The sequence below is a fragment of the Caretta caretta genome, chromosome 8, assembly GCF_965140235.1.
Source record: "Caretta caretta isolate rCarCar2 chromosome 8, rCarCar1.hap1, whole genome shotgun sequence".
Lineage (NCBI taxonomy): Eukaryota > Metazoa > Chordata > Testudines > Cheloniidae > Caretta > Caretta caretta.
In genome coordinates, this window is record NC_134213.1 from 101584064 (window position 1) to 101728242 (window position 144179).

The 144179-nt window shown below is 46.8% G+C and overlaps 1 protein-coding gene and 1 long non-coding RNA gene across 8 annotated transcripts; both read right to left on the minus strand.

Moving 5' to 3' along the window:
- Positions 1-2338: 2338 nt before the first annotated feature.
- SLC5A9 (solute carrier family 5 member 9) lies at positions 2339-113409 on the minus strand. Of its 7 annotated transcripts, none has more exons than XM_048860482.2 (17): positions 113102-113409; positions 109296-109370; positions 89512-89607; positions 44826-45025; positions 43301-43372; positions 37014-37071; positions 34575-34696; positions 30875-30980; positions 28786-28866; positions 27940-28145; positions 27305-27440; positions 25862-25969; positions 24223-24373; positions 22798-22966; positions 20890-21105; positions 8565-8724; positions 2339-5258 (listed from the first exon to the last, which is right to left on the minus strand). In XM_048860482.2, exons 4-17 carry the CDS (start codon positions 44952-44954, stop codon positions 5050-5052), a joined length of 1923 nt encoding a protein of 640 aa, XP_048716439.1. In that variant the 5' UTR covers positions 44955-45025; positions 89512-89607; positions 109296-109370; positions 113102-113409; the 3' UTR covers positions 2339-5049. The 7 variants fall into 7 exon arrangements, with proteins under 7 accessions (XP_048716439.1, XP_048716438.1, XP_048716437.1 ...); XM_048860481.2 differs by having other exon boundaries at positions 2339-5255; positions 34532-34696; positions 36967-37071; XM_048860480.2 differs by having other exon boundaries at positions 34532-34696; positions 36967-37071; positions 113102-113407.
- A 10056-nt stretch (positions 113410-123465) lies between these two features.
- LOC142073127 (uncharacterized) lies at positions 123466-127515 on the minus strand. The gene is made up of 3 exons (XR_012669806.1): positions 126396-127515; positions 124828-124929; positions 123466-123630 (listed from the first exon to the last, which is right to left on the minus strand). It is a non-coding gene; the product is annotated as an uncharacterized LOC142073127 (long non-coding RNA).
- Between the last annotated feature and the right edge of the window lie 16664 nt (positions 127516-144179).

The following is a 144179-nucleotide window of genomic DNA, read 5'->3' on the forward strand; positions in this document are numbered from 1 at the left end:
GGCACCTGGGTGATGCAAAGGGCTTTGAGCTCAGTAATGGATCTGATTGGCTTCGTTAAATGCTTTTTTGATCCTCATTTGTCACCCCCTTGCTGGAGTTCATCCCAAGGTTGTTGGTAAGATTGTCTGTGCAGACTGACTTGAGGGGAGACCCATGTGAGGAGATCTTTCTTTCTTTCTTTCTTTCTTTCTTTCTTTCTTTCTCTTAGAAAATCTAGGCAAAGAACTACAGGAAAAATGGTTCCATGTTTGCTAACTTGCTGTCCATCACCTTAAAATTTATGGAGTTTCCTTTTTATATAAAAAAATCTGCCTACCACAGCGAACATTTTGAAATATTTTCTGGTAAATTAAAGTGGTGACATGTTTGTAGGGTTCATTGTTAATTTCATTTCCTTTTGCTCAGCCAGTCAGACAAACTGTCAAGTCATTAATCTTTGTTTAAAAGACGATCCTTTGCTGAACAATCATGAATGATCTTGATAGATTTGTGAGGAAAATGAATGATAATCATTTGCTGATAGACACAAGCCTAGTAGGGATGATAAATAAGAAAATACACATTGGCATGATTAATAATGTCTGCTGCCAATGGACTTGTGTACCCATTACAATTCTGAATGCAATGCAGTCTTTTTAGGATATTGCCATTTATCACAAGCTCTGAACAACAAGGATGCACAAGGCCTTGCGATGCAGACAAGTTAGTCCGTGAGAAATGCTGGCATGGAAGATAAAGCTTTACCCGTTCAAGGATGGATCTGTGTGTATTTTTCATCTCTCCTTTTTCGTCCTTCCCCCTTTCCTAGGCCACTTGAACGCGTTACGTACAGAGGTCCAATTGTACTAGTCTCTAACCTGGAGCAGTTCTCTGTTAAAGTGTTTCTGAAGCACCCACGGGCTTCATCTGGGCACCGTTCTGCACAACTGCAACTGCTCGGGCTTGAGCCACGACTGGTGTAAATCCACATAGCTCCTTTGATGGTAGTGGAGCATTGCCAATTTGCGCCAGCTGAACTACCGAAGCCTAGGTGAAAATAGCTCAGCTCTCAGTGTTTGCCAAGACGCCGTCCTGTGTGCTACCCCCGACGCGTAGATCACAAAAAGCTCCCACCAAGCTCTGCCCCAGAAGTTTAAGCGCTCGTGTGTCTTCCTCTCTCACAAGTAAAAGCATCTCTACTTTCTTGGACATACAATGTTCTGAGAGGCAGAACGCCTCCGTGTCGCAGTGACACTGGGGCTTGTGGTGAGTCCGAGAATCTCTATTCCTTCCCAGTTGTATTTATTCCTGCCTAATAATCATGCCACCGGTGAAAGACACACTTGGGAATTGTCTTTTACAAACCTGTCACGCACTCTCTTAAATTGCACCAGTCTTTCTCCACTCATCGTTGACTCCTTATGCGGTCATATCTGAATCCCGGCCGTGTTACCTTGCCTTTGTCTGAGCTCAGGCTAGGGCCAGTACGCTATGTACCAGCCCCAGATAAGGTAGGAAAAGAAAACACCCCATTGCATGGCACTGCTCTGATACTTGTAAGGATGGCCTGTTCCATCCACCTCCTAGTACGACTGAGAGGGCTAGCACGGGCTTATTGGCAACATGCGGCATCCCTGGCCCCCGCTGCCAGAGAAACCTGGCTCAGATGCAGAACTGGCATTCGGCTGCTAGGAGGCCACCACAGGGCTAGATGAGTCCCAGAGCGGATGGTCCTGGTTCCCCAGTGGGAGTGCTAGCCGCACAGGGGCTCAGTGAGCTGCAAAGCCCCTATATGCAAGCATTGCACACTGTCTCTTAAGTAAGGCCACCCAAGCGCAGCGAGATGTCTCAGCAGGCGGCCCCCTCTGCCCCCCACCCCGGGCTTGCAAAGCCCAGCCCAGCAGCCTGTGCAGCATAACCAGCCAGTGCAAAATATGCTCATTTTAATATGAAAAGCACAGGCCCTAGCCCACCTGTCTGTGATAAGCATCGCAGCCCAGCAGACTGTCTGGCTGCAGCTCTGGCCCTGGGTCTGGTTATATCACGCTGGGTGCAGAATGTTTAGCTGCGAGGCCGGATAAGTCGCTTCATTCACCATCCCAGTGCTGACAGCAGCAGGAAACAGACACTCTAAAAACCCTCTTAAATTTTTGTTTTAAAGCACCATTATTTCCAGTAGGGAGTCTTGGTAATTACATAATGATGCAGCCCTAGACAGGAGCGTGACCCCCTTCCCCGGAAGCCCCACAATACCGACTGGCTAAGGGCCCCCCACACTGTAACTCATTTCAGGCCTGACACATTAATTGCCCCCACAATATAGGTGAGTATTAGAATCAGACTCTGAGGATGAAGGTGTTGTAGGAAGAGAGCCTGAGACATAAGCCTTTTTATTAGAGGCTTGCTATGAGGCAGGACCTGCTCTCAGAATCTGGCAAGAACAGGGCAGATATTGTAGAAATACACATTCCTAAGAAGTCACAGAGTACTCACACAAATACATCCTGATATCAAGTGGTATCAGAACATCCCGATATCAAGCATGGTAGAAAAACATTTCCCAAGGATAACAGGAACACACTGACCCTTCCTAAAAGATAAGGTCAGGATGACAGTACGTAATAGAAATGCTTTGATTGAACCAACATGTGCAAGGTAATGGGTAAAACTAACTATGTCAGGGGGCAGTAACTGACTGTGTCAGAAGGGCAGTATGTAACTTGTTTGTATCGGGGTATAAAGATGTATCTCAGAGGGAATATTTTTGTCTGGCACAGGAATGGAAAATCCCACCGTTCACTGACCCGGTCCATTGTTATGGGCATACATGTATTAGTGGTCCGGGATACTAGTACCGTGCTTCATTGACAATAAACCTGGCTGGGTGCCTTCGTCCCTTACTGGATCTTGTGGTCATTGGGTGGTTCGCTTGAGGTCTGCCGTGCCAGCTGTCTGCGCAGGGCTGGGGTGGCACACAGAGGGAGCACACACGCAGCCAAACATCTATCAACATCTAACCACAGAAGGTACCGATAATAGTGCATTGCTATTGCCAAGAGCAGCAAGAGAAAGGCAGATCCACATCAGCCAAAGACAATGAGGAGGAAGTGTCAGTTTTTCAATCACACGTGCATATGTTTGTCACGAAAACAACGCCAGAACTAAAACAAAAGGTAGCCCTGAAAACTGCAGAACTGTTTTATGGCTGTACTATTCCCTTTTCAGTGACTGAACATCCACTTTTTTCAAGCACTGATCAGCTGCCTAAGGCCAGGCTACAAAGCACCCAGCTGAAAGCAGGTAAACGGTTAGATGCAGTTACTGATGGCTTAAAGGTGGAAGCACACAACAAATTATATGGAAAAGCAGTTCCATGACTACAAGATGGCTGGCATAACATCCACATTGTCCCAGTGATAGCTGACTGTGGTTTCCTTAGCAGCAGTTGATATAAGAAGACTGGAAAGTATTGTGCTACACCGATAAGAGAAGCCAAGGCATTAGCAACGAACGGTATGGTTGCGTTAAGAGCTACACGACAGACAATGAGGAAAAAATGCCAAGTATGGGCAGTGATTTGGAACAAGCTAACCACACTTTGGCTAAGTATGGATGTGCATCACATTGGCTCAATCGACTTGGACAAGCCCTTACATTGAGTGCTTTGAAGAAACATGTTGGCGATTTACAAAAGTATTTTCGTAATCACCTGGAGCCTGGTTAAAAGACTGTCAAGTTCTGTAAATCCCTGGTAACACATACTGAAACAGTCAAACAACATGTCTGGAAACATATATTCAAAAATTGGCCACATTATCTCAGGATTATGAGTGAGCTAGAGGCGGAATTTCAAGATAGAGTGGTCAGTGAAATTAATAATCAAAGGATTTACCGAGAAGCAAATGACTTGATCAGTCAATTCAATTCAGTTTCTGCGGCACTTAACATACTCTAAAAGGGACACGAGACGGATCTATTGATAAATGAAGATCTTGCCCCACATAAAGCAGACGTACCAAAGAGATTTCATGAGGCAATTACAAATGTTGGCCGACCTCCTTCAGCCAAAATACGCAGGCAAGAAATGTGTCATCGGAACAAGAAGAAATTGCAAGCAGTAGCTGCTGAGCAAAAATCCCGACTTTCTGCCATATTTACTTGCATTTAACATAGAAGACTCACTGTAGCTAAAATTGACGTTTTCATCCGCTACAAGGAAAAAAAATTCCCCTTTAGCATGGTGGAAAAAAATCTGAAGAATGCCAAGAGTCCCCCTGATGTCACAGAACCGGTGGTGCAAGTCCATTGGTGTCCAGCCAGTTCAGCAAGCATAGAATGAATCTTTTCAGACTTTGGATACATCCATTCAAAACAGAGAAATAGGTTTCGTCTACCCACTGCATCCAAGTTGGTCTGCTACAGCAGGCTCCGTGGGCAACCAGACCTGTACAGGTTGTCTGCAGCGCTGCATGCTTCTGATTGCTTAATGCTTCATGGCTACAACTCTGCATTATTGTCACTGAAGGCTTTTGACTTTGGATTATAGAATATAGAAAACTGAAAGTTGTCATGGCCTGTATAACTTCCTGGAGAAAACACCAAACTAAACTGTTTACAGACATTCTGACACTATTCTCATTACATATATTTGTATTATGCTCACTGCAATTTTACTTGTTTATTTGTACAATCCTAAATTAATCTCCTAATCGAGTGCCTTATTTGACTACATAATGCAATTTGACTACGTAACTACAACTAAGTGTGATGTGTGTGATAGTAAAACAATTTTAAAAATAGAAAATATCATAAACTGGGCCCAATTCATTTTTCCCTAGGTGACAAAAACATGATTTTACCTGATAAAAATGCTCCCTGGTAAATGCTATGCTATCCCTGCCCACTAGGTTTGGTCTTCTAGATTGTAAGCTCTTTGGGGCAGGGAATTCCATTTACTGTATGCGTGGCATCAAGAACAATGTGGTCCTGACCTGCTTGAGGTCTCTAAGCATTACTGCTATATTCTAAATCAAAGCCAAGCCAGCCGAGTACTGTCTGCAGCCCCGTCTTCAGCCAAAGTATCCCCACAGAAAGACGTTAAAAGCTAGTAGGATTATAGCATTAATGTTGCAAACAATCTTTGATAAGGGCTTTTCCACAATGCTGGTGAGTTTCCTTTCCAGGACTGCTTTCTCTTCCTTGGTCAGTGTGGGTCCTGGGCTGCTGGAGATCCCGCAGAACCAGAAATATAACTTCTTCCAGCAAGGAGGGCTCACTGCTGTAGGAAATACATACAGAGAGGGGGAATTAGTCCCATATTCTAAACGCTGGGGTATTCCACTCGCCTCACCTCTGTCCCATGCCCTAAATGCACCATGTCACCTGTCTGCACATCTCCCATGCAGCATCACTGCTTGAGGTGTATGGGGTGAAAACCAGCCACACTGAGCCACATCCTCAATGGAAGGGAACGCTTCACCCTCTCAGCTGATGATAGGTCCAGGAACCAATGGTTGCAGCTCAGGAACGACTCTGCGCAGGGGTATGCCCACCCACTTTTTACTGGCCATAAATGTGAGCGATGCGGGGGGGCTTGGGGAGAAGAGGCAACACGAGGGCGGGGTTTGGAGGGAATGGATGGCGTGAGGGCGGGGTCTTGGGAGAATGGGTGGCACGAGGGTGGGGCCTCAGGGGGAAGGGGCAGTGTGAGGGCGGGGCCTTGAGGGAAGCGGTAGTGTGAAGGCGGGGCCACAGTTCAGGTGCCCATGGACCCTCCACTTTTAGGGACATTCCGGCGCCCCTGGCTCCGCATTAAAGAATTCACCCCAACCAGAGGAATTAATAGTCCAAAAATGACCATGATTGTGGTTAAAAAGTTGTTCTCTTCTAAGAGCACAAAGCAAAAGCCAGACCTAGTCAGTGCTGCAAAGGAAGTGAACGGGTAAGCTGGTTAAACAGCACGGCCCTGTTCACTCTCACAGCACAAGTAAGCTAGCTGAAACCCAGATGAAAGGACATTTAAAATAGCACATTGCATCAGTAGCACTTGATATTTTCCAAGTGCTGGGCAAGCATGAATCAGTCCTTTTCATGGGCTGGAGGTAGCCAAGTGAGTATAACGTTGTACAGAAACTGAGCTGCAAAGAGGTTCGGTGATTTGCCAAAGTGGCTGCTGATTTTCCGCACCTACGTTTTTGGATGCGCCGCTTGAACCATTTCAAGAAGTTCCACGTGCCCATATCTCCCAGAAGCTGACCCGACGCTACAGGTACTCAGCTACTTGGACAATCAGGCATAAAGAATCTCAACGTGAGCATCCCAAAACCAGTGGTCACTTTGGAAAATAGTTGTCCTAAATCAGTGGCCCAGCCACCATTAGGATTGAGATGTTCCTGGATCCCAGCCCTGCACTCAGGCCCCAAATCCAACCTGCCCTATTTTGCCCCAGCATTCTTAAAATGAAACTAAAAATGACAACGAAAATCTGTCCTCCAAAGAGGTTAAATAAGCCCTGTCGATTGACATATAAAGCATTTGTTGTTTAATGAATAAAAACCCTTCTTATTTCTCCACTGCCCAACTTCCACCAAGCTCCACAAAACTTGTAGGATTTCATGGTCTCTGACACAGAACTCATGGCTTGTTTATCAGGCGTGAAGTGCTGTGTGAATTATGCCTTTTACTTGTCACTTGCTGTTCCTTCCACGCTTTGAAAGGTAGCCTGTCTTAAAAGCTTGAAAAAACATGTTACCAAAACCTCATTAAACTGTTGTATAAGCTGTTCTGCATTTCCTTTCCCATCATTGCTAATTACCAAATTACCAAGACGTCAGGCTATAAAAATATGAGCTGGGTCAGGTATAATAAGAATTGATAAGAAACAACATCAGCACCCTGAACAGCTACACTAAACTTGAATCCCAACTGCCGCCATTTCCAAAAAATGGAGGAGAAGTTTTGTAGTTTCTCACTTCTTCATTCTGAGGCTGTGGCGAGAACTAATTCAAGCATGGCCAGTCTAGACTAAGCAAATGTAGCAAAAGCTCACAAGAGAGTTCCCATCTTGCGAGATCTCCAGTTTTGTGGACTCAGGAGGGTTAGGTTCAAAATGGGCACTTGAAATTTTGGATGGTTTTCCAAAGGAAACCTCTGACCACGTTGAGAAGGAGCGGGGGGCTATTTTCGTTCTAATAAACTAATAATTAGAAATGTGCTAATGGAATTCGCTGATACAGTTGGCAGGCCTTGTCAATACGGAGGAGGATCGGAATATCAGACAGGACAATCGGGATGACCATGAAGGCTTGAGTAACAGAAACGGGATCAAATTCAACAGTGCAAAGTGCACAGTTATGCATTTAGGGTCTAATAATAAGAATTTTATTACACAAACTGGGGGCTCATCAGTTGGAAGTGATAGAGGAGAAGGAAGACCTGGGTATGGGGGTTGATCTCAGGATGACTATGAGCCACTAATACAATGCAGGTGGAAAAAAGACCAATGCGCTCCTAGGAAATACCTGGCGAGGCATTTCCAGTAGAGACAGGGCCATATTAATGCCATTGTACAAGGCACTGGTAAGACCATATTTGGAATACTGTGTACCATACTGGTCACCCATGTTCAAGAAAGATTAATTCAAACTGGCACAGGTGCAGAGAAGAGGATGATCAGGGGAATGGAGGACCTAGCTTATGAGAAGGGACTGAAAAAGTTTGGCTTTTATAGCCTAGCAAAAAGAAGACTGAGAGGGACTATGATTACCCTCTGTAAATACCAGGGAGGGTGAAGAGCGATTTAAGCTAAATAGTTGGTTAACCACTGGAACAAATTACCTTGTGGCATCTCTCTCATTGGAGGCTTTTAGCAGCAAGTTAGACAAACATCTGTCTGGGATGGTATAGATCAGTGGTTCTCAACTGAGGGGGGGGATGCGAGCTATTTCAGGGGGGACCACGGACCCCGCAGATGAAGCCCGGTGCCCCAAGTCCTGGCACCCCAAAAACCTCAACAAATTGTCCTGGCTTTAAAGTCCATATCTCAGGCCCTTTAGAGCTTAAAAGCAAGTGCTTAGTTGGTCTATCTCAGTGGTTCTCTGGTCCCCATCACTGGTCCATCTCAGGCTCTGCTGGGAAGTTTCTGCATCCAGCTGGCCTGGCAGATGCAGGGATCTGCCAGGCCAGAAAAGCTGGGATACTTTTAAAGTTTAAAAATGCTGTTGCTGAACCTGGTTCTGAGGCCGAGGCCATGTGGGAGAGGGAAATTCCACATTTCGGGGGAGAAGGAGGAAACACGTCTCTGGAAAGTTGGGGTTTTTTTTGGTTTTAAATGGAAGCTCTCTGGAATGAAACAGAGGGTTGGAATGTTAGAATAAACCCGAGGGGGGATGGGGTATCAGGCAGAGTGCAGGTGCGGTGGTCAAAGATAAATTAATTTAGCATGTAGCTGTCACCGCCACAAACGTGGTACCATCAGATCCATGGGATGGATGCCACTGAAGGCACTGGAAGGGTGCTGGTGGGCCTTGGACCAGGTCCCCTACGCCCACCCATTGCACATATTTGGAAGACCCAGCTAACCTACCTCCATGTTCTTTGCTCCCTGAATCCGTGTTCTCCCACGTCGGCACGTCCCTGTCACTCTCGCCCACTGAAGGATTTACCTCCGCCGACTCGCTCTTGTAGCTCACCAGGTCAATTGCGGGAGGTTTGCTGTGTCTAGTCCACCACGTCAGGCTAGCCAGCTGGATGCAGCGATGCAAAACAAGACAGGGAAAGCAATTTAAACAGCTGTCAGTTCATCAAACAAGACCAGTGTTGGTGACTCGGCTGGGAACAGGAGCTGTGATTAGAATGGAGAGGGTTTGACCTCACAAAAATCTGTGTTCCTTTTTTCCAACAGTTCTTGTATTTTCAGTTGACTTGTGCCATTTTAATCCTTTTGAGACGAGCACACCTTTCTGTGTGAAGGCTCCTCAATTTGGGAAATTACATGATCAGTACAGGTCGAGATCTGGATTGGGGGCCCAAAACATGTATGTGTTGATGATGCAGGCAGGGCCAGTACACTTTGTAGTCATATATGGTGCCCCCTTCTCAGATACTCCCTTCTCCCCAAAATATGATCCAGTTAAAGCCAGGAAATATTCAGCTTTAATTAATTAAGTTGCTGATTTCTCCCCCCCTCCCCGCAATTTGCCAAATCACGGTCTACAGCACAGGTTATTAACTGCTGGTGAAGCAGGCTTCCAGTACAATAACACAACCGGCTGGCTCTCCATAGAGATGCAAAGGGACAACAGCCGTATCCAGCACCTCAATCCTGCTGATATGGAATGACCTTTCACAGTGAAACCCCATCAAAGGAACCAAGCCCAAATCCTAGGCACAAAGGTCCAGAAGCTCAAGGTTACAGCAAAGGAACAACCAACGGAAGGAACAACAACGGGCTAGGGCATGGCAGAGACAGGACCTTCTACCCCTCCCACACCCAGGGCACTGGGCCAAGACAGACCTTGACAACATCATGTTCATTCAGGGTCCCTTATTTGGGCACATAGGAGAGACAGAGAGAATGTCCCTCAGATCCCCTGCCTGGCTTGTGACTCCAGCCACAATATGCCCTGCTGTGATGGGGGTGGAGGGCGAAGGGCTGGGAGCAGGGCCAGCCTTGGCCTCCCCCTCTTTCTTGCTGGTATGTGCTCTCCTCCCCTGGAGCAAGAGTAAAGGAGTGGGGAGGAAGTGGGACTGCCGGAAACACAATCCACTCTCTGCTAAGGCTATGTGTTGTCCCTTGTGCAAGGCAGATTATAAAGTTACAGCCTAGGTGTCCCAGTGTAGGGCAACTTCACCTGTATTCCCCATGGTCCAGCAAAGGCACCCACTCTAGGGTCCTGGTTACCCCACCATCACCTCTCTTGGGCAGAGACTTGCCTGTCTCTGTCTCTCCCTCCTGATCGGGACTTTTTCAGGCTGCGCAGTTCCTTATCTACATTCTGTTATTCCCAGCAAGCAACACTAGCTGACTGGACCAGCATCTGCACTTAGCTTTCTATTCGAAGGCTTACGAATAGCCTACGTGCCCACAGTTATAAGTTACCACATAGCCTTTTCTAAGCAAGCACATTTTATTCTTAAGGTGAAAGCACGACAGAGAAATCACATTAGAAACAACAAAAGAACCTACATGCATGCTAGAAAACTGACGAGAGACCAGCTCCCCCACGACAAGCTCTGGTAGGTATCAGTGCTTTCAACCCTTCCTTAAGGATTTGGGGTCCCCCGGCCCTTGGACAAAAGGTCCTGCCCATTTGCTGGATCAGAAAGCAGGTCCTGTGTCCATTTAAATGCTGGCTATTAATCCACAAGTCTGTTGGCCTCTGTAGAATCCGGTTTGAACTAGTAAAGGTGAGCCTCCCCAGGAGGAGGGATCTCTCTGGAGGTGATACAATCTGAGTCAACTTGCCTAATTCTCTCTCGCTGTCTCTCTCTCTCTCTCACACACACACACACACACACAGGTCACCTGCCCCCCATGGAATTATATACAGTCCCTGGCCCACAACAATCCACGAATGTAAGGCAGTCAGATCTCCCAGACATGTTGTAGGAAATTGCCATATCTGCCACACTAGGCCTCAGGGAAAGTCGGCAACCGGGACAGGGACCTGGCACTATACAGATCCACTGGCCATTCCCAGCAAAAGGGCAGCAGTGTTGGCATCACAGAGGATGCTGCAACTGCTCTTTGACAACTTGGTGCGGAGGAGTCCTCTCTTCCCTATCTGTCCGTGGCACCCACCCAGGCCCAATATGCACCCAGGGATTCAAGGCACCCTGGCATTTTGTGCTAAGTTCTGGAAAAGTGCTAATAGCCGGTAGGAATTGGTTGCAGATAAAGGAGAAAGCTGCATCATCATTGTAACTTTACAGAGCAGCATCTTGGCCTGGCACTTTGCGTGTGCATTGACTTGGCACAAACAAAAGAGACATTCAGATAAGCAATCTCTTGCTTTCAACAGAGCCAGCTGATGTCTGCCCACCTCCTTTTTATTAAAAGCCGGGAGGTTTTACACTTGCAGCCTAGGACTTGCCACTTCCCCATTTCTCACTGGCTTTTGGCAGGCCTGGGAGGCCTTCTCCTGCCTCAGCAAGGAGCAGAGCAGCTGCTGACTCCAGAAACATGTGCTCTCATTCCCCCTCCCTTTCGAAGCACACGGCAATGCCAGGATGGTCCATAAAACTCAGCTTGTAGCAAGAGACTCGACGCCCGGCTCATGTGTGTGGTGTGTAAGCACAGGAGTCAAAAAGTCTGGATCTTCCAGGGAAATGCACAGTGGGGGCTTGAACTGGGCTAGGATTTTAATGGACCTGGGTCCTTAACTATCAACACACTGTGGTTTATATGGTCATACCCTACACAGCCCAGCTGGAGGTGTTGGTGTTTGCACTTCCTTCCCATTCTGTCCTGGAGTGGTGGGGGAAGGGAATTGCTGCTTTCCTCTGGCATCCCTTCCCACGTAACATTACTGAGAGAGAGATGGTGGAGTTAATTCTGATCTGCTGAATTCCCATGTGTTTGTGAAAGGGGAACAGAAGCCACTGGGAGCAGCTGACACTGGCCAACTACACCCATCGGAGCGGCTCTTCTGCCAGACAGCTCAGGAGAGGGCAAAGTCACTCATTTCTCCCGACAGCAGATTTCTCCTCTCTGCCTCCATGGAAATTAAGTTCTCCACTGGGTTGCACACATAGTATCAATGTAGATTTTTTTTTTTTTGTAAACACGCAAAATCTAGATGGCAATTTCCAACTGACACAAAATGTTCCAGAAGATTTATAGCTTTATTTAAATCATTTTCAACCAAGATGAGCATCAGGCAAGGCTAATCTTTCTTGTCACATTTTGCTAAATTACTTTGATTTGATGATCCACATCTTTACTGAGGATTTTTTTTTTAATCACTTAGGAAATGTCACTGGAATGTTGCAAAGTTTCTGAGCACAAAAGAATTCAAGACACTATGCAGATCCCATCACCCCCACTTCCTCCCCAAACACAAATGGCTGCTTGTGCATGAGCTTTCTCTTGGAATTAATGTATTAAGGCCAGAATTTTCCTAAGAGCTCAGAACTAATCGCCTATTTTCAAAACAGGCCCATTCCAATTTAGGCCTCAAAATATGGCCAGATTTTCAAAAGAACTCGGAAGATTGGAGCTAAGGCCCAGATCCTCAAAGGTAGGCTCCTAACTTTCATTGAAATCAGTGCAAATTCAGAGCCTACCTTTGGCCTGAGCTCCGGCGATGCTATATACCTCTTTTGAAAGCCTGGGATGGAGGGTGTGTGTGTCTGAAATCCTGGCTCCTCACTGAAGTCAATGGGAGTTTTGCCCTTGACGTCAAGATTTCACTCCTGACCTTTACCTCCCTGCCTAAATGAAAGCGAAGCTTTGTGGAGAGCTGCTGGTGCTGAACACTTGAGAAATCTGTTTCTCAATTTTTGGGAAGGGCAGAAACCCAGTTTGGTAGAGAGGGGAAGGAACGGGAAGTTACAGAGCAGAGCCTAGATATTCAAGGTGCATTGAGCTTCGTGCTCCCCCCAAAAAAACTTTACTTTCAGAAGTAAAGTTTTTAAGGGGCAAGAGTTGCTAAGTCACTAATGGGAGTTCAGTGCCTAACTCCCATGGCCAGTCTTTTGGAATTAGGCGCCTTGAAAATGTTCCCTTTCAGGTTTAGCTGAGTTGCCATGAAATGCCTTCCCCTGCATCCCTGAGCCCCAATTCTCCCTCCACCTCTCACCTTTACACTCAGGAGCTTGTCGACAGGCTGCCATGTTGGGGACAAGCCTTATCGTGTGTCCTACATGCCCAGCAATGTCCTAAAAATTGCAACTGCAGCAGCTTGCCTTCAACACTGACAAACCAAGGACACAGCAGTGGCATATCTAGTGAGCTGTAATCTCATTAAGCTCAGTCGGCAGGGATTTACTAAAGGGAGATCATGTCTAACAGGGCAGCTATTTTGGAGTAAGCAAAAAAAAAACCAAACCAACAACTGCTGACGGGGGAAAGTTAGCAGCATAATTTACATGGACTTTAGGACAGTATTTGACTCAATAGACTGGGTGTAGCAGAAGAGCTGGAATGCAGAGAGAACAGACTTGAATGCTGAAGGCAGGTGGTATTTCTGATTGGAAGCTGGGCAGGAATCAGTAGAGCTACAAAGAGCACTTTGTTTTAGCATCGCGGCAGGGTCTAGATCTGCTCAGGGGACCTAGATTCAGTATTGCAGTGCCTTGCTTTTAGGCCGCCTGCCACTTAGTGGAAGCTGCAGCCCCACGTTAGACACCCAGGCTCCCTACGCACGACATGGAGGCCGTTAGGTGCCTAAGAATGGGATTCACAAAAGCCAGCACAAGTTGAGTAGGAAACTGCTTAAGCTAGCCAACAGGAAATGCTGAGGAGAGGGGCACGACTGAAGCTCCTGCCCCCAAAGGGAGTTAGGCGCGTACCAGAAGGTGCCTCCCTCCACTTAGGATTCACAACTGTGAACCCTCTCTGGGAGTTAGGCACCTAAGCCAGGTCAGTCCTGTCTCACAAATAACAAGGAGGAGTTAGTAGTGCCTGCCTTATACCCAACGGCCCAGTGGTTAGCTCACTCACCCAGGCTGGGGGAGACCTGGGTTCAAATCCTTCCTCTGCCAAATGTAGAGGAGGGGCTTGACCCCAGGTCCCCCAAGCGAGAGCCCTAACAACTGGGCTATAGCGTGTTCTCATAGGGATCTCTCGCTCAATCTCTCCCGTGAAAGCTGGTCTATACACCTCCAATCTGGGAGCATTTGGATCCCAGACTTTAGTCTGAGCCCGTGTCTCCTCTGCACACTTTTGAAGGGCTGATTTTCAGAGGAAAGGAGCATTTCCAGCTCCCATTGGCTGCACCTGGCACTGTGGGAACTCAGCAACTTGGAAAACAAGCCACCTAATGTATCAGTCTCACTCTCTGGAGCAGAACAGTTGAAGTTCCCAGTGCACTAGGCCTCTAGACAAGCACAGGCCTTGGGAGTGTAGCAGGTGATCAGCCCAGGTGGCCCTGTTCATTTGCAGAACGTTGCCATGTTACTGTACCATTTCCTTCCCTCCGTGGCCCCGCTCCCCCACGTTCTCCTTGCCCGAGGGACTTTGAGAGACATCGGCAAAGTGAGAATAAATCCTTCTGTTCCAAAATGCCATCTGGCACCTGACAGTTGCATTTCAGCTTCACCGTCTCAAATTTAATTGTAAGCTCTTTTGCAAGGTTTTCAAGGACGGCGTGACACAATATGGACTACCTACAATGAAGACATATGAACTTCGGAGCATATCAAACAAATTCTTTGCATATTTGTTTCCCAGCACAGCATCAATCACCCACAGGGATGGGAGAGTGTCCAAAACAGCAGGGAGAAATGCTACTGCTGGCAGTTCTTGGATTGTAATTCATTTAAAGCCTCAGCACATTAACTGTACCACTCCAACATCAGCTACAAATCGCTCTTTCCCCTTCTATGTGTAAAGCACTGAGTCATTAAAGGTGGCTGGGCTACATCCTCCACTGGTATAAATCGTCATAGCTTCACTGAAGTGCTGGTTTTAGTATTTTAAATCAATGCAGCTATGCCAATGTACACCAGAGCTGAGAGTCTGACTTGTTGGTATTTTTCTTGGGCTTTTTGGTGGCATGTCTTTTTTAGTTCACTTGACAGAATAATAATAATTCCTAGCTCTTATGTGGCAGTTTTCCTCAGTAGATCTCGATGCATTTTACAAAGGAGCTGAGCAGCAAGCAGAGCTCTCTCTAATGCCTTCCAGTGATACTAGCTGGGTTGGGCCTGGTAAGGAGATATGGAGCCCTTTCATCACACGGTTTATTCATAGATTCATATATATTTAGGTCAGAAGGGACCATTATGATCATCTAGTCTGACCTCCTGCACAACGCAGGCCACAGAATTTCACCCACCACTCCTACAAAAAAAAAAATACCTCACACCTATATCTGTGCTATTGAAGTCCTCAAATCATAGTTTAAAGACTTCAAGGAGCAGAGAATCCTCCAGCAAGTGACCCGTGTCCCATGCTACAGAGGAAGGCGAAAAACCTCCAGGGCCTCTTCCAATCTGCCCTGGAGGAAAATTCCTTCCCGACCCCAAATATGGCGATCAGCTAAACCCTGAGCATATGGGCAAGATTCATCAGCCAGATACTACAGAAAATTCTTTCCTGCGTAACTCGGATCTCACCCCATCTAATAGCCCATCACAGGCCATTGGGCCTATTTACCATGAATATTTAATTACCAAAACCATGTTATCCCATCATACCATCTCCTCCATAAACTTATCGAGTTTAATCTTAAAGCCAGATAGATCTTTTGCCCCCACTGCTTCCCTTGGAAGGCTATTCCAAAACTTCACTCCTCTGATGGTTAAAAACCTTCCTGTAATTTCTAGTCTAAATTTCCTAGTGGCCAGTTTATATCCATTTGTTCTTGTGTCCACATTGGTACTGAGCTTAAATAATTCCTCTCCCTCTCTGGTATTTATCCCTCTGATATATTTATAGAGAGCAATCATATCTCCCCTCAACCTTCTTTTAGTTAGGCTAAACAAGCCAAGCTCCCTGAGTCTCCTTTCATAAGACAAGTTTTCCATTCCTCGGATCATGCTAGTAGCCCTTCTCTGTACCTGTTCCAGTTTGAATTCATCCTTCTTAAACATGGGAGACCAGAACTGCACACAGTATTCCAGATGAGGTCTCACCAGTGCCTTGTATAATGGTACTAAAACCTCCTTACCCCTACTGGAAATACCCCTCCTGATGCATCCCAAGACCGCATTAGCTTTTTTCACAGCCATATCACATTGGCAGCTCATAGTCATCCGATGATCAACCAATACTCCAAGGTCCTTTTCCTCTTCCGTTACTTCTAATTGATGCGTCCCTAGCTCATAACTAAAAGTCTTGTTATTAATCCCTAAATGCATGACCTTACACTTCTCACTATTAAATTTCATCCTATTGCTATTACTCCAGTTTACAAGGTCATCCAGATCCTCCTGTAGGGTATCCCTCTCCTTCTCTAAAGTGATCATCAAGTTGGGCCATTTCCAGCACAAATCCAGGTTTTCTCACCCTCCCCCCCCTCCCCCCACACAAACTCACTCTCCTGCTGGTAATAGCCCATCCAAAGTGACCACTCTCTTCACAATGTGTATGATAATCAAGGTGGGCCATTTCCTGCATAAATCCAGGTTCTCTCACTCCCTCACCCCCCTCCCAAAAACCACACACACAAACTCACTCTCCTGCTGGTAATAGCTTATCCAAAGTGACCACTCTCCCCACAATGTGTACGACAATCAAGGTGGGCCATTTCCAGTACAAATCTCACCCCCCCCCCACCCCAGGAAATGGCCCACCTTGATTAAGCTCACGAAAGCTTATGCTCAAATAAATTGGTTAGTCTCTAAGGTGCCACAAGTACTCCTTTTCTTTTTTCTAAAAGAAGGAGATCAGGTTGGTTTGGCACGATCTACCTTTTGTAAAACCATGTTGTATTTTGTCCCATTTACCATTGACTTCAATGTCCTTAACTACCTTCTCCTTCAAAATTTTTTTCAAGACTTTGCATACTACAGATGTCAAACTAACAGGCCTATAATTACCCGGATCACTTTTTTTCCCTTTCTTAAAAATAGGAACTATGTTAGCAATTCTCCAATCATACGGTACAACCCCTGAGTTTACAGATTCATTAAAAATTGGGCCATGCCTAGATTATCCTTGACCTCCACTCCATCCTCAGTGTTTAGCGGTCCCACTTCTTCTTTCTTTGTTTTCTTCTTATTTATATGACTATAGAACCTTTTACTATTGGTTTTAATTCCCTTTGCAAGGTCCAACTCTACTTGACTTTTAGCCTGTCTCACTTTATCCCTACATGTTCTGACCTCAATAAGGTAGCTTTCCTTGCTGATCCCTCCCTTCTTCCACTCCCTATATGCTTTCTGCTTTTTCTTAATCACCTCTCTGAGTTGCTTGCTCATCCAGCTTGGTCTGCAACTCCTGCCTATGAATTTTTTCCCCTTACTTGGGATGCAGGCTTCCGATAGCTTCTGCAGCTTTGATTTAAAATAATCCCAGGCCTCCTCTACCTTTAGATCCATAAATTCTTCAGTCCAATCCACTTCCCTAACTAATTTCCTTAATTTTTGAAAGTCAGCCCTTTTGAAATCAAAAACCCTAGCTGCAGATTTATTTTTATTAATCCTTCCATTCAGTTTGAACTGAATTAGCTCATGATACTTGAGCCAAGATTATCCCCTACAACCATTTCTTCTATGAGGTCCTCACTACTCACCAAAACCAAATCTAAAATGGCATCCCCTCTAGTCGGTTCAGCAACTACTTGCTGAAGGAATCCATCAGCTGTCACATCTAGGAAAAGCTGAGCCCTATTGTTATTACTAGCACTCATCCTCCAGTCTATATCTGGGAAGTTAAAGTCTCCCATGATCACACAGTTTCCATTAGTATTTACTTTATTAAAAACATTAAAAAACATTAAAAAATGTTATCAGTTCAAACCCATGCCAGGCAGGGGGCATAAAAAAAATCAATGTTTAAATAAAATATTTTTAAAAATCCAGGTTTCCAAATTGTTTTTTAATTTAAATTAAATATACATTTATTTTTATTTTTTTTAAAACCGACCTATTTAAAACGAAATTTGAAATAATGACAACCTGTGTTAAGGCCAAAATTTGTCATGACTCTATTAAAACGTTTAAATTGAATGCAAAAAATAATAACATTGAGTCGTATACGTGCCAGCTTTTAAAGCATGTCTGGTGGACGTCACTGGCTAAGAACCTGGAACAAGCGTATGAAGTGCGAAACCAACTTTTGACAGCTGTAGCCTTTTCTACAAATGCAGGGAGAATATTTTCTTCATCTCAGTTTATTCAGCTAGCTCAGTTCAGTGACTGGTTCAATCAAAGTTAAGAAACCAAGGAAAACCTGTGTGTCTCTTTCAATCAGTGAATAAAATCTAAGTGTGAGAGGACCAGATCAGCTAGTTCTAAAATCTTAAAGGATACGGTGGCAAGAAATAATCAGTTCAGTTCCCTAACTACCGATAATGCAGCCTTTGTTGAATAAAGCAGTTAGTTTTAAATGCAAAACCATGTTTTGAAAAACATTTTTCCTATGCATCCAGCACATGTAAGGTAGCTGTATTTAATAATAAATAACAAATAAAATATCATTATAATACAAATTAATAATAATACAAAATTTAAAATGCTGGTTTGGAGCATTTTAACTGAATTTGAAGTTCCATCCAAATAGAGTTTGACACAAAACACAAGTAAAAAATGAAGCATCATCTAGCAAATAAAAAATGCATCATTTTCTAACATAATGTCCAAATTAAGAATCTGAATAAAAGCACGTTAAGCTATATAATTAAGGCTAAGTTTTTGTCACGGATATTTTTAGTAAAAGTCAGGGACCGGTCACGGGAAATAAACAAAAATTCATGGCAGCCCATGACCGGTCCCTGACTTTCACTAAAAATATTGCTGACAAAAGGGAGAGGTGGGGTCAGCACCCACTGCTGTTGGGGCTCCCGGGTCCCCCTCTGATGCAATGCCTGGGAGCTCCAGGGTACCCCTGCCCCTGGGGCTGGGCTGCTGCGGGGTGCCCTCGCCTGGGCAGCTGGTAGCTGCAGGGTCCCCCAGCTGCTGGGCCTGGCCAGCCTATTTAGTCTGCAGAATCTATCCCCCTGAAGCCAGGTTGCAGTAACCAAAAGTCACTATCATCTGAATACTCCTCTATGGCCTATGTCCAGGCAGTGGTCTCAGCTCAGTGAGCACTTAACAGGCAATTCCATCTCTATCGACACTTCCCATGCCACCTGCCCAGTTCCAGCACATAGCCCACAGACTGACTCTGACAGGGAAAAAGCTCCCTTCTGAATACCCCTGAAGCACCGGGGTGTGATAATGTAGGGAAGCAGTCGACTCTGTGCAGGGCTGTTGGGCCACCACCCATCCTAGTGAAACCCAACCGGACTGCCCTGGCCAAGCCCCGCTGACTCAAACCTCTGGGAATGTCACAAGGGCCATGTCATGGGATCGGAGGAGGCACTGGGTGGAAGATTCACTTTCCCAGGGGAGGTCAGTGGAGATGAGAATGAAACGAGTTAGGGATTGAGTGTCACAGCCCTGACCCAGCCAGGCAGAGGCCCCGCTAATTCCCCAACTCATTGTTATACTGGCTGCAGCCTAGATTCCCACGGTGAGCAAAAGGGTTGAGTGGGGCAGTGAAGGAAGAGCCCTGTCTGCACTGCCCCCTTACTCACCGGCCAGAGTAGCTGGCCAGGTGCACAATGGGGAGCCACCACAAGGGCTCCAGAGCAAAGGGGTGAGGAAGTGAGGGACAGGAAGGAATTGGGACTCAGAGTGTAGAGCTGCTCTGGAGATGGAGGAGACTTACCTGCGCTAGCTCTGCCAGAGACAACACGCTAAAAATAGAAGTGTAACTGTGCCAGCAGGATCTAGCCTCTCCAAGTACAATCCCATCCAAGGCTGTAGGGATGTACCTGGGCGGTCAGTCCCTCCTGCTGCTTGCCCTGCCGCAGCTGCCCTTCTAGCTCTAGTGCGCTAACTAGTGTGGGTATGTCCCCTAGAGCTAGAAATGGCCCCTGCCAGCCCCTGTGTTCCCTGGGGCTCCATTCTTGCTCTGCTCTGCTCCTGCCTCAGGGCACCGCCCCTTACTCGGGGCAGATTGTAAGGTTACCGCTTAGCCCATCGGGTTGATTCACTCGCTGCTCATACACAATTGCCATAATTCCTGGCAGGATTTACACTCAGGCATGGAGAAAAGAAGGGTGGATTCTTCAACACTGACCACTTTGAAATCAAGATTGGATGTTTTTCTAAAAGATCTGCTCTCGGAATTATTTTGGGGAAGTTCTATGGACTGCGGTCTACAGGAGGTTACAGTGGTCCCTTCTGGCCTTGGCATCTATGAAGGTCATTTTATCCTCCTCCACATGGGATCAAATTCACCCCCACTTAACTCCATTGAAGACAATGGAGATACACCAGGGCTACAAGTGGCCCAGATAATCTCTATATCCCAGACCCCATTCAGAAGTTCGTTTAAAAAAACACTCATGGAACATGGTTGCACTTGATATTTTTTTTCCTTTTCCTGAGCTCAATTTTTATGCAAACACTCAGTAAACCAAACATCCTTAGACCCTAAACTACTTGACAGTATCTCTTTAAGCTGACACTCAATAAAACCTTAACCTTTATGCACAGTTCTGTTTTAATACAGTAAGTAAAAGAAAGTTGCTTTCTTCTGTCCCGTGACACTATGTTGTTAAATGTAATTTAGATCACATTGGGCTGGAATGTTATTTCTCTAAATGCCAGTGTTGCAAAGATATTAATCTTGTTTGCTTGCAAGATTGATGGGGGCTTTGCTGAAATAGAGCAGAAGCTTCAATCAGATCCATTTAATTGCTTCTCAGCAACACACTGTAATATGATCCCCCCCCACACACACACACTTCTTTTCCTTCTCTCCCAGATATGATGTGCTGCGGTGTGTGTGTGCAGAGCTGTACACACAGCATGAGAACTCACACTCCATTGCAATAGTTCATTGAGCCCCAGGCAGTGTTAATTCTCTGAGCCCTGGAAAACAGAAGGGCTTGGGAAAGGTGCTTCTTTGTAGACGTGCATTATAGGCCGTGAGACCTCAGCAATAGGAGAGACAGGCCTGTACAGATCAGAGAGTCCTCTTGGACCCTATGATGGGGAGAGGCTTGCAAGATTTGAACTGGAGAGCCGCTTACCTTTTCCTCTGGGATTGGTGGGGTGCAGAGACTAATCAGGATAATGGCGATGGCAGTGAGCACGCAGAGAATGAGGGCAAAGTACAGGTAGTGTACATCCTTTAGGACAGCTGGTCTTGGGTCCTCCTCGCCACAGGAGGGCACCCCATAGGAAAACTCCATGATCATTCGAATGCCACCTACTACCAGCCCGAACATGAGGCCCCAGAAAGCACCCTGTGAAGAAAACATGGGAAGAGACGCATAAGGAAGTGAGGGATCATTGAAAGCATCTTTGTGTGTGGGGTTTGTATAGTCCCTTTCTGGGAATGAGCCCTTCTCTCCTGGATGGAGTCAACAGAGCAGGACAGCAAGGGAGGGGAATTCATTCTTGCTCGATACCTTTAATGGCCCTCAGAACTTGTAATCCACACATCCCCCCCCCGCCCCAACTGCAAGACAGACACATCAGACCCGACTGAGCTAAGGTCCTTCCATTGATTTCAGTGAGGCTCTCTGTGGGTGCAAGGTTCCACTGAGGTTCATCTCATTGCAGGATTGGGACCCATTGGTCCATCTAGTCCAATGGTGTGTCTCAGACAGTGTCCGCCCCACATGCTTCAGAAACAGGGGTAACTCTGCAGTCCTTCCCAGGGGGAGACATTTGATTCTGGCCACACCATAAAGGGGGAGAGACCAAACCATAAGAAAGGTTAGAAAGAAACCTTCCTTAAAAGTTTTTAAGATCAGGCTTGACAAAGCCCTGACTGGCATGATTTAGTTGGGGATTGGTCCTGCTTTGAGCAGGTGGTTGGACTAGATGACCTCCTGAGGTCCCTTCCAACCCTGATATTCTATGTTCTGTGATGGTTTGAGCTTCATATGGGGCTGTCACTGGAAAAGGGAGGGAGGGTTAATTTTCACTTCCATCTTGTTTTCAAGGGGTCCAGCAAAAAGGTCTGATTTTCCAGAAATAATTGGGACCCTGAGCTAGGGTCGGAAATAGAGTTGGAAATCCTTTATGGGGTTTCTCCTGCCTCAAAGGCTGAGCGTGTGTCTGGAGCAGAACCAGACTCCTGTGGAAGTTTCAAAACAATGGAATTAAACAGCCTCAGTTATGCTCCCCCTTCTTGCTGACAGTGGAAAGAAGAGGGCACAGAGAGACACAAGGGAACGGTAGAAGTTTGAGTCTCCACCTCTGCATATTGGACTGGAGGGAAGCCAAACATGGTAGGTGTTTTATAAATGAATTTCGAGCTCGTGAAAGGTGCTGGATGGACAGACTTCAATGGAGCTAGAACAAGTTTCACCAGCTGAGGATCTGTCTCCTAGAGACTACGGCCAGATCCTCAAAGTTATGGGATTTAGGAACCTGGGTACCTTTGAAGATCTAGGCCTAAGGCCCTCTCTGTACTTAGAGCAGTTACAGCACAGACAATGGGAGTGCAAGTTTGCCCCTCACTGACTTAGACCTAGAGGGACCACTTCTAGGAGTACAAAGCTGGTTGAGTTTCCATGGCCCCTCTGCCGAGGCTGCCAATTAGCCCGAGTTGTGGTGGCTTCTGTGAAGCTGACACCCATCCAACAGAAACAGGCGTAAGGCCCACTAACTCATGCCACTAAGCCACTTGGTGATAGTCACAGCTTTGCTGGGCTGTGTTTGAATGGGTGGCCTAGAGATGAAAGGTTCTATAGATCAGTCCCAGTCCCCCAACCATCCTGTCCTGTGAAATTTCCTGTTTAAAATCATTTTATTGTTAATCCCAAATGACTGGAACCAGTTCTAACTCCTCTGATTTCTAATTTTTCCAGTTAGGGGTAAGCAACAATCCACTTGAGTGTTTACTAAGAACCCGGACACCCACCCCCACCCCCACCCTGAGGTGGTACTACTATTCAGACTGGCCCGGTCACTGATTCCTCACTTACGGGCTCATTGATCCTCTTGCAGAAGATTGCCAGGACGAAGAGGGCAGTAATTGGTGGGGCCAGATAACTGGTTATGGACTGAATGTAGTCAAAGAGCTGACCGCTGTTGGACATCTGAATGATGGGAATCCAGAGAATACTGATGACAATGAGGATGAGAACAAACACTCTGGAAGACCGGAGATTGGAACAAAGAGTATTAGCTCTGCATGCTTTAGAATCCACCTGGAAATGCAATCCCCAATTAAGAGAAGCTTCCTTGGGTTTTCAATGAATTCTAGGGAAAATCATTGTGCACCCTGAGTGAATTCCTCATCTGAAGTGAAATCTAGGACAGGTTTCTCCTGGTAATTGCAAGCAGGAAGTAAATTTCACTCTCCTAAGGAGGATGGCTAACAACCCTTTGCTGAGATCTGGTCAGAGTGCACAAATTAAGCTGTGTGGGGCCTTGTAAGCACCTGAATGGGAGAGATCCGAGGAGAATCCAGAGTGCTGCAAGAAGTGGTACAGGTGGTTCGGTGCCTGGCAATCTCAGGACTAGCTGACCCATTACTGCCCCAGTAGCCTGACATGGTTTTAGTGAGAACTGCTGGAGGCACTCTCTCTTGGATAAGACAGAGACCCTGACAACTTGTGATCATGAAAATCCCACAGCCACCTTTCAGAAGAGTAGAGGTGTTGAGTGCCTTCACCAAATTCCAACAAAGTCATTACCTCCTACTTAATAAAATTCCCACCGAAGTTTCAGCGGCATACAATATCCTCCTTCATTTCTGCCTTAAGCTGGTGTGCCATGTTGCTTTCGCCCCTCTCTATCCTTCACCTAACTCACAGGGATGTTTTGAAGCTTACTTGATGTGTTAATATGTGTGACCTCAGATAAAAGGCTCTACAGACCTGCAGATTATTATTAACAGTGTTAGTGGGAAGGGAACTGTTTTACAGCCTTGGTGTAATGCAGTATTGGCATCTGCCAATAGAGGGTGCCATGATTTCACTATGGATTGTGTTTAGGACAGGAGTCTATGACACATTTAGAGAACACAGAAGAAATAGTCTCTGCAGTTCAGTGGCAAATTGAGCCTGTGTATGTAATTGAATCTACTCCAGGTAAAGTTGGGAAACATAACTCAACTCAGGTTTTACTTTTTTCATTAATATGCATGTTAATTTTCACCTGTTTTTTCCCTCCCTCTAAAAGACACACTCTTGTTCAAATAAGAATTGATTCAGGGCAGTTCTTTGGCCTGTGCTGTATAGGAGGTCAGATGAGATGATCACAGTGGTCTCTCCTGGACTTGGAATCTATGAATCCCGGAGCCCAGATTAGGACATTTTGGAGAGTTTAAGACCTGCCATCAAAATAACAACAAAAAATGGTCTCTGCCTAAAACACTCAGTGAAGCCATAAGGAAGTGAGAGGACCTGCCAACAATCATGAGCTCCTGCTCCGTGGCTTTCTTGCGGATCCGCTGCCAGATATCTATGGCGAAGAGCGTGCTGCTGCTGTTGAAGATCGAGGTGAGGGAACTCATCAGGGCTGCCATCATCACAGCTATCATCAAACCCCGTAGTCCTGGGAAACCAACAAGGAAAATTTGGTTCAGATCGTTGGTCTTTTAGCTCCTGCATCATGTGCTGCAGATTAACATAAACAGAGTCCAGAGAGCTCTTTGGATCTGTGGCTCTGGTCCAGGCCCATCTTGACTTTTTAGAACTAGTGTCAGGATTCCTTCCCCACTCTGAACTCTAGGGTACAGGTGTGGGGACCCGCATGAAAGACTCCCTAAGCTTATTCTTACCAGCTTAGGTTAAAAACTTCCCCAAGGTACAAACTTTGCCTTCTTCTTAACCAGTATGCTGCCACCACCAAGCGTTTTAAACAAAGAACAGGGAAAGAGCCCACTTGGAGACGTCTTCCCCCAAAATATACCCCCCAAGCCCTACACACCCCCTTTCCTGGGGAGGCTTGAGAATAATATCCTAACCAATTTATTACAAAATCATCAAAGACCCAAACCCCTGGATCTTGGAACAATGGAAAAATCAGTCAGGTTCTTAAAAGAAGAATTTTATTAAAAAAAAAGAAAGGTAAAAGAATCATCTCTGTAAAATCAGGGTGGAAAATACTTTACAGGGTATTCAGATTTAAAACACAGAGGATCCCTCTCTGGGCAAAACCTTAAAGTTACAGAAAACAGGAATAAACCTCCCTCTTAACACAGGGAAAATTCACATAAAACAAAAGATAAACTAATCTCTCTTGCCTGGTTTACCTCTACTGGTTGCAATATTGGAGACTTGGATTAGGATGGGTTGGAGAAGATGGATTGCTGTCTGGCCTCTCTCAGTCCCAAGAGAGAATAACCACGTAAACAAAGAGCATAAACAAAAGCCTTTCCCCCGCCCCAAGATTTGAAAGTATCTTGTCCCCTTATTGGTCCTTTGGGTCAGGTGCCAGCCAGGTTAGCTGAGCTTCTTAACCCTTTACAGGTAACAGGATGTTGCCGCTGGCCAGGAGGGATTTTATAGCACTGTATACAGAAAGGTGGTTACCCTTCCCTTTATATTTATGACAGCCAGTCATAAATATAAAGGTCAAAATTGTTTAAGGTCAAATTCTTTTATTCCTTTATTCAAAATAAAAAAATTCCAGGAACATTTTTTTTCTTTAGAATTTTAATCTTTCAATTAAAAATGTGAAAACTAAAAACTTTAGTTGAAAAATTGGAAAATTTCCATAACATTTTTTGAAAAATATGTTGGGTTTTTTGGTTTCTTTTGATATTTTGCCATAGCGAACACTTTATTCTTTTCCGTTCAGTGCGGCTACTTCTATTTATCTATCTATTTATCCATCTGTTTGTCAAACACACACATACACACTTGCCTGCTACATAATGGAAAAGAAAACTTTGCTATCTTTTAATTTGTTTACCAATCCAACTGATAGTTGCAGGGCATTAGTTCCTCATTTGGATAGCTCAAAAGGCCACTTCATTCCAAGGACTCAGCTGTTCAGCACTAGTACAAGCCCATACCCCTTGGAATACAGCTTTCTCACCTACAGGCATGAGTCCCATTACGAGCTTAGGATAGGCAATGTTAGAACAACCCACTTTAGCTCCGCAGACGGTTTCACAGACTTTCGGGTCCACACATCCCACTTCATCTGTAGCAGAGAGGAAAGATTAGAAACCGAACAAGCCAGCTTAAACCTCCTTTGTGGCATATCTACTCCAGCTATTGGAAACTGTCTTAAAGGAGTGGATTTCTTGATACCTTATTATTTAATATAAGTCAGTAAAACAGCAAGAACAGAGTTTTCCAAGTTATAGCAATGGGAGCCAAAGAACATTTTGGGTCCCCAAATAAAGGTGGAGCCTCATGATGACACACTGCAAACTTGGCTCAGAGAAGATGGAATGCTTCACCCCTAGATGGGTTGGTGGCAGCTGGGATTGAACCTGGGACATCTGGTTCTAAACGCATGAGTCTTGACTGACTATGCTAAAAGAGCCAGCTCATCCATCTCTCTTTGTGGCCCAGCCATCACTAGAGGAGGACAGAGGAAACATGCACTGCAGCCCAGCTTGGCTCCCCCTTCACCTAGTGCATTCACAGCAAGCCTATCCAAAGCAACAGTGAGAATCTGAGGACTCACAGTTGCCTACCCTGCAGAACCCATGACAAAGCGGGAGGAAGAGGGTGACTCAGGTGAAATACTTTTTACTATTACATCAACGTCATAATGGAACAAACCAGATTCCATGTCTGACTCAAAGACCTGCCCCTAAAGTCTGTATGGGTCTGTCTACACTGCATTGTAAACTCAGGTCTGTGGGACCTGGGCTTGTGGACTCAGTGTTTCCAAGCCCATGCTTGAGCACCCACACTGCATTGTAAACCTGGGCTTACAGTTGCTGGATGTGCTGACATGTCCATACTGCATTATGTAGACCTTCAGACTTGGGTTTGCGGCTTTACCTGCCTCCACACTACAAATTGACAGGGCTAGGACCCAAGTCACAGCAGGATTTGGGCTCTGATCCACCCCCAGTAGGAGGTTTATAGGACCCGGGTCCTGAGTACTTCTTGACCTGAGTCAGACAGATTTGTGTGTGGATGGAAGGGGGAGTTGGCTCAAACCTGAGTCAGAGCCTGGGCTTAGGGTTCAGTCTAAACATACCCTATGTCTCCATGTCTCTCTCTAGCCTACTCCCTTTTGTCTCCTATTAGATACATGCAGTGTCCACAAGATGGCATTCTGACACCTGCCCCTTGCAACTTTCCCAATGGCTTCTGCCACAGGTGTCCTAAAGCAGCACCCCAAACCTGGAAGTGGAGTCAGGGGCAGGGAAGCTCCATCTGAATAGCTAACGGATGTGAGCACTATCTGGAGATAAACCTTGGGACAAGATTGCTGAGCTCTGGCAGGTCTGCACTGACACAAGGACATTGTATTCACAACCCACGAACAGTCCAACTGTAAGGAACAGCAGCTTACCTGGGTAAAGAGCTCTGCTGATCATACCAGGCATGACAATGAAAAACATCGAGAGCATTTTCAAATAACCCGCCAGCACTGATCCACCCTTGGCATGGGAGAGGTTCTTGGCAGAGAGAGACCTTTGTACTATAACCTGCCGTCAGCATAAAAATGGAAAGTGTTAAAAGAAAACCCTGCAGAGAGAAAACAGAGTCATCATCTAATGCAGGATACTTTCATCTCAAAGGATCCCAAAGCACTGTGCAAGCCTATGGGAAAATTCTCCTCTCTGATCTGCACTGCAGAACTCTGTTGCATGGTTCGCTCTTGCTGACACCAGCGAGGGTCTGATTGCAGGAAATTTTCCCTTGTCCTTCACAGGCATCACTTCATGGTGATGATAGCTGCTCCCCACCATCAAAACAAGCCCCCTACCCCCAACACTCAGAAGCATTGAGCTGCACAAGCTTGAGTAGCGGAAAGAATGGGCAGAGGCGGTGGCCCCCCAAAGACAGACAGACAGACAGACGGACACACACATTCATCATTTTACTGACTCTGCGAACAGTGCAGCAGCCTGGAAAGGAAGATACTGGGATGAAAGGCGGAAGGGGAGAAGAGAGAGAGAGAGAGAGAAAAGAGACTTACTTTACCTGATCAGTGCACCAACACCAAGTAGCCAGCACAGAGAGGCCGAAGATAAGCCCAGGCCAAGGAATGTCCCCAGTGACAGGGTTCCTGAGCATGTGGAAGGCGTCAGCGCGTGGGAGGTGACAGGTGGTGTTTGGGACGATGACACTGGGTATCATGGTGCTGTATTTCTCTTTAAGTCCTTCAAACCAGCCGACTTTTTCAAACCCTGAGAAGGAAGCAGGCAGTGGTTTAGGTTTGATGCCCTGCTACAAGGTCTTTCATCCATCTTGTTCTCTCCCCTCCTCGCTTTTTTCCCCCTCCTCTCTTCCTTGCTGTCCTCTCACATAGGTTTTCGTGGCCCAGTTGGCGTGTGTGATGGGGGTAGCAGGACTGCACCCAGAAACGCTGGGATGCGAATGGGATCTGTGGAATTCTGCAGTGCATTCTGGGGGAGACAGCAACAGCACCGCAGAATTCCCTTAGCAGTGGCATCATTACCCGGACTGGCAAGAAAGTGCCCCTGGAAGCCAGAGTCGCTGATCAAAACCCTTTGGAAGAGCCTCAGCAGGAAAACATGAAACCACGGGAGGCAGCATTTGGGTTACTGTTTGGTAGGCAGGGCTTAGAGCAAAGTGCTAAGGGTCCGTTTTTGTTTCCAGTGATTCCCTTGTAAATCCAGAGTAACTCCACGAGAGGAAAGCAGAAGAGATGGCTGAAACTCAAAGGAGTTAAGGGGCACCAGAGCAGAGTTTGACTCTGAGGATCTGATCCAGCAAGCTGCTCCGTCAACTCCCAAAGGGAGCAAAAGGCGTTCAACACCTTGTTTGGCTCAGACTGTAGGTAACACAGTCCCTCGTTCCTCTTACCTATAAAGGCGAGAACCGAAGCCCCGAGTACCATGATCACAGTCTGCAGCACATCTGTGTACATCACAGCCGTTAAACCACCTGTAGGGAGAATGGCAAACAACAGAGTAAGAGAGAGCCAAAGGGTGAGGTAATATCCTTCCAACAGAATTTGGTCAGTTACAGATATTACCTCACCTATCACATCCTTCGACCAACATGGCTACAATCACAGAGTAAGCAGGTCACCATATTTATATAAATGGCCAACTCTTCTGTGTTACCTGTGGGGGAGCTCTCCCCCCTATGAGGACTGCTTCCTAGGTCTCAGTTCTGGCATTCTGAAAGGGGCAACCAGGAGAATCCTAGGTTGGTATTTATCTGGCCCCAATTATCGCACTGCCTGACCACCTCATAGTCACTAATGGATCTGAGTCCCACAACACCTCTGTGAAGCACAGGAACATCATCTCCAATTTACCGGAGGGGAACTGAGGCACATATTAAGTCCCTTGCCCACAGTCACACCAGGAGTTGGTGGCTGAGCTGGGAAGCCAGGTCTCCAGAGGCACAGTCTGGTGCCCTACCCACTAGACCATCATCAAAGGACCAGCAAATGATGCAAACACTTGGGCTAGGGTCGGGATAGGAGTTTTCAGCCTTCTATGGGGACCAAGGAGCCTTCTGTAACCTCAGAAGCACCCTGCAGAAATTATCTGTTCCTAGAATCATAGAATCATAGAATATAAGGGTTGGAAGGGACCCCAGAAGGTCATCTAGTCCAACCCCCTGCTCAAAGCAGGACCAATTCCCAGTTAAATCATCCCAGCCAGGGCTTTGTCAAGCCTGACCTTAAAAACCTCTAAGGAAGGAGATTCTACCACCTCCCTAGGTAACGCATTCCAGTGTTTCACTACCCTCTTAGTGAAAAAGTTTTTCCTAATATCCAATCTAAACCTCCCCCACTGTAACTTGAGACCATTACTCCTCGTTCTGTCATCTGATACCATTGAGAACAGTCTAGAGCCATCCTCTTTGGAACCCCCTTTCAGGTAGTTGAAAACAGCTATCAAATCCCCCCTCATTCTTCTCTTCTGCAGGCTAAACAATCCCAGCTCCCTCAGCCTCTCCTCATAACTCATATGTTCCAGACCCCTAATCATTTTTGTTGCCCTTCGCTGGACTCTCTCCAATTTATCCACATCCTTCTTGAAGTGTGGGGCCCAAAACTGGACACAGTACTCCAGATGAGGCCTCACCAATGTCGAATAGAGGGGAACGATCACGTCCCTCGATCTGCTCGCTATGCCCCTACTTATACATCCCAAAATGCCATTGGCCTTCTTGGCAACAAGGGCACACTGCTGACTCATATCCAGCTTCTCGTCCACTGTCACCCCTAGGTCCTTTTCCGCAGAACTGCTGCCTAGACATTCGGTCCCTAGTCTGTAGCTGTGCATTGGGTTCTTCCGTCCTAAGTGCAGGACCCTGCACTTATCCTTATTGAACCTCATCAGATTTCTTTTGGCCCAATCCTCCAATTTGTCTAGGTCCTTCTGTATCCTATCCCTCCCCTCCAGCGTATCTACCACTCCTCCCAGTTTAGTATCATCCGCAAATTTGCTGAGAGTGCAATCCACACCATCCTCCAGATCATTTATGAAGATATTGAACAAAACCGGCCCCAGTCTTTTTAGAGCTCTTCAAAGACTGACTTCCAACTTGGGGAGGCAGGAAGAGCAGGAGAAGTCTTTGCTTCTTGGAGCCAAATGTTCAAAGGCTCATGCAATGGCTGAGCCATGCAAAATTAATAACTATTATTATTATATGCTTGTTTCACATGCTGCCTCCCCTCCCTCACTTTGTGCAGTCCTGCCCTGGAGAGGCGTAACTGAGCCCTAGCATTGCCCTGTTGATCTGCACGTACGGTTTTTCACCTTAAGTCCATTACTAGGGAGCCTGATCCAAAGCTCAAAGTCAATGGAATTCTGTCCATTAACTCCAATGGCCTTTGGATTGGGCCCAGAATGCACAGAAGTAAAATGCATAGGGGAAGCGAGTCTTCACCAGGCTCCAGATCAGTGTGCTGCTTTTAAGGCAGTATCATTACCAGCTATAGTGTAGACAGCTGTCACGGCTAGCAAGATCACGGTGGACAGGTAAAGGTTCCAGCCCAGGGAGACTTGGATGAACAGCGCTCCAGAGAAAATATCTGTCTGGAATAAGAGCAAGGAGAATTTGAGTCTCTAGTGGGTTGCATTTATCAGCACTTCCCTGACATAATCGCCAGCCCACCGGAAGGCTCAAAACCCATTAGATGGGCAACCAGAAGGGAGGATGCTTTGAAAGCGAGGGAGGGGGAGACAGAGGGGAAAAGGACAGACACAAGAGGATCAAGAAGGTGCATTGGGCTGTGGAGAGCATTGGGCCTGATTCAGTATTGCACTGTGGCTCCGTGTGCCAGGCCTGAGACAAGCAAAAACCCTCCCCTTCAGGTTAATACCCCTAGTGTGGGGGGCCTTCTGGGGTGAGATCAGGTTGGCCTGTCCCTCAGCAGCTCTATATCCATGCAGTGGCTTTCAGAAACCATTACAGCACAACTTAGAGCAGCCTGCGAGGGTTGTAAGTGGTTGGCACTTCATTCAGACAGGGTCAGAACTCCCTGCACTCTAAGTGGGAAACGGCTTCTGGCACTGGAAGGGGCAACTAAATGAATGCACTGACAAGAGCATGAGTCACTGGGAAACAAGGGAGGGTCCCAAGCACTGTGGGTGTCGTGAATGGTTAGTCTGAGCTCACTTTTCTAGTAGGTGGGGTCATCGGCATCTGTTAAAACAGAACATCTTGGTATCACCCTGGGCTTGGGACACTACATGATCTAATGGTCAGAGTGATGGACTATCAGCTGGACAGACCATGTGTGAGTAGCCAGTGTCTTGTGCTTCAACCTATCTATCTCAAAATGGACCCTAGTCAGCTCCTTACTGGTGTAGATCAGGGCTTCAATAACATTAGGCCTATTTATGCAGGCTGGAGATCTGAACTAGAGCTGCAGAAGCTACTTGGGTTTTACTTTGTGGAGGGGGATAGTAAATGAGGCCAGATTGAAAAAAAGCAGCATTAAAATTGAGATGCATCCATTATAAATACAGAAGGTGGCACATAACAAGTGGGGAGGTTTTGTTCTGTATTAATCAACTCAAAAGAAATCTGTAAACCTGGGATGTGGAAAGATGCAGGCACTGTCCATGGGAAAGCGAGACATAATGGAATGGTAAAGAGAGTGTTCCTCTCTGTCCCCAAATCATCTCCCTAAAATCCAGCTTCCATTAGACCGCCTGATCTTTACAGCCCTCAGATACACAAAGTGGTGAGGCGGCTGGCGGGGTGTGTGAAGAGCCTCCTGTACATAATGGAGTATGAGCTTTGTCTTCCCAGCAGGAAATATAAAGAGAACTGCATCCACACACTTTGACCCCATCTCTCACTCAGCTCTCCACTCTTCCTGGCAAGCAGGAGGATTATGAAACTGAGCAGCAAAGTTATTAACCTACTTTCCAGCAGGAAGTGCGGCATGAAAAATCCCCCTCATAACCAAACCTCCTGCTGTCGAGCCAGCCACTAAATACACACTCTGAAAACAAAAGGTGTTACCTTAGAGAAAACACCTCTGAGACCAATAAGCTGAACCAGACATGCCTGTCAGACGCGTATGAATTAGCCTTAGAAGAGAGGTCTCTGAGAATAAGCAGTGAATACTAAGCACACACCACTGAACCAAAATGCATTGGAAAATACTGCTTCCCCCAAAGCCACCTTGTAGCTGTGATGAGCCTTGGGTAGCTGTAGGCTCCCTCCCTCCCAGTATCTGGTACCCTGCTGTGCAGAGGAGCCTGCAGGTGACCAGGCTGTGGTTAACCTCCGATGGGGAGGTGAATATGAGCTCCATGTGCCAGAGTCCTTAGGGCAGGACCTTGGAGCGAGGCCTTTGATGCCACAGAACCAGAGCCCTAGAGACTGAAGCTCTGTATTTGCCTATGGAATAGGCATGACACAGGCAGCCGCAGTGCAAGCTTACCCAGACTGCCCCACCAGTCTGGTCCACCCCTGGCCTTTAGGGACCACTTCTAGGGTGAAAACGTAGCCCTGTGTCCATGACCCATTCATTCCTACTTCTCTCAGCCCAGTCTGCTAACCAAATAGCTCCTACTCTGCTGATGGCACCTACGACATACTGTACGGAGGCCAGCAACTCCTCTCACAGAAGCTGACCAGAAGTCATCAGCCCAGAAGGGCATTTGGGCCCAGATTCTCAAAGGTATTTAGGCTCCAAACTTCCACTGGCAGAAGGATCTGTGAGGATCCGGGCCTTAGTCACTACAGATGTGGGCTGGAAGTAAACTTAGAGATATTGGCTTTGAGACAAAAGACTGTAGTTCCCGTTACCAGTCCCTTGAACTGGCTAGTCCCCTGGGTAATGAATATCTCCTGTGCCTAAGACTTCACACTCTAATCCTCCCTCCGGGTGCACAGGTAACTCCCGTTAATGCACTGAGCAGAGAATATACTCCTTTCTTTGCAGCATGCAAATGATCAGAAGCTGATATTCCTTCATGTGCCATAAAATGCTACTGGCTTGTAACTAATAACGCTTTAAGAACGCTGTGCTTCTTTGCCTTAAGGTGGAATTCATTTCCCATTCATCTTACAGATTGAAATAATAGAAGCAATTCGTGAAGATGGAGGGACTAGAGATAACACTAGCTGTTTCCTTAAAATACAATTCTTAAAACTAGAAATTTCAGTAAAGAAAATAATCATAGAAATACTATTACTCTAAGATTATTTTGCAAAGAATTTAATCAACACAAGATGCAATGGATCAGCTCCGCAGACGGTGTACATTACTTTGGTGTACATGGAAGTCAGTTTGGAGCTAAGCCAATTTATACCAGCTGAGGATCTTTTCTGATCTATGGGAAGGAGTATGGGGGAAGCAAGAGGGCATTTATGGTGCATAATGACAGGTTTCAGAGGAACAGCCGTGTTAGTCTGTATTCGCAAAAAGAAAAGGAGTACTTGTGGCACCTTAGAGACTAACCAATTTATTTGAGCATGAGCTTTCGTGAGCTACAGCTCACTTCATCAGATGTTTACCGTGGAAACTGCAGCAGACTTTATATACACACAGAGAATATGAAACAATACCTCCTCCCATCCCACTGTCCTGCTGGTAATAGCTTATCTAAAGTGATCATCAGGTTGGGCCATTTCCAGCACAAATCCAGGTTTTCTCACCCTCCACCCCCCCACACAAATTCACTCTCCTGCTGGTGCTAGCCCATCCAAAGTTGTCACTTTGGGCTAGCACCAGCAGGAGAGTGAATTTGTGGGGGGGGGGGTGGAGGGTGAGAAAACCTGGATTTGTGCTGGAAATGGCCCACCTGTTGATCACTTTAGAAAAGCTATTACCAGCAGGACAGTGGGGTGGGAGGAGGTATTGTTTCATATTCTCTGTGTGTATATAAAGTCTGCTGCAGTTTCCACGGTAAACATCTGATGAAGTGAGCTGTAGCTCACGAAAGCTCATGCTCAAATAAATTGGTTAGTCTCTAAGGTGCCACAAGTACTCCTTTTCTTCATGGTGCATAATGTGTTCCTTAATTATTTGTAACGTTACTGTAAGGTTCACAGAGTGATTACTCTGCCTCTGTCTATGAAGCCAGCTTGCTGTAGACACAATGTTGCTTTCCAATGGGATACATACTGATATCTTGGTGAATATATAGAGAATGAGGGACAATACGGACATGTAGACTTGAATCCTCTGTCCTCCAAATCTCTTCTTCAGGTACTCGGGCATTGTGACAACTCCTGCAGCAATGTAAACAGGCACAAAAATCCAGCCGAGGGCCAGCAGCGCCCAGGTAGCCTGGCAATGGGGAGGAAGGAAAAAAAAGGGCCATAATTAAACACATATGACAGACTCTCCACAATGGAAATTCTCTGTACATGCCATGACAGTATCAGACAGCATGAGAATATGGTATCTCTAAGGGAGAGTATTGCTCTGCCATACAGACAGGAAAATCCAGGGACTTGGGGGTTACAAGGTGGTAGATGGGTGAATGAGAACAGGATAAACATGGCTGTCAGTACAGTGACAAGCCTTTGGAGATCTCTTGTCTCTCTCTTTTTATAGGATGTCAGATCCTGTTCCACTTCCTTGCCTCCTTGGCAAGATTTCCACTTCATTGCACTAGGTCTGTAAAAGGAGATGTAGTATTTGGTGACCTTTGGTACCAGCAGCATTACCACTTATGCCAAAGATCTAAGGCCCAGGAAGTTAGGAGCCTAAATACTTTTGAGGATCTGGGTCTAACTGACCTTCAGGCTCCCGGCTTCAGAGAAGCCTTTGAGCATCTCTTGATTTTTGCAGGACGGTATGACTTGGTTAGCAGATGAGGACGCTGAATGAACAGAATCTCTCTGAGCAGCAGAAAGAGAAGCAACAGAAAGACTCTGATGGACTTTTGGACAACTTTCTGTGTGATTGAACTGGATTTGCGCCTGCACATGGTAAAACCAGTGGCAATGCAGATCCAGCATGACATGAATTATTTGGTTTGGATGAAGTGTCTTTTGGGAGTTTAAAGTCTTCTCTCTCCCATCACACTCTGCTGCTCCAAAATCCAGCCCAGGCCAAAATGGAGAAGTTACAATGAGTGGAGTCACGTTTGCTCTCCATGGTCATCAAAATATATCGATATGTCTGACGGTGCACTGGCCTGCACTTAGACGCCATGTTCTCCTGAAAGGGCTTGTTAGTGCAAATTGGAATTCGCAACGGGACCCAAATCCCAATTCCCGTAGGCGCCTTGAAAATACCAGCTGCAGCGAAAATATATACAAGAAAACTGATCTTGGGTGGATTCCTACTTGCCCCTTGGGGATAAATTGGCACCATTACCAGGCTCTGCTCAAGGGAGGCCTTGGAATGGAACAGCAGAGATTCCGAGTTATCAGATTGATGAGTATTGCAGGAAAGCTAGCACCAGACTCACTCCTAGCCGGTGCAGCTAGTAATTCCTCTTGAGTTGTACATGCTACACCTCGTATTCATGCTCTTAGAAGGGTCAGCGGCTAACCTCCAATTGATTTCAATAGGCCCCAATTCACACCCAGTTGTTGAACACAGAAACACACATTTTGGAACCTGAAATGTTATTACAGTGTTGCTAGCTCTTGTGGTTTTATGGGGTGTGTAGGGTTGTGTGGGTGTGTAGGGCTGCCAACAGTCCCTTATTACAGGGGTTCGCAACCTTTTTCTTTCTGAGGCCCCCCGCAACGTGCTATAAAAACTCCACAGCCCACCTGTGCCACAACTGGTTTTCTGCATATAAAAGCCAGTGTTATGGATTAGTAAGCAGGGCAATAGCCTGCGGCCCCACACCACAGGGGGCCACGTGAAACTAAGATGCTCAGGCTTTGAGGGGCCTCAGACTTCAGCGGGGGCCCAGACTTCAGCTCTGCATGGTGGGGCTTTCACTTTTTGCCCTGGGCCCCAGTGAGTCTAATATCAGCCCTGCTTGGTGGCCCACTAAAACCTGCTCGTGGCCTGGATGAGAATTACTGCCTTGTTACAAGGGATGTCCCTTATTTTTTCATCTCTGTACAACAAGATTGGGAGTTGCTGAGCACTGCAAAAAGCAGGAATAAATACCCCTGGCAAATGTAGGCAAGTACTGCTTATTATTAATTATAATAAAAAACAATAATATCAGGAGGAAGGGTGGGGAGGGGGTGCTAAGAACACAGTCCCTTATTTTAAAATACAATGTTGGCAACCCTACGTTTGCGAGATGTGTTGTTTTCCCTAAAGCCCCAGGTCCTGGAATCCTGTAGCTATGTGAGAATTTCAACTTTTATTTAGCCTTCATGGCTGCAAAGCACAGCCTAAAAACATAACTTGGGAGCTCCCTGAAGGTTCAGTAAGCAGCAGTTTAAAGAAAAAGAACCACAACATTTACATATTTTAAGTCTCGTGATTTTTAAGACAATCTCGTGATTTTTAGGGGGCCTGATTCAGGAGTTGTGAGCACGGGAAAGCGGGGGGTGTGACAATACTGTTAATAACAGATTCATGGAACCCACACCCCGTCCCCTTGTAAACTGTAACTCCAGGGCAGCCTGGATTCTTACATTCCACTCAAAGCCCCCGACGGCGAGGCCCCCAGCTGCTCCTGTACCTGCTAGGCCGATGAACAAGCCACTGCCCACGTTGCTTGACATCAGGGAGGCTCCAATCTGGAAGACACCGCACAGGCAGAGAATGCAGAGAGTCATTGCAAGTCGTTTCTAAGCAACATAAAGCACTTCCCTATGGCCCATCCTGCTGTCACGTCGGAGCTGCTGTCTGATGGATTTTTTTTTTAAAGGATACCGTGCTTTGACTTCTTAAAGTACTCTACCATATGTGAGTCTGCCCCCTGGTGCCGGCCCTCATCCAGTCAGTTTTCATTCAGTCACTGACTTCAGTGGGAGTTTTCCCTTCGACAGACACCACGGCGGAGTTGTCTTCGTGAATTCCGAGGAGCTCAGATACACCAGTGAGGGATACCACAGCAGTTACATAGGTAAATAGATGGATAAGGTCCGAGCACAGATTCAGGATGGGGCCCATTTAAAACAAGCTCTTGTTCCCTTTTAAGTTTATGTATTGTAAACATGTACATTATTGCGGACCCTCTTTATGGCTTATTCCAATCTATGGGTATTCCATGAAGTGCAAGGAATCTCCCCACACATTTATTGCTTTGCCCCCAGAGTATCGATGCAGGCTGCGGGACCCGCCCCAGACGCTGTTGCTCCCTTGGGCTCCCTCCCACTGGAGATCCCCTTCCTCTGCTGCAGCTGTTGCCCTATGTGCCACCCTGACAAAGTGGGTGAGATGGAGTCGTGTTAACAGGGGTGCCCTCGGTTCACCTCTAAAGGGGGATCCCCAACCACAGCAGAGTCCCCAGGGAAGAATGAATGCAGCTCCAGGTGGTGGCATGTTTTCTGGATGAGGTCTGCAAGCTTGGGGTGGGGAAGTGCATGTGAGAGAGCAATATGCATCCTTAAACTCCACCTACACCTCCCTTGGTCTATTCAGTCCCCACCCACTGTGCAGGTCCCGCCTCCCAGACTAGCAGAGGGGCTAGTTGCAATGTCTGGGGAACGGGCTGGCACCATGGCAGTGTCTGAGATGCCCTACAGGGAGGGAAGGCCCCCTCCATGTGTGATCAGCGTTTGAGTTTAGCTGCTGGTTTGTAAAGCACTTTCAGCTTCAAAGTGTGACATAAATGCACCATGTGCAATGTAGCCTCATGTGATCACTCCTCATGCTTATGCCCAGGGCGTGACTCTGCTCCTCCTATTCGCGAGGTGCCCCATTGAAATGCAACCCAACGGGAGTGATGGATGCAGAACTGCCCACATTTGTGAGTGCTTGTCACGTTAGCAGGTGTTGGGCTGATACCACATCTGCAGGGCAGCGCCGCTCGACCTCCCTGGGCTGTCTTATTGGCTGCTGTCCGTGCGGCTCAGCAAGATAACCGGAGGGGCAGTTATAAAAATGTCCATTCAGCAGAGGTTATGCAAATCAAACACTCCCTCGCAGCTGGGGCCCTGGCTGGTGATAGCAGACACCGTGCCCCTGGGGCTCCTTTAAGTTCTGTTCCTTTCGTCACCCTTTGTTAGCAGAAAGGCTCATGTTTGACAAAGATCGATGAAACGCAGGACGCTTGGATACGCGGGGTGAAAAGGGAGGGGCTTGTGGGCAGACCTTATTCAAATCTCCCTGCTCTCAGAATCTCACAAAGTCAGGGGGTGCAGGCATTTGGCACTTTCCTCTGGAAATACTGTGAGACCAACCCCCTTTCTCCCGGTGGGCCAAACTCTGATGTCCTTACAGGCCCAGAGCCCCCTGCCCTGGTCAGATCTACACAGGGGATTGTGAGGGAGGAAATCTTTGTGAGGATCCCCACACAGAAACCCCACCTCCCACAGCATTTCTCTTCCCCCCACCCTTATCCCCACCCAACAGTCTGTGAAGACCTGTCCCCAAACCTAGCAGGCCCTGAGCCTCTGCATTGGGCCTTGTGCCCCACCCCAGCTTCCTGGCCACATGGATCTATCAGAGCTGAAACAACAGAGTGTCCCCATTGTGCCCCAGAGGGAACCATGCTGAGATGACACAGTTTCAGCCTTAAACTCCAAGGGATTAGAGGGATGACATTATGTGTAACCTCCTCACGGGTCCCCTCCATCTCCACCCCGTCCCTGTATGGCCCCCAAACCCATGGAGACGCCATTGCAGGGTCTAGGATGGGGTTAGGGAGGAGATGGCAGCTGGGATGTGGCTGAAGGAAAGCAGAGGAGCCTCACCTACAGTGTGCCCTCCATCTATGGGGCAGCTGAGGATCATCTGGGCCTTAGTTTTTCCTCCGGAAAAAGCCAATGGACTTCTGACCAAGTAGGAATGGAGGTGAAATCCTGTCTACATGGAATTGAACGGCAAAACTCCCACTGATTTCAATGGGAACAGTGTTGCCCCCTGAGTAGTTATCATGCCAGTATTCCCACTGGGGTAGCCAGGAAGTGAAGGCTTGCAAAAAGAAAAAAAGAAAAAAGGACTTTTGCATTTATAACCTGAGAGAATCCAGTACCTTTCTATAGGCAAATATTTACACTCCAAGCCCGGATCTTGCATGGTTCAAGAAACACTTGCATGGAAAGAATGTTGCATGGATCTTAAAGAATGTGTGACCCTGGGAAGGCTGCAACCCATGCATAAATGTGGGTTCAAACACATATAGATGGAAAACTGCAGCAGTCTGGAAAATGCTAACACCTCAGGTTAATTTAACACTGCCCCTAGCATGGTCCAGTGATCCCTTAACTAGATGAAAGCAGGATACGCTGCTCTTCCCATAGAATAAAGCACCCCTGGCTTTAAGTATCACTCTCCTTTGGGACAAAGACTTGCCACACCTCTACACAGGCCGAATTCATCCCAGGTGGCCACTGACATCAGTGGAGATACACCAGGGATAAATCTGGCCGTGCATTGCCAAAGCTTTGGCTTCCCTCCTGCGGAAAGTTTGCTTTCCAACCACACCTTGTCTGAACAGCAGATTCCTAATATGAGCTCTGAGCAAAGAGTAATAGAGTTTGACCTGCCCCTCACCTTCTGAGAAAGTTAAAATATTAATATTGCATGAAGCCGGAAGCCGTGGCCAGAACGAACACTGCCCTGCTTCTCCATATAGTAAACTGCCGATTAAAAGGCTGACTGGTGTAACGTGAAATTGTATCTTGGGTAAATATACTGATTCCCAAGGAACGTAAATACCTTCTCTAATCCACACATCCGACTGTATCGGACACCGATGTAAGAAACACAGAAGATGTAGAGCAGTGAGACAGTGGCCCTGTTATTTATTCTGGTAGTGCGTGTGTCCAACTCACAGGAAGACACATATGCTCCAAGAAAAATAATCCTGAAGCCCTGGAAATGGTTGTCTGCGGTTCCACGGCCCATCACGAGACCATGGGGAGGGTGCCCATTTGACCCTTGTCGTCACTGTATTTACCCTACGGCTTATCCCAGGGGTGGACAAACTTTTTGGCCCGAGGGCCACATCTGGGAATAGAAATTGTATGGCAGGCCATGAATGCTCACGAAATTTGGGTTGGGGTGCAGGAGGGGGTGAGGGCTGTGGTTGGGGGTGCGGGCTCTGGGGTGGGACCAGAACTGAGGAGTTCAGGGTACAGGAGGGGGCTCCAGGCTGGGGCAGGGGGTTGGGATGCGGGGGGGTGAGGGCTCTGGCTGCAGGCTCTGGGGTGGGGCTGGGGATGAGGGGTTTGGGGTGCAGGAGGGTGCTCTGGGCTGGGACTGAGGAATTCAGGGCACAGGAGGGGGATCAGGGCTGGGGCAGGGTTTGGGGCACGGCAGGGAGCTAGGGGTGCAGGCTCCAGGCGGCGCTTTTCTCCAGCAGCTCCCAGAAACAGTGGCATGTCCCCCCGCCAGCTCCTATGCAGAGGCACAGCCAGGCAGCTCTGTGCACTGCCCCATCTGCAGACACCACCCCTGCAGCTCCCATTGGCCATAGTTCCTGGCACATGCCGCTACTTCCGGGAGCTGCGGCATGCGCGTGCGAAGTGGCCCCCGACCCTACTCCCAGCTGGAGCGGGGCAAGCCCCAGACACTGCTCCCCAGCAGGAACTCAAGGGCCAGATTAAATCAGATGGAGGGCAGGATGGGGCCAGTGGGCTGTAGTTTGCCCACCCCTTGTTTATCCTCAGACCCCACTCCAGCTCCCATTAAAGTCAATGGAGAAAAACTTCAGTGGGAGAGGGATCATGCCCTCTGTTACACTAATGTAAAATCATGAGTAACATCATCAAACTCAATGGAGATACATGGGGCGGGGGTTGGAATCAGTGATAGAGGAAAGGCAGGTTCTGTGGGTCTGACTGCCTTCACTGAGAGTGGTTTTTACACAGAGAGGACTGCAGGCTTCACTGGAGTTACTCCTGGTTTACATTGGTGGAAGAGAACAAAAGCTATAAGCCAAAATCTTCAAATCTGGCTTCCTACCATCAGGCTCCTAAGGCCATGCTTAGACAGCTAAATAAATGAGACTTGACCTTCAGGGTAGCTGAAGCTCGCACCTCAGTCAATGGGAACTTCAGGGCCTCTAAGCCTCTGAAAGGCCACATTGATTTAAGTGCCTGAATCTGGATTTAGGAGCCTCACTTTGGGTTGTTTGCCATTTTTCTTCCACCTTCAGGCTGTTGGCTATGGGATGGAAATACTGTAAACAAATATGGGCTCTGTCAGATCAGGAGGGGAGATTAGTTCCAAAGTTGGGGGGGTCATTAGGTGGAAATGCGGTTTGGCCAACCCTTTTGGTTAAACGGGAGGGTCTATTGGCACCTCAGCTGATCTCAGCTGCTGTGATATCACATGAGAGGCCTGCCCTGGAGACCATCTCTCATGACCAAACCCTTTAGGGTGTTATTGCTCAAAGCTGAAACCCTGAAGTTGCCAGAATGTTGCCACCCAAACTGGAATTTACCTGGGACTCTGGGGTTAACCTCCCAACTCCTGCAGAGAGTGCCGGGATGCTTCAGTTATCAAAAGTGGTCAGAGGACAGCACCTTCAGCAGCAGAGCAGACCGCCTGCCATGTTGCATCATATGTTTCCTCAGGTGTCAGTATTAAAACAGTCACACCTGGACTCAAGTGGGGCTCAGCGCCTCTGAGAATCAAGCTCAAAGTATCTCAAGTTGGGCCCGGAAAACAGAAGCAGGCAAACTCAGAGGCTGCTTTTGATCTAAGCAACTTGCCAGATAGTGAATCAGTAGGAGATCCAAGGCTGGAACCCAGCCCTCCTAGCACCCACTCATGTGTTCTAACCACTTGGCCATATTAGCTCCTGGAGTGAGCCGAGCCACCAGACACAATGAGAAATAAGAACAGTAAGGATCCTGGGAAAAGCCAGTTTCCTTTCAACATCTTTTAAACCTTCCACGCTCTAGTCACAAAAACACCCCCTACGCTTTTCCCTAAACGTCACCTGGGAGAATTTGGAGCACAGAGCACATGAAAGCAATGACAGTTGTTATATATACGTACGCCTCTCCAAGAGAAGAGGTTGAAAACATAGCCTAGAGGATTTATGGGCACTGTATACACAGAGAAAGAAGTTTTTGGTTGAAAACTGTATTCCGATACCAGCGACTCACTAGAGAGAGATATGGCTGTATATTTTGCAATTGGAGGAAAAGATTATTTATTCCTGTGACACCTTTATTCTTTTAAAACTTTTAAATAACTTTTAGGTGTACCTTTCGTTCCCACAAAAGCGTGCCCTTTAAGAGCTTTGTTCCTTTCTCGTGAATCATTTTGGAGATTTGTATTTTTGTGGTTTGGAGCCAAGTTTTATTCCTCGCACAGTCAATAGCGTAGACTTTCCCCCACCCGGGGAGGGTAGAGGCAAAGGGCTCTGCTATACGATTGTTTTCTTTGTAGTTTCTACATGATTTTTACGGCATCATGCAGACCTGAGTCATTTAATGCTCCCACGGCTGTTCTGCAGCTGTATGTGAAGTGAGTTGGGAACAGGGGGAGGATCTAAATCCAGCTCCTCATGGGCAGCTGGGGCTGCATCACAGAAGCCACATCACCAGATATCCCCTTGCCTCTGACCTGAGCAAAAAAGCTAAGAATTGAAAAGACCAGAGAGACTGAACTGTCTGTTTTCTCCAAGTAGGGGTCTCTGTAGCTCAGGGCTTAGGCTCCTGGGCAGAGCTGTGGGGGGAGGGTACTTTGTGGTTGGGGGTCCCTGTAGCTCAGGGCTGAGACTCCTGGGCAGAGCTGTGTGGGGTGGGTACCGCCTTGCTGTGCCTGTCCCCAGACTTTTCTATCAGATACCTGGATTCGCTTGAAACCCAATTTTTAAGTAACAAGTGGAAGCATCAGACTCACAGGCAACCATGTCATGGACCGTCCAGCCAGGAAATACCCTCCAACTGTCCCCCGGCTTGCCCGTATGGATGACTGAAAAACAGAACAAACATTAAGTGCTTCCCCCCCACGGGTTCCCGTCCATCACACTGGCCCCGCTCTCCAGTCGTCCTGCCAGCAACATGCTGGGAGTCATCCCAGGTCTGCCCTCCCAGCAACTGCTAGAATTGACTACCTCTCCGTGTCCAGGCCATCCAGTGCTTTGGCTTCTGGAGGATTCAATAAACCATTTGGCAGACGCTCAAGGTGCAGTTAAAACAGGGGAATAATGCACAGTGCTCCAGTACCGTCCAGCGGGGTGAAACCTCCGGCTGTAGCCCATCCATTCCTGGGACGTCGGAGAGATCACCTTGTCGGAGACCCCAGACTGCGTATTACATAGTGCACATGGGATTGCACTGGGGCACTGAAGAGTTACCTCATTCTAGGGGGAACTCTGAGTGGAACTGAGCCTTAGGAAGACCAATCCTTCCCGAGCTTCCCAGGAAACGTACAGCTTGTCCCCTGCATGTTCCCAGCCAACGCTTCTGGCCAGTGAGAAGGGGAATGCTTCCTGTTAGCTCATTATTAACACTAGCCTGAGCTAACAAGCCTCATTGGTTTCTGAGCTGGAGGCCTGCTTGTTACTTTGCAAGTCGGAAAGCCCCTTGGTTTGTCAGGACATTGTACCCAGAAGTTACCAACCAGCAGTGAGTTGTTGCTCCGCTCTGATTTGTGCGGCAACCTCGTCTGCATCTTGGTACCCAGGATATGGAGCAGCATTGCCACTCAGAGGAGTCAAAAGGTTTGGTCCTGCTTGCAGCAGATGCATGGGGAACCTGAGACTGGGGGTGCGGAGTGAAGGCCTACGTTTTCCATTTTCCTTCTCCCCATTCCTATGTATGCTGGCTGCCGGCTTGGATAGAAGCTACCCTCTGACTGGGTGATGGGGCTTCTGAATCCATTTAACAATCTCCCAGTGAGTGCACATGTGAGGAGTACAAAAAGACTTCCCCAGCCAGGCCGCTAGGTCACTCTTCCAAGTAGGCTGGGTCAAAGAAAATAGGGATCAAATAATCATCTTTACAAATTTTCCAATGCCCGATTCAGTCCTTTTCTCTTCATTCCCCCTCTTACGCCAGGCAAGTCTCCCAGCTCGCCATTCTGCAGCCATTCCATGGGGAGCCTCACCCCTTCTCCCCAGTCCATTATGGGATACTTTGCAATTCTGGTGGCACTAACCTTTCCTCAATGCCGTTCAGGGGATTGCAGGGAATGGAATCAGAGCTGCCTGGGAGTGTAGGGGAAAATGTTCCTACTCTCAACGCCCTAGCATACCAGTCAAGTCCTGCTACTATCTGGCCCTACATAAGTGCTATGTACATATAAAACAGCAGGCTGATTATAAGCAGATATCTTTGCACACACACGAGGCCCATAGCTGATTACACATACTGCTTGTCTTCTGTCCCCTAATGGAAGCAAATCATTGAGCTCCCGGACTCACCCATATCCCAACGGCAAGGACGAAGACAAAATAAATGATGACAACAATGATGTCCACAACCTCGAAGGTAAGGTTCCTCTGTCCAGGCTGGCCAGGTGGCTCTGTGGTGGCCGGGGTGGGCTGGCTCATGGCTGCAAATGAACTGCTGATTGTCTCTCTCTCACACTGGACTTTGATGTGTGTTTTCCTTCATTATTCTCCTTTAATAATTAACAGGGTTGGGAGAGTGTCAGTGGGGGAGATCGAGAAACACAGGGTGGCAGATAACACTGTTGGCACACGGGCAATTGGTGGATCCCTGCCTGCAGCATACATCGGCATCCTGTACTGAGCCGGTCATCTCAGTCCTGCCTTGTAATATGCCAAGCTAAGGATGGGCAAACCCTCACAGGGTCTGGAAGGTGGCTCAGATAAGCGAGTTCAGGGAATCAGGATTAAAGGGACTTGAAAGACCTTGAATTAACGAATAAATGGATTTAGGATGTCACGTTTATTTTGATGGGTACCAAACAGGAATCACTCCGAGAATATGGGCTGGGGAAATATAATTGAACCTACAACATGCTGGGACTAGATCTTCCCACAACATACTTAGACTGGGGTAGGGGCCAACTTTCTGCACTCTGAGGTTCCATCACAATACAAAGAATAAATTGTACAGGGCCTGTTCTGGCTAGGGTTGCCAATTGTCTAATCACACAAAACCAAACACACTGCAGTTGTTTGCAGGGGTGCGGGCTCTGGGAGGGAGTTTGGGGCAGGAGGGGGCTCTGGGCTGGGGCAGGGGGTTGGGGTGCAGGTGGGGGTGCGGGGTACAGGCTCTGGGAGGGAGGTTGGGTGTGGGAGGGGGCTCAGGGCTGGGGCAGGAGGGGTCGGGGTGTGGGCTGTGGCAGGGAGCTGCTTACTTCGGGAGGCTCCCGGTTGACGGTGCTGCGGGGCTAAGGCAGGCTCCCTGACAGGCACTGCCCCTGCAGCTCCCATTGGCCGCAGTTCACAGCCAATGGGAGCTGCGGAGTCAGTGCTGGGGCAGTGCGCAGAGACCCCCTGCCTCCCCAGGGGCCGCAGGGATGTGCAGGCTGCTTCTGGGAGCAGCGCAGAGCCAGGGCAGGCAGGGAGCCTGTCTTAGCCCTGCTGCACTGCCGGACTTTTAGTGGCCTAAAAATCTCATGGATTAGCTTCAGTAGCCTCCGGGAAATAGGACCTGATTCTGGGAGACCCCTGGTGAAACCGGGAGGGTTGGCAACCCTAGTTCCGACTGCTGTTGAAGTGACATCGTCAACACTCATGATTCTATCCCCAGCTGCTGGAGTCCCGAGATTAAGTGAGAACAGCAGCAGTTATTATAAAAAGAGGACATTTCCCGCCATCGTGGCTGCAGAGAAAAGCTTGAAAACATGACCCAAGGGTGATTTATAGGCTCAAAAATTAGAAGGAAAATAAAAAGAACCCAAGAGTTATTATTTTTTTTAAATTCATGATTTTAAAGACAAGCTTATTTGTTGGGGGAAGGGGGGCTGAAGTGATTTTGGAATGCTTGTGGTTGGCCTTTCCATTCTACAGGAGTTGGATCAGGCTCAGGGTCCCGAAAGCTGCAGAGTGCATATTTAAAACAGCCACACCGGCTCTGGGACCCAAATTTAGCTTTTTTTTTTCCTTTTTTTCAAGATAAACTCCATCAACTTCTTTTTTCAAATAACTGGCAGGTGAAATAAAAATGTACCCCTGAGTGCCGCTGGCACGTATTCATACATGGCACAGTGCCCCCTGGTGCACGAAGAGAACAGAGAGTTGAATTGAACGAGAGTCCAGGACCTGTTATTTAGATAAGCAAATTTTCTTTCAAGCCCTTCATAAGCAGAGTCTTGTTGGCAAATCACCCAAGTTAATGAGACACAAACCTGAGGGCCTAGCCACCTGCAGTCATTAAAGATCCCCGGGCACTGTTCTCCACAGCAGGGCCATACATCCTGCCTTAAACGGCTGTGTGCTGGTTTTATGTGCTGCAGAAAACTGCAGCATTCCACGCCAGAACCAGCTGCATTTCAGCAGCGGGAAAAGTATTATTAGGACAATTTATTATTAAAGTGATTTCTGTGCAGTTTGCAAGGTGCTTCCTGATCTCTCAGGAGGAAAATTGCTATATGTATAAATATAAGCTCTTAATTATTATTGCATTCTGCTACCTGACATCAAATCAAACCGCACACGGCGACCCTGGACCACTCGATATGAGCTTCTAAATTCCATTCCCATCAACAGGAATTAAATGCAGATAGCAAGGAGTAACATTTGTATTACCCTGTCTTGGGAGCCTGTCACATACATATTTGGCACTGACGGAGTTAACTCGCCTGATTTGCATGAGCATCAAGTACAGTCACCGGCAAAGAGCTGGGAAATGAACCTGGGAAAGCAGCTGTCTCTGGGCGTTAGTAGGGGGAGCAGGCATAGATCACTCTGGGTTTGTCAGGGAGCTGTAATTGCTCTAAGGTGTGTCAAGCTGGTAACTCCAGTTCCTTCACTACATCCTGTCAGTGCCATGTGCCACCTGGTGCAGCTCGGGACATTCCCTGGCTGGCAGATGGGACTTCTGCATTTATGGGTGTGCAGCCCTGTATCCTGTCAATCTCAAGCCAAGCAGGACCTGGCTGCTGCTCCCATTATCTTCAGGGTAGCCCTCCCCGCAGGCGAAAGGAACGAAAGGAACCCGACACATTCAAAGAGCAGCTGATTCCTCCAGCTTCTGGAACTGCCCTGAAACATCTGCTGCTCGCGCAACGCAAGGAGAATGAAGGCGAGGGAGTAAGGCTCGTGGCTAGAGCAGGAAACCAGCCCTTGCCATTCCTGATTCTTAACAACTGTGCCACTGACAAAGGGGGAGTCACTTCAATGGGTTGCCTCAGTTTCACCAGCTGTAGGCACGTAGGGAAAAATAAGGAATGTATCTGAGACCCTTTAAGAGCTGAAGGGAGGGAGGGAAGTGAAGTGAAGGGAGGAAGCAAAAAGAGCTGGGAGCTCCTGGGGCGTGAGACCACAAAGATGTGGGAGTAAGTTGCTGTGTGGGTCGCTCTCACACCATCATAGAATCATAGAATCATAGAATCTCAGGGTTGGAAGGGACCTAAGGAGGTCATCTAGTCCAACCCCCTGCTTAAAGCAGGACCAATCCCCAACTAAATCATCCCAGCCAGGGCCTTGTCAAGCCTGACCTTAAAAATATGTAAGGAAGGAGATTCCACCACCTCCGTAGGTAACGCATTCCAGTGTTTCACCACCCTCCAAGTGAAAAAGTTTTTCCTAAATATCCAACCGAAATCTTCCCCACTGCAACTTGAGACCATTACTCCTTGTGCTGTCATCAGCTACCACTGAGAACAGTCTAGATACTTCGTCTTTGGAATCCCCTCTCAGGTAGTTGAAAGCAGCTATCAAATCCCCCCTCATTCTTCTCTTCCGCAGACTAAACAATCCCAGTTCCCTCAGCCTCTCCTCATAAGTCATGTGTTCCAGTCCCCTAATCATTTTTGTTGCCCTCCGCTGGACTCTTTCCAATTTTTCCACATTTTTCCACAACCCCCTGCTCGAAGCAGGACCAATTCCCAATTAAATCATCCCAGCCAGGGCTTTGTCAAGCCTGACCTTAAAAACCTCTAAGGAAGGAGATTCTACCACCTCCCTAGGTATGGATGTCAGCTTGATTTTTCACAATGGGGAAGTCTCCCCAGCCATCATGGAACTGATGGGCTTGTATGACAGCCTGGCCACCTTCTTGGCTGACACATCATGGAGTGAGCCAGGGATCTCCAGAGTGTAGTGTGAGTGGCTACAGCTTGAGAGAAAGAGCCAAGCCACTCCAACGAGGGCAGTAACAGACTCACATCCTCTGCAAATGAGGCACAGAGAGGCCACCTGGTAACATGCACTCGAGAGTGGGTTACACTTGCACAGAAGATTTTCACTGTAGTGATTCAAAGTGCCAACAAAACCTCTTCCCTAGCACCTCACTGGCTAAGAATAAGGGCTTGTCTGCACCCCGGCTTGAACGCCGGCACCTCCAATTAGCTCCATGACTGAAATGACAGTGTTCAAAGATGTCCAAGCTGCTGTGTCAATCCAGTCTCCAGTGGCTACTTCTCCTTCTCCCAAAGTCACGTAACACGGATACCACGTAACCCACATCTGGGATGTGACTGGTCGGGGGATTTGGATAAAATAGCAGGGTGCTGGGTCAGGATGTAGGCATATTACCAGAGCTCACACACTAATGTGTGGTTGTAGCCAAGAGGTACTCAGCCCTTGTTTCAAGGAGCTCAGTCCCCAGCAATTTTAATAATAAGAGGTCCAGTTGGTTGCTATTCCAGATTTGTAAGCTTCCCTCCCAGCAGCAAAGATGACCTGTAACTTACCCTACCACAGCAGGGGGTTTTGCCTGCATAGAATGAGAAGAGTTTACTGCTCCGCCCAAGTAATGGGGAGTGCTGGGGGAGATACTATTCCTGTCCCAGGAGGATTTTCAAGATTTTGAAGTGTTTCCCATCCAGAAACAACCCCCCCTCCCCACCCCAAATCTCCATCCAAGTGTTTAATTTCCTTTTCCACCTTTTACTTCTTTTTTTTTAACTATAAATTAAATTTCATTGTGAAACAAAAAATCATTTTGGATCCTAAAAATGGGTTTCAAAATGGGACGTTTCAACAATTTTGAAACTTGAAAAAAAAAATCATACTGGGGGAGTGGTCAGAGCTGACCCTTGCCCAGGAAAAGATTCGGTTCCGACAAATTGCCCTTTTCCGGCTAACAAATGCTTGTTGAAGAATTCCCGACTGTGGAGCTGCTCCATTCCTGCAGGTGGAAGAGTCTTGTGCTGAGGTCCCCGGGTTCAGGATCTGCCATGCCTCTTGAGAGAGTGCCCCAGAGGCTTGAATTTTCAATAGTGCCTGCAAACTTTTGTGCATACCTGGTTGTATACAGGGTCCCTGCTTGAGTCTGCACATTGCGCAGTGGGCACACGCTTGCCAGGCACATTCTCTCTCTCTCACACCCACACACACAGATGCACGTGCCCACACACTCATTAGAAACCCTGTCTCAGAGTGTCCAGGTGAGTAACAACGATCCCAGACATGCTGGCTGGCTCTAAACTCCAAAGAACCAGCTTCTCAGCACATAGGGCAAAATCCAGCCTGGACATAAGCGAGTACCATTCAATTGGCTTTGGCACAGTTGTGCTTGAGGATACCAGGGCTGTATGGTGCCTGTAGTCTTCAGGCTCACAGACTCTGCTATGACCAAGCGGGCCACTGAGAGCCATGCAGTCCAGTATCCTTGCCCCAACACCCATTGACTACACAGCATTCCAGCTCCAGAATGCACTTTGCTAACTGGGCAACACTAGACAATCGACCAAGTGGGTGGATTTCCCTCCTGGCCCCGGCAGGCAACTCTAGTGCACCCTTGTGCATGAGATTTGAGTCCATTTATCTTATGCTGTGCATAAGGGCCTAATCTGGAGACATGCCAACCAGCTGCAGCTCCCACTGAATTAAATCCTGTACCTCCCACTGAATTAAATCCTGTACAGCGCCTAGCACAACGGGGTCCTGGCCCATGAGCAGGGCTGCAAGGCACTATAGAAACCACAAAATAAAAACAAGAGTCTCCCCAAATCAATGGACTTCAGGAATTGGCCCAGAGTGGCTCCCCGATGCTCAGCATCTCTCAGGACCAGCCATTTCCTAAAAAGAAAAGTTCCTCTGTTGCTCCATTACGGGCGTGACCCCTCTCTAAGGGACTCACACGCACACAGAGCCCTAGAGCAGGGCAGGCTTTTCCCAAGCCCAGCGTTACAAATGGCAGTCTGCTGGCTCAGAGAGTGGGATGCGAGGCCGGGCTTGCTAACCCCCTGCAGGGTCCTCAGCTCTGGAAGGAGCCCTCCCCAAAGAATGAGAACACACCCTTGGCATCTACACTCTTCCATTGAAATGCCAGGGTTGCTATTTGAAATTAGTTTTGTCTGATTGCAAATGGGTCCGTCGCTTGTTTCAAGAAGGTGTTTTCTGCCGAGGAGCTGAGCCGTGCCAAGGCAGCGCTTGCCTGCTCTTCTCCTCCCTACGAGGAGCCATTTTTGGCAGCATGCTAGTTCTTTGGATCTGTCTCTCCCCCCATCCCCATTACACCATGGGCTGACTCACACCTACCCCACTCTGTGCCAATATGCTAACGCCTCAAGATCTCTTAGAGCTTTGAGGTTAGTTTTCTTGGAAATGCAGGCTGCCAATCAATTGCCTTTCCCCAATAAGCCTCATTTGTATAAGGCTTCCTAGCAAAAGCAATGACCCCCCCCCCAAAAAAAAACAAAAACAAAAACAAAACCCACCAACCAAATCCATTATCCAAAAGAGGCTTTTCAAGCACAAGAGATTCCAACCCACTGAAGTATAATGATTTTCAATTACATATGCAGGGCTGAGACCCTCTGCTGGTGAAAACGGGAATCTCTCAATTGACATCAGCATTGCTACACTGATTTACATTGGCCTGTCTAATGCCCTAAACGGTTAACAGGGGAGCACAAGGTGCAAAGACAATAGCATTGTGATGCATAAAGTTCCTTCCCGATCCACAAAGGAATTCTGGTAATTGTTAATATGCCTCAAAAGTGTACAATACCTTGAGCCAGTCTCCTGTGGGTTTCCTTCTGGGACTGTGTATTCCCATAACCTCGGTTTTGCTTTTGGTTCCTGATGCAGAGGCGGAGTGCCCTGAGGGAGGCATGGCAAAACAGTGGCACACCCATGAGGCAATCCAGTTTCCCTCCTCCTCCAGCACTGGCCCTGTGACATGAACTTGTTTTGCTCCACATTTGCTTTGGCTCAGAGTGTTTACATTCACGTTGCCAATCCATTCCAAGCCACCCATCCAGAAAGACGGCTTATTGTGTACACATTGAGCAGCGAACCTTAACCTGGGACTTCTGACAGGTTGGCTTTGTCCAGCGGTAGTATTTATCTCATGTTCCCTGGCTCGCCTTGCCATTAAATTACCTTCTGAGTCAATTACCTGAGCAAATGTGTGCCCCCCACCCCCGCATCAATAGAGGCTAAGGATGGAAATCAGTGTTAATTTTACAGGCACCGGAAACAGTAAAAGTTTAACAGAGCTAGCATGTGAGGGGGTAATATAACTTCCATCGCCTAGTGCAACTGTGTGAGACATTGACACAAATGTTATAGGGCCAGTGCGGGACTGGTGTAAATCAGCCCGACTTTATTGACTTCAGTGTATCTGTCTCCATGAGGTCTTGCTAAACCAACACAACTATGTTTAATATTATTTGCTATCCTTTCACAGCAGCAAAACTGGAAGGACATTTGTCTCCTCTTGAGGAGTATAGTTTTCAGCTCACGTCACAGCAGCAGAGAAAGAGACCTTCGAGGGAATGGAAATTACAAGTGGCATTTCAAGAAGTGCAGCTAAAAAAGTGCTAAAGAGCAAGTGTTTCAGGGGCAAAGCATGTTCGGTTAAGTGACAGGCAATTATTTTCCATAGGTTAACAAATACATGGGCTTCCTCTTCATTATGGAGCTACTTCAGAACCGTCAGCAAATAGCTCCAGTGATAATTAGTGGCTTTATAAATGTATGGAGAACTAACATATCTACAAATGACAGCATAGCCAAGACAATCCAAGAGGACAATTGCACACCTAACCTCCTACCTAAGGCATTATTATTAAATCCTTCCTTTGGGTTTTTCTGGAATGTTGGGCAGTTCATCCGACCCTTTGTTTTTTCTTAGTCTTTGCTCATTGGGAGTTTAGCTTGAGTAAAATCAAAGTCCGCTCTGGTGTAAATTTGGTTTACATCCATAGCAATTCAACTGAAGTGACATCAGTATAGCTGAGCTGAGCATCTGGCCCTGATTTAGCTCAGTCTTAGCGGACAGTAATTTAGCAGGATCAGACCCTTTATTAAGTTAATACCCTCTTAATAAGAAGAGGACGTTGCGATGGGCTTGGTCACGTCAGAAGAATGGAAGGAGATCGTACCTCTAAGAATATTTTGTACAGTGAGGTTTGTGATGGCTCTAGAAAGCGGGGTTGCCCTTTATGGCAGTATCATGGTGTGTGTAAAAATGATATGAAGTCAATGTGGAAAGCTGGGAGGAGCGCACAGAATTCTGTTCAGCCAGGAGGGAACATCTGGCACTGGGCGCAGCTCACCAGGAAGCGACTTTGACCCAGAGGATGGAAGCAAAGCGAGAAAGAAGAAAGCAATGTGCTGTAATCTTGGAGTCCAACTCAGACAATACACGGATCAGTGAAACTTGTAACAAGCGGCGTTGCTCTCTAATAGGGCTTGTCAGTCACAAGCAGATTCATCACGCACCTGGCTAGGCCTCTTATGCATACACCATGATCCAGCGATCGATGGTTGCCTCCCAGACCCTCTTGAGGGGGTCATCAGAGGGCAGAATGAAAAACCTCCTTCCATCTTAGAGGGGTTACATGAGGATCTGTCAAGGTTCCTCCCCCACTCTGAACTCTAGGGTACAGATGTGGGGACCTGCATGAAAAACCTCCTAAGCTTATCTTTACCAGCTTAGGTCAAAACTTCCCCAAGGTACAAAATATTCCACCCTTTGTCCTTGGATTGGCCGCTACCACCACCAAACTAATACTGGTTACTGGGGAAGAGCTGTTTGGACGCGTCTTTCCCCCCAAAATACTTCCCAAAACCTTGCACCCCACTTCCTGGTCAAGGTTTGGTAAAAAGCCTCACCAATTTGCCTAGGTGACTACAGACCCAGACCCTTGGATCTTAAGAACAATGAACAATCCTCCCAACGCTTGCACCCCCCCTTTCCTGGAAAATGTTGGATAAAAAGCCTCACCAATTTGCATAGGTGATCACAGACCCAAACCCTTGGATCTGAGAACAATGAAAAAGCATTCAGTTTTTTACAAGAAGACTTTTAATAAAAATAGAAGTAAATAGAAATAAAGAAATCCCCCCTGTAAAATCAGGATGGTAGATACCTTACAGGGTAATTAGATTCAAAACATAGAGAACCCCTCTAGGCAAAACCTTAAGTTACAAAAAAGATACACAGACAGAAATAGTTATTCTATTCAGCACAGTTCTTTTCTCAGCCATTTAAAGAAATCATAATCTAACACATACCTAGCTAGATTACTTACTAAAAGTTCTAAGACTCCATTCCTGGTCTATCCCCGGCCAAGACAGACTATAGACAGACACACAGACCCTTTGTTTCTCTCCCTCCTCCCAGCTTTTGAAAGTATCTTGTCTCCTCATTGGTCATTTTGGTCAGGTGCCAGCGAGGTTACCTTTAGCTTCTTAACCCTTTACAGGTGAGAGGAGCTTTCCCCTGGCCAGGAGGGATTTCAAAGGGGTTTACCCTTCCCTTTATATTTATGACAGGATCCTTAAAGAGCAGGTGGTGTTTGGGCCATCAAGCCACGGCTCTAGGGGTATGTACATCTACACGGCCCGTGGCACCAAGTCTCCCAGCCCGGGTCAACAGCCTTGGGATTGTGCGGCTCATGCTAGTGCTCTAAAAACCGTGGTGTAGATGGTGCTCTGAGGTTGCAGCTCGGGCTCTGAAGCCCACCACTCCCACTAGGATACAGAGACCTGAGTGCCAGTTCGAGTCACAACTTTGAAGCATGGTCTACACAGCTCGTTTCCGAATTTTAGTGCAAGCCCAAGTCTGTCAAACTGGGCTGGGAAGCTCGCAGCAGTGGGCTGGGTGGACTTGCCCTTGGAGGTCCTTCCCACACCAGGAAAGGGCACGAAATTCAACAGGGCCAGCTGCAAGACAATCCATTACTTCCTCAACAGTCAGCGTCAAATACGGGGGCGGGGGGAGGGGTGATTCCTGGTCATGGTAGCTCAAGCCAGGGAGAGTCCCTGCTGTGAGCACTAAGTGAGAGAGCATTACAGCAATCAAGCTTCATGGTATTAAATCTGCACCATCATTAGCGCTTAGTTTCCCCTCATTATATAGAGGTGCCAAAGTTTTCTCCCGTGTCTCACTGTACAGGCTGGCCCGGCGCTGAAATCAGAAAGTGACTGCTAGGGTATTATTCCTGGAAGCACAGTGTGTCCCCCAAACTTTGGGCACCATTTTTCTGGCTGTAAAGTGCCTGTAAGGCATCCAGGATCTCTCTCTCTCTTCGGGGCATGCTAATGGTCAGAGGCGATGCCAGCATAGTCAGCATGCAAGGCAGTCTTTCCAGGCCTATCCTGCCCATATATCCGCAGACATGTTCATCTGGCACGTACAGTGCAAGGTCAGCATGTTTCCTCCAGGAGATCGTCATGGTCACTAGCAAAATGCTATCCACAGCCAAAAAACTCAGAGGGGAACTAAATGCCACTAGATACTATTGGTCAGAACCTGAGCTGGGGTAATTTGTCACAGCTCCATTGATGTCAGAGAAGTGAATGCAATTAAAACGTCCTCTTTCTGCTCTCTGCAAGCCTCATTCTGATCTCAGTTATTGTGCATCAGCATAAATATGCAGTAACTTGATCAGGGTTGATTCTGGTCTTCCTTGCCTAGGGTGACCAGGTGTTCTGATTTTATATGTTTCAGAGTAGCAGCCGTGTTAGTCTGTATCCGCAAAAAGAAAAGGGGGACTTGTGGCACCTTAGAAACTAAAAAATTTATTCGAGCATAAGCTTTCGTGAGCTTATGCTCAAATAAATTTGTTAGTCTCTAAGGTGCCACAAGTCCTCCTTGATGTTACAGGGACAGTCCTGATATTTGGGGCTTTTTCTTAAGGACACATCTATTACCCTCCCACCCCCTCTCCCGATTTTTCACACTTGCTATCTGGTCACCCTATCCTTGCACCAGTGTAAATCAGGTATAACTCCATCAAGCCAATAGGAGCACACTGGCATAAACACGGCACGAGACTAGAATTCAGCATGCTGAGTTCAGTGGTGTTTCCCTGGATTGACTCCGCGTAACTACCAAGATCATTGCTTCAGTGAAGTCCCTCTGCATTGATTGTCATGTAATTAGGACTGTGGAGGTCAATTGAGTCACTGTAGGTTGGTGTAACTGAGAGTGAAATCTGGCTCAAACATGTGACTTCCACTCCCATCTGCTCACTTAGTGACACAAACAAAGCCCTGCAGAGCCAACTCAGCTACAGGTGACTAAACTGGATTCTACTCTGCCTCATTCCCCACACAGCGAAGTCTTCATTACTGCTCATAGATGAAGGAAAGAAGGACGCAGTCAGAGTTTCAGGTTGAATTTGCAGCAGTGGCCAGCTAGAAAAATCATTTTAGGAAAGAGTAAATTTAGCTTGGTTGAAACTGAGAGGCAAAGTGAGTGGGAACCCATCATGTCGTATTTACGGAGCGATTGCTCTGTCCCAGAACGAGCCTTTGGGAGACCGGTATTAACAAGAGCACAATGTTCAGTGACTCAAGAATAGGGACACTTGGTGTGATGGATGCCACTTTGCCTTTCACTCACTCTCTGGTGTTTAAGCCCTGCAAGGATCTCAGTGGAGTGAGAGTTGTCATGGGACATAACATACTCTAGGTGCTAGCCTCCAGAGAGGGGATGTTATGGGTATTTATAACCTGCATCCTATAGTTGTAGCCCTCACCCCTGTAGCAAGAGGACGGTGCCCGAAGAGAACAGACATGCCTTTGGGGCCCACCATGGGGTCTGCGACAGACCCCGGCGCTGGTGATTTCCCTGGCAGCACAAAAGGGAACGGGAGGAGGATGCAACAAACCCCACTCCCAGTCACCCTGTTGCCCCTGAGCAGAGGGCAGAAGACAGCCAGGCAGATGACAAGCTGAGTCCCAGGTGCTTGGGAAAGCAAGAGGGAAGCTGTGAATAGTCCGGCTTTCCCTCCATCTGGGAGAGACCAGCCAGGGAGCGGAGAGGGGAGGCGGTCTCCCTCCAGCACTTCCAGGCCCAGCAACGGGCCTGCTGGAACCTCAGCTTGCAAAAAAAGCCTAAGGAGAGGACCAGCTGTCCCTCCTGCCACCAGCCTGCCAGCAACAGGAGACAGCCTGGCTCTCCTGACACTGCCTGCAGCCTGCTTGCCCTGCAGCCAGTCCACACCAGATCCGGGATTTGGGATCCAGAGACCCGACCTCCTTGCCACTGAGCTTGTGGGTTCCAAGCTGGAAGAAGCTAGGGAGAGGGCTGCTATGGCTGCTGCTGGCCAAAGCAGCTTGGGGCTGTAAGCCAAGACGCTCGGCCCTGGTTTTGCTTCCTCCTGTGTTCACAGAGGCAGGACTTCATACGTTCCTTGTAAATAAAGACGACTGCCTCCAAGAAACTACCGGAGTCCATTGTCAGTTTCTACTCCCACCTGGAACACCCCCAGGTCCCTGACTAGCCACTCAGATCAAAAGGGGGTAATGATAGGTTTGTACAGCACTGCCTACCCTGTCTGGTTTTAGGCTAGCGGCTGCCTCTGTCTCTCCTAATCCAGGTCAGATCTCCTGACCTTCCAGCCTGGTTTGGTTGCTGCAGTGATGTGGCCCTCCAGCTAAGTCATTCATAAAAAAAGCCCACTCTTTCCAGAGTATCCAAGGCTAAAACAAACACAGAGTCTTCCACCCCTACCCTTACCTTAGGGTCGGTCTTCTGTTCAGCCCACCCTCCGTGCTCAGCTTTCCCCATCAGCTCATCCTGGGCTCCTTTTTTGTCTCTCCCTGCTCTCTACCAAGCACCAGCTCCAAGGGCTTCATACCTGGAGTCTTCCCCTCTGTCTTCTCTCCACCAGGAAAGGCCTGGTTTAGCTGCATGTCTCTCATGTGATTTGGATCATTTTCTCTACCCGGGCAGATGAGCTAAGTGTGTTACAGGTGGGGCTGGACCCTTCTCCCCTTAAAGAGCCTGTCAGCCTGTAGTGCACAATCCATCCTGGCTGCTGTGGCCTTTAGGCACTATTGCAATATCAATGTTAAATAATAATAAACAAGGGGAGGGAGTGAGGGTGGCAGGATAGAGCGAACTGGGACAGGAATGTGTGGGGAACAAACAAGAGACACTGGTGTTCCCAGGGATCCCTCCTGGATCAGTATCCAGAGAGACGCTAAAGAGAAGCAGCAAATTTATGTTACTTTATACTGGTTTTATTATTATTGCAAGTGAATAAATGCCCAGCCAAGGAATGACTGATTGACTGACAAGCAAATACCTAATCCATTCTCCTCCTATCTAGTACATCTCAGTTGGTGGACCCCACATTGCAATGCAGACCCCCAGGTATGGGACTCCAGATGCTCAGGTACTACCATGCTCCTGGGAGGGTCAGTAGCAGGCCGCCCAGAGCCTTTACATCAAAAAGCCAGGATTCATCGTACGGCATGTGTCAAAAAGTGGGAGGATGAAATAGGTTTCAGTTGAGGGATGGATTCGGAACAACACAGAGGGAGGGTGGGCATGTTTGTGAGCACTTTTTTCACTCCAGCAGCATGGCTGGGCTTGGCTAAGCATCCCCTCCGACAGGTCTTCCTCTTCTGCTTTGTGCTCAGCGGAATGATTCTTGACAGCACAGATCCTGAAATCTCTGCTCCCGTCGTGTTCCTCTACGCCTGCCTGGTGCTGATCAGACTGAGAGGTCTGCACGCTTTGTGTTGTTCCCCTAATTAGGGAGAGAGACTTGCGGGCAGGCGGCGAATGCTAAATGAGCATTTCTCAGCCCCAGAGGCAGGCCTGAGTCAAGCAGCACCCCAGCCATCTGTGACAAGGCGCACCGAGCGGCGTCTGTTCTGAAGGACACTTCAGTCTCCACTGATGAGATGACACATTAGCAGCATCCCGTAGCGTGCAACCATTACTGGGGCCAGCTTTTCCCTTTGCAGAGAGAGCAACAGCTCAGAAACATATTGTTCAAGTGTCTGGAGGGCCTAAATAAAGACGTGGCAATGTGTTAGCCGGCAGCATGCCTGGGCACCACTGCCCTCTACTGGAGAGACTATCAGATCTGGTCAATCCCGTTCCCCTTGCGAGCCCACAGAAACTTTCAGCCCCAGTTCTACAGAGCCGGGCGGGAGGAAGAGCAGGGTTCATGTAAACGGGAAAAAGTCAGTTAAAAAATCATCTGAGCTTCCTGGTGCTTGCCGATACATTTGGGATCGGGCTAATAGGCTGTATTCTGGATGACCAACCCGCAAAGTTCAAAAAGCATGAGTTTGGCTCCAGAATCATGAGGGTTCTTTTAAAGATGAGGTTGTGTTTGGGGGCTTTTTGATTTTTTCAACGCCCCCCTCCCGCCCCCCACACAGTGTGTGAGTGAATGGGTGAGTGAGAGAGAATTCGTATTGCCCACCTTCCGGACTGTATTGGATACAGCGATTTTGGCTCCCAGCCCAAGAGCTCTCCCTAGCTGCCTGATGGTGCTGAGCTTCCAGCTTCTCCCCAGACCCCAACATTCTCATTAATTAATTCTGTGGGTGCCCCCTAGCCCCACATCTGCCTCTCCGCAAGGCTAGCAATTAATTACACACTCCTCCCAGCCTCCACATCAGTTCTGCTCCCTACCCCAGCCCCACATTTGTTCCTCGTGGATTTCTTCATCCCCCACCACGGGGGGTGGGCAGCTGCAGGGATTCATCGCCCTGCCCCCTCCCTTCCCAGGCCAGGTGCTGCAGGAGGGTGGAGGGAGGAGCAGAAAAGCCACCCTCTTGCTCACTGGAGGGGAGGAGGGAGAAAAGGGGAGACATCTTGAGCTGCGGGGCACTTTCTGCTCTCTCCTCATCCCTGAGGATGGCTCCTGAGGACAGGGCTCTACCTGCAGCCGTCCTGACTGGCTGTCCTTCCCCAGGAGATGAACAGTGAGAGCTTTTGGGCAGAGTGCTGGCTGGAAAGAGGGTTGGAACTGTGAGCAAAGAAACTCTCTCCTGTTCATCTATCTAACATCCTCCCTGGACTTTTAGATAGATGGCAGAAGGCAGCCAATGAGAGGGGGTTTTCTTCCAGGGCAGAGGTGACATTTGCAAGAGGACACAAGCATCTTGGTGCATGGCCAGACTGACTCCAGCCCCGGGCACACTTGTGAGGAAATCACAGAGCACCCAGGGGCCCAAGGACAGGGCCTCCTTGTATCAGGCACTGTACAAGTATGCACAGTCCCTGCTCCAAGCAGCTTACAATCTAAAAAAAGACAAGACAAAGGAAGAGTTACGATACCCTAATTTTATAAATGTGGTATCAAGAAAGGTGTAACCCTTTTTGGCCCAAGTAGTCAGTCAGTATATGAGGGGTGGGGGGTGTGGAGGTTGTTCCTGTTTGACAGAGTAATTGATGATGGAGTCAGGAATTTCTTTGTTGCAATCCTATTTACAAAGAATGTACAAAGTCCTGCTGTGTTCAGGAAAGCAGCAGACAGTTTCTCTGTTCCAAGCCTCTTTCCAGCCAGCACTCTGCCCAAAAGCTCTCTCTTAGATTTTTCTCAAGGTCACACTGCAAGTGCTTTTCTGGGGCTTCCTTACCACTTATTCTGTGTGCTCCTGCCCTTTCCCTCTCTCTTACACACACACATAGCTCCACCAAATAATACTCAGCCCCCCATGTTTACATTCAGACCCCAAGGAAAACCCCTCAGACCACATGGCAGAAGAACTCTGACTCCAGCCTTGCAAGTGGCTTATGGATTTTTATTTTTGGTGGGTTTTTTTTGTGGGGGGTGTCTCCTATTGTTTCAACTATCTATTCCATCAAGAAACTTCATTGCTTCTTACATTTATTCTAAATGAGGGTTGGCTGTTACACTAACCAGCTTGCAATTGGTTTCACCCAACCTCCAGCATAACAGAGGGCTCAAGTGACATGTCCATAGTCACACAGGAAAGCTGTCAGAGCAGGGAATGGAATCCACATCTCTTAAGGTGAGTGCCTTAGCTACAAGACCATTGCTTCATTTCTAGCCCCAGCCTTCAGAAAGTCTGGTCTGCCCATCCCCAACTCAAACAATCTGTGAAGTGGGCAGGGCAGATCAGACACCCTACTTTCTTAGCTTGTCTTAGTATACTTAACATGAGATCTTTTGAAGGAACCTTAATTTCTTAGGATTAATCAGTAAATAAAATAGGTGCATAAATAATTTCAAAGACTTTCAGAGGCTGCTGAAGCCAAGAGAGTCCTGGGCGTAATTGCATGTGACTAGAACACGCAGTGAATGAAGGACCGGCCACGGCTGGTGCTGGAAGAATGAAAATCAAACATAATGAATTGCTACAGCTTGAGGGTGTGAGAAAAACTCTGGAACAGTCCAAGTTGTCAAACTGTGAGGTAGGGTTACATTCTCCCCCCTCTGCCCCCCCCACCCGCCCGCTGGGCTGTCCTGATTAGGTGAATGAACTCAGGCTCACTACAGGGTAATCAGTCTTGCTTGCTGTAACCTTGCAAAAGCTAATCAGCATCCAGAAATGACAGCTCTCTCTAGGGTGCTATTTCTGTAGAAAAACGGCCCCGTGGCCGAGTTTAAATCCTGGGAAAAAATACTCTGGCATTCTCCAGTAATAGCCCTGAATGCTAATCAGCACTGTGATCGTAATAATAATAAATACTCCTAAACAGCGCCTGAATCCAGAGGAATACGTCAAACTGCTTTTCAAAGTTGATACACAGCGATGATCCACCACTCAAGTATAAAACTGTCTAGGGTAGGCTGTACAAGCCTAGTTCCTAGTGCACAGCTTCACTGAAGAAATTTAGAACAGTGATCAAGAATTCCATATTCAATTGAAAGTCCGAGGGAGGATTTTAAATAGACAGAATGGGATCATCCAAATTGGGATTTGGCCAGGACACTGGGGTTCGACTTACTCTTGGGGAAAGTGTCATGGGAGCTCCAATACTGCCAAACCAAGCATTCCAAAATCACAAGTCAGGCTCCAAGAAAATACTGATAGATAGAAAGATGAGTCTTATTATTTGCCTTCTGATTTCTGTGCCTTTAGTGGGCCCTTGGGGCACATTTTTAAACTGTTCTCCACAACCACAAGGGCTAGAAATTTCCTTTTCTTTTTCATGCAAGCTGAGCATCTCACATAGTCACCTGATTCCAGGAGCTGGGGCTTTAAGAAAAAAACCCTGAATATCACGAGATGTGTGTTAAATTTCTGAATGCAGGCAACGCTAACATTATGAGGAACATAAGTGGTCGGAGCTCAGTTTCACATCTTGTCTAAAAGATGGCATGTCGTACAACACAACACTCCCAAATGCTATGCTAATGTAACCCACTGGTTTGCACATGTTACATAAATTTGTTCTCCCACTCCACCCTGGTGGCTGGCTCACAGAGCTACAGAAATTGTGGAAACCCATGATGGAACTAGTATACTAGGGCTCTGAGAAAAATGCCACCCAATGAACCCCAGTGCCACTTCTTGCAGAGCCTGGATTTTTCTTTTTGCATCCAAGGCATAATATCTGAGACTGGAGAAATTCACCCAGAGCCAGCTGAACATTAGGAAAGCAAGATCAAAGATCAAAGTGCTGTTTGGGGCCATTTGTGCAGTATATTTTAGTATTAGTTTTAGGGTCTCTGTTTGGAGGATCATAGTAGGGTCACTTTAAAGCTAAGCTCAACTGAATACAAAACACTGGGGAAATACTAGCAATATTAATATCAATTGTACTTTATTCTAGCTTTTTTTCCAGATCTAAGCTGTCTGGAAAGGAAAGTAACATATTGTTAAGGGGATCAGTAGAATTGCCTTCTCTGTCTCTGGCCCCAGGCCAGCAAAGCTATTAAGTGTGTGTCCAACTATAAACATGAGATTAGTCCCCTTGAAGTCACTGAGGTTGCTCAGGTGCTCCAAGTGAAGCATGTGCTTTCCTGGATTGGGAGCTGTTTTCTTTCTTAAAATTGTTCTACTTTTTCAGGAATCTCCCTTGCCATTGTGATCTAGATTCCTTCTGCAAATCACAGGGTTAATTTCTAGGCTGAATTAGGAGCAGGTCTATGCTACACTGTAAACCCAGCTCTGTGGAACCTGTGCTTGTGGACTGGGTATTTCTAAGCCCACACTTGAGTATCCACACTGCATTGTAAACCTGGGTTTACAGTTGCTGGAGCCAGGTCTCACAACCGTGCTAATGTGTCCACACTATACTACACAGATCTCCTGATGGGGAACTGGGGCTTGAGCTACATCCAACTGCGAAATGATAGTGCTTGGACCTAAGTCACAGTGGGACTTGGGCTTGGACCTCCTCCGCAGCAGGGTCCTGGAACCCAGATCCTGAGTGCTTGCTGACTTGTGTCTGACTTATCATAGAATATCAGGGTTGGAAGGGACCTCAGGAGGTCATCTAGTCCAACCCCCTGCTCAAAGCAGGGTCAATCCCCCATTTTTGCCCCAGATCCCTAAATGGCCCCCTCAAGGATTGAACTCACAATCCTGGTTTAGCAGGCCAATGTTCAAACCACTGAGCTATCCCTCCCCCCTTATTTGTGTGTGGACAGTATAGGGGGCTTGGGCTCAAACCGGAGTCAGAGCCTGGGCTTAATGTACAGTGTAAACATACCCTAAATGACCACATAGAAAAAAAATATGAATGCACCCTGTTCCAAAACATCAGCCAGTGAAATAATCCTGCTCTCTACACTTGACAGCAGATGGCAGTATTGGCTTATTAAGTTCCTCTTCAATAAATGCAAAGCAGAAAAGCCTGGTTCGTTCCCCCATCTGCCTGTCTTGTATTCTGGTATAAATTCTGACCCGGGTCATGCCACTCGCAAAGCAGAGTGGGAAGGGAACCCTGCTATATATGGATGTCCCTGCTTGGGCATATGGTCAAGGGTCTGTGTGGGAGAACTGGTCTGGCTGGACTGCAGGACTGCGTTGGCTTGTAGGCAGGAGTAGATGGAGCTGGGGTTAGATGAGCATCATGGGGTCACTCATCACACTGGCAGCTCCTGCTGGACATTTCAGGAAGTAGCTCAGTCCCAGCAGGTGCACCCTCGGGTGGTGGTGGCTCTCCCGTCCTCGCCTCCACCTGCAGACCCATTACAGCTCCTTCCTCTTGGTGTCTGCTTCATGGCACAGCCCTCCAGCTGTGTCACCATCCAGTTTCCCCTCCCCCATCCAGGGGACTCCTATACCAAGAGTCCAGCCAGTCCTCACAGTGGCTTGGCAGTCCCCAGCCGGGCCACTCCTTCAGCAGTTGCAGGGGAGGGGGAGAAGGAAAGGCCCGCTCAGTCCTCCAGGCCCAGCCCTGGGACCCTGCAACCAGCAGCTTCCTGCTGCCTCTTCCTTCCATCTCACTGTCTCTATTCCCTGGGCCACTTCCCCACATTCTCAGTTCCTTCTGCCTCTGGCTCCAGCTGCTTTGCCCTCTTCCTGTAAGTCCTGGCAACCCACCAGGAGCCCTCTAGGACCAGTCTTCTCCCTAGGGCTCCCTGCATCAGACTCACTCATGCTGGTCTGCAGCTTCCTTTTATATGGGCCGGCTGGGCCCTGATTGGCTGTTCCAGCCACCACCCTAATTGTTGGCAGCTGACACCCCCATTGGCTGTCTCCCCTGCGGCCCCTCCTTTGGCTGCCTGCCACTCAGACTCCCTAGGCTCGTTTTAACCCTCTCAGGGCCAGTGCGGGGCAGGTGCCCTGTCACAATGAGCATCATCCCCTCTCCAGTCCCTATGGAAGCCAGTCAGCCCCAGGCTGGACTATCTATTCTATGTTCCGTCCCTCATCCCCACAGGGGGCCTAGGTGCAGCCGTGACCAGTTGGCACCATGCAAGGGGAGCTCAATGAGGAAATCCTTGTGGAGATTTCAGTATGGCCAACCCCCAAAGTTCAAAAGTGATTGCCCCCCAAATCATGAGATGGTTACAAAAGATAATACTGTGAGGTTGGGTCTTTCAGTCATTGAAATCCCTCCCCCCCCCACACACACACACTCCCACACAGCATTTGACAATTAGTGTTATTGGCTCGTCCAAATTTATTGAGCAAGGGGATTCCGGCCCTTGCTGCAGGAGCCCTCGGGTCTCCTTGGCTGCCTGATGGCTCTGATCTTCCTGCGTCTCCCCAAATCCCAACATTTTACTGAATTAATTCTGGATCCCGCCCCCCCCCAACCCCACATCTGCCTTTCCCCAAGGCCAGCAATTAATTATACACCCTTCCCAATCTCCACATCAGCTCCTCCCAGCCACCCTACCTCACCTCCTTCTTCTGCAGCTCCAAATGTCTTCATACTCCCACTCCCAGGCCTGGGGGAGGAGCAGCTGCTGCAGGGTCCTGTTCTCCCCCTTCCCAGGTGGTGGGGTGGGGGACATGTGCAGGGATTTGTCCCTGCCCTCCTGCTACCAGGCACGGGCTGCAGGGGGAGGGGAGGAGCAGAGAGCAGACTGACCTTGAGCTGCTGGGTTCTTTTTGCTCTTTCACCCCCCTATTCCCTACCCCAAAAGTCCTCTGGCCCCTATGGGATGGGGGACAGAGCTCTGATGCCCTGTAATGCTTAGGAATGGTGTTTGCATGGCCCAGCACAAGGTGGGGGGGGATAATACAAGTGTGGAAGATGAGTGAATAATGGGAACATAGTGGATAGTCCTTGGAGAGGTGAAATGCCCCAACAGCTGATGTAAATGAGACGGGAGGTGGAAGACACAGTGACGGGTTGTGCATATGCATGCTTACTGTACGCAGCATCTAATAAAGCTGTATGAATTCTGACGTGCCCCCCTACATGTGCCTTCAGCTGTGGAGCAGAGATTGTATGGATGCGCCATAGGTTGAAGCACAGTAAATCAGCAACAAGCGGCTTGACCCCAGTGGCCCGCCTTTTGCCTCAGTGGCATGCAAGGGATTTATGTGAAAAGGGTTCGGAACGTTCTCTTGGACCCTAACGGAAGTGTCCTAGCGCCAGCTTCCGTGTCTATGGGAAGACCACCCTGCAGGGGGATCCTCTGGTGTCATGCAGCTTGAGCGGTGACTCCTATGCCCCCTCCCTCTCCCCCTCCCTGTCGTTGGTGTATGGGGCGTAGTGAGGAGAAGGAGGCATAGCCAGGACTTCCTCACTGATCATTAGCTGCTGCCTAAATCCTATTAGCAACCAGCATAATTTGAGCAGCTTCAGATTTGGACCCAGGCCCAACCTGCCCAAGGTTGGGGGAACTCAGTCTTTGCATCCCTCTTCTGAGCTGTGTTGTGTATTTTTCAGCCACAGCTGAGGCCCTGGGGATAAATATACTTTACACCATTTGTTTCTGCTTGTGCTTAACTCAGTTTGGATAATGAAAATAACTTTCTGGTTCTCATGCTGTAGCTTGAGGCCGTCAGGTTGGAGGGGAAAGTAAGGAGGGGGTACCCTCTTCAGTCTCTAACCACAGTCCCAAACTGTATCTCTAGGCCCAGAACACTTGCTAAAGACCTCAGTGAAAGAATCAACAAATGCTGACTTATGCATTGTCATCATTAGATTTCAGAGTTAGTCCTACATTGAGATAAATTGGGACAGTTCACACCTTTTCCTCTACTTTAGTTGTCAACCGTTTATTCTAAGTTATTCTATTGAGCCTATCAGTGCAATTCGTATTACTAAATGCACAGTAATAAGGGCAGGTTTCAGAGTAACAGCCGTGTTAGTCTGTATTCACAAAAAGAAAAGGAGTACTTGTGGCACCTTAGAGACTAACCAATTTATTTGAGCATAAGCTTTCGTGAGCTACAGCTCACTTCATCGCCTCAACCAAGACTAGAGCCTTTTACTGTGCAAGACACTGTACACATACAGTAAAAGATGGTCCCTGCCTCCAGATCTTTCAATCTAAATAAACCAGACAGACATAGCTGAATCCAGATCTTTCGAGTCCCAGACCAGTGCCTTAACCACAAGACTATGCTGGCTGCATTAGCTCTTTGCAAGCTCAGGCAGACAGCACGGCAATGATTCACAAGCAGAAGGTTTTCCTGGCAAAGAGAGGGCTAGAAACTTTTTTTTTTTTAAATTCAAAAGCTTCAGGTCTACAGAAATTGATGGAGGCCCAGAGAAGCAGCATATTAGCCAGTACTAGTTCCATGGGCTTTCCTCTCTCCCTCTTATCTGAATGAGGTCTCAGATTTGCCCCTTATAGTTGCTAGCACTTTGATCTCTTGAGACGCTGTAATACACAGCTGAAGCCGGGGAGTTTTGCTGGTTTTGCTGCTGCAACATTTAAAAACAAAAACAAAAACAAACCCTCCAGAATTTTTTTTACTGAGCCTTCTGACAGGCTCTCCATGTGCAGCAAATGGACATTTTACATCTAACACCCATTTATCTGTGGTCTTACCACATATACCATTTGCCTTCTCCCAGAACCTTTGGATCTTGGGGCATTCCCTGCGTGCAGACATCTGTGAACGGAATACAGCATAGTATTTCCATGATGCTTCCTACTCTCTTCCAACATATCACAGCGAGGATGCCCTTGTGCCCATATGTGGCCTCTGGAGTCCTGCACTGCAGCCCATGGCTGTAATGCTACATTTACTTGCAGGACATTTTCCAGCCATTAGATGTTGCTGTGTGCTATATGGAATTCTAGCCACATTGGGAATGTCCACGCTGCAGCCAGGCATATGCCTCCCAGTCTGGGTAGACAGACACAAGCTAAATATAGCAGTCTGAGAATCATGGCACTGGTGGTGGCACAGGCTAGCCGCCTCTGAACAGATCCAGGGGATCAGATGGGCTTGTACATGGGTGGCTAGCCCATGCCACAACCTCCACGCTGCTACTTTTAGCATGTGTCTGTCTACCCAGGCTGGGAGGCACATGTCCAACTGCAGCATGGACATACCCAGTGTGAACCCTGGTAAACAAGGCAAACAAAGTTGGAACTAAAGTTGTGTGCAAAACTGTATTTTTGGTCCATGGTTTCTAGCTGTTTTTTTTTTTAAATTCAACATCTCACATTAAAGCCAGATTGTAATGCTCTGTTTCACACTCATCTGATAACGGCAGGGCAAGGAGAAAGCTGATCAGCTGCAGAATGGTGAACTAAAAGCCAAATTCTCTTGAGCCATTACCAAAGCTGTAGTATACACAAATATGTCTGTGGCTATACTGCAGTTACTGTAGCAGTGTCCCTTCCATCACCGCTCAGTCCAGGCACCGGTTTAGGGAGACCCCTCATGGCGACTCTATGCACCACAGACTGTCTTTACCTAGACTGCGACCTGGAAAGCCACCGAGAATCACAGGATGTATATGTGTCCACCGGTCTCAATACCAATTCTCATTTACAATCATTTGAACTTTGTCCAGTCTCTGCTGTACCAGACGGGACAACTACAGTGGGCAATTGTATGTTCAAATTAGAGTCGTCCTTTGGGTTCCTGGCAACTTGCTGATGCAGCCCCAATGTATGGAAAGTACTGGGAAGAATTTCACCATTCATTTTAAGGTAAATCTGCTCCCAATTTTCAGCGACGCAGACCAGTTTTAGATCAATCAGTTCATCTCACTGATCAATTAGTTCATCTCAGCCACTGTGGCATGGATGGAAAGACCCATCTCTTCTCTCCTTTCCTGCTGGCCTTTCACAGTGGCCCTGCTTGTATCAAACCAAATTTCTGCTTAACTTTGGCATCAGGGGGCAGCAGCTATTCTCTGATGCCAGGAGATCAGCATCTTGAGGAGCCTTAAAAAAGTGCAAAGGCTGTGTCTCTTCACACTGATTCCTTTTGAAAACAAGGTGCATAGCATCGGGGCTGTGTTTATTTTCCCCTCAAATTAGGGCCGCCTGATTTTAATTGAGAAATCTGCCATAATAAGTCATGTTTGTGCAGCTGTCATCAGAAATTCACATGGCTTTTTGGGGGGGGAGGGGGAGATATTTACTCAAGCCCTACTTCTGATCTCAAGCAGGGCAGGTTTGCAGTTCACACAAGAGCTCTCTATAGCTTGATTTTACTGGACTTTTTTTCTCAATCTGTCATTGCCCTTGCTCAGTGTCAAAATGTGTTTATGGAAGTGCTATGCTGCAGGTCTAAACTGCATCAATTTTATGTGGTTCCGCGGAACACAATACTTTGAGCAGCTGCTCCCAGTTTCTCCACTTTACCTTTTGAGGAATCTGCCATGCTTTTCCTGCCTTCCCTAATCCTCTTCTCAATGTGACTTTTTAAAGAGATTACCGGGGCTCAAGTTATAGGACTGGTAAGAAGATGTAGAGATCTCCACTAATCACTGTAATGATATACTTATTTGTAATATATGATCCTGCCACTAGATGTCACTGTGTGCCGTGTAGAGATGTATTCCCTGGTGAACAAAGGAGACAAAGCTGGAACTCAATCTCTGTGGTAGCCTGTTAGTTTGTCTGTAGCTAGTGGCTGTTTTATTTAATAAACACTTTCTTCTTCTACAAGCAGATCTGTGGCTCCAGCTAGCATGGCAGTGCAAATGCCACCCACTGGCTGGTCAGTGACTATGTTAAAGTAGTTGGCATCGGCAGTCTACTTTTACATCACAAAACCACCATCTCTGTTAACACCTTTGAGGTGGCTTTAATGATGGAGTTGGCCATGGGGGCGACTGAACTTTCTTTCCTCACTCTTAAAAGTGGTTCTTCTAAGCCAATTTTGAAGTCCATTGGTGTTGCAGGATAGGCAAGCCTGTGTTACTGCTGTCTGGAGTGGAGTGGCTGTGGATTCCTTTGCTCCTGGAAGTGAGAAGACCTAATACCCATCACTCTTAGCTGGGGCACAGGACACTATGCTGGAAGCATGGGCTATGGTTTATGTGCCGTATATTCAGCACAGTTAAAGTTGCTTTGAAGAGCTAACAGCATAAACCACTTTAATGCCTTATAGTGGCACAGGCATCTTTAAAGTGGTCTATCTACTTCTTTTCTGCCACAGGGGTGAAAGGGAGTCACCACCACCGAGGTCCTAGCCCGAGTCAAGCTGGGACTCAGGGTTCAAACCCTACTGCTTTACAAAGTAGACATACCCCACTGGACTCATGCTCTGGGAGTCTGCCAAAAGTATCCCACAATCCCATGGGCTGAGTTTCTTTGTCCTCTGGACAGTCACGTTTGGTGGACTGTCACATTTTCCCACGCTGCACCACGAACAAAGGGCTAGAGTGGCAAAATTTTGTGAGGACACTAGAAAGTCTGCGATATGGATGGCTGGACTTGGGCTCACATAATTCAGTGTGGATACTGGAGCCCCAGGTTGGGACCCAGGGTTCAACAATTCCTAACTTGGGGTTACAACTGAGTGTAGATTGTCAAGTTCTAGGTTAACAAACCCAGGGTCTTCTACCATGAGTTCCACTAACCCTGGGCTTACTTTGCAGTGTAGACATACCCTAAGTACCATCTTGCTTCTCTAGCCTTGTCTGTCTCCATCTTCTCTCTCCCTCACATACAATCAAACCTCAGCCACTAAGGGCAGTGCCCAAGGTGAGGGAACAGTCCAATCAATGTCCTGGCTGGCCCCAGCTGTCTTCTATTGCCCAGGACAGGAGTAGAAAGGCCAGGATAGATTTAGCCTCCTAAGCCCCTGGGCCAATCTACCTCCCTTTGGATTAATGAGACTCCTACTGGTGAATGCCAAGGGCTGATTGGCCATGAAAGGAATGGATTCTAGCTCTGCTATACTGCTATGAAGAGCAGTCCAATGGGGACTTGAAGGACTTAACAATAGCAAGACTCTGGGTGGAGTTTGGAGTCCCCATCGGGAATGGTACTAACTGTGCCGGTCAGTTTACAGGGCATAGCTCCTGGAAGGTGATTGCTTTAAGGTGAACTGAAAAGCTTCGAATGGAAGTTAAAACCTTGTTATGAGATCTCATGGGACTGGGAGAAAGAGTCTAGCTGCTTAAATTAATGAGAAATTCCCCTTGACGAAGTAGAAAGGCACTTTGCCTAGCAAAGGGCGGCTTAACCTAGACATCTACCTTCCCCATGCAGGAATGGGTGTGGGGTATAATGACAGGAGGAAAGTGGCTGTGGTGGTGGCTACCAAAGGGGTAAGGTGTGTTTTCCCTTGCCAGCTGGCTAGGAAGCTGGGAGGGTCTCTGGAAATTGGGACTTGCTCTTCTGAGTGACTTATTTTTGTTTGAAATCATTTGTAAATCACTGACAGGCAGCCTTGAGGATAAGGATTTAAATTCTGCCCTTGAGGAGAGTGTCATTCATCTTCCCTGGCTGGTGGTTCAGTGTTGGCCTAGTGGATGAAGTATTACGCTGGGCCTCAGAAGAGCTAGATTCTGTTGCTGGCTCTGTGACTGGCCTGCTGTGTGACCTAGAGCCAGTCATGGCCTCGCTTTGTGCCTCAGTTTCCCAATCTGTAAACGGAAACCGTAAACAGTTAACTGTAAAGCACATTTGGATCTACTGATGAGAAGTGCTCTGTAGGAGCTAGATTTTATTTTCATTCCTCTTCCCAAGATCCCGAGAGACCAGAACAGCAGCAAAGTCCTGTTCCCTCTTCCAGAGGAAGTGACATCCCATTCCACTTATAAGCCCTTCTCTTCATTCGCTAGTAGCGTTCTCCGTTCAGGCTGCAATGGCTCACGTTCGGCCTCAGCTGGATCAAGCTCTGGAAGTGTGAGACATGCGCCCTTCCAAATAAAGGAATTAGGAAGCTTCCTTTGCAGGCTGGCAACAGAAAGATGAGTTCACCTCAGCTTCGGATTCGCCAGAGCTACACGGCAGCCATAAGTAAACGTGAAACAGATGCCCCCGTGTAACCTGGGATGAACGTGCTAACAGATGAAGAGCTGTCGTCAGTACTCACGAGCACATGTTGAGCTACACATGCAGAAGACGCCTGCGATCTCAGCTCCACAGACTGTGTGACCCTGCCCCACCCCTCTACCACCGACCACGGCTTTTTGTGATGGTTAGTGCCATGGGAAAGATGGACTCTCCTCTGCCTCTTTTTCGGATGTGCTAAGGAATCCCTCAGGAAGAAAAGGAGCCTGGAATTAGGCCCCAACCCTACCCTGTATCCGTGATGAGAGAGAAGGAGGGTGAGTTTGGTCCTGGGTCTAATGCAGGGGAGGGCAAACTTTTTGGCCCAAGGGCCACGTTGGATTCTGAAACTGTATGGCAGGCTGAGTAGGGAAGGCTGTGCCTCTCCAAACAGCCTGGCCCCTGCCCCCGATCCGCCCCCTCCCACTTCCCGCCCCCTGACTGCCTCCCTCAGAACCCCCGACCCATCCAACTCCCCCCCCTGCTCCTTGTCCCCTGACTGCCCCCTCCCGGGACCCCCCGCCCCTAACCACCCCAGGGACCCCACCCCCTAACCAACCGCCCCTTCTCCCTGTCCCCTGACTGTCCTGACCCCTACCCACACCCCCACCCACTGACAGGCCCCCTGGCACTCCCACGCCCTATCCAACCCCCCTGTTCCCCATCTCCTGATTGCTCCCCTCAAAACCCCTGACCCATCCAACCCCCCAACCCCGCTCCTTGTCCCCTGACCGCCCCCTCCCGGGATCCTCCACCCCCCCAAACCACCCCCCTGGAACCCCACCCCCTATCCAACCCCCCTGTTCCCCGTCCCCTGATTGCCCCCCTCAGAACTCCTGACCCATCCAACCCCCCCACCCCGCTCCTTGTCCCCTGACCGCCCCCTCCTGGGATCCCCCGCCCCAACCCGCCCCCAGGGACCCCACCCCCTATCCAACCGCCCCTTCTCCCTGTCCCCTGACTGCCCCGACCCCTGTCCACACCCCTGCCCACTGACAGGCCCCCCAGGACACCCACCCCCTATCCAACCCCCCCGTTCCCCGTCCCCTGACTGCCCCCCAGGACTCCCTGCCCCTTATCCAACCCCCTGCTCCCCGCCCCCTTACCATGCCGCTCAGAGCAGCCGGACTGGCAGCCCGGCCGGAGCCAGCCACGCCCCCATGCTGCCTGGCGGGGCGGCGGGCCAGAGCGCTGGCGGGGCAGTCAGCTGAGGCGGGGGAGGGACCGGGGGCGAGCCTCCCCAGCCGGGAGCTCAAAGGCCGGGCAGGAGGGTCCCGCAGGCCGGATGTGGTCCACAGGCCGTAGTTTGCCCACCTCTGGGCTAATGTCAAGGTGTACCTGCTTGGTTGGGTACAGCGTTTGCTGGGCACAGAAAAGGAGGTGAAAGCGGGTTCTGGATCCCTGATCTTGGGAAGGGCTTTCAGCAGTACTATATGGCCCTCAAGGGAAAGGGGAATTGTCAGGGTTCAGTGCACTCGGGGCACGCTTCCTCCTCCCCATCCCAATCCCTGTACACTGGAAGCTGTGGGGAGTACAGGGTAGCTACACTGGCTGTATACCCACTGAGGAGTCCCTGGTGCAGTGGAAAGCCCCAGATCAGGAGATGCAATCAGTGTCCCACTCCATCCTGAGAATTTGGCCCCATCTCTCGACACATTAAGCCAAACTCAACTTGAATTTGTCCTTTAGGCAACTTGCAAAAACATCAGCTCCCGGCCTTCCCCGGCCCTTCTGCAACGCCAGGTCTGCAGTAGTTTAATATAAACCAGGCACCGCCAGTTGCTGGGGGAAGGACTGTCTGGGATGGGTATTTAGAGAAATGTGCTTCTCTGAAGCAGCCTGCCCAACATCATTCCAGGGTTTATTACCTGCTGAAAAAGACAGACATGCTTCAGGTGCTAAGTGAAGAGCAGATGTCCTGGCAGAAGCAGCTTGGATAGCTCTTGGGATCAAAACCCTGGGGGGGTAAATGCAGGGATATTAATGCAAACTCTCAGAAGCTCAGGTCCAGTCTGTTACAGTCTGTCCCATAACGCACCATTGCAGGCTTTTTCCACCCCCTCTGCTTTGTATTAGATGCTGAATTTCCATCACCTGCGGGGCTTGGGATTTTTCTGTCGGCCCTAATGCTTTCTCTCTCCTCCACACAGTGTTCTGCAGCCCCAGGCGTCAGTGTAGCGGGTTAAAATGGTATTGGGTGAAGGACCACAAGGCTGGACCCTGTGAGGCAGAGGCACATGATGGCATCTCCCAGTTCGGAGTGGAGAGGCGCATTTACCAGCGCTAGGATTTGAGCTACAGTGATTAATGTGGGGGAGACATTTTTTCAGCACAGAGAGGGTGACTGATTGGTGAGGAGGGCTTAAGGGGCCCTGGGGTCACAATAAGAGACGGGTTGCAGCTGAGAGCAGCACTGCACTGGAGATCAGAGAGGGCAGCTCAGGAATTGGGAAGTGACGTAGATGCTGGCTACGCTGCCCTCCTGGGGGACCCTCTTTCCTCACTGAGGCTGCTGTGGGGGAAGCCAGCACTGCTCATGCCAGACTTGCTCTGGGGAGAGAAATGGTCAGTTTACACCACATGTCAATCGGACACTGAAACACACACAGGCCAAATTCTGAACTCCGATACACCCCCATTAACACTTGTGTGCGAATAGCCAAGAGGATTTCAGCCTGAATCCTCTGGGGTCCTACATCAAGGTAGAAGACAGATTTCAAACTCATTTAAACACAGCTTGGCCCTATCCACAATGGGATTTTCATACAGTTTGGATACCGCGGTTCCCAGCCCAAAAGAGAGCCTGGACCAAGCCCCACTCCCCAATTAGCCACACTCCTCCCCTTGACTCAACCCTGAAAGTGAAAATCACCTCCAGTGTGACGAGTGTCTTAGAGGCCAAAACTAGAGATATGTCTAAACCCAACTTCTGTAGCTGAGCAGGAACATTGGTGTGTTCAGATCCAGGCCTGAATTTAACAGGCCAGTCTGAAATCCAAGATTGAAACACTGCCAAATTTTGGCAGGGTCTGAGGAGAAGTCTCTCTAATTTTCGGTATAGTTTCTAGAAGCCAAAATCCCAACAGCATGAATGAAAACCTCATGGCAAACATAAAAGCAGTTTAAGAGAATTCCACACCTGCCTAAGACTATTAGAATTGGAAGCTGATCACTGCATAATTAACCTATTACACTGGCCTATTAAAGCCTTTCTCTGAAAAGCATGTGCTATTTTAAAGTAGCCAACGGTGCACCGGTGTATAATTGTTTTATGGGCGTTACACATATGCTTTCATCATTCCCCAGTAAATTACTTACATTATTCCAATATTGCTCCAGAGCACACTTTGGGATTAAAGTCCGAACTAGGCTTTTGCAGCATTGAGCAAAGACATGCAGCATCCTTGAATCTCCTATGGTAAGCACAGTCACAAACCCTCGGCTCAGACTCCAAAACTCCAGTCATGCTTATTTCTTGCAACTGGTTGATGGTTTCAGCGGCATTTCACTATAACCTTCAGGGCTGCTAATTTCTCTCCTTATTCATTTTTTCTTGTGTTGTTGCTCCAGGTTTATTTTTGCCGTAAAAAGGTCTCCCTTAGTTTGGTGTTGAAATCAGCAAGGAAGGAAATCTGCTGAAAGGACTGAATTTGTCTAGGAAGAATTGTGGTTGAGGTTCATGTCAGTGTCATCTTGGAGCAGGCTTAAATTATCCCCAACCTGCCCATCCGCATTCGTAATTGAAAGGATCTGAAAAAGACTCGCCTTTGGTTCATTGTTCAGCGAAACTGGGGTGATGCCTTTAGCTGGTGGGAGCGAAAATTTGTATAACTGTGAAAAGTTCTACAGCAATTCAAGGAAGATATGAGTGCAAAGAAGAATATAGCCCCTTCTGCTGCAGGAGATGAAACACTGCTTGTTCCTCCCCAGAGATACAAGGCCAAGTTGTAGCCTCACTGAAGTCAATAGGAGTTTGGACACTGGCTGCAGCGGGGCCAGGATTTCACCCCATGGTCTCTTTTTCACCTCCAAGCTTAGCAACTAAAATGGCTTCATATTTGCTCCTTTATTATTGTTTTTAATCTATAACTCCATTGATTAAATTATTTGTAGCTCTTTGGCTTCAATGGGGCTAATTGTGTGCTTATAGCTTGGCGCTGTTTGCAGGACCTTCTTCCATCAGGGGTTTATGGCTGTCCTGGTCATTACGTGGGTCCATAAGTGGCCAAATTCATCCCTGGTGTAAGTCTTTTGGAATCACACCAGCTATTCATTTCGCTCAAATACTTGTTCTGCCTGGTGCTGCAGATGGAGAGGCGTCTTGGCGAGGTCAGCGCCGAGGCCAATGAGAATTAAGTATGATTGGATTTAACCTGATGAAATCAATTGAGGGTTTAATTAAACGGTTGACTGTAAAGTCTCAGAAGTGCTGACCTTCATATTTAGCAGGTACTTGTGACATGTTTATTCTTTTACATGGCATTAGATACTCCAATGATGTGACCTGTTGAAAACCGTTACATAGCTAGAAGAGCTTAGAGTCATAGGTCAGCAGCAGTTTCAGATATTCATATAGAGAGAGTTGGTCGGAATTTTTTGTCTGAAATTCTGATGAAAATGTTTTCTTCTTGGAAGCAAACATTTTTGTGGATTTTTTTCTGGTTTGTAAGGGGATTTTTAATCAATGGAAATCCAGCCCGCAAAATGGATACGTTTTACCAAAACCAGTTTTTGAAAACTGAAAATTGTGCGGTCAGTTTTTGCTGAAAAACTGAAAAGTTTTCTTGGGAAATTTTGACTGGAATATTTGTTAAAAATGAAACTGCTTTCAGAATTTCTCACGAAAAATAACTGGCCAGCTCTACTCATACATCATTGCACAGCATGTGTTGGCTTGTTCCTAATTCTGAACATGTCTCAGAGGGCATTTATCCAACTCCATTTGGTTGACATTCGAGTCCAGAGTCCAAATTATAATTCTAACACTTTGCCCAGGTACACAGTATCAAAAATTCTTTACCAGACCATACCCCCAGCTGGCACACATTGGCAGCGCTCCATTCACTCATGGGACTGAGCCAATTTAGCTCAGGATCTGGCCCACTACCTGACAGATGTTTCGTGGCCTGTGTGAAATGTTGTTGAAACATACTGGTGTTTCTCAGTACAGTTCCTCATGTACACCTGGTGGTATGTCCAACTCACGGACACACCATCATCACAGCATAAGTCTGAATTTATTATTAGTTAACATTTCTAGTGAGGTAGCACTCAAGGCACCCAGAGGCCACCACCCCATTATCCTCAAAAAACCCCTCTAAGGAAGGGCAGTGCAGTTATCTCCATTTTACAGATGGGGAACAGAGACACACAGAGGCTAAATAACTTGCCCAGGTTCACACAAGAAGTCTCTGGTAGATCAGGGAATTGAACTTGGGTCTCCCAAGCCCTAGACTAGTGAAGAAGTGAGTTTTGAGACGGGATTGAGGAAGGACAAGATGGTGGCATTATGGATATCAACTTTCATAGATTCATAGATATTAAGGTCAGAAGGGACCATTATGATCATCTAGTCTGACCTCCTGCACAATGCAGGCCACCGAATCTCACCCACCCACTCCTGCAATAAACCTCTCACCTATGTCTGAGCTATTGAAGTCCTCAAATCATGGTTTAAAGACTTCAAGGAGCAGAGAATCCTCCAGCAAGTGACCCGTGCCCCATGCTACAGAGGAAGGCAAAAAACCTCCAGGGCCTCTTCCAATCTGCCCTGGAGGAAAATTCGTTCCTGACTCCAAATATGGTGATCAGCTGAACCCTGAGCATATGGGCAAGATTCACCAGCCAGATACCCAGGAAAGAATTCTCTGTAGTAACTCAGATCCCACCCCATCTAACGTCCCATCACAGGCCATTGGGCCTATTTACTATGAATATTTAAAGATCAATTAATTGCCAAAATCATGTTATCCCATCATACCATCTCCTCCATAAACTTATCGAGTTTAGTCTTAAAGCCAGATACTGAGAGCTTTTCCCCACTTGTAAAGGGAGACATGGGAGAAAATGCAAAAATGCTTGGTGAAGAAGCAGCCAATGGGGTGACTGAGGCTGAGGGAAGTCAGAAGTCGAACTGCAACAGTCTTATGTCTTCTTCGGGTACATACAATTAAGTTGTGTGCAGCTGGCTGTGTTCCAGGTCAAATCGTACACTCTGGAAGGACCTCTATTAATATCAGCTATTATTGTTGCACGAAATAAGATTTTCCCCTTTGCAGAGCTGTGACATTGTTTTCGGTCAGATGTTCAACATTCTTATTCCTCTCATTCGATAACTGTTAGTTTTTGAGCTGAAACTCAGGAAGCTGAAAAACAGCTTTAAAAAATGCTGTTTAAATTAATTCACCCAAGAGGCCCATTGTATCGAAAGCCATTTCCACCATAATCAAGAACAGTAGTTGATGGGGGGGAATCTACGTAGCTGCATTAGTTAACACATTATTTTGAATGCACATATGGTAAAAACCCTGTCATGCATATTTCATAATAAATGTGGCTAAATATGTGGGAATGTTGTCTACTTAGGATCAGGTTGTCAAAATTGCTCAGTTCCCACTGAGGCCCTAAACTAAGTGGCCAAAACATGGGTGCTGAGCACTTGAAAATGTGGCCCTTATTGAATGAGAAATCAGAATTCTTTTCAGCTGTCTAGCAGGTTTCTCAAATGGTTATTTACAGATCCATAGTGAGTTTAAAGTCACATTGTTGACCCCTGGCACATGATAGATGGCTGGCCCATTTTTCTGGTAAAGTGCAATGAAATTCACAGCTTCCCCATAACTTTTTGTTCACCTGATGCACATGCTCTGAAGACAGTGAATGATAAGAAAATAGTAAGGGATTGATAAATGGTAAAAAGAAAGTTTCCGATTTGTAGTGTATTTTTCTCATTCTTGGCATGAGTCAACTTAAGCCATTTTTTTTCCCCATTGGCCCTAGTTCTGCCAAACACATCTTTTTTTTTTCTGTCAAATTCACAAGAGTGGCACATGGGAGCATTTTGGCTAACGGGAAGCTGGCTAAGAGAGGTTGTTTTAAAATCAATTTTCTTAGGGAGAGGAGTGTGGATCATAGTCATAACAGGGCTAAAAGGTCTTTGTTTAACTTAGCGGAGCATAATAAGCGAAGTGCTGCAACCCTGCTTCCTTGCTGCAACATTCTTTTTCCATTTGCTTAGTGGCACCCAAAACACACGCTGTTAATAAGCTGTTGAGAAAATACAGATCTAGTGACACAATTCAGAAACCAAGCTGACGTATAGCGTGTTACATACACAGCCCTTATTTGGACTGGCAAAGGGCACTGAAATTGGTCCTGAAAAAAATAGATCCATTTTTCTTGCTGCAGAGGATGATGGACAAATGAGAAGGAAGGCTGCTCATGGGGTCCAGAATGGAGGAAAGAAATGTGGGGGGGGGGGAAGGAGAGAGGGGGATGAATAAAATGGATCCTCTGAAAGAAATGGCAAAAGTTAAATGTGAATTAGACGAGAAGTGAAGTAGACAAGACAAAAATACACCATGTCATTGCCAGCTGGAAAGCAGGTGATGCAACGTACACTGTCGATGTCCCAGGTTAAAATAAATGTTGGGACTATGTAGAGTGAGAGGCTAAGCTCTTTGTGAATTATAGATGAATAGAGAAAGGGGCAGACAAACACCCAATGCATTTGAAGTCAATAGGAAGATTCCCATTGACTTTAATGACCTTTGGGCCAGGCCCAAAGAGGTTAGGGTCCAATATTGCTCTGCTTGAAGTCAATGACAGTTTTCTTGTTGATTTCAGTAAGCGGGATTTTAATCCATGTTTATCCTGTGTTATCTACTCCTTTACTCATTTCATAACCCAGTCTGAAGTCTATATTCATTTCTGGACCTTGTGAAAGTAGTCATGAAAATTGTCATGAAATTTGGTGCAAAATTTTGTTTTTTTATAATTTAATTACACATATTACCTGAGTCTGATATTACATTTTTCACAGCACTGTCCTGAAATGGGCATTTTCTCATACAAACTGCTGGAAACTGCTGTCTGAACAAAAACTTGAATTTTGAACAAACAGAAACGTTTTGAGAGTTTCACAAATGTTCCTCAAAACTAGGCCTTTTTTAAAAATGAAAAGAGACATTTTCCACTTAGAAGATTATTTTAGTTTTGATTGAAAAGCCATAACAGGTCAGTATTTTCTTAAAGAAGTGAGGCCACTTGGAAAATAGGAAGGGAAAGGCAAAAACTTCAGTCTGCGTGGATTTTCAGTTTTTCATACACCCCTCCAGCATTCTGCCCAGAATGTCAATTTCAGTAGGGGATGTTATGAATTCCAAACCATGGTGTTTGAGTTGATTTGATACGTTTTGAAACTAGAGACTCACCCAGCCTATTACTCAACAACCGCAGGAATGTTCCAATAAAACAACAAATATTAATAATACCCAATTCTTCTATAGCACTTCTCATCAGTAGATCTCAAAGGGCTTTACCAAAGAGATCAGTATCATAATCCCCATTCCACAGATGGGGAAACTGAGGCACAGATAGGCAAGTGATCTGCCCATGGTCACCCAGTAGCAGAGCTGGGAATAGAACCCAGGTCACATAAACAAATAAAAAGATTTTGCACTTTCACTGCACTTCCCATGCAAAGATCTCAAAGCACTTTCCGAACTTTGTGACCCAAAACTTCAGCCCCTTATTCCCCAGGTGGGTGGAAGCTAGAAGCATGGCAGAGGCCAGATGCTCTATAAGCAAATAGACAAAAAACAGATAAATATGGGCTAGATGTCCCAAGCCCTAATATGGCTATCCAGAGGAGTGAGGCTCCCGGTGCAGCTGAGTTAGTGTTGCACGGTATGCAGCCCAGATACTCAGGCTGGTGCATGCCGGATGTTCCTCCCCAGGAATAAGCGGGTGGGAAGAAGAATGGGCAGAGCAGTAGCTTTGTCCCCTGCCCGCCATCAGAGCTGACCAGATGTGCAGGGAGCAGGATGCACCCTTTTATAACCTGAAATAAGTTACTCCACTGATCATCTTTAACAATCCCTGAAATAAAACAGCTCAGCAGAAATCCAACAGCTCTTTCTCCTTGCCCAGGGACTTCCTTGCTGGAGCCTCCCTGCTCCTGGCAGTAATTCCCCATTCCCCTTATAGCTCATGTGCCAAGGAGTCCTGACTCCCCCAGGACAGGGCCTGCCACAGGAGCCAACCTGCTCCCTGTCGGTCTCCTGTGCTCTTTCGCCCTCCATGGGAACCAAGTGTTCAGACAATCACAAAACCCCTTCTTAGCTAAATTTGCTAAGCCCCTCTACCAAGACCTGTTGTTAAAGGCACTCTGCCTCAGAACAGGGCTAGCCCCAGGCTGCCCTGCCCTTACATGGGCAGACTGCCCAGTTATAAAGCCCTACGTGAAAAGCAATGATAGTGAGACAGGGACCAGCCACTAACCATCACCAGAAGAATTCCAACTCAAACGACTGCCTTTCCACCACATTCATTACTGTGCTACTAGACAGCCCTGGATGCTGCCAGATAACCCAATGCATATTTTGGCAGGCAATAAATTAAAAACCACAAATGCAGCCAGCACAATGCACTGGTCATCTGATGAAGATATTGGATGTAGCAGTTAGGAAGTTAATTCTTAACTGGCACCAAACTATTATGATTTCCACTGTCTTTTTGAAGAATTAATTCGGATGACAGAGATTTAACTTTCTTTTTCAGAAATGCTCACCATTAAAGAACAGCTCCTGCCGGTGATTCTTGTTTTGCCTGTGTGAATCCAACTCATGAGCCACATGTACCTCGAATCTCAACCAGTATTTGTTGGGGCCATGCCTGCATGCAGCCATGAACCATGATGTGTGTGGTCAGGCCCCGTGGATGGAGCTGGAGTCACAGTCAGAGTAAGGAAGCCAGTAACCAAAGCCAAGGGGTTGGAGCCGGAGTCAGGATGCCGGTAGGGAAGCAGGAGTGAAGTGACTGGGCAGAACAGAAGCAAGGTTGGGAATGAGGCAAGATCAGGGCTGGAGCAAGGCTAGGAGCGGCGCCGACATGGGAGAGATCACAGCTGTGGCCATGTGCATTGAGCAGCCAGAGATCACTTGGTGCTGTTGGGCTTAAGAACTGGCTTGCTGACATCCTAGGCTAATCAGGCAGAGTGGTCAATCAGGTGGCCTGGCTGTGGTTCAGCTGTGCTCATAGGCTGACCGGAGACTGGGCAGCCACAGCTGCAAGTCCTCATTCCTGACACATCCTGCATGTCTTTATGCCCCCCCACATCCCCATCTGAAGGCATAAAGGGGCCTGGAGCTGCTCTGTCCTATACACCCTCAGGTGGGATGGCCAAGAACATGCCTAGGTCCAGCCCCAATGGACAGAGACTCCTATCTCAGGTGCATGTCCACCATATGTGGGATTCACATGGACAAAGACTCAAAGTAGAGCTACCATTTCTTCATTGGGCTTATCCCAATCCTGGCTGCGATTAGAACATAAATTAATCATTTTTTGCTATTAATATTTTTGAATCAACTTTGTATAAAGCCAGCAATGTAGGAGAAAGATCTCTTCACACTTATATATGAATATATTTAAAATGCCTTCCTTCCAGACATCCCACTGCACTCTGTTCTTGTTTGGTTGTTGAACCTGGAAACTTCTCAAATCCTTCACGTCTGGGTAATTCATGAGTTAATACCAGTAATGAAATGCCATGTTACCAACTTGTAGAAATGTTAGACAAATATAATGACCATATTTTCCAGTTACCTAATACACACTTACAAATGTAAAAACCAAAAGAACGGCATAGTTTTCATTGCTATTAACCAGACAATATTGTTCCAACTAAATATAGTAAGTGATGAAACCAATTTAAATATTGTTCAAGTATTTAACACTGTAAATATTAGACTTCACACTCCATAAATATGTGCTTTGATGATGCAGGATTGACAAAAGGAGTCTAGTTAATTACAGATTACATCATGGCTAGGACAGACTCATTCCTGGGGCAGCTGTGATGAATAAGGGGTAAAAATTATATATCTAATAAAAAGAAAAATAGTCTCTGTTCAGTGCTCGCCTTTAATCTTTATTTTTAGGAGGGAAGGGAAAGGAAAATAGACACAGGTACAGAATTCTCCTGACGTAAGCTATTCTGCATTTTGGCCCTGGTTCAGCAAAGCACTTAAGCAGGTGCTTAACTGTAAGCGTGTGCGTATGCCCCATTGTCTTCAATAAGGCTTGTGTGTGCTTAAATCCTCTCCCGAATAAGTATGCCGGCTTGAACTGGGGCCTTCAGCTGTTAAATTTGATCTGCTGGGCCTGTTGTGAGGAATACTGGTATGGCACTGTGCAATGTGGCACTGTTCAAAGGTTAGGAAATGAATGACCAAAGCCTTTGGCATGGACTAACTGTGGATAGCTTCAGGAAAAGGGCAATTTCCTGGTTTTATGAGTCTGATTCTTGTCTCACACCAATCGTACCCCAGTGTTAGTCAACTGACTTTACTGGAGTTACTCCTGATTTACGCCTGCCCACATGAGAGAAAATCCAGCCCTACATATCCATGAAAGGATGGCAAAAGGCACTTGTGTCATATATAATGGAGAGGTAGGTCAGATCCATGACAGCTAGACTTTCCCAAAGTCTAGGAGAGCATTCAGAGCTGGGCTTTGGCTCAGGTTCATTGTTAATATAAAGTAACACACACAAAGAATGAGGGACAAATTCTCTCTTGTGGTCTGTGGACAATCTGATCACACCTCCTTGGTTGAGAATTCCCTCTCAACAGGAGATCTGAACCTGGTGTAAGGGTGCGTTCAGCAGAGGCCTGCACCCGAAGTTGACCAAGGTACCAAAAGCCCAATTTAGCTTGTTACGTAAAGTTGTTTATAAAAGTCAGCAGAACTTGGAGACAGCTCGACTGGTATAAATTCGATTGTTTAAGTCAAAAGAACTGTGCTAAAGGATAAAGTGCCAGATTGGCGTAGCAATGAGTCGATTCCAGACATGGAGGAAAGATTTACAGTTGAAATCACCAAAATGTGTTTGGATTGGTTCATGGTAATGGGGTGAGGTTGCTACCCCGTCTTGGCCACTGAAAGGAATGTGGGGGAGGGGCACATGGACTGCCTCCCCATCCATCTTTTGGGTCCCCATCTTCATCCTGTAAAGCATTTTAGTCAGACTGGGCCCGGGAAAGAGGAGTAGATGACATCACCATCTGTACTGGCTTTGGCTAAATCCTGACCACCACCGAGGACACGAGCCCCATGTCCGTGCTGGCAGCCCCTCCTACGGGTGCCATTTTCCCGCTGTGCCATTCTTCTTTCTCCTTTTTTGTGTTTGTCTTGCTTTGTCTTCAGGGAAACGGAATCAGACTTCAACGTGGCCAGATCCAGACCATTCAAACTACCTTTCTCTCCACACACCTTGCCAAAAAACCCTAGTTAATATAATCTTTAATAGCATCTAAAAGACAAATGAGGGTTTCCTCTGTAAAAGACTGTGTACCTTTCTGGTGAAAAAGAATAAGAGAAACTTCAGAAAAAAGAACTTCACGTCATACGTTATATTTTAAATGCTTTAACTATTCCCGCCCCCCCTCCCCATCTGTAACAAGAAGTTAAAATGATTTTAATGGTGGGTGTTACAAAGGATGTCACCAGCAAGAACTTCACATAAAACCCTGGGCCACAATTAACTGTTTAAGGTTGTAACAGTGAACAAGGGATTTAGCATCTTGCCCCTTGTTGGGATGGACGCTGCCCCTTATCAACACAGCAGGAGGTGTAATTGGCTTCTAAAACCACTCCTGTCCCAGTCCCAGACATGGGTGTCGTGTTGGGTTGGCAAGAGGATATGGCTGATGGGGAGGTGCCACGCTCATACAGCTTCGGTTATTCTCAGCGAGTGGGTGGCATACACACAAGAAGGACTAGTAAAGTGCACACTGGCTACCCTAATGCTGGCATTTCTTAACTTTTGAGGGTTTAACTTTGCAATCTAGACATTTCTTTGAATACAGTATTGAGCATACCTAATTGAGGAGGGACAGTGCAGTCTAGTGGTTAGAACACAGGACAGTAAGTCACGAGATCTGGGTTCTGTCCCTGGCTCTGCCACTGACCTTGAACAAGTGACTTCTTCTGTTTTTCCTCTCCCACTTTTTGTCCATCTTACTCATTTGGACTTTAAGCTCTTTGAGATAGTGACCGTCTCTCACTGTGTTTGTACAGCACCTAGCACTGTGGGCCCTGATCGAGGCTGGGGCCTCTACGACTGTACATTGTATATATCAGAGGAGTGTGTGTGTGTATGTGTTACTCTAGAGTATTTTAACTATGAGATCATAAATCTATAGTTCTTCTGTATGCTGGATTGATAATACAGTGTGATAAACTCTCTCTCTTTCCCTGAATTCAACTGGGCTGATCACTTTGGGCTCCTGAGACTCTGGGAGGCATGGAAAGCCTCAGCACAAATCCCTGACCTCGGATGTAATCAAATAATGTGGCTGTTTGAGGACATTACTTGTTAACATATTAACAGGTACAGGGCTAAGTGAGTGTTTATTTAGTCCTAGTGTAAAAGCATGTCTAAAATGATTTATGCCGGAAGCCCTTTCTCAGCAAACAGGCTGCTTTCATGAAAGCAGGTCAGTCAGTCACCGTCTCCCTGCCCGCCCTCATAAATCATAGTCAGGTGCTAATGTAACCAAAAAGTGTATATAATCAGCACAATCAGCGTGGTGGCCGGGTGGATACAGTGGCAGCTTGCCTGGGTAACTGCCTTCTGCTTTGAAGGCTGATGTTTCTGGTGGGTGAATGATTGATTTAAAGTAAAAAGAAAAGAAATAAACTTCCCGGCAAAAACCTTGCAAGTCACAAAGGGCGGCTACATTTTTGCAACAGTATTTAACACACCCAGGGGTAATTTGGCACTGTCCAGATCTTGCTGGGGGGGGGGGGGGGCAGGGGTGTTTTTGTGAGGACAGAGTTGGTGTGTGTCTTTTAAACAACATTAGTCCAGGGTTTTAATGTAACAAAGACAGATACCAGATCCGCAACAGCATAAAAGGAGATCTGATTCCTACTTCACATAACTCTCCCTGAACAGTGGCCGATTGGGGATCCCTAGAACGTACTTACTGGAGTTGTCCTATCTTTTAAGAGCTGCACAGAGGAAGCCATTTGCAGGGCAGAACCACCACCATTTGTATTGGTCCTACAAGGCCTATGAGCAAAGCTGCACAGTGAGTGCCATCTATTGGCACATACTCAATTGACATATTCCCAGACGCCTCTTGTGGAACCCAGCAGCTTCCTTGTGACTGCTTGTGTGAATGTGAGTATTGCCTCACAGTATTTCATCGTAAATTCTTGATTTGGAAATATTTTCATGCATAAAAGTATTGAGTGGGGGTTCACTGTTAGTGGTGGAATCATAGAATATCAGGGTTGGAAGGGACCTCAGGAGGTCCAACCCCCTGCTCAAAGCAGGACCAATCCCCAACTAAATCATCCGAGTCAGGGCTTTCTCAAGCCTGACCTTAAAAACCTCAAAGGAAGGAGATTCCACCACCTCCCTAGGTAATGCATTCCAGTGCTTCACCACCCTCCTAGTGAAAAAATTTTTCCTAATATCCAATCTAAACCTCCCCCACTGCAACTTGAGACCATTACTCCTCGTTCTGTCAGCTGCTACCACTGAGAACAGTCTAGATCCATCCTCTTTGGAACCCCCTTTCAGGTAGTTGAAAGCAGCTATCAAATCCCCCCTCACTCTTCTCTTCTGCAGACTAAACAATCCCAGTTCCTTCAGCCTCTCCTCGTAAGTCATGTGTTCCAGTCACCTAATAATTTTTGTTGCCCTCTGCTGGACACTTTCCAATTTTTCCACATCCTTCTTGTAGTGTGGGGCCCAAAACTGGACACAGTACTGCAGATGAGGCCTCACCAATGTCGAATAGATAATAATCATATTTGTTAACTACAAGCATCTGCTGATGGCCCGTGAATCACAAATTTTATTGCAGTGATAATTTGTACCAAAAGGGCATAATTAGTTATTTGGTACTCATTATTCACTCTTTGTTATCACACAGTTAGAAAGTTTCAGTTATCCAATCAAGCAGCAGAAAAAACAATACCACATGGCTTAAAAGACCAATCACACACCAAGATTAAAGAATGTGAACCGATGGCAAACAACCCAATAGACCAAAAATTGTTTGTTCAAACTACCTAGACAAGAGCTATCAGTAACTACATATACAGAAATTTGCAAACTATTTGTGAACAACAAAATAAAACGCATTAACTTAGACTTGTGGTGGCAACACTAGATGTGTCTCTCTGACCTCCCACCCTTTGTCTGTTTAGCTTGTATGTTCTTGGGGGCACAGACTATCTTTGGCTATGTATGTGTATGAACAGTGTTGAGCAAAATAGGATCCAATCTCAGTTTGGCTCTCTAGGCTACTACAATACAAATAATACATACTGTTCACAACATAAGAACATAAGAACAACCATAGTGGGGCAGACCAAAGATCCATCTAGCCCAGAATCCTGTCTTCCGACAGTGGCCAATGCCAGGTGCCCTAGAGGGAATGAACAGAACAGTTAACCATCAACCATTAACCATCAACCATCAACCATTCCCAGCTTCTGGCAAACAGAGGCTAGGGACACCATCGCTGCCCATCCTGGCTAATAGCCATTGATGGACCTATCCTCCAAGAATTTATCTAGTTCTTTTTTGAACACTGTTATAGTCTTTGCCTTCACAACATCCTTTAGCAAGGAGTTCCACAGGTTGACTGTGCATTGTGTGAAAAAATACTTCCTTTTGTTTGTTTTAAACCTGCTGCCTATTAATTTCATTTGGTGGCCTTTAGTACTTATGTTATGAGACGTAGTAAATAATATTTCCTTACTTACTTTCTCCATATCAGTTATGATTTTATAGACCGCTATCATATCCCTGCTTTGTCCTCTTTTCCAAGCTGAAAAGTCCCAGTCTTACTAATTTCTCCTCATACGGCAGCCATTCCATACCCCTAATCATTTTTGTTGCCCTTTTCTGAACCTTTTGCAACAAACCATTGAACCAGCTTTACTTGGTTACTAAGTATCCTTCCTATCTATGCATGTAAAACATGTACATCACCATGACATGTAAGCATCCTTGCAAAAATTGCATAAAGATAATAAAAGTCAATTGATATTTGATTCTTTAATTCCACAGGGCACACACATTTTTCAGCATCTTTTTATTTCACCTCTGTCCTTTCTCCCAGCACCATCTATTGACATAATTACTCTGTGATCCTGAGAATCAAGGTAACCTTGAACTTTGACCTACCCACTGACACAAAAATCCATATAATAGGAGACATCATCAATATACCTATTGCCAATGATTAGACAAGTCTAACCAGGTTAGCCAGCTGCTGACATACACACAAAGCACTGCTGCTATGAAAGGACTCATGTCATTACCTATTAACAGAAGAACATAAAACAGCCATATCGGGTCAGACCATTGGTCCACCTAATCCAATATCCTGTCTCTGACAGTGGCCGGTGCATGATGCTTCAGAGGGAATGAACAGAACTGGGAATTTTAAGTGATCCCTTCCCTCTTGTCCTGTCCCAGCTTCTGAGATCTGTGCTTTTAAAAACCAGGGAAGATATCACCTTAAGTACGGGAAATAGACATTACAGAATGGTGAAGAAGACTGAGTGACCTTGAAAATCTATTAAATAATGTTCCACCTGGATAAAAATACAGAAATATACCATGGTGTGAAGCCTTGTAGAAAGGAATATGGTGCATTCAGATACAGCTGACATGAGATATGATAATGGTGGTATTTGTGGTAAACAGCGATAGAAGAGAAAAAGCAAATATTGACTTCTCTTGAGGTGTGTATCAAGATTTATTGACCAGGGAGATAAATTAATGACCAAGGAGAAGACAATGGATATTGATTCTCAATATTCACCAAACTGAGAAGACAGAATACATATTGTTTCATACACCTAGTGTTAGTCATTCATGGCCAGCAATGCCTGTGACGGGGGAGAAGGGAGAGATAGGCAGAGGCATTAGTACTAATTATTTGTACTACAGTAGCCCCTGAAGGCCCCTGAGATCAGGGCTCTGTTGCCCTCGGTACTCTACAAAGACATCTAGTGAGAGAGAGAAGCTACCCTGAAGAGCTTTCAACCTAAATAGACAGGACAAAGGACAGGAATAGAACCAAAGAGACAAAGTGTCTCAGTCAATATCACACTGCAGGTTAACAGCAGCAGGGCGCTTAGAACCCAAGTCTCCTGGCGCATAGTCCTGTGTCCACTCCACTATTCGAGTGCTTGCAAAGGGGAGATAGGGTGGCATTTTATCTCAGAGAAGGAAGAAAAGGAAATGAGCGGGAGAAAGGTTTTCTCCTGGGAAAAGCAGAGAAGATGGAGCATAGGCATCTTCAAGACTCTTCAGTACCACTGTGCAACTTCACGACGGCTCAGCCACTGCACATGTACCCTGTGCAATGTCAGGAACAACAGAAAGAAGTGATCACTTGCTCCCCGCAATGTAGTTCGGTCCCTGTGCATGTAGGAAAGCTGGCTGAGTAGTTTGCCAGGCAGCAGGCGGGAATTTTTAAAATCCCATCCATCACGCATAAATACTCTGTATTTATTTGTGACGTCTGTAACATAGCCATGTGTACATTACACAGCCCATTAGACTATGAAAGGTATAAATTATTTAAAGCAACCTATGTTGGAATTGTCATTTTTTACATTTAACATTATGTTGTTGCAATATCTAAAGCTCCCTTCCAAATGCAGCAAAAATGTAAAACACATTGGGAGAAAATGGAAAACATACTAACTTGATTAAAATGGGTGCTCTGGATTCTGTCACATTCATTATTAATTTAGAGTACATTCCGGTGGCTTCATCCTTTCCCTCCACATTCGGCACCAATCTGTTGGAGAAATATAACACAGATGAAAATAAAATAAATACACACACACACATATATATATTTAAAGCCTGCAGTGTGTATGTGTGTGGGGGGATATGTTTTGGATATACAGTTTAGAGAGAGTTGTTTTCCATTAGCAAATGTAAAAGCGGGTTGGTTTTTGAGGCTCATTTGCATAATGCCTTCCTGCTGGGTAAACAGGATGCACAAATGGGCAATCCTACGAATAATGTCTCTGGTTTAGCATGGGGTGGGGGTGTCCCAGCCTTGTCCACCCACAATGGGAACGGTAATGACAGCGCCATTCATTGATAAATTGCTGCAAGCTAATGTAGCATGCGTGAAGTTGCAGCCGGATGCAATTAATGAGGTTAGAGAGGAAGAATGGTCTTGTGGTTAAGACGCTAGAATAGGACTCAGGAGATCTGGGTTGTGTTCCTGGTGCTTTACAGAGTTCCAGCGTGACCTTGGGCAAGTCATATAATCTCTCTGTGCCTCAGTTCCCCATCTGGAGTGTCACACTGGGTCAGGTTCCCCTTTCTAGTGGCTTACTAGACTTCTGCAAAGAGACTGTTGGGTCCCCAGGTATTTTAAGTCTCCGGAGTTTGAACAGAGCTCGGGGATTGCTCCGGCTGGGGAGTCCTTAGACACACCCTCAGAGTGTAGATACTCTGTCTAGAATCCCATGCTAAGAGCCTTCCTTTTCCCCATCCTTTGTCTGTCTTGTTTCCTTAACTTGTAAGCTCTTCAGAGCGGGGACTGTCCCTTAGTATGTGTTTGTTCAGTGCCTAGCACAATGAGATCCTGGTCTCAGGGGGAGCCTTTAGGGGCTACTACAATATAAATATTTATTATTATTGTTATTCCTGCCTTAGGTAATTGTGAAACCACTCAGGACTTGTCTACGCTTAAAATGCTGCAGCAGCACCACGACTTAAGAGAAGACACTACCTACACTGATGGGAGGTCTTCTCCTGCAGGCATAGGGAATCCACCTCCTGGAGAGGCAGTAGCCAGGTTGACGGGAGAATTCTCCCATCGACCTAATGCCACGCACATGGGGGATAAGGTCGCTTCAGCTCTGTCGCTCAGGGCGGGTGAGGGGGTGTTTTTTTCACACCCGTGCATGACGTAGCTGTACCGACCAAATTTCCTAGTGCAGACCAGGCCTGAGTGTTTGTAGGAAGTTGCTTTCAGAAGGGATTTTCACTTCCTATCAACATGGTCCTTAAGCATTCTTGAGAGGTGCCAATGACCTACTGAGTCAATTCCATCTACCTGCCCAGTTGAGTGTATATGACATCCCATCCATCACTGTAGGACTTGCATATATATTAAAGAAGTGACCTCTTTTCTTAAGACATCACAGCATCTCCACTGCATAGCTACAAAGCCCAGCATCAATTTTTTTTCTTACAAACCCCCAGAGGGATTTCTTTCAACAATAGGATTTCAGGGTAAAATTCACCCCTCTTCAGAAGGCTGACACAAGGCCTATGTATTGTTTTAGTCATGTCAAAGCCCTCAGAATAGTGGGTGTAAAGGCCTTCTCTGACCCTCTTTATACAGGTGATTTTCACTCGCTTTGCTCTGATCACTTGCTGTTGGTGGTTGATTTGCATAGGAAGTGATTCCTGGGACTGCATATCTACAAACTTCAATCCTATTTCCACAGAGAATATGAACCATGAACTCAAAGCTAGGGATTTGCATGTCTAGGTGCCCAATGACTGGTGCAAACCATGTGCTCAGAGGGGCTAATGCTCAGATTTGCGACCCCAATTCATTTTGGATGAGCAAAATGGCAGGATCAAATTGTTCACAGAAAAAGGGAATGAAAATCCATCCAATTCGGTGGTTGGGGAATCAATATGACAACGCAATACCTCCTGAATATTTGGTGTGGGATTTTCAAAAGCACTCAGAAACAACGAGGAGTCTGGTGGCACCTTAAAGACTAAAAAGTGGAGTTTTTATCCCCAAAAGCTTATGACCAAATAAATCTGTTAGTCTTTAAGATGCCACCAGATTCCTTGTTGTTTTTGTGGATACAGACTAACACTGCTACCCCCTGACAAAAGCACTCAGGATTGGCCAACTCTGCAACGTTGATTTCACTGGGAACAGAGTTAGGCGAATACTGAGTGCTTTTGAAAAACCACTACCTTCAAGTGTGGTTGAAAAGTGACTGTGTGAAAATGGCCTCTGGTTACTCCAGAGAGCTGCCCCTTGTGTGTGTTCAGTGTCATCTACTTAACATAGTGACAGAATACATTTTTACTACTTTTCAGTGCTGTTTGCTCTGCAGAGTCAAAATAACTTTGGGAGAGTGAACTGGTATGACAGGGTGGACTAGGCCCTGAAGTCCCCTTCTGAAGGCCTTGTGGCCCTGCCATACCCCACCCCAGAAAAGGGCAGTAGAGAGGTCCTCCAAACTGCCTAGAGCAGCTGTATGGGAAGCAGCCAATCAGGGTCCACCAGGTCAATAGAAGACGAGCTGCAGGGCCAGAATAAGTTCAGTTCCTTGCTAGAGCTGAAGGAGTGAGGGTGGTGTGTGGCTGGCTGAGGGAGCTTGGATGTGCTGCCAGAAGCCGGGGAGAGCAAGAAGGAGCCCTGAGTTGGCTGTGGAACTACAATGTAAAGATCCATACTCTTTACCCCTGCTTATGATCCAAATGAAAATTAACTAGGTAAACCTAAAACAAACTTCTTTATACATTGTAATCGCTTTTCTCTATCAGAACATCAAAATTCAGTGACCAACAACTTCCTCAAAGCCAGTGGATTTATGCTCCTTTTCCGCGTGTCTGAATAAGATTCTCATGATCTAGTAATGGAGTTTATTGTGCTCTGAATCCTTAATCTTTACATAGACAAAACTTCCACAGTAGAATCAGTCTTGTGGCTAATATTTCATGTCATTTGGTTGCTGACAAGGTGAGCTAATATATAGCAAGATGTTGTTAGTTTCCACAGTTCTGGACATAAGGTCTGCTTCTGTGGACGTAGTTTTGCAGCTAGAAAATGGTTGGATGGAGATTTACTTTAGGTTTCTTCTATTACGCTTAAAACACTTTCTTGTGAAACAGGTTTGTAATTCATGCTTTAATGACCTCTGGGAGTCAGGGTAGTGTAGTTCACCTTCTAGCCAGTAGGTAGAGCTAGCAAACCTTGCATCGATTAAGTTAATGCCTAATATTAATTTTTCAGAAATCTAGAAAACCATAACTTCCTTTTCTCTCTGCCTTTCCTTCTCTCAGTGAAAGTACTGTATTTGACAACAATCCTAAACTACTCTTTAGGGAGTTTCAGAGTAGCAGCCGTGTTAGTCTGTATCCGCAAAAAGAACAGGAGTACTTGTGGCACCTTAGAAACTAACAAGTTTATTTGAGCATAAGCTTTCATGAGCAACAGCTCACTTCTGGATAAAAACGTAAAGCTAGCACAGCTGACCTTGTGTAATGAATGTTTTAAGCATTTGCCATCTAATGTAAAGGAGCACTAGAGAGAGAAAACTCGGGGCCCAGATCCTCAGCTGCTGCAAATCAGTGTAGGTTCACTGAAGTCAACAGAGTTATGCCAGTCTGCACCAGCTGAGGATCTGACCTCATTGTAAAGTGCTTTCAGATCCATTCATGGACGGTGCTAGACAACAGCTAGGTATTATTATAGATAATGTCCCTACAGTATCTGTTACGAATAACACACACACACACATACACAGATAGAATGATCAAATTCTAATAATTTACTTTTCCCTGACTCTGTTGTTTTACTGTTTATCTTACACTGACCATGGAGAGTGAGACTGGATTGGTCAGTTTCTCATTTGTTTCGAGTCAGTTTCACTTCTTCCTTCTCCTACATTACCACCCTGCTGCCACATTCAAGTCCAACAACACTTTCCCTTAGTATTTCGGAGTAAAATCAAGACCTATTTTCACAGCAATGTGAAAATCCCCGGTCTGTATCTAAATCAACTGGACACTGTGCCAATGCTGCCAACCCCGAACATTACTAAATCATGAGTCAGGCCCTGAAACATCAGGAGAGTGGCTTAAAAAGCATGAGATTTCTTTTGGAAAAAATGTATTTCGGGTTCTTTTTCTTTGCCTTCTTGGTTTTGCCTTTAGGTGGCACTCCGGACACAGTTTCAAGCTCTCCTCTGCAACCATCAGGGCTAGAAACACTTTTTTTTTTAAAACAAGAGCTCAGATTCCCCTTTAATCATTTGTCTCCAGGACCTGGGGCTTAACGTGAAACATGAAGTATCTTGCGAGCTGCTATGAAATCATAGGCACTGACAATGCTGCTGACCCCTTCATGCTTTCTTTGCCTGTCTTTCAAGCCCTCTTTCTGTTCCCTTGACTCTGCTGCCCTGTTGATTTTACTGATACCAGTGAATTATTAATAGAGCTTCAGTTTTCACTGGAGCCATGCAGCCTTTGGCATATGGCAGTAAAACGCAAAAGGAAAAAAAAAATAGTCAATTTGCCCCTGGGGCCTTTGATCTGTGGCAGGTGGGAAAGAATGTGAAAAAGCTCTGTACAAATTATGACCTCAGTGCCTTCCTAGGTGGTGTTTCCCTGCTTCCTCAGGGCTTCCTGTACCATTAATGACTCCCGTGGGCCAATATGTAGGAGGGCACTAAGGCAATTACTTAAAGGCTGCCTATAAAATGCAGGGCAGCATTTTGCCTCCTCGCATTGTAAACGCCCTAGTCGGTTCAGATGCATGGCAGTTCAGGTTCAGGCTGTTATGATGAGGGAGGGAGGGCGGACAGCAGGCTGGGGAAAAGTCTGTCTTTTTCATCTCTCTCCCCAACTGTGGGAACAACCTTGGCTGTTTGTTCATATGAGTGCAAGCTCCCTTCCCCTTCAGAACGGCTCGTCTGGGACTCTCTGTCTGCTGAAGCAATCTGGTAACTGCTGCAGTTTGCGTCTCTTTATTCACTTTCCAAACAGGCCGGCAAAGGGAAATACCCCTCCCTTCGCGGAGCATCACTGAGGCTGCAAACACCGTGAGCAGCCAGCAAATTTATCACGCACATAAATAACCAGCCTCGTTCCTTTGTGCGTGGCTGGGTTTTCCCTAGCATCCACGTTGCATGTTGAACTGGGGAGGTCAAAGGGCAATGAAATCCCATGCCCTAAAAACTTGAGACCAACTTTGAACAATCTGCTTGTCTCTATAACGGTCACCTCCAACGGTTTCTACAACTGATGGAGTAAGGAAGAGTTAGATATACATCTAGTGACAGCTGCTGGCCCTGTCAATAAACGACACCGGTTAGCAGGAAATTCCAATCAGGGCTGAGCAGGGAGATGCTGACAATATTTTAACAAGGCACATGCATAGCAAGGTCTCCCCTAGCCCGTGAGTGCATGCAGCAGGCCAGGGCTGTCTATCTAGGTGCTTCTTTCACCCTCATTCATCACGGTATGCATCTGATGAAGTGAGCTGTAGCTCACGAAAGCTCATGCTCAAATAAATTGGTTAGTCTCTAAGGTGCCACAAGTCCTCCTTTTCTTTTTGTAGTATCTCAGGAACTCACAAACACAGATGAGTTTTATCCTCACAGCACCCCATTGCAATAGGAAGACGTCACCCCTGTTTTATCAATGGGGGCACTGAGACCAAGGTCACACAGGAAGTCTGTGGATGAGCAGTGAAGTGAACACAGATTTGAGGCCCAGTCCAGTGATCCGTCCACTACACCATCCTGCCAGGGGACTCTGCCTCACGCTAAGCATGACTAATTCCTAATAACAAGGCTCGCTTGGGCATCCATTTACAAGAGGCAGAGCTAAGGCTCCGGACTGAGCCTGAGTTTCAAGCCCTCTTTCTGTTCCCTTGACTCTGCTGCCCTGTTGATTTTACTGATACAAGTGAATTATTAATAGTGGCTGGGTCATTACACATATTGAATATATTTCCCTATGTTAAGTATCCTCACACCTTCTTGTCAACTGTCTAAATGGGCCATCGTGATTTTCACGACAAAAGTTTTGTTTTTTCTCCTGCTGATAATAGCTCGTCTTAATTAGCATCTTACAGCTTGTATGACAATTTCCACCTTCTCTGTATATCTATCTATCTATCTATCTTCTTACTATATGTTCCATTCTATGCATCTGATGAAGTGAGCTGTAGCCCACGAAAGCTTATGCTCTAATAAATTTGTTTGTCTCTAAGGTGCCACAAATACTCCTGTTTTTTTTTAGTTTATTTGCAATCTAACACGGCCAGGCTGACATACGCAAGCTGGTGGCGGCATGTTTCTGTGACTATCAAGGCCCCCATTCGTCCCCACTGAAGCCAACAGGCTGACACCAGGGAGGAGTACGGCCAAAGTGTTCATTGCTCTTGCTCAGCCCGGCAGATCACTGGAGGGATCCGTTTCACGGAAGAGGCAATCTCTCCCTCATTTTTCCACAAGGCAGGGCACATGTAGGCCAGAACGGCCACTTTTCACGCTCCTCTGCCCAAATAGACCTGCAAACGGCTACATCGGGGTGTCCCAGGCAGTATATCCTCTGTATCCTTGTTAGACTATGTGCCATGGGACAGAGCAACGGCTGCTTAAACCAGAAGCAGAAACGGGACTATCAAATTAATTTGACTTGTGGCTTGGCTCCTTTCCAGCTCACACTTTTGGATGTGAAACACAGGTGCATTATTCAACCTCCCCTCCACAGGCTCTTGAAACCCTTGGGGGTCTAAATGCTGGCTGCAGAAGCATTAGGCATACAGGGCAGGCTGGAGGATCACACACAACATGCATTTATAGCACAGAGGCTTAAACCCTCCCGCCACACACACACCAAAAAGCCAACAACTAAGGGTACATCTACACTAGAAACACTCCAGCTGCAGCGTGATAGCATAGACACTTACTACAGCGACAGAAGAGGTTTTCCCATCACTGTAGTAAATCCACCGCTTCTAGAGGTGGTAATTAGGTTGACGGAAGACTTTGTCTGTTGACCTAGTGGTGTCTACACCAGGGCTTAGGTTGGCTTCACTGTATCACACGGGGTGTAACATTTTTCACAGGCCTGAAAGACTTAGATAAGTCGACCTAACTTCAGTGTAGCCCCGCCCTAAGGATGAAATTTTGCCCAGGATCTCTGCATTCAGTTTCCACTAATGTCCATGGGAGTCCCCTCACGTGGACCATGGATTAATATGCTTGATACTAAGATCTTTGCAATAGCTACCATGTAGGTCCATTCATTTATCAACTCTCCTGCTTCCATGGGTCAGCTGAACAAATAAGTCAGGAGAAATTCCCCCTACTCACCTGGGCGGCGAGTTATATGGGTCCATGGTGCCCATGCTCCAGAATTATTCAGGGCCCAGGGGCCCGGCTCCACCAATGTCCGGGGCCGGGTTGCTCCCCCGGCTCTGCCTGCCGCCCCCGCGTGCCTCCCCGCAGCGTCCCTGCATGCCCTGGGCAGTGGGCAGCTGCCCCCTGCAGCTCCATGCTCCGCTATGCCAGCTCCCGGCATCAACTTCCACCACAGTGTCCTAGCCACCCACAATCACTGGGGCCAGGGCAGGCTGCCCCTGCCCTTCCGCCTCGGGCGGACCCTTCCCTTTTCCGGCGGGACCCTCCACCAGCACAGGGGGGCTCCCCGCCAGCAGTCACCACTCCTGCCCCATGCTGGGCAAGGGGCAGCCCCATCCCCCACCCGCAGTGAGGCTACAGTGAGGGGCAGCAGCAGGGAAGGAGCTGCACATGTGATGGCAGCCCCCACACCCTCCACAGGGGAGGCGAGGGGGCTTCCTGGACATGAGAGGGGCCCTAGGAGGACATGCAGTGATGCGAGGTGAGTGTGGTGCAGGGGGACAGAGGGGGGTCTCTCCCTTGGAGCTTGCTGCTGCCGGTGTGGGGAGGGCTGGGGGGAGTCCTCCTCTCTGGTCCCAGCTGGGAGCAGCCAGCCTACATCCCAAACCCCTCATCCCCGGCCCCACCCCGCAGCCGTCTCCCCTCACCCCAACCTTCTGCCCATGCCCCTCCCACACCCCAAACCCTCATCCCCAGCCTCACCCCAGAGCCCTCACATTTTTACGTTATTTTAAAAATATATATATCGGCTTACAAGGGAGGTGTGGGGGGGCGCGGGACTTGGACCCGTTCTGGGTACCACCAAAAATTATACAAACCTGCTGCCCCTGCTACTCACATAAAGCCTTGCACAATTGTCCACGTTCATTTATAGGGTTTTATTTTCCTTCCTGGGAGGCATGGATTATGGCTCACTGACTGAGGCAGAATACTTGAGGGACCAATGGAGTGAGCTGGTTCTGGAAATCCTGCGCATTAATTTTGATGACTGCCATCTTGGTGATGCTGGGGATTGAACTGGGGACCTTGAGAGCTAAAAGCATGAGTCTCTAGATCAGTAGTGGGCAACCTGCAGGCCACATGCAGCCCATCAGGGTAATCTACTGGCGGGCTGCAAGACAGTTTGTTTACAATGACCGTCCCAGTAGCCCTGGTTCACCATTCCCGGCCAACGGGAGCCGCGGGAAGCGGTATGGACCAGAGGGATGTGCTGGCCGCTGCTTCCTGCAGCTCCCCTTGGCCGGGAACAGCGAACCGCAGCCACTGGGAGCTGCGGGCGGCCGTGCCTGTGGACGGTCAATGTAAACAAACTGTCTCGCAGACCACCAGCGGATTAGCTTGACGGGCCGCAGGTTGTCCACCACTGCTCTAGACTGATCCGCTGTAGGCAGGGGCTGGAACAGACGTACCTCCTTGGTGGATCAGGCACAGACGGGGGCTCATCATCACACACACTAACCAGAGCGTGGCACTAGCAGCTGTGCTAAAAGACAGCAGGGTAGAGGAAGAGCTACTTCAGACTGATGGGGGAGGCCAGATGTCATGGCTTCTCACTGGGCACAGAAATAGAAAGCTGGGGACAACTACAGGGTTGGGGAAATTAAGCCAGATCTTCACCCTACTTTTCCACCTTAGGTTAGCAAGTATTTGTGACACCATAACTCAAGCCTCTCCAGCCCCTTGTTTGACTTTACTCCAGTCATTAAACTTTCAAGGAACCCTGGTCTCCACGGGCATCACTCACCTCTTGTCCTGCCTGTCAGACTTGTCGCCACCACCAATCCACTGAGGCAGCGTCTTCCCAACTACTGGCCATATTTTGGTTCATTAAATGGATTATAATTTATGAGTGCATTTTTTTTTATTTTAGTTTAATACTGAGCTCGTTTGGTTTCCAAAGGTGGCGGCTGAAAAATGTGGGTCCAGAGCATGTCCAACGCACTTCATAAAACATAAAGAAAGAAAACAGAGCAGGCCCTTATTTGCCTTTGTTGGAATGAAAGTGACATTCACAATGATGGAGGAGCAGCAGGGCTGGCGGCAAAAAGAGGGAACAGCAGAGTTGGGAAATGTTTCTCTTCCCTGATGGAACATTTCAACAACTGGTCAGGAGCAAATTGTTTCACCTTCATTTGTAGCTGCAGATTGCTTCTGGAGGCAGGACACTGGCCTACATGAACCAGTGGCTTTGATCTTCTCATGGTAAATTGCCAAGGAGCTCAGCCTCCTTGGCAATTTTAGTATTTACATATTTGAAAGGAAGAATGATCTCATAGTTAAGGCATCAGAGTCATGGCCTTGGTTCTGTTTCTGCTACTGCCATGAGCTTCCTGTGTGGTCATGTGCAAGTTACTTAATCTCTCTGGGCCTCAGTTCTCCACCTGCAAAATGGATATGAAGGGCAAAAGCAATCATCGGGTGCATAAGCAGGGGAATATCAAGCGGAATTAGTGAAGTGCTGTTACCAGTATATACTGCATTTGTGATGCCACTGCTGAAGTACTGTGCCCACACTTTAAAAAGAAAGTTGGCCAATAGAAAAGAGCCAGAAGAAGGATTCAGGATTAGAAAACCTGTCTTATAGTGAGACACTAAAGAACCTCAGTCTATTTAATACAGACGCTCCGCTCCGCGGGTTATGCAAGACCCGACTTACGCAAATCCACATTTACAGAAAAAGTCCCGTAAGCTAGAAATAGGAGGGTTTTGGGTGTTTTTTTTTTTTGCGTAACGGTCGGGTATACGTTTCCGACTTATACAAAATTCGAGTTACGCAAGGCATTCTGGAATGGAACGATTGCGTAAGTCAGGGAGCGTCTGTATAACAAAGAGATGGGTAAGAGGTGATTTAATCGTGGTCTATGTGGCAGAGCTCCAACCTTGTCCCCGATGGTCCAGCGCTTACAGGCAGTTTAAGCTAGCTTCAGAGGCTCACAGAACCCTCCACATAGCCCTTCTCTCTCTAGGGCCAGGGATACAGTCTACCGACCCCTTTTCATCATGAGCCAGCAAGGAGGTTGGTGAGAGAATTCCCACAGTCTCTGTTGCTCCTGCGGCCTTATACCGAAACAGTTTAGCCTCCTGTCCTGAAAGGGGCCTGTTTTCCCCTCCCAGGAGGTGTTTCTGTAGTGGCGGGTTGGGGTTTCCGGCCCAGGGACCCTAATGGTAGTAGCTGTTGGCAGCCAATCTTTCACTACCAGAGTTGCTACATTTCCCTGGGCCACTTCTCCACAGCTCTCCTGCTTCTCCCTTCTTCACCCTTACCTTAGGGCTCTGTCATAAATATAAAGGGAAGGGTAAACCCCTTTAAAATCCCTCCTGGCCAGAGGAAAAATCCTCTCACCTGTAAAGGGATAAGAAGCTAAAGATAACCTCGCTGGCACCTGACCAAAATGACCAATGAGGAGACAAGATACTTTCAAAAGCTGGGAGGAGGGAGAGAAACAAGGGGTCTGTGTCTGTCTGTATGCTGCTTTTGCCGGGGATAAACCAGGAATGAAGTCTTAGAACTTTAGTAAGTAATCTAGCTAGGTATGTGTTAGATTATGATTTCTTTAAATGGCTGAGAAAAGAACTGTGCTGAATAGAATAACTATTCCTGTCTGTGTGTCTTTTTTGTAACTTAAGGTTTTGCCTAGAGGGATTCTCTATGTTTTGAATCTAATTACCCTGTAAGGTATCTACCATCCTGATTTTACAGAGGTGATTTCTTTACTTCTATTAAAAGTCTTCTTGTAAGAAAACTGAATGCTTTTTCATTGTTCTCAGATCCAAGGGTTTGGGTCTGTGGTCACCTATGACAGGTTTCAGAGTAACAGCCGTGTTAGTCTGTATTCGCAAAAGAAAAGGAGTACTTGTGGCACCTTAGAGACTAACCAATTTATTTGAGCATAAGCTTTCGTGAGCTACAGCTCACTTCATCGGATCCATACTGTGGAAAGTGTAGAAGATCTTTTTATATACACACAAAGCATGAAAAAATACCTTCTCCCACCCCACTCTCCTGCTGGTAATAGCTTATCTAAAGTGATCACTCACCTTACAATGTGTATGATAATCAAGTTGGGCCATTTCCAGCACAAATCCAGGTTTTCTCCCCCCCCCCCCCCGCCCCCACTGCGTATTTTTGTTCCCGTGGAAGGAGTTTCCTACTGAGGTAGAGAATTGGGTGTTCCTCTTCCCCAACCATCTGTGACAGGACGGCCCCTAACTCCACCTCGGATGCATCTGTCTGTAGGATGAATTCCTTGGTGAAATCCGGGGCTATCAATCCAGGGTTACTGCAGGGTTACGAATGCCCTCTCTGCTGCATCAGACCATTTGACTGGATCAGGACCATGGGCCTTCACTATGTCCATTAGGGGACTTGCCCTTGTGGCAGAATGAAGGATGAAACGCCGGTAATACCCCACCACCCCTAGGAATGTTTGGACCTGCTTCTTACGACTCGGCCGTGGCCAATTTTGGATGGCCTCTAACTTATTCAGTTGGGGTTTTACCAGACCTTTTCCTACCACGTAGCCAAGATATTTGAACCCTACGGTGCACTTAACAGGGTTCACCATAAGGCCAGCTCTCCTGAAGGTATCCAGGACCGCCCCCACTTTTTCCAAGTGGGTCTTCCAGTCTGGGATATGAATCACCACGTCATCCAAGTAGGCCGCAGCATAACTGGCATGGGGGCGTAATAACTTGTCCATGAGATGCTGAAAGGTAGCTGGGGCCCCATGTAGTCCAAAAGGGAGGACCGTATATTGGAAGAGACCCTCTGGTGTAAAAAACGCTGTCTTTTCCTTTGCATCTTCGGCAGTATCCCTTTGTCAAGTGTAGGGTTGTCAAGTACCAGGCATTCCCCAGATGGTCCACTAATTCATCTATGTGGGGTATAGGGTAGGTATCAAACTGGGATATCTCGTTTAGTCGACGGAAGTCGTTGCAGAATCTTGTGATGCCATCAGTTTAGGGCACCAACACTATTGGGCTGGACCACTGACTGTGGGATTCTTCAAAGATCCCCATCTCCAGCATTTTCCTGACTTCCGCTTTTATTTCTTCCCTTTTGGCTGCTGGCACCAGGTAGGGCCTCATAGTTACTCTGGCTCCAGGGTTCGTGATGATGTGGTGATATGTCCCGGTTGTGCGACCTGGCTTTGTTGAGAATTCGTCTTGATATTGGGCGATCATCGCAGTTATCTCTTTCTTCTGGGCTGTAGTTAGATCAGGAGACACCCTCACCTGTTCAGGATTTTTGTTCCCTGGGTGCAGCTCTTCTCGAACCACTGTGCATGCCTCTTGCGCATGCCAGGGTTTCAGAAGGTTGACATGGTATATCTGCTCTAGTTTTCAACGTCCCAGTTGTCGCACCTTGTAATTTACTTCCCCTATGGGTTTGACTATTTCGTAGGGCCCTTGCCACTGGGCCAACAGCTTACTTTTGGCCGCGGGTACCAGTGCCATTACTCGGTCACCGGGTTGAAACTGACGAACCTTGGCTTGACGGTTGTAGTAGGTTCTCTGGGCCTCTTGGGCCTTCTCTAGGTGCTCCCTCACTATGGAAGTGACCCAGGCTATCCGGTCCCTCATCCGTAGCACATGATCTATTACGTTCTTCCCCTCCCTGGGTTCCTCCTCCCAAATTTCCTTGGTTATGTCCAGGACGCCTCAAGGGTTGCGTCCATACAACAGCTCAAAGGGGGAGAATCCAGTGGAAGCTTGGGGGACCTCACGGATGGCAAACAGGTACGGTAGTAGGTTGTCCCAATCTTTCCCATCCTTGCTTACCACCTTTCTTATCATGGCCTTGAAGGTCCGGTTAAATCTTTCCACCAGACCATCAGTTTGTGGATGGTAAACCGAGGTCCAAAGGGTCTGGACATGGAGCAGGGAACACAGGTCCTTCATCAACTTGGACATGAATGGCATTTCCTGGTCTGTGCAGATTTTTTTAGTGGCCCTACCTGGGCAAAGATTGCCACTAATTCTTTGGCAATGGTCTTGGAAGCTGTGTTTCATAAGGGGACAGCTTCTGGGTACCTAGTTGCATAGTCTAGGATGACAAGCACATACTGGTGGCCTCGGGTCATTTTCTCTGGCGGCCCCACAAGATCCATGGCAATCCACTCGAACGGAATTTCGATGATCGGCAGGGGTACCAGAGGAGGTCTTAGATGTGGACGAGGGCTGTGCAGTTGACATTCAGGGCAAGAGGCACAGTACCGCCGGACGTCTTCATGTACCCCCAACCAGAAGAACTTGCGAAAGATTTGTGCCTGGGTTTTCTCCATTCCCAGGTGCCCTCCAAAAAGGTGACTGTGAGTGAGGCTTAATATTGCCTTCTGGTGTTTCCGGGGTACTAGGAGCTGGTGTACCTCTTGCTCCTGCATTTGCACAATCCGGTATAGGAGATTCCTAAGGTTGGGGTTGGAAGTGGTCTCTGACTCCTCCTCCGTCTCGGGTCCCTCCCCTTCGGTTGCCCGTGTACGTCTTCCTACACAGGCGGCCCTCTGTCCTTGTATCAGGATTTGGATTTTTTCTCTTTTGGTCTTCCTGCCTTTCCCCGGGACAGGGAATAGCTCCTGGGACATTTCTGCAAAAAATGGGTGGTGACATTCTGCCACGGGAGCCTCCTGAAGTTCGGGGAGCTCCACTCCCTCCAATTCCCCTGGTGGGAGCAAGTTTCCAAACCCGGGGAAATCTCTACCTATGCATGGGGTATGGGAGATTTGGGACTACCCCTGCTTTCACCCCAGTGACATTTCCCTGAATTTCAATTTTGACTGGTATGATGGGGTAGTAACTAACAGCCCCATGGACACAGGTTACCCCCGTACACTTAGCCTGCATTAACTAGCTGCGCTTCACTAATTTACCAAAATTAAGGTGATAGCACTCCCGGAGTCTGAGTGCCATGGCTTCTACCCCATTCAACTTTACTTGCCTTGTATATTTATGTGGGGTGACGGCAACCCCTACAGTTTTGAGTAGGCTGCGTGGGTCTGCCCCATCTCCCAGGTCTGCATGGGCTCTACAACATTGGGGAACTGGGTCGCTATGTGCCCCAACTCCCCGCACCCGTAACACTTATAATTACTTCTAGTCACTCCCCTATCACGTGGGTTAGGGGGTTTAGTCCCAGGGTCCCCCCCCACTCAGGCCTTTTCCTTCCTTCTGGGTTCCCGGCTGGTTTTCAGTCCCCCTCTTCTTCCACCTAGGACTCCCTGGGAATTTGGCCGCCCGACCTCCAGGGTCAGGGTTGAGTGTTTGCTTCGTGAGAGGCCTTCCTTGGGGAGTTGGGTCAATTCCCTGGCTGTCATCTGTCTTTCCACCAATGTGATCATTTCGTCATAGGTGGACGGATCATTCTGGCATACCCATTTGCGGAGATCTGGTGGCAGTCCCCGCACGTAATGGTCCATTACCAAAGTCTCCAAAATCTCATCTGGGCTGCATGCCTCGGGCCACAGCCACTTCCGAGTGAGGTGTATAAGGTAGAATAGTTGGGACCTCAGAGGTTTATTCTCCCTGTATTTCCACTCCTGGAACCTCTGGGCCCGTACCACTGCCGTCATCCCTGATCATGCTAGGATCTCTGCCCTCAGCCTGAAATAGTCAGCAGCGTCCTCGGTGGGCAGATCAAAGTAGGCCTTCTGGGCCTCTCCGCACACAAAAAACGGGGCGAGAATGCTGGCCCACTGCTGCTGGGGCCAGGCCCCACGCTGAGCAGACCTTTCAAATGAGAGGACATATGCTTCTACATCATCCTCTGCTGTCATCTTTGGCAGACAACCGGTTGCCCTCAGGGTTCGGGTCCCATCGGACCCCCAGACCTGGATGGTGAGGATATTCAGCTGGTCCATTTTCTCGCGCAGGAGGGCTCAATCTTGGGTCTCCTGGCTCATTAATAATTGGTTGGTTTCCTGCTGTAGCCTCATGGACTCCTGTTGCTCCATTGCCTGAGCCCGGGTTGCCTCCTGCTGGGCCTCTGTGGCTTGCACCAGCGCTCTCACCACCTCCTCCATTGTGGTACAAACAAAAACCCAACACCAAAAACCTGAGTGTACTTTTTTTTTTAACCTCTTTGTTCCACCACGCTGTGAACAATCACAAATCCCACTCCTGATACCAGTTGTGGCATAGCTCCGACCTTGTCCCCATGGGTCCCAAGCTTCCAGGTGGTTTATGCTAGCTTCAGAGGCTCACTGCAACCCTCCATATAGCCCTTCTCTCTCTAGGGCCAGGGATACAGTCTACTGAGCCCTTTTCATCATAAGCCAGCAAGGAAGTTGGTAAGAGAATTCTCACAGTCTCTGTTGCTCCTACGGCCTTATAGCAAAACAGTTTAGCCTCCTGTCCTGACAGGGGCCTGTTTTTCCCCTCCCAGGAGGTGTTTCTGTAGTGGCAGGTTGGAGGGCGGGGGCGGGGGGATCCCGGGCTCGCCCTCTATTCTGGGTTCCGGCCCAGGGACCCTAAATGGTAGTATCAGTTGGCAGCCAATCTTTCACTGCCAGAGTTGCTACATTTCCCTGGGCCACTTCCCCACAGCTCTCCTGCTTCTCCCTTCTTCACCCTTACCTGAGGGCTCCCTTACCAATGACTTGAGGATGTACTCATTAACCAGCCCTTCAGCCGTACTTCCTCTCCTCTGGCTCCCTGGCTCTCCTCTGCCTGACTGGAGTGAGCCCTTTTATAATATCAGAGGGGACTTAGAATCATAGAATCATAGAATATCAGGGTTGGAAGAGACCTCAGGAGGTCATCTAGTCCAACCCCCTGCTCAAAGCAGGACCAATCCCCAAATTTTTGCCCCAATCCCTAAATGGCCCCCTCAAGGATTGAACTCACAACCCTGGGTTTAGCAGGCCAAGGCTCAAACCACTGAGCTATCCCTTCCCCCCCCCCCTTAATTAGAGTCAGGTGGTAACATTAGCTTAATGGTGTCACCTGACTCTTTGCAGGTTAATTGGAGTCAGGTGTTCTCATTAGCCTGGAGCAGCCCCTGCTCTGGTCAGTCAGGGAACAGAAAACTGGTAATCCAGTGGCCAGTATATCTGCCTTCCGCTACTCTGCTGTACCCAACTGGCCTGAGTCTATCACATCTATAGGTACCTACATGTGGAAAAGTTTTCTGATTAGTAGAGGGCTCTTGAATCTAACAGACGAGGTTATAATGAAATCCAATGACTGGAAAGTGAAGCTAGACATATTCAGACTAGAAATAGGGTGCATATTTTTTTTACTGTGAGGGTAATTAACCATTGGAACAGCTTTATGTAGTATGTGGTGGTTTCCCCATCACTTGGAGTCTTTAAATCAAGAATCATAGAACTGTAGGGCTGGAATGGACCTCAAAGGGTCATCTAGTCCCGCCTCCTGAGCTCAGGCGGGATCAAATAAATCTAGATCATCTTTGACAGGTGTTTGTCCAGATGTGTTGTGATACTTCCCGGAGTACACCTGTTAAACACCTTAATACCACTTGCCCTCAGCATGAGGAAGTCTTGTCTCTGGCTGCTGACTCCACCAGCTTCAGGCAACACAAGCATGGCCTTCCAGGCCTCGCGCTCTCTCTGTACAGGTTAGCAAAAGGCACACACCAATCCCTGAGTCCTTGGAGAATCCCCCTGGAGTGCTTAACCTGTGGGTCACTGAACATCCACAGAACTCTATAATTCTCTACCCCCAAATGAGCGTCCTAGATTTAATGCAGATTAAGCCCATTACTTCTTGTCCTACCTTCAGGGGATATGAAGAACAATTGATCCCCATCCTGTTCATAACAGCCCTTACCATATTTGACGACTGTTATAAGGTTCCCCCCCACCCTCCCACAATCTTCTTTTCTAAGACTAAACATGCCCAGTTTTTTTAACCTTTCCTCATAGGTCAGGTTTTCAAACCCTCTAATCATTTTTGTTGCTCTCCTCTGGACTCTCTCCAATTTGTCCTCATCTTTCCTAAACTGCGGTGCTCAGAATTAGACTCAGTATTCTAGCTGAGGTCTCCCCAGTGCTGAGAAGAGTGAGAGAATTATCTCCTGTATCTTACATACAACACTCTTGTTAATACACCTCATGAATATTATTAGCTTTTTTTTTCTTTTTTTTTTTTTTTGCAGCTGCATCACATCTGTCTGGATGTCATATTTAATTTGTGGTCCATTATAACCCCCAGCTCCTTTTCAGCGATAGTATCACCTAGCCAGTTCCCGATTTTGTAATTGTACAATTTGCTTTTTCCTTCCTAACTGAAGTACTTTGTGCACTTGTCTTTACTGAATTTCATCATGTTGGTTTCATACCAATTATCTAATTTGTCAAGGTTGTTTTGAATTTTAATCCTGTTCTCCACGTTGCTTTCAGTGCCTTCCAGTTCGATGTCATCCACAAATTTTAAAAGCATACTCTCCACTCTATTATCCAAGTCATAAATGAAAATACTAAACAGCACTGGACCCAGGATTGTCCCCTGTGGGCTCCTACTAGATACATCCCCGCAGTTTGACAGTGAACTTTTAACAACTACTCCTTGAGGATGGTCTTTCAACCAGTTGTGCACCCACCCTATTTCATCTAGATCACATTTACCTCATTTGTTTTGCTCAAGATTGGATGACTTAATAAAAGGTATGTTCTAGACCTCCCTGAAATTATGGGCTTGATGCAGGAACTACTTGGTGAAACCGTCTGGTCTGTATTATGCTGGAGGTCACATGAGATGATCCAAAAAAATCATAGAATCATAGAATATCAGGGTTGGAAGGGACCCCTGAAGGTCATCTAGTCCAACCCCCTGCTCGAAGCAGGACCAATTCCCAGTTAAATCATCCCAGCCAGGGCTTTGTCAAGCCTGACCTTAAAAACCTCTAAGGAAGGAGATTTTACCACCTCCCTAGGTAACACATTCCAGTGTTTCACCACCCTCTTAGTGAAAAAGTTTTTCCTAATATCCAACCTAAACCTCCCCCACTGCAACTTGAATCTCCCTTCAGGTCTTCAAATCTATGAATCTGAATCTATGGCTAATATTACTTCCTTCCTCCCACCCTTTGTCGGTCTTGTTGACATAGATTGTAAGCTCTTTGGGTCAGAGGGTGTCTCTTTCTATGTGTTTGTGCACAATAGGGCCTTACCATCAGTTGGGGCCTGTGGGTGCCACAATAATAGTAAAAAAAAATAACAACAATTTAGCATTTCACAGATTATAGTAACTCAGGCCGGTGTCTGAAACGGATGAGAAACTCGATGGAATTACAGCATTGATTGGATAAAATGAACCCAGATGGCTCAGATCTGACATAAGGATGGTGACTTAGCTAGTGAGCCGTCAGGTAAAAATAATAAAATCCAAGACATAAGAAGCTGGAAATGATCCATCAGGTCATCGGGGTCCACATCCCTACACTGTGAAAATGTTCCTTTTCCCCGAGACAAAAATTAAACCTGTGTTTTCAGCCTAAATGTCTTATTTCCAATCAAGGAAAATAAGAAACAAAGAAAGCATAAATATCATGGGTGAAATCTTGGCCCCATTGAAGTCCATGAGAATTTTACCATTAACTTGAATGGAGCCAAGATTTCATCCAATGTTTCCAAGAGAATTAGCCCTATGTAGCAGCTGGGAAACCATTGAGAGGCTTGCCAGAAACAGACAGGAGTGGAGGAGCTTCATCGCTGCCCTAAACGCCAGAGGTGTAATGGGAACATGATGATGAGCAGCCTGCAAATGAAATGGAGCCCAAAATGGCAGCTGACTCCAATTAGTCCCCCCAACATGAAACTCATGGAGGACTCATCAATGGCTATTAGCCAGGATGGGCAGGGATGGTGTCCCTTTCCTCCGTTTGCCAGAAGCTGGGAATGGGCGACAAGGGATGGATCACTTGCTGATTACCTGTTCTGTTCATTCTCTCTGGGGCACTTGGCACTGGCAACTGTCGGAAGACAGGATTCTGGGCTGGGTGGACGTTTGGTCTGACCCAGTATGGCTGTTCTTATGGTCTCCTCTATAGAAAAAGGCAAAGCGTGCAGAGCAGCAACATACCCTGTTAGTAAATGATTAAGTATATTGCATAGCACCTAACCAAGACCAGGGCCACTTTCTGCTTGGTGCTTGATGAACTCACATCACTGTGCACTGCCCTACCACTGGGTTGCACGGCCTTCACACATGCTACATTCCCCATATTCATGTGCACTTTGTCCAGTCTCCTTTTAATTAACTCCAGTGATTGGGCTTCCACTATTTCTCTTGGGAGGGCCTTTCACTGTCAAAGGAAGTGCACTATTGGAATAGTCACCTAATCTCTGTCCTAGAATTTCCAGTGGTCATCTTCACTCACCCAGTGTTTCTAGTTATCCTTCCCTGAAATGCCGTGAGGAATTCTTCTCCTTCCTTTCCTCTGGGGTCCAAATGTCTGGGGAAAATGAAAGATGATGTAAGACTGGAGAAGAAGGTAATAAATCTTGGTCCAAAGGGGATTTCCCAGGGAATAGTGGGCTCAGAGGAGGATGGGAAAGTGATAATTCCTTTGGAATGCAGCCCTTAGCACTTACCTGGCTAGCTGACGACTGCAGCATTCCTAGGGGATTAGCACAGTGCAATCTGCCTATGGAGTCAAGCTTCAAATGCACCCAGTTGTCTTCACCAAGAGTGAGTAAAGTAGGTTAGATGGCAGTGGAATCCAACCTCCCATCCTCCAGGCAAGACATAATTCTCCCTCTGCCCACTATTCCCATGGTAGAACAAGAGTTGCAAATTAGTTACGTGGGGTAGGGTTGCCAACTTTGGTTGGATGAATTCCTGGAGGTTTCATCACATGGCATTCTCTTTAATTAAAGATTAATCTTTAATTCCTGGAGACTCCAGGACAATCCTGGAGGGTTTTCAACCCTAAATTGTGGGGATCTGTAGCCTGATTCAGCTTCTAGGGGTATTTCTGCACTGCAGAGTTAACCTGGGTGAGTGGTACCCACGTTAGCCTAGCCTGAGCAGCCACACTACAAAGCCCTATCTGAGTGACTGGGTCTCCACTGGTGCCACACTCCCTGGTATGAGTTACGCTTCCTAGGACTTCTCAGGGTATAGCCTGTGATTTTTTCTGCAGCATAAAGCTGAGCCATGCTCTAATTCTTCCCTAGTGAATTGTGGGAGAACTTTTCTGTCTTTCTGAGCACTCAGAGGGAATTGTGGGAAGGCAATGGAGGACGAGCAGCATCCTCACTGCAATGTGGTAGAGTACCAGCCTGAGGGAAAGCAGCACTTGAGCTGTAGCCGAAATCCCCATCCGGACCCGCTAGCCTGGGTTGAAAGCACCAGTAAACTTAAGGTGAGTGGGTTGTGTCTGTAGATGGGAGTGGGGGTTAAGGGCAACACTGGAGTACGAGCCCAAGTTAACTCTGCCATGAAGACATTACACTGGAGATGGGAGCTCCATGAGCCAGTGCACAAACTGCAGAAACCAAACAGGAATATACAGAATCAGTTAAGGTTGAGGGAAATACTTTCCACTACCTGAAAGGGGGTTCCGAAGAGGATGGATCTAGACTGTTCTCAGTGGTAGCAGATGACAGAATGAGGAGTAATGGTCTCAGGTTGCAGTGGGGGAGGTTTAGGTTGGATATTAGGAAAAAAATTTTCACTAGGAGGGTGGTATAGTACTGGAATGGGTTACCTATCTCCTTCCTTAGAGGTTTTTAAGGTCAGGCTTGACAAAGTCCTGGCTGGGATGATTTAGTTGGGGATTGGTCCTGCTTTGAGCAGGGGGTTGGACTAGATGACCTCCTGAGGTCCCTTCCAACCCCGATATTCTATGATTCTAACGAGCCAGACTTGGGATCGGTGAAATCTACAAACCAACCCCTCCTGAATTTAGGGAATCAATGAGCATCGAGGCTAATCTTAGCTTTTGTGAGAGTGTGTGTACTACCTATAACTCTCTGTAGCAGGAAGCTAGACAGGAGGAGGCTGGGGAAGGCATTTGGTAGAAGATCTACAGGTAGCAGCTCAAAAAGCTTTATTTTGATCAGTTGTATACTTTAGTGTCTAGGAGCCCCAGTCATGGCCCAGGGCCCCACTGTGCTCGGAGCTATACGAACACAGAGCGGGCAGAAGGCCCCAACCCCAAACTCCTTGAAGTCTGTGTAAGCAAGCTTCAGCAATAGTGCTGTTTACTATGATCTAATAAAGTCATTCAGTGTAAGAAAGTGACTCTTCCTGGAATTCTTTACCATTGTCACACAACTGCAACTCTTCTCTTTTTTTTTTACAGTAAGTTTTTAGCCTTTCTTGTGAGGAAGATCATTGCGAATGCATCTGGTACAAAGACCTTGCTGGGGCTGAAAAATTCATCATGGCCTACAGGAGAGCAGAATTTGGGTTTTTAACTCCCAAATCCTTTCAACCCTCCCTGCTGCAACAGTCACAAGGAGGCATATGCTACCATACAAAGGGTCGGAGAGTGGGGGTAATACTGGCTGTAGTAATTCAGTACCAGGGAAATGGTTCTATTCAGGCCATTAAAGATGAAAAAGGACAAGTGATTTATTAGGCAGAGAAACATAAACACCTTTTCCACAATGGTTACATACTTTGGTTCTTAATAAAGGGCACAGTGTGAAAGGAAAGGCTTCTGGAAGGAGTCCAAGTTACCCAAATCCCAGCTCATCTGGTATAAAACACACACATACCTCACAGAATTTCACTTTGCTGGTCAGGCAATTGGAGAAGTAGGAAGGTTCAGAGAGCGGATGGGTTTGCAAACAATTGTCAGGCAAACCCGAGAGCATTCAGGCAGGTTGTCACAAGCTGGAGTTGTCCTTCATCCAAACTCTGTTTTGAAAAACTGGGCCAGATTCTCTCACTTATGAGATGTCATTTACTTCACTAGCGAGGAGAGTCTGGATTCTGTAGAAACTGATGTTTTATAGGGGCCCCTAGGATTTTCCTCCCCTGTGGCGGCCTTGATGGTTAATTTCTTCTTTTCTCATAAGCCTGCATCTCTCTACTCCCTTCCCATCTGGTATTATAATACTGTAAATGTATGTGAAACGTATTGCTCTCAGCAATAGAAAAGATAGGGGTGTTGACTCTGTAATAAAGATGTCCTTTCCCCCAAGCATTTGTTAGGTGCTGGAGTGGAATAATATTTTAAAACAAAACAAGTCAAGAAACCCAACAGTATAAAAACACGTCCCTGCTTAGCTTTCATTCTCTTGCTTCTGATGGTGGTAGCAGTGCAAAGAAATTATAAATCAAAAGCGACTGTGCTTTCAGTTGTTATGATCACTAGCAATGTTCCCTCTAATTTTTGACAGGCCGTGTGCCCAAAAAATTTCTTCTATGCAAATTTTTGACAGGCCACGCGCGCAAAAAATTTCTTCTGTGCAAATTGTTGTGCTTCTGTGCAAATTTTTGTGCACACGGTCTTTCACTGTGTGCGCAGGGTTTAGGATCTGTGTGCACGCATACAGCTTAGTGGGAACAGTGATCACTAGAGCAGTGTAAAAGGGATGAAAATATTTTCGTGAAATTCTATGTACAATTATTATTCACATTACTCATCACAGAATCATAGAATATCAGGGTTGGAAGGGACCTCAGGAGGTCATCTAGTCCAACCCCCTGCTCAAAGCAGGACCGATCCCCGACTAAATCATTCCAGCCAGGGCTTTGTCAAGCCTGACCTTAAAAACTTCTAGGGAAGGAGATTCCACCACCTCCCTAGGTAACGCATTCCAGTGTTTCACCACCCTCAAACAACCTCATAGCACCTAGTGATCCCATCCAATCTCTAATAGGATAGGCACTCTACAGACAGATACTAATATCTGGCTTTTCTACAGCATTTTTCATCAGTAGATTTTAAAAGTGCACAATCGTTAATGTACTTATCCTCCCCAACCCCCTTTAAGCTATTATCCCCATTTTACAGATGAGGAGTGACTCATCCAAGGTCACACTGGCAATTTTTGGCCAAGGAGGGAATTGAACCCAGATCTTCGCTATTGCCTTAACCATTGGATCATCCTGCCTCTCTGTGACAGTCCCTGCCCCAAAGAGTGTACAGTCTAAGACAGACAAAGGAAAGCTTTATTGACCCCGTTGTGCAGATGGGGTACGAAAGCCCGGAGAGATTAGATAACTTACCAAAAGTTGCACAAATGTCTGTGACAAAGTAGGGAATAGAACCCCTGTGTCCTGAACTCCTGGCTGGTGTCTTAACGACAAGACTGCCCTTCCTTTCAGATACTCAGCTCTTCATTTCAGGTTATAAGTGATCCAGATGCAGGGTTTTTCACTAGATTTCCATGAAAGGGCCATGTTGTCTTTAAGAACTGGAAATGCATCCTGTTTTCAGCACAAAGGGCTGTTCATCTCAAAGACTTTAAAAATTGAGATTTTTTTGAAGTGTCAGTTTCTTTACTGGTGACAGGGGAATCCCAACATTTAGGTCTCAAAAATGATGAAAATTACTTATGCACCACGATAACAAATCCAGTCTGCTTTTAGCTGAACTAACTAGTCCTTCCCACTTGGAAAAAGCAAAAGGAGGGGGATGGGCTAGTTCTCATTATTGCACATCTGCAAACCCACTGCAGGGAGTTAATGAAGTGCCTGTTTGTCACACACAAGGACAGAGTCACACAACGCCTGACTATGGTCTCCAAGCGGACATGCCGTGGCCACAGAGTCATGGGTTTGGAAAGCAAAGCTGCTCAACAAAGCCTTATCATCGAGATGGGCCAGGTTAAAATGGAAACGAAAAGAAAACACTCATGATGTTTTTATTAAAAGGTACAAAAGGTTGTGGTGTAGCTGACAGAGGCCATATGTGACCTGCTTAGCATTCGGTGGGGCTGCTGCAAGATGAAAAGTGAAAGGCGCGTGATGTTAAGGTAAAGTTATACCTCACCTTAATGAGCAGGCAAACTGGGGGAATGATCAGGTTTCCAATGACCTGCACTTCAACTTCCTACTTCTTCAGATTTATAGATGAGCTGCTGAGAAAGGCAGAGACCGCTGCGGGAAGAGGGTGGCTTTCAAATTGGGGGTCTTCTGAATGATAACCTTTGCACCCTTTGCTCGCAATGACCTGCAAATCAACATAGCAGTGATAGCGTCTTCACTGCAAAAAATAGGTGTGGACAAGGCACATCTCTATGTGTGCAGCTGTTTTGGGTTTTTTTTGCAATGAAGACACAGCCGCTTTTCAGACCAGCCTGCAGAAAGAGAGCTTTGAGCCTGCTTTTGCCCTCACTGACATAGTATAAATCAGCAGTAATTAGCCACGTCAGTGGGGTTTACACCTACAGCTAGAAGGGATGGAGAATGGATCTGCCCTTCTGGTTAAGCAACATATTGTACAGCCAATTTGTGCAAACATTATGGTGCAGAGGATTGGAGAATCAGAGCCACCTTGTCCACGTGCCTGATGCCGTTGGCATGGATGCTGACAGTCTCCGCACTGCAGGGAAAGGAGAAACAGAGGGTATGTCTCGCCCAGGGTTAGTGGGACTCAAGTCTGCGGACCTTGGGTTTGAAAGCCCAGGCCCTGAGCAGCCACACTGCATATTGACGCTAGGTTGCTTAAATAAGGGAAATTGCTTCCACTTCCTGGGAGTTGATTGGCTATTCTTGGGATAGGAAGGACAAAGAACGTTGGCCCATGGGATTGTGGAATGATATTGGTGCCCTCTCAGGGCCCGAATCTGGGGGGCAGTCCTGAGCTGCGTCCACACTGCAAAACAATGGAGTTTGGGCATGAGTCCTAGTGAGACCCGGACTTGAATCCACCCACCCTGTGGGATCCTCGGGTCAGGGCCTACCTCAGATCCAATTGTGTGTAGACAGAAGGTGGGTTTGGGGTCAAACCTGAATCTGAGCCCAGGGATGCACTGCAGTGTAGCCATACCCACAGTCACCTTCTCACTATTATAGGCATTGGTTAGGCGAGGGGTGAGCTGAGACATCTGCCTTTATGTTAAACTCTGTTTGGTTTATGTTGCTTTGTGCTTCCAGCCTCCCCACCTTGTCGGTCTGTTTCATCCCCCTGTTGTGTTCTGTCTGGCACTTAGACTGTGAGCTCTGTGGGGCAGGGACTTTGCTGCTTGTCCGCACAGTGCCTAGCTCAGTGGCGCCTTGATCCAGGCTTTCAAGGTGCTGCTGTGACAATAAAAACAATAACATAATTACTGACTGATGACAGTATCTAAATTCACGTGCTTATCTCCAGCATCCAGAAGGATCACCTCACACTTCACATACTGTGGCCCTGATCCTGCTATTGACAGGGACTCGGCAGTGCATCCATGCACTGTCAATTGCAGAATCAGACGTACGTAATCTCTGTAAGGCCATTCCCCTCTCCTTGGTTAAATCCCTCAAGATCTTCTTCCGTCTACCACAAACTGCCAGCTGACAGTGGCTGAGAAGAGGCCAAGTCACACCGCGCATAATTGTATTGTTAAATGTGTAGCCATGTTTATCCTTGCTCCAGCCCCTTTTGGCTCTTGTTTGTCGCTTAGGTTCTGTGCTCTTTGCAGTAGACACTGCAGCCTGCAAGACTGGAAAACACCTAGCATATTGCAGCCACCAACCTAATTCAAATAAAGAGGGCCCTATAATTCAGCCTGCAGATAATGATAGCCTTCAGGTAGCTATGATATTTTGCATATTTAACGGTTCGGTCCAATAATCTCAAACTGCGTTAGCAGCATGAATGAACTAAGTTTTTCAGCATCTCTGTGACACAGGTAAACCTTATCCCTGATTTACAGATGGGAAATGGGTGTTAGAGAACATATGGGCCAGATTCTGATTTCATTGGCACTAGTGAAAACCTGGAGTAAGTCCAGTGACGTGGAAAGTGGGCAGTAGAGTTGGGACCAGAGTCCAGGGCAACTCATTCCCTAGACACAAGGAAAGGCCATCCTTCCTGCTCATTTTGTCTGTGGAGCTGAGGGCAAGATTAGGCCCAATGGGATTGCCACACCCATCACTGAAAGACAGTCACCTCTTCAGTGGAACAAGGCATGTGTGTTATCCAAATGAAACCACCGGTGGAAATTCTACAAGAAGAGTGAATGTGATTACTCAGGTTGGAAAGACACCAAGGCTAATTTACCTGACTGCTGTTGGGCCAGACTCAGCCCTGGTGTAACTTCCACTGTATGTGAAAGGGCATTGTGGTTTTACCAATTAGACAGGTGAACCGGATTGCCCCACTGCACATGTATGCCAGAGCGATCCCGCTGTTAAAAATGTTAATACAAATGAGGGTATCAAATGTTCCCCTTGTTATTTATTGTTTCTTCAAGTAGCAGCCATTGCACAGCCCTGTAACTCTTTGGCCTGGAATATTACTTCACATAATTCATGTGGACAGTTGTACAAGCAGAGTGGGGAGCGATCTATGGTATCCCGATGTCCCGTCATTGTATATCATGTGTTTCTCACCTCGCACCCACCCTCAGTCTGCGGAGAGGCGGCTTGGTAAAGCTGGCAGGGTCCTTTGATTCATTACACAAAGATAAACAGTTAATTTTCTTCCTGGATAGAACTAATTATGAGAGTGTTTGTTTTTATAAAGCATAGATTTACTGCCTCTGCGACAAACCCGTCTAATTGAAAAGATTGTTTGTTTTAAAAAAAAAGAAAAATAACCAGATTTTGCCTAATGTTTCTCGATCCCTCAGAGCAAAGGAGACACAGTCGCAGGATGCAGTGCTATTTAACACATCAGTGTTTTCTCCCCTGGTCTTCCCAGCAGTCTCCTGAAAAATATGGTCCTTGTCCTCCCCAGAGTAATTTCCCCCTTTCTCATGTTATTATTTATATCACAGTTGCTCTGTAGAGAGACCCATTGTGCTAGGTGCAAAACATGCACCTGGTAAGAGATAGCCCCGACCCGAAATATTTTACAATCTAGATAGACAAAGGGTGGGAGGGAAAACACAGCCATAGAGTGGTGAAGTGATTTGACTAAGGCCACCCAGGTGGTCAGTGGCAGAACTGGGAATGGCACCTAGGTCTCCTGATTCCCAGCCCCGTCACCCGCCCATTAGATCACACTGCCTCTCCGAGCTCAAGCTGAACTTCCCAGAGTGATGGCTCCATTTCTGCTCCACCACTTTCAAAGCTCTTCACAGATCTGTCGAAATCTTGCCCCCCACCCCATCTCCTATGGCTCCCCTTACTCATGTCATGTGCTGCGCCACTTCAGCATGCCTTGATGCTCCTCTGATCTGCTACAAGCTGCTCTGAGTAGCCATGTCACTATCCTCACCCGAACCCCCCCTCATGACTCATCCCTTGGATTAGCCTCCATTACTGACCTCCTCTGAATTGATCCCGCCTTCCTGACTGAGTTTATTCCCTGTAGGAAGGCCCAAGCGTAATATATTTTGCTCTTATAACGCATATCTTTCCCATAGTTCCCTCCCTTTGTTTTTCTCAGCCCCTGCTGAAATTGGTCTCATGCTAGAAGTGGCTCGAGTCTCCTCTCATTAACAGCAGGACTAATGTGGTTGAACTCAAGAAGAGACCAGGCTGGTTCATGAGCTGCAGGCTGAGGGTAAGGCCTCTCTCAGCCCCTAGCCCTTGTGGAGCACTCATGTACAAGGCCTGCTCAGACTTTGAGCACGGGAGAAGATTTTGGCTGGAGAGTGTAAAGCCACTGGATGGTGCCTGAGAGTTGCAAGGAGAACACTGCCTTTGGAAAGGCTGGATTTCAGGCCAGTGTTCAGAGGGATGGACTTAATACTGAGCTGGGGGGGTTTCTGTTCCACATTTACTTAGGTGAACATCTTTTGCTTGTTATCAGCATTATGCCTCGAGAAAAAGATGTTGCTGGCTGATGTGGTTTCTGCTGAGTCACACCTCCACCACCTTAAATCCCCGTCAAGAACTAGGACAGGGCTGATCCACAGTTGTTCAGTGGTGGAGCTTGAAAATCTGCCATTTGGATGTGCTGTACTGAATTATTTAAGAGTTACAGTGGGATCCCTATGAAAACGGATGAATTGAATTCTCCTCAGTTCACATATCTTGATTTTTCTGTGCGGTCTTAGTCATCGTCGGTGATCCCTCGAGGTCAAGGATGATCTCTTTCATAGGTTTTATTTTTTACGGGTCCTTTGGTGACTGAGGAGTCCGATCCTTGAGCGGCAGGCTCATTGGTAGACATTGCAGGTGGCATTGGAAGACAGGGCTGGGCCGTGATTGCTGTGTGACAGTTGTCTGTCCTTTCTTTTCTGGCATTTTTCTGTGACCAGGACAAGTCGATTTTCCTCAAAAATGGACATTCCCGCTCTGACAAGTCTTCACCAGTTATCCCTATCCTGGGCTGCTGTGTGTGTGGTGTTGATGCCACATCTCTTGATGTTTATCTTGAGGGTGTCTTTAAAGCGGTTTTTTTGGCCTCCCTATTTCCTTTCTCCTTTGGTCAGTTGGGTGTACGGCAGTTGTTCTGGTAAGCGTACATCAGGCATGTACACACAATGCCTGCTCCACTTCAGCTGGTGCTGGATAATCAGGGCCTTGAACACTGAAGATGTTGGCCTCTGTGAGGACACTGACATTAATGCGATGATCCTCCCACCTTATGTTGAATATCTTCCGAAGAAAGTGCTGGTGCTCGCATTCCAGGTATTTTCTATAGGTCACCCAAGTCTCACAGCCATAGAGGAGAGTTGGGATTACCACCGCTTTATAAACTGGTTTAGCTGACCCTCTCCCAGTGCAAATTCATTGAAATGTCTGCTGATCTTAGTGTCTACATTTAATTCGTGCAGATTTTGATTCCCAATAGCCTACCCTAGCAGAGCCAGGAGAGCTGTGGGAGAGAAAGAGATTCAGTTCCAACCCATGCATCGTTTTAAAAAATTGTAAATTCGGTTCATGTAGCATGACGAGCGGAACTGGAGTGAGGGTTGGGTTTCAGGGAGGACCTAATTTGGTTGGACACCAAGGTGCTCAGGAAAGCGAGTTGAGTCCAGATTGCTAGCTCTCGAGCTGTAACATCGGCCACTCGCCATAGTCGGTGCAGATCTCTTCCATAAATCTGTCTGCCACGTCACTTAAAGCTAATGAGATAAAACAGTTCCGACTGCAAGATCTTTATTGTAGGAGATGCATGAGCAAGAAGGGTCTCCAGATTCCAGGGTGAGTTGACAAGCAGTGAAAAAAAAAATTTGTATTTGTACACTGGACAGTTAGGATAGAGACCCAACACATCTGGAACCTGGTAATGCCATTTTGTCAAAGTCACTTGTCAGAACAGAACAGCACTTTAAGGCAGTGGATTCTCCATCTCCTGATGTCTTCAGACCAAGACTGGACACTTCTCTGAAAGATATGCTTTAGTCAGACACAAATAATTGGGTTCAATGCAGGGGAAACGGGGTGTAATTTTACATCTTGCACTTGCAGGAGGTCAGACTAGATGATCCAATTGTTCTGTCCGGCCTTAAAATCTATGAAGTTAGGAACATTCTCCCATCCCCAGCCCTATAGCTGTGTGGCAAGGGGACAGTGCTGGTTCTGAACACATAAATAACTAAGTTAGGCTCTAACAAAACCCAAGCAGCCCAAAGTGGCCAGATTCAGCCCAAACTCTGTCACGACAATCTATTGCCTGAAGCTTAGTGAGGATCTTGCTACAGAGCTGAGAAAAGCAGACAGCTATTCCGCCTCCCCAAAGTAGCCCAGTCTAAACTCGGCAAGCCTTTTTTTGCACAAATATCTGCAGCCCGCAGTACGTGAAGTCACTCGTACGCACATGACTTCGGGGTGCTGTGCACAGGCCACACTATGACGTACGATGAGCCAAGCCCCCGGCGTTCCGTACATCCCCAATGCTGCCATTAGCATAACTCTGTGCCAGTTCATACCACTGGCCGTTACCAAACCAGGTAAAAAAGGACTCTACAAAAGGTGTTCTGCTCTCCTGGCCATATGCTTTCCATTCCTACCACATCAGTTCCTTCAGCTGTTTTCTGTGGCACCCCACCCAGCACTCCCGCATCAGAGCTGCCAATGACATTTTCCCGCTCCTAACAGGAGAGATTTTAAAGTGCTTAAGTATTTGCTATGTCTCCTCTTTGTTCTGCCTGAGTTATGTGGTGCCAAGAGCCCCTCACATCCACCCCTCTCCTTTCCAAGTGCAGGAATGCACAGATATATGCATAGAGAAGGAAAGAGAAAAGTACACAGAGAGAGAGGGAAGTTACCGGATATTAAAAATTGCTGACCCTTTACAATGGCTGATGCTGAGCGCGGATTCTTTTTCATGTGGGCGGGTCGGGTCATTTTCAAAAAATTGCTGGCTGTTTGGTGATCAGGCAGATTTTGACTGCAATAACAAGTTCTCCGGTTTCCCGCCTGATTACCTAGAGGATTGGAGGAGAAGCCACAACATATGACATCTTTGATCAGGCCCTGCTGGTTATTGGCAGGTGTTTCCCAAGCCAAGACTATAACGACACTCAACTGAAGTAACAAAAGTCATCCCCTCTCCCACACTGCTACACAGCTCCCTCTTCCAGTTTCTGGACTGGAGCCACAAAGTTGACCTGCTTATTGGAATGGGGTTGATGGGGTGTTTTGAGGGATAAACAATGACATCCCACCAGAGTTTACATAATCATACTTTCAGTGGACCCATAGCAAGACATTTAACCTTTCGCCTCTGCAGCGTATATCTCCTTCATCTGCCTCTCCAATGTCTTCATCCCTGGATTATAACAACAACAAAATAATAACACCTCGGTCTTATGTAGCACTTTTCATCAGTAGGTCACAAAGCACTTTGCAAAAGAGGTCAGTATCGTTATCCGCTTTATAAAGATAGGGAAACTGAGGCACACAGCGATGACGTGATTTGCCCAAGATCTCCCAGCAGGCCAGTGGCAGAGCTTAGACTATGACTCAGGTCTCCTGAGTGCCAGTCTAGTGCTCTAGCCGCTATGAAATGCTGCCTTAAATTTTAATATATTATATATATAACAAAGTGGTAAACAATCTTATCACATTTTTCACAAGAGCCGGGACCTTAGCTTTGGTGTCCCAGCCACCTGTGTTCCAGATGGGATAATTCCATCCTACCAACCTAGGTTCCCACCCTGCAGCGTGTAGTGGTGATGTGAATTCTTAAATGGTTGCTCCATCCCACCATAGCACTGACCGCACCAATCAGACCTCACAGAATTTGTGAATAGAAACTCTAACAGGAACCTTTCACTGTATAGTCAATCAGTTGTATCCCTCTAAATATTTTGTGAGTGCTCTAGTGGGTTATATGGTTTAGATGTCACCAGAACCCTGCAGAGCCGGGTTATCTTGCATGTGGTATACAGTTAGTAAGCATGGTTATTTGGCACTCAATGTGCCCATGTCGTTCCTATATGTTACATATGTTGTGTAGTTTGTACAGCACCTAGCACAATGCGGTCCTGGTCTATGATTAGGGCTCCTCCTTACAATAATACAAATAATAAATAATATAACAGGGATCAGCAACCTTTGGCATGCGGCCCACCAGGTAAACCCCTTGGCGGGCCGGGCCGGTTTGTTTACCTGCCACGTCCGCAGGTTCGGCCGATTGCGGCTTCCACTGGCCGTGGTTCTTCGCTCCAGGCCAATGGGGGCTGCAGGAAGTGGTGGCCAGCACATCTCTTGGCCCACGCTGCTTCCTGCAGCCCCCATTGGCCTGGAGCGGCGAACCGCGGCCAGTGGTAGCTGCAATCGGCCGAACCTGCGGATATGGCAGTAAACAAACTGGCCCGGTCCGGCCGAGTGTTTACCCTGGTGGGCTGTGTGTCAAAGGTTGCCAATCCCTGTAATATAATATACTTGTAAACATGGCATAACTCTCTCTCTGTCTCCCAGGGCCTTATTGGATCTATTTCGTGAATACAGTAGAACCTCAGAGTTACAAACACCTCGGGAATGGAGGTTGTTCGTAACTCTGAAAGGTCTGTAACTCTGAACAAACAGTTATGGTTGTTCTTTCAAATGTTTACAACTGAACATTGACTTAATGCAGCTTTGAAACTTTACTGTGCAAAAGAAACATACTGCTTTCCCTTTTTTTTTAGTAGTTTATGTTTAACACAGTACTGTATTTGCTTTTTTTTTTTTTTTTTTTGGTCTCTGCTGCTGCCTGATTGCGTACTAAGGTGTGTGGTCGACTGGTTGATTTGTAACTCTGGGGTTTGCAACTCTGAGGTTCTACTGTCCCATTCTTCTGACAAACAAATCCATATGCAAAAGTTGTATAGAAGTTAATGTGGAGGAAACCAACAAAACTCTATAGAAATGACTTTAAAAGACCTATCGAATTTACTACACAAATGGACTCCTTTCTACAGATTTTTTGAACCATTCATTAGGCTACTACAGCATGGATATCATTATCTTTTCAATTCTAGAGGATGGTTAAAGTGCCTTACAGAAAGATTACACTCTTCCATTAATTCGAAAGGGCTTCTCCGTAGGGCAAATCTTCATTCATGCAAACAATAGTTAATGACACTGCCAACTTCCTTTGTTGACAGCCAGCTACCACCAGCTTTGACGGCGTGACAACAAAGCTGCATATTTACCAGTGGTGAGTGCCTGGCCAGGACTAGAGTCTAGAAATACTCTGAGTAATACGTTTCGGAAGCACTCAAATATCTGTGGCGGTCAGTTCTTGTGGGTAGCAGTGATATTGACATGGCTGATGCCTCAGGCATATCCCCTAGAGAAGCATAATCAGGGAATGGGTGTAGAATCAGACACTCTTTGATTCTGACATTGATTTAACTCTTGCAAGAGGGAGGTACACATCCATACTTGTGTTTAATAAGCTGTTGGCTTGCTCGCATGAGCATTATTTGGATAGGACTCCATGCATTTGCTCCCTGTTGCACTGTGGTGAATTGGTCTTCAGGCTAGTTTCTTGAAGACAGGCATTGACATCACCATCGCAATTGGCACTCATTGACCACCCTGTTAGCAGTCACAGCGAGTCCAGGGACTGAATAGGCTATGGAGATTAATCCCCCCTCTCACCACTAGAGATGGTCAATGTGCTTGAGGTACATTAGCAAGATAGCGTGTGGGAAACCTGCACGGCCATAGCCTGTCCTGTACCTGCCCACCACAAAAGAAATGGAAATCAGTAAGCTATATAGTAAAACCAAGCGACTGGTTTAGCCAATCAAAATAATGGAGATTTCAAGACCACTTTACAATTTTTTCCACTATTATGGAGATGGCAGAGACAAACTTAGAAGCAGCTGGCCCTGGTTTGTGATTCGAACAAGAGCATCCAGATCTCCCTATGCGTTTGTGACATTGGATCTTACCTCGTTAAATGATGCCATAAATCACACTGGTCATTAATGACATTTGCTTCATGCTTAGATAACAGCCTAGATCATGTGCTAATTGAACTCTATAGGGAAAGATGGAAAAATGTGTTTCACTACATAGTTGTGGCAGCGGTTAAAGGATAAAACACACTGTGGTTAGATGCGGCTGCTGTAAAGTTTATTGAATTTGAAACAGATATCGAAGAGCAAATCACTTTGCAGGTTCTTGCGGATGTCAGGGAGCAATTCACTCTGCCAGGAACTTGATCCTAAGAGCACCTGTATTTCACTGACTCTCAGACATCAGGAAGCTTTGAGCACCTAGAAAGTGAATGAGAGTGTTTCAGTGGCCCTACTGACTAGCAGCTACTACCAGGCAGGACGGAGAAGGATCCTGACCCCATAGTTTTTATGTTGCTTCTCACATCTGTGTGTAAACGTGGCAGCTTCGGTGTGAAAATGCAGTATGAGCTGCTGCAGCGTCTGCCCAAGTGACAGAACCAATTTGTCTTTTGCAAAAGTTAGCCAGTCAGGGGCAGCTGTAGGTGTGTCTTTGCCCTAGGTGATGAATATTTGGGTTCTCTGTCCTCAAGTCAAGAAGGAGAATCTTCCATGTCTTTCCCTTCCTTGGGCCACTTGCCTGATCTTTTCCCTTTCCCTGCTGCCTGGGCCATCTGTCGTCCTGCCCTGTCTCTTGGCCAGCAGCCTCTTCCTACAGCCTGTGTTCTGGGGATTAGCTTCCAGATGTTGGAGTCTACTGACTAGCTGGCCTCATCTCGCAGTGAAAGTTCCCTCTGTCACGGCACCCCTCTGAAACGCTATCTTAGGTGATTGCCAATCCAGTTTCGGACTAAAGCAGCTTCTGTAGGCAAGATGCTACAAACTTGTTAGTGAAAAGGATTCCACTATCCAAATGAAGAGCATCTTTATTTCAATGTCTCCTCTTGTGCACCGCCATAAAATGAGATTAGCAGGAGCTGACTGACTAGAGGCCTGGTAGATTTCTCAAGCTGTTTGGCATGGCCGTCTCTGCTTTGCTCCAGGACACCTAGCCTTTTATTTTCCTCAAAGGGGAAGAGCGGGCTTTCCATCGAGAACCCATCTTGCCTTTCCTCCAACTTCCCCTGCCCTATTTGTTCTCTCTCCCTCCTCCTGCTCTGTGTGTGTCTGTTCTTAATGCAAGTGCTGGCTTGTAATCCAAATCTCTGGCCGGCCAATCTCTCTCTGGAAGTTGTGGGAGGGTAGGTAGTAGCCTGGCTTTGGCAGTGAAGAATCACAGCCATGGGAGTATCTTTAACAGGACATCTGTCCCTCTCACTTTATTACAAACGCAGATTTCTCCCACACACAATCCAAACCACTATTATTCTAACCTTATTAAGTTAAAACATGTTTCACATTTGGGCCACTGAGGCTGAGCTCCCTTTGATCTACAGTTAGGCATGTCAGGTCTGCAAGACTGTACTACTAAAAGACCTCTCCAAAGAAGATGTGATAAAGGTGCCTCTAGTTACTTACATCTGCAGTGTTATGTGTGTTGCCTTCATTTATTTTTTGCTTCTGCCTTCGGGGGACTGATCATTCCAGTTTTCACTTTAGAGCCGCACACCCTAGGACAATCTGACTTCAGCGTAAGACATCAATCATAGAATCATAGAATAACAGAATTAGAATCATAGACTATCAGGGTTGGAAGGGACCTCTGGAGGCCATCTAGTCCAACCCCCTGCCCAGAGCAGGACCAATCCCAACTAAATCATCCCAGCCAGGGCTTTGTCAAGCCTGACCTTAAAAACTTCCAAGGAAGGGGATTCCACCACCTCCCTAGGTAACGCATTCCAGTGTTTCACCACCCTCCTAGTGAAAAAGTTTTTCCTAATATCCAACCTAAACCTCCCCCACTGCAACTTGAGACCATTGCTCCTTGTCCTGTCATCTGCTATCACTGAGAATAGTCTAGATCCATCCTCTTTGGATCCACCTTTCAGGTAGTTAAAAGCAGCTATCAAATCCCCCCTCATTCTTCTCTTCCATAGACTAAACAATCCCAGTTCCCTCAGCCTCTCCTCATAACTCATGTGTTCCAGTCCCCTAATCATTTTTGTTGCCCTTCGCTGGACTCTCTCCAATTTTTCCACATCCTTCTTGTAGTGTGGGGCCCCAAACTGGACACAGTATTCCAGATGAGGCCTCACCAATGTCGAATAGAGGGGAACGATCACATCCCTCGATCTGCTGGCAATGCCCCTGCTTATACACCCCAAAATGCCATTGGCCTTCTTGGCAACAAGGGCACACTGTTGACTCATATCCAGCTTCTCGTCCACTGTCACCCCTAGGTCCTTCTCTGCAGAACTGCTGCCTAGCCATTCGGTCCCTAGTCTGTAGCGGTGCATTGGATTCTTCCGTCCTAAGTGCAGGACTCTGCACTTGTCCTTGTTGAACCTCATCAGATTTCTTTTGGCCCAATCCTCCAATTTGTCTAGGTCCCTCTGTATCCTGTCCCTACCCTCCAGTGTATCTACCACTCCTTCCAGTTTAGTGTCATCCGCAAACTTGCTGAGGGTGCAATCCACACCATCCTCCAGATCATTTATGAAGATATTGAACAAAACCGGCCCCAGGACCGACCCTTGGGGCACTCCGCTAGATACCGGCTGCCAACTAGACTTGGAGCCATTGATCACTACCCGTTGAGCCCGACAATCTAGCCAACTTTCTACCCACCTTGTACTGCATCCATCCAGCCCATACTTCTTTATATCATACTGCTCCCTTACATACAGTGCAACTCCCCCACCTTTTCTGGCCTCCCTGTCCTTCCTGAACAGTTTATACCCATCCATGACAGTACTCCAGTCATGCGAGTTATCCCACCAAGTCTCCGTTATTCCAATCACATCATAATTCTCTGACTTTGCCAGGACCTCCAGTTCTCCCTGCTTGTTTCCCAGGCTTTGTGCATTTGTATATAGGCACTTGAGATAACCCGCTGATCGCCCCTCATTCTCAGTATGAGGCAGGAGCCCTCCCCTCTCACACGCTCCTGCTCGTGCTTCCTCCCGGTATCCCGCTTCCCCACTTACCTCAGGGCTTTGGTCTCCTTCCCCCGGTGAACCTCGTTTAAAGCCCTCCTCACTAGGTTAGCCAGCCTGCTCACGAAGATGCTCTTCCCTCTCTTCGTTAAGTGGAGCCCGTCTCTGCCTAGCACTCCTCCTTCTTGGAACACCATCCTGTGGTCAAAGAATCCAAAGCCTTTTCTCCGACACCACCTGCGTAGCCATTCGTTGACTTCCACGATTCGACGATCCCTACCCCGGCCTTTTCCTTCCACAGAGAGGATGGATGAGAACACCACTTGCACCTCATACTCCTTTATCCTCCTTCCCAGAGCCACGTAGTCTGCAGTGATCTGCTCAAGGTCATTCTTGGCAGTATCATTGGTGCCCACGTGGAGAAGCAGGAAGGGGTAGCGGTCCGAGGGCTTGATGAGCCTCAGCAGACTCTCCATCACATCGCGAATCTTAGCTCCAGGCAAGCAGCAGACTTCTCTGTTTTCCCGGTCAGGGCGGCAGATAGATGACTCAGTCCCCCTGAGGAGAGAGCCCCCAATCACCACCACCCGCCTCCTTCTCTTGGGAGTGGTGGTCATGGAACCCCCAACCTTAGGACAGTGCATCTCATGCCTTTCAACTAGTGGAGTCTCCTTCTACTCCCTTCCCCCAGACATATCGTCTAGGCCACTCCCCGCAATGGTACCTGTGGAGAGAACATGAAAATGGTTACTTACCTGTATCCGCGTTGCTGGTATATGGACGTTCCCCCTTCTTCTTCTGGAGTTCACATGTTGCCTCCAGATTTCTTCACCATCCTCCTGTCCACGCTGCGCAGCCTGCTCTGAATCTTCAGAACCTTGTGCCCATAGAAGCATATCCTGATGTCTGTCCAGGAAATCTTCAGTTTCTCTTATGCAATGCAGGGTCGAACCTGTTGCTCCAGACCTTGAACCTTCTCTTCCAATATGGAGACCAGCTTGCACTTTGTACACACAAAGTCGCTTCTGTCCTCTGGAAGAAAGACAAACATGGCACATCCAGTGCAGGTCACAACAGTTGAACACTCCCAATCCATATTACCTTCCTACTATGAGCTTCCTCAGGAGATGCAGTAATTACTCAGAGAAGTCGTTAGGGTGTAAGCCTCAGTGGGCTCACCCCAGGCGAACTCCCAGGCAAACTCCTGCTGTTTGCTGCTCTGCTGTCCCCCGCTGCTCAGCTGGTTCCCCGCTGCTCAGCTGGTTCGCGGAGCGCCGGCTTTTTTAAACAGCCAGGCTCACCTGAAACAAAACACTCTCAACTCCCGCCCTTTTCAGTCAACCAATCAAGCACTCGCTCAAACTTTCAAGCTGCTCTCACTACAAACACTCCGATCCTCTCACCAAACACACGCTCAGTCGGAGCAGAGTGAATGACACAAACCTCTTTTTCTAACCTCGAATAGATTTTTCATGAGAAATGGTGCTTACCAGATTCTGTGCTAAGATCAGATCCATCAGAATAGGCTCCCAGTTTAGAAGTGAGGAAGTACAATGGTTAGATCATGGGACTGGGTGTTGAGAAAGCTGAGGTTTTACCCTGCCCCCATCTCACTGTGTGTGGGGGGTTATGTTATGTTAAAAATATGATATTTTTAACATAACCCCCCCCTCCCCGGAGCACTTTTGTGACATGTTTTAGGGGCGCAAGATACTCAAATAAAAAAACAAATTGCCTCTTCTATGATTGTGTTCCGATGTTGCTCATGTCAGCTTTAGCTCAGCCTCAGTATGTATGTGTCCCAGAGTCAAAGAGTTTTTCCCTACACATTTAGTCTTCTGAATGAGTTTATCATGAAACTCTAACAAAGCTGATTGGAAAATGGAATTTCCACCCCAAAGGAAATTCTGATAGTTTAGCATTCGTTTTTGGTCTAAATCAGGATGGAAAATTTAAATGTCAAAACTTTTTGCAGAACAAAAAGTTCTCAAAACTTTTGATTCAGAAGCCAGAGGTAGTTCCATATGCATAGCGGCAGCTCAGCTACAGGGAAAGACCATTATAGGAGAGGTAGATCAGTTGAGGAGCAGGGCCCATAGAGGAGAATGGCAGCAGGAGGGACGTGGGAACTCAGATGCACCACAGTACCCCTTTGAAATGCAGAAATTAAGGTCAACCTGAAACAAAAATGTTTTGCGTTGGGTCAACAAACCAAAGTTTAATCTCAGGTCATCCTGAAATATTGAGCTTGGCTTCACCTGTCAGAAAATGCCACCAAAATCTGGACAACTTTAATGTTGACAAAAACCTCATTTTCAGATGGGAAAATGTTTTGTTAGAGATTTTTCAGCCTGCCCTGGACTTTTTTGAAGATCTGTGGCATGAAAGCACCCTGCCAGTACCTAGAAAGGAAGGATTCCTAGCAATGGCCTATTGCAAGTTATTCTCGTCAGACCTGCTTCAGAGTCAAGCCCCCAAATCGCTTGAATCGTGCTCAGATCCATCATTATAAATTAAAACAATCTCCTGGAAAACCTTCCCCCTTCAGCTAAATAAAAACAAAATGATGGCACTTGGAGAACAAATGAACACAAAATACAGCAGGGCCAGACTATCCAGTCCTGCTGACTCCAACGCCTTACCCCTCCACATTTCCAACAGACAGATTAAAATCTAACATGTGGCTTAACTCTTACACACAACATGCTGTGAAGGATGGGAAAGGAAGGAAGACTGTAACAGCATCTGCCTGGGAGGGAGGTCTGCTCCCTTCAGACACTAGCTGACCCCAAAGGGCTAGATAATAGCTTTCAAACAAGAGCCCTGAATAAGACCATTAGACCTACAAAAGCCTTCATAAAGACTGGGCTACTGCTGGGCAGAGATCAGAGCCCACCATGCTGACCATATTGTCTCAGTGTTTCCTTGCACTCCACCATCTGAATCCATTTGTGGTCTCTTTCCTTATACTTGATTGTAAGCTCCTTGGGGCTGGGACTGTCTTATTTTTGTGTGCCTAACAAGTGCCTAACACAACAGGAACCTGGTCCAGGAATGCAAATAATTAATAATAAAAGGTGGTTGTGACACAAAGGCTCCTTGGTAAAGGAACCCCAGTTCTTTGCAAATGACTCATCTCAGACCTGACAAACTCACTACACCAAACACATGTCTTTCAGGAAATTTATCCATAAAGCATAGCATGTCAGGTTTCTACAGAAAGTTCTTAACTTGTCAAGCTTTATAATCACTGTGAGATGTATGTACAGGTAATAATGAAGGAATAAGAGAAGTATATTGAAAGTATGCTGTATGGACTTGGAGTAAAAGTTTGTCACCAGGAGATAATGTGTCTCAGTACTGGCCCATTCAAGCAAGAAGGAGATGTCCTCCCGCCCTGATAAGCAGAGGATGTAATGCAAGGTTCAATTGTCTTGCCTTGCTCCATCCAAAGCCTTTCAATGAAAAGGCCTCAGATGCAACTGCAAGCAATGGAAATCACCCTGTCTATGGCTAAAGACAAAAGACTGCTTCAGTATAACACAGGATGGGGAAGGCACTCTGTATCCCTTCACTGAGGCGACATCTCGAGGGGCAGGGGCATTCTCATGAAAAACTGGATCCTGGTTCCTGTGAAGCCAGCCAGCTCTGCAACGGACGTGGGGTAACCTGCTTTATTAGACAGGAAAGGTAACTGTTAATAAGTGTTGGACCAGGTTCACATTTTATTATTTTGTTTTGTATTGTAACCATCTGTTCCCATCACCGTCTTGTTTCTCTTAGAATCTCTGTCCTTTCCTAAATAAACCTTCTTTTTTGTTTTATTACAAGTGCTGTGTGTTATACAGGAGTGGTGGTTTAAGGTGAAGCTGGCAAACTGGGGTACGCTGTTCCCTGGAGTGCAGAGAATCTGGGACTTCTGTGAGCAGCCGGTGTCAGGGGCTGGTTCCCACAGGGGAATGCTTCAAAGGGACTCAGGACAGTGGTGCACCTACTGTTAACCTGCAAGGCAAAGACAAGGCTGGCATACCCGGAGGAGGCTGGTTGACAGGCCGGAGTTGTTAGGGCGCTAACATGCAGCTAGGCACAGGCAATATCCCTCACGCTGGAGACAGGGTAACAGGTGACTCACAGTCCTGGGTACCCCAAGAACCACAGTTGTACAGAATAAAAAGCCTCTGAGGAATGGCTTCCAGGGTCCATAGTTGAACAGAAGCCCCACTGAGCTCAATGGGAGTTTTGCTCAGTTCAGGATGGTAAAATTTGGGCCTACATTCTTCCTTGCTCTGGATTTTTAAGTACCTTCTGTCTTGTGTGTATCTGTCTGCTAGACTTTTTTGTCCCTACTTTTCTACTTTTTCTACTTTTGCAAACAACAACTCAACTTTATCTGGGGTAGCAACAGCAGAGCCCTAGCATAGACCAGTCTCCTGCAACTGCTACCATCATGTTGTCCAACCTTACTCAGAGAAGGTGTAAACAAGCTGGTGGTAAATATGCCAGTGGTCACCACCACTGTCTCTCTCTCTTGGTAAAATGAGGGAGCTGCAGTGATGTTGGCAACTGTGATAAATTTGAGGTAAAAGGGACTGGTTTAGCTCAGGGAGATAATGTGGTCTGGTGACAAGGACATTGGTGTGGAAGTCAGGAATCCTGGGTTCTAATCCCAGCTCTGCCTCTGACATTGGGATTGTTTCTCCTCCCTCCCTTTGTCTATATAGACAATAAATTCTTTGGGGCAGAGATTCTTGTGCTCTTTGGCTTTGTACCACGCATGGCACATAGACACGAAAATAATTTTAACAACAAAGACCTTGGAGCAGAAGCCCTTTGCTGCAGCTGCCATCTTTGTTTCTCTGTTTGAAGTTTTGCTGAGTACATTGATGGCTCTAAGCAAATAATAATAAACAGCTAAATGTTAATTGCAACACTTTTCTAAATAGTTCCATCACATGTACAGAAAAGTGAATGGATCCAAATTCATCCCCAGTGTAACTCCATTGACTTCAGGGGAATTACTGATTTGACCCAATATTTGTATATCCACTCTGGTTCTCTCTTCCAGCAAAATCAGAGTCATTTGAGCCCCACACTGCTGCTGGCTGATTCCTCTCTCTCCATGTACATGGGCAATTACATAGGCCCAGCGAAATAAGGCAGCAAAAAATATTGGTCTTTGTTATCTTTTTTTCTCAATTCAATATTTCATGCACTTAATTCCACTTTGCAGCGCCTCTTAGTTTATTCTGCATAAATTATACCATTATGGTTCCCATTATCACGAGGGGTCTGCAAATGAATAGCAGGCACCCAGTTTGCATTCGGTATGTTTAAACAGGATGCCAACAGCGGGAAAGGATGTAACACAATGAGCACACACTATTTCCAGTGGCAAGGATTGTGTTCCACCTGCATAAATAGAGTTTACAAGCCAACACTGCGGTTGATTGTAAAGGCATTGTCTCTCCAGTAACATGCCCGCCTGTTCTAAGAGCCATTGTTTTCTTTTCCAGCTTGGTTGGATCGCTCGCCTTCCAAATTGATTTAAACCACCCCCTCTCCCCAAATTACTACCTTTGGGAAAAGACAGCCTTTGTTCACAGCTCACAGGTTAACGATACACTGCAGATTTAGAAGTACAGCAATGAGAAGTTTCAATAAATAAATTCCCCCTGTGAACCTGACCCCTGCTTGCCACAGATGTGAAAAGCAACTTGCGTCGGCTCCTCCAGTGGCCGTCAGGAACTTTGCTATAAATTGTGATCCTAGCGTCAACAGCTTTCATATTTATTGACCACTATATCACCTCGGCTGTTGCTGTTCACAGTTCAACTGCAAGGTATAATCTCCAGCTTTAATCCAGGATAAATCCTGATGTGCACTCCTTTCTCTCTTCATGACAGCTCTCCACAAACCCTAATGAATTCTATTCTCTGTGTGAAGGTGACTTACTTCAGCAGAGGATCTAGTCGATGGGTATAAGGCAGCCAGACTGTGTGGTGAATGGGCATGAAGTGGATCCTGACTCTGAATATCCTCAACAATGAAAGTATTTGAAATCTAGGCCTAGAGTTAGATCAGGCTTGTCTTTAGTTGTAGGAACATGGTAATAAAATGATTCACACACAGCTTGTCACGCACGCACCAAGGGAGGAAAGAAATGGAAAGTGCAATTCCTCTGAAAGTCACCACGCTTGTAACATTAAGTGCAAATAGATGAAACACCCCAGTCAGCTCGTGGTTATAACTGGAGGATCAAAAGATTGCAATATTTAAAACAGACCTTTGCGCCAGCTAAAATGTCAGATTAAAAATATAATGTGGTTTAATTGCTTGGAATAACACAAAGGGCAGTTCGTTTAAATGGAAGGTATTTGGCAACTTGGTACATTGTAAAGTGTTTAATAACATGCCAGTCAGACCCTTGAAGCACTGATGTCAATTTAGTAGCCGGCATGTTAAACATCCTGCACCACATGCGCTGGACGTATCTTTTAATGTAAAGGGTTTAAGTGGAATTTAAGGCTCCAGAGAGGTGCTGGATTGACAGTCCTACTTATTTATAGAACAGCTACAGCACGAGCAAAAGCAATGAAAGCTTCCTCCAGCACTGCTCTTGCCCGCATGCTCTGCTCTGGGACAAGAGGATCGCTCTTTCACCAGGACCCAGTCAGTCCCTGCAGAGAGTGCCGAAGAGGCACTCGCAGCCCCTTGTGCAGTGGTTCTTGTACCCTGGACAGTGAGGAAATGGGGATCCCTTTCACATGGGGAGACTTGTAAAATGGTTTGCTAGGGCTGGAGTTGATCCAGACGGGAAGGCAGCCATCACTGGGGGTCCAAATCCAATAGACCCACTTCCCAGTCTCCAGTGGGTACATCTTGCATCAGTACAGCCCATCATGAGATGTCGTCTTGTGATCCAATTAAATATCCGCTAACATGCAGTGGTTGCCAAGAGTACAAATTTCCTGGACTAGCAGCAGACCCTTCTTAGTTCTAATCTGGAGCTCACTGCCTCTCTGTACGCTAAAGCCAACACCTATCAATCTTTAAAGCATGATGTAAAGCTAACCAATTAAATCAGACTTTTAATTAATTACAGTCTTGTCAGTTGAAGGTGTGGGCCTACTGGAGGAAAAGGAATTAAATATAGAATACCTTGTCCTTGTGGTCTATTAGCTATTTTGTGTTAGTTTGCAAAGCTGATGGATAATGCAGAAGCCCCTGAATAAATAACACTGTGAAAAATTCCACTATGTACACACACTTCTGCTCCTATATAATAGATTGCCTGTTTTTACCTTGGAAATTAAAGGCGAGTGGGCACCAACCCAGTTCCCTGCAGGTTTTACAGGGATGGTTCAACTTCAAAGTGTTGGAAGCTTTGGTACAAATAATGACAGAACAACTCGATACTTAGCTCAGCCCCCTGAGCTGAAAGTCTCACGAGAACAGGCCTGCTTGCGAGGATTCAGATACCACCAGCATCCAACCAGAGCAGACTTTCTTATGATACTTTAGACCTTCTGATTTGGGTTCCAGTTGGAAGTAAAATGTGGAAAATATTGAGAGTAAACAAATGAACCAAACTTTTAAAAGTTTAAAACATGGAAACGTTCGGTTCAGAATTAGAGTGAAAGTTCAGTGGTCAGCTGGTCCCTGATTTTGACTGTTATGCTGTGGCCTGTGATTGTCCTTTTGAGGGCTGTCTTGTGGATAAAGCCCTGCACTGGGACTCAGGAGATCTGGGTTCAGTTCTCAACTCTGACACAAGCTCCCTATATTACCCTGAGCAAGTTACTCAGGGCTTGTCTACGTTGTGCCTTTGTCAGCACCGGCTGGTTTGTAAATTCTAATGCACAACAATACGGTTTGAAAAGAGACTATATCAATGTGTACTAAGGAACTTCTAGTGCACAGCAAGAGTCTACATGGGTCAATAACTGTACAACTCACTGGTGTGCTTTACAATTTATATCCCAACTAGTGTGGACTGATTTAGTTGGGGATTGGTCCTGCTTTGAGCAGGGGGTTGGACTAGATGACCTCCTGAGGTCCCTTCCAACCCTGATATTCTATAATTCAGTGACTAAGGGTCCATGGACAAGCCCTGTTCCCCATCTGTGCTTCTGTTTCCCATCAATAAAATGGAGATAGTAATATTTCCTTTGTCTGTCTTGTCCCTTTACATCGTAACGTCTTTGTAGCAGGGAATGTTACACCCTGAGTACAATGAAGCCCCGATCTTGGTTAGAGGCTTCTAAAAACTACTATAATACCACTAACTAAACTAAACTAACAAAAAAAAAAAACAGATCCTCAACTGGTTGGAACTGGTGTAATGCTGATTTACACCAGCTATGTGTAGTTTTGAAATACACAGATATTAAGTTACAGGCACCTCCAGTTTATCATTACCATGCATGATTTTTTAAAAGGGGGAATATAATAAATAAAACATGGCAACCATGGCAACAAGGCTACTGGCAAAACAGAATTGGAGTTTAAGGGCCTTTGCAGGAAGTTGGTTGTCTTTGGAAAACTTTGGAGGACATAGTTTTCTTGTTCGCTCAAAGTTATTTTTCTTTTATTAAAATCAACTGTTCAAAAACTTAAATTGGTGGGAAAAATGGTCTCTGCCAAGTGTATCCAACTTGAGATGAAAAAATATCAACCAGGTCTTTACATTGTGGTATGGATGTTATTTCCATCTGGGTCATTAGCAAACATTCCACAATACAAACCCCAAGCAAGACTGAAAATCTCTAATTTGGCACCACAAGCAACAGACTTTACCACCTCTATTATGATCCCAAACACTTCTTAACACCAACATGCAGTTCTGGACCTAATGGAGCACAAATACATAGAGTATGTTAACATTTATAATTTCCCCTTACTCACAGGACAAAAGGTGTACATTACTTAAATCTGGGGCTGCTTTCTCATGCCAGATAAATCTCAAAATAAATACAGTTTAAAAGGGAAAGATAATTGTTTCAGCAAACTCTTAGTTTGGAGAGTTGGACAAAGAAGGTAAATATTTATTCCTATAGTTATTTCTTGGAAAGCTCTCATGACCATACATTGCTCCAGGCTTAGAAATTCCTCTTAGCAAGCGAGTCACAGGCATATCTCAGATAGGATAGAGCATGGTTTGCTTTCCCCATGCAACACAAGCTTTAGATGGTTATCTGAAATCTTCTCTGCAGGTCTTGGGACTGCAAAGTTGGATTAGAAATGTCATGAGAACAGCCTTTCTTACAGGATTTTTTTTTTTTTTGGTGCTTTTAGTGAGGCTGGCAGTACTAGGGGAACAGCTGCTCAGGTAGTTATTCCAGCAGTTCCACCTACCAACCGGATCAGAACCAGAAAGTTCAATAAGGAGCAAAAGTGGACAATAATGGCTAAAAAAGGCTCATGTTTGGGATCAGGTGGAATTTTGGGCAAAGTATCCACACCCGGTAAGTATTTATGCAGATATGCTCCAGTCAAACTCAGGTTATTAGGCTGAATACATGGGTAGCTGGGTGAAATTCTACAGCCTGTGGTATACAGGAAGTCAGACTAGTGATCTAATGACCCCTTCTGGCCTCAAAAATCTTTGAACCAGGTTTGCTTATTCCTTACTAAAAGATGACCAGCAAAGAAAAAAATAGATTTGTGCCTCTTTTTGGCTGATTTATGATGACTACAGAAGGACTAAAATTATTATTAATTCCCTGCTTGTTTTTAATATTAGAAATTCCAGTTTAGTCTCCCAGGTATTTCCTGGTAGGAGCTATGGACAATTGGAGATATAGCAAGTTTAGAAGATCAGGGACACTACATGAGACAATGCTGATTAACTGAGAAGGGAAGGTAGAGAGAGAAGGTGGGTGAGGTGATGTCTTTTATTGGACCAACTTCCGTTGGTGAGAGCCAAGTTTTCTGGCTTAATCAGAGCTCTTCTTCTGGTCTGGGAAAATGACTCAGAGTGCCACAACTAAATACAAGATGGAACAGATGCTTCAGCATAACTACTTAATGGGACCAGTCAAGGTGAAGTGGCCTGTGGTGTGAGAAGGGAAGCGATTTTTATTCAGACTCTTTAATTCACTTTCTGATTGGTTTTGCTGACACCTTTCTCGCTCAAACACCAGGGAGACGTGTGGAAAACTGATATCTGTATGCAAGAGTTGACACCACACCCCTTCAGTTCAGGGTTGGAAAAAACCCACAGTCCATATCTGAAGCCTCACAAGGTTCTTCAGAGCAGAAAAGACCAGATGTGAGAGTCCTGATATTTCTCAAAGGTCAAAACCATGCAGAACACCCCCTGCTCTCCCCATCTGTGATCACTATACAGACGTGCAAAAGGGTTCGTGCATTTCTGCCTTTGCAGGCCACCTTTAAAGCTGTAGAGACTTTGCCCCTCTCGCTCCATCACAGAATCAGAGTTGTAGGACTGGAAGGGACCTCGAGGGGTCATCTAGTCCAGTCTCCTGCACGCATGGCAGGACTAAGTATTATCTAGACCCTCCCTGACAGGTGTTTGTCTAACCCGCTCTGAAAAATCTCCAGTGACAGAATTCCACAACTTCCCTGGGCATTTATTCCAGTGCTTAACCACCCTCACAGGACAGAATGAAGATTTGAGGCTCAGTTCAAAGTCCCCTTGTACTAGACTTTGCACAGGGCCCCTTCCATTTTTGGATGTAACTCAGAACCAAGAGTGTAAAGGGCTGGTTTGAATCTTAGCCTGCAAGGCCAGAAGGGATCATTGTGAGCATCTAGCCTGATCCCCTGTTTCACACAGGCCATAGAACTTCTCCAGAATAATTCCTAGAGCAGATCTTTTAAAAATCTATATATCTAATCTTGATTTTAAAATGGTCAGTGATGGAGAATCCACCTTGGTGGATTGTTTCAATGATTAATTACTCTCACAATTAAAAATGTACATCTTATTTCTAATCTGAATTTGTCTAGCTTCAACTTCCGGTGATTTGAATTTCCAGACTTGAAGTGCTAGCTCTGGCTAATACTCTAACGAGATCTGATTTATTGGAGAACATTTCATACGAGTTTCCCATAAACTGACACCATCATTATTTGTTATTTATTATTTGCACCGGGGACCCTTCTCATAAATCAAGGTCCCATGGTGTTAGATATTGCACAAAAAAACACAGAACACAAACATGGTCCCTGCCCCAAAGAGGTTACTCTAGTCAGCTGCTCTTTATATCAGCCCCTACCCAGAAAGATCAATTTGTTTAATTACATAATATCTGTCTCGTGCTTCGCAATAAAGCATCAGTACATTCTAAATATTAATTATTATTAGGCAACAAGACGAGCATTTTACTGAAATCCAGTCTTACAGGTTTAGTTTTGGCCATGGAGTTGCATGTCTCGTCCCTTCTCCCCCAATCTGTAGACTCCCAGCAGTCATGTTGGAAGGTATGACAGGCTGGTGTGGACATGAAAGGATCCCACACTCTGAGGGGGAGTTTAAACAGCAGATTGGATTATAAAACAGGGAGGTCAATGTAAAAAAATGTTCTGCCAGACAGAAGAGTCCCAGGGTTTTCCTCAGCCAGAGTCTGTAAAGTATGAGTCTCAGCCCATTTCAGCCCAGGGCCAGACAGGAAGAGAAACACCCGCCCTTGCCGGGTTCTCCTCACAGTTCTGCCCCTCTCCCTAGAGGGCCTCCCTGCCTTCTGCTAGATTCAGGCCCACATCCCCTGTCCAGTGTGATGGGATGCCATTAATTCCCCCCAGTTACCCTGCCAACTGATCTAAGCCAGAGAGAGAGCGTTAACCCCTTTCCTGCCAATAGAAGGAGGAGGCCTAGGACACAGAGTGTTCTCCTCCTTACGGCTGCTGATGGGTTTCTAATACCCAATGAGACTTTGTGCTTTTCCTCCTGGCCTCAGCTCCTTTGCCTTTCTCCATGTGCGCTACTGATTCCCTCCAGTCTGCTGTGCCTTGGAGCTGCCTGCCAAAACCCATATGCTCACAGCTGCCGGAGGCGGCTTGGACTGGCACGTCATAAGAGGCAGTCAGGGCCAAGTTTCCAAATTAAGATAAGGGGTTGGGTTGTGTTTAAAGTCATTCTGACAACGTGCTAGATACATCCGGGTGCAGTGTCACTCATTAGCCCTGACAGAGCCCAGGCATGGGCTCGAATGCTCTCACATATGTCTCACCTGTGCCTCATTGTCTGCTACAGGGGCCTATGAGGCAACCCTGTAAGAAGCTGCACTTTGATTACATATCCCTTTAGAGCTAATTCTTGCCTGTGCGTGCAGGGAAGGCAGGGAAATGGGGGCAGGACACCTTTTCTCCCCTGCACCTGTCCCACCTGCACAGAAGCAGGGTAGGATCCACACCTAGCACACCCTTGCCAACTAGGCAGCTGGACTGGCTAATATGTCCAGTATCACTCCCAAGGAGGTGTGGCCAGCTATCTTGGGGGTGTGGCCAAGTCCCCCCCCCGTCTTATTTATAGGCAGGGCTGGTAGCACTTTAATCACTGACACAGAGAATGACAACCTACTATTGTCATAGCGGCAGCGATCTGGCTACAGGTTATAAGCCAGCTGATGTGCTTGTCAATACGATTCCGCATGATGGAATTTCCTTTTGTTCAGTTTGCTTTGTTAAGAACCTTGAAAATTACACACACAAAACTACATTAAAAGAACATTATTGTTATTATGTGGAAAAACCCAGCATGTGATCATATAATCCGTATCATAATTCAATTGCCCCAGGGGGCTGTGCAGCCTTAATTCTGGCATTTCCTACGTTTTGATTGCTCGACTTTGCAACCTTAATAATGCTCTTTTAACATAGTTTTGATGTGTAAGTTTGTGCATAAAGACTCATCTGGCAGCCAGCATTGAGTACTCTGCCCATTACTCCTCTATAGAGCAGTAAGTCGTTTCCTCCCCTCCTTTTGCCCCCCAGCCTCAAAGCTCATTCCATCCTGTGAAGGCTGAAGCACTCCATAACCTTGTGCTGGGCTTTTATTCCGCTGTCTTCCCACATGCCTCTCAGGTAGGTTGATGGAAGAATTCTTTTGTTAACCGAGCTACCTGCTCTCGAGGGAGTGGATTTACTACAGTGATGGAAACCCCCCTTCTATTTCTGTAGCAAGTGTCTACACAACAGTACTGCAGTGGTGTAGTTGTGCTGATGAAGCACTTGTAGCATAGACGTACCGTCAGAGAAGTACGGATCCAATGTTGCTGATTCTCTGCCAGCTGCTCCAGGTTGGTGAGGATGTTCGGCTGTCATGCAGAATGGAATTCCCAATAAGTCGACAGTATATTCTACAAAATCGTGGACTCTAGGAAACAATCCTGCATTGACAGGAGTATGCAGTGGATGAGCTAATAAGACTTTTTCATTACTAAACTCTGAGTGCAACCCCAGCAGTATGACCTCCAGTTAACGGATATGCATGTCTAACTGAACGCGAGCCGTGTATCCCCTAATAGTAATTGTGACAAAGTTCCCCCTCTGCCTTGGGGGGCCCTGCGCTTATTGGCGGATTTGCTTGCTTCAGAGGTTCACGGCAGCCCTCAGTTTGGCCACTTTCATGGCTCAAATCTGCCGTTCACTCAGTTAGACTCATCACTGGCCAGCATGGGGAAAAGGAAGAAGAACAATCCCCACAGCCTCTGCTGATCCACCTAGTGGATCGGGGAACAGGCCAGAGACCTTCCCCTCTGGTGGAATCCACAGTCCAGGTCAACTCCTCCAGTATCAAGTAGGGAGTTGGGGGAATGAAGGGATGGGGGGAACTCGGGCCCACCCTCTACTCCGGGTTCCAGCCCAGGGCCCATTGGATTGCAGCTGCATACAGTGCCTCCTGTAACAGCTGCGTGACAGCTACAACTCCCTGGGCTACTTCCCCATGGCCTCCTCCCAACACCTTCTTTATTCTCACCACAGGACCTTCCTCCTGATGTCTGATAATGCATGTACTTCTCAGTCTTCCAGTAGTACGCCTTTTCACTCTCAGCTTCTTGCACCTCTTGCTCCCAGCTCCTTACACGCACACCATAAACTGAAGTGAGCTCCTTTTAAAACTCAGGTGCCCTGATTAGCCTGCCTGGCTTAATTGATTCTGGCAGCTTCTTGATTGGCTGCAGGTGTTCTAATCAGCCTGTCTGTCTTAATTTTTTCTGGAAAGTTCCTGATTTTTCTGGAACCTTCCCTGTTACCTTACCCAGGGAAAAGGGACCTACTTAACCTGGGGATAATATATCTGCCTTCTTTCACTCTCCTGTAGCCATCTGGCCTGACCCTGTCACACAATGTATAGATGGCTTGCTTCTTTGAACCTCCATAGTCCCATTTGTCTGAAGATTTCGGATTACTTTCAAACCCTTTGGAAAAGCAGGGCTGTACTGTGTCTTCTTTTGTGTACAATGAGAGCTCCTTGCATGGAAATATCAGGACCAATTTTGCTTTCCCTTGAACCAAACTAAATGAGGAACAACTTTACTAACTCAGTGAGTTAACTGGTATAAAACCAATTTCAATGGGGCAGAATCAAGCCACTTCACCCCTGATTCTGTCGCTGAGAATACAATGGCTCTCGTTCCAGCTAAGCTGCTGCCTGAGTTGCTTCATTTCCACAGCAGTTTCTATCACTGTTGTTTTTTATCTGGGCACTTCAAAAAAAAATTGAACAAAAACATTTTCTTTTCAGGAAATAGGTTTTCACTGAATTCCAAATGTTCTGTGGTGAAAAATCAATTTTGGTGAAATTTTCTGTCAGGAAAATTGAAACAAAATGTTGCAGGTGAACATTAATTTCTACCTCTGCTTGAGCCGCCGCTGAGCCTCATGGGACTTGTAGATTTAGGTCCTTAATGGCTACAATTCCCTGCAATGGGTCCTTCTTCTCAGCCGGACTACATCTACCATGATGCACTGAGATCTCACCCTGTGACTGAGCTGGCAAAGAGCATCACGGGACTCCCAATATTTTATCATTTTCCCATTGAAATGTTTCAGAATGGAACATTTTGTTCTGTAAAAAAGCTTTGATATTTGGACTATCTCCTCCCCCCCCCCAATTTGGGATGAAAATAAATGTCAACATTTTGGAATTTCCCAAGGGAAAGAAATTCCATTTTTGATCATCTCTATTATCTATATAGTGCTGCCGTACACAGGGCTGTACAATTGGGGAAGTCTGCCAGATAGTTAAGAGCTTCCTGGCCTGCACAGCAGGTACAATATATGCAGTGCAACATGAAGCACAGAGCAGCGTGAACACTTTAAAGCACAACGCCGCCACCTTTGTCTCTAAGAAATGTCAAATGTAGATCTTTAAAATAAAGGGCCTGATTCTCCTCTTACTTACACTGGTATAAATCAGAAATAACTCCAGAAGAGTCACACCTGTATAAAACCGATGGGAGTGAATTCAGAATCAGACCTGTCTTACCTTGTGACCCTTAATCAGCATGGAAATTCAAGGTAAGAACACATTTCTCACCTGGTGGAGAGAGGTTAGTGGAGGGGCAGGGGACAGAGATAATCCACTGGGATCAAATTTCATGTAGATGCTGAAGCTTTGCAAACTACCTTTATTTGCCTGCACCATTGATTTCCATGCATATGCAGCTTCTGAAAATTTGCCTCTACCTTTGCAGAAATGGACAGATTTCTTTTCCAGGAAACTATACAGCCCTTGTAGCACTGTGTGTGAATGCTGGCCCTGCTGCTAAGTTCGGCCCTCTGGTATCAGCAAAATCTTGCTGGTCCATGACATATTGCAATTTTTTTGGTCCAGAAAAGGCTCGAGGAGATGAGCAATTTGTGTGATGTTACCCGATGAAATCCTGCGTCTTTGGCAGCAGTAGCTTGACTATGCTAAATCCACAAAAGTATGCCTTTCCCGAGGTGATCCTTCACCTATACCCATGTCCAAATGGCCCAGTATCGTGTGCTATGCATGCCAGCCAAGTGAGTCCTCGCTGCTGCTTATCACACTCATCCCTCATTGTAGCATCTTTGCCTGCTCCCTGGCTCCTCTAGTGGCTCCTGTCCATTTTGAACCATGCTACCAGCTGCACAGTGGCTCATTGCTCTTTTGAGGTCCCATTTGACCATGGTTCCAGATCCAAGTAGTATAGATAGAGGGAAAGAAAAGGTAACATGACATTTGCTCTCCGAATCCTGCTGTGCACAGAGCACGCAATTACATTATCCCTGGGCGGGGCATCACCACAGCTCAATATGACTCAGCAGGACAGTGATGCAAATATTCACCAAACGATGAGAGGACAGTCCGGGTACATGACTTATCTGGATCAAGTCATAACGAAACAAGACAGAAAAATGAATGTGCAGGGAACAGCTATGAGATGAGGCCATAGCAACTGGACACAAGAACACTGCAGCAAATTTCCCAGCAATACAGGATCATTAAAATGAGATCCCTTCAGCCACAAGCAGAATACAAGCTATGAGAGCTCAAGGGTATGTGAATATTGAGGAAACAGCCCCATGGAATGACTGCAGGTTGCCTGAAACAGACATCTGTTATGTATTATCTGTGACAACTCTTGTAGGAAAGCTGATGAGGTAACCAACTAATATATTTAATGAGACAATATATGGAATTAGAGATGGCCTGGATTGCAGAGTTTGGATTTGAACTGCCCCAAATTTCAGTGTTTGGTGTTTGGATTCAGCCCATTAGGGAGAGCAACAGAAAGTTTGGGTCCAAATCTAGTTCCTGATCCTCCTGAAGCTTAGGTGTCTTTAGATCAGAGCTTTTGGCCTGGGCCCCATTTCTATATTTATGATGCAGACATTACATGAATGTTCCTATTTATTTTAATATTATTGTAGAGCTTGAAAAAATGTACAAAGGGCTTTGGGGTTCTCTCTGATGAAATCTGCCGATGGCATTAGATGCTCACATACAACAGTGATAAAAGACCATATAAATACATGGGGAGAGAGAGAGAGAGTGCCTAAGAACGCATGACATTTTGGTCTCCAAGCACTAAAAAGCACTACAGAAAATGTTACATTATGCTATAACTCAAAGAAATTACAGGCTCAGTGAAGAAATTATTGCACAAGATTCTATGGCCTGTGTTATGCAGGAGGTCAGAGTAGATGATCACTCTGGTGGCTTTCAAATTGTATGAATCATCATCACAAATAGTTATCCATCGAGAAACAGGTACATTAAAAATGGCCACATTATCATGACATCAAGATCAAAGAGAACAAATCTTAGACCTTTCTGTTCTTATAGTGAAAATTGCCCTTTCAGTGACTCATGGTGTGATCTTCATCACCTAATAACACAGGGGTTTGTAATAACCAGTCCTACATTCAGAATACGTGCATTCTATTCCAAGCCTTGCTGTAGGCTCTCTTTTACTACAGCTAAAGCCTGTGTTTGCACGTTAGGCCAGCATTAGGTTCTTGGAGGCCTGGCTTCAAAAGAAAAGGTTTCAAGTTGTGCTGATTTCTCTGAATCAATTAGGAAAAAACAAAACAAACTCACCAGAGACATGTTGCTTTTGAACCGGACCGGACCTTCCATGACAGAGTGCTGGGAATCACTCACTGCACTAGCATTCTGTCACTGTTTTAACCAATTAGGCCCCAGGGAGGGCCTGATTTACCAGATAAGATCCGGGTTGGGAAGCTAATGAGCTAATTAGCCCATTAGCAAGGAGATTGCATAAAAGCACAGTCAGGCAGTGCAAGGAAAGGGGAGAGGGAGAGGGGCTGATACCTGAGAGTTTTAAGAGACTGGGTAGGGATGTTGAATAGCATTGTAAATACCATGGCTGCACTAGT

Excerpts from the sequence above, each read along its gene's own strand:
- SLC5A9 (XM_048860480.2), bottom strand. The coding sequence starts at position 44,954 with ATGAGCCAGCCCACCCCGGCCACCACAGAGCCACCTGGCCAGCCTGGA. Across the intron at positions 21,106-22,797 it reads GCAAGAGGATCAATGAGCCC|GGTGCTTTCTGGGGCCTCAT; the intron begins GTAAGTGAGGAA and ends TTTTCTTCACAG. Across the intron at positions 5,259-8,564 it reads AGGGAGCAAAGAACATGGAG|CAGTGAGCCCTCCTTGCTGG; the intron begins GTAGGTTAGCTG and ends TATTTCCTACAG.